The 144,179-nt window shown below is 39.3% G+C and overlaps 1 protein-coding gene, 1 long non-coding RNA gene and 1 pseudogene across 7 annotated transcripts; 2 read left to right on the plus strand and 1 right to left on the minus strand.

Moving 5' to 3' along the window:
* Positions 1-1,419: 1,419 nt before the first annotated feature.
* zbbx (zinc finger, B-box domain containing) lies at positions 1,420-70,133 on the plus strand. 6 transcript variants are annotated; one of them, XM_039622246.1, is made up of 22 exons: positions 1,420-1,585; positions 3,556-3,689; positions 4,172-4,285; positions 15,740-15,842; positions 17,228-17,279; positions 17,922-18,022; positions 20,869-20,964; positions 36,913-37,098; positions 41,876-42,056; positions 44,856-45,015; positions 48,737-48,837; positions 52,270-52,391; positions 52,591-52,649; positions 53,752-53,933; positions 54,689-55,528; positions 57,941-58,161; positions 59,617-59,685; positions 60,091-60,259; positions 63,596-63,751; positions 65,746-65,934; positions 66,097-66,166; positions 69,860-70,133. In XM_039622246.1, exons 2-22 carry the CDS (start codon positions 3,625-3,627, stop codon positions 69,945-69,947), a joined length of 3,324 nt encoding a protein of 1,107 aa, XP_039478180.1. In that variant the 5' UTR covers positions 1,420-1,585; positions 3,556-3,624; the 3' UTR covers positions 69,948-70,133. The 6 variants fall into 6 exon arrangements, with proteins under 6 accessions (XP_039478180.1, XP_039478182.1, XP_039478184.1 ...); XM_039622248.1 differs by having other exon boundaries at positions 66,100-66,166; XM_039622250.1 differs by having other exon boundaries at positions 59,617-59,659; positions 60,161-60,259.
* Positions 23,183-23,301, plus strand: LOC116330433 (annotated as a pseudogene).
* Positions 70,134-100,312: 30,179 nt separating the features above from the next.
* On the minus strand, positions 100,313-101,153 carry LOC120443579. Its single transcript, XR_005615503.1, has 3 exons — positions 100,902-101,153; positions 100,503-100,682; positions 100,313-100,403 (listed from the first exon to the last, which is right to left on the minus strand). It is a non-coding gene; the product is annotated as an uncharacterized LOC120443579 (long non-coding RNA).
* Between the last annotated feature and the right edge of the window lie 43,026 nt (positions 101,154-144,179).

The following is a 144,179-nucleotide window of genomic DNA, read 5'->3' on the forward strand; positions in this document are numbered from 1 at the left end:
CACTCCTGCTTTCTCTTCCTCTCATCCGTCCGCTCATCGGTATGCCACTGCACGCCCTGCTGTCTGTGCAGGCAGAGCTGAGAGAGAACGGGAGAGGGAGTCACTGTTTAGCAGCCGAGACAGGATCCAGCTGGAGGGTCACGACCCTAAATGACCATCCACACACACACACACACACACACACACACACACACACACACACACACACACACACACACAGAGGCACGTGTACAATAAGTCATACACCCACACTTCCCTGATGGCAGGAGCAATAGGTCATATGCCAACAATGTAGGAAGAGAGAAACAGACAAAAGGAGGGAGAACAAGCAAACGAGAGAGAAAAGATTTAGGAATGAGGTGGAGGTGCGCTAAGCCATAATTGTCCTGTGGTTTGGAGAAAGGACGGCATGGTAGGATAAAGACACAAGGAAAAAAAAAGAAAAAGTAAAGGTGGAGGAATAGCTTGCTGTAGATGAGTGCTTTTGCAATCGTCAAAAAGTTTCTATTGTCCTGGAATACAAATGAGGCTGGATGAATGCCTGGCTGTACTGTTATGGACAAGAGCATCTCAAAGGCATATAATGATAATGACAATCAATAATACAGTTATGATTTCAAAAGGCAGACACATCACATGTAGAATTTCAGTTTATTAATACTAGATTCTTCTGTTCTGATGCACAGTTGGTGCCGCTGATCCTTTATAGGCTACACATATATTACCTATGGTATGTATGATGTAATATGTACTCTATTTTTAAAGTTGCAAAAGCACTAAAACTCGGTGTTTTTAACCTGGCATTTAACCTTCTTGTTAGTAACATTGTAATGTTAGAACTCCATCAGGTTTGTATTTTACATATAGCTATGTAATAAGTGGCTACATAGTGACTTATGTTTCTTGCTTACAAATAAGCACTCTTGTGGGGACGCAAACTATATTCCTCACTTTGGTCTTACCAAATTCAACCCAGCACATTTATCTTATGGGCTAATGGGAAATTATTTTGCTTCTGATCTCTAATGCTTGTCAACATGAAATATTTAAACATCATCGTCTTTGGATTACTAAAGACAACTCCAAAGTCAGCTAAAAAATAAAAAAAAATAAATAAATAACGAGGGTTCAAAGCTCTAATCAGTGCTATAAAATTTTATCTTGATGCTTTAAGGATTTTAATTAGACGGGAATTCCCACTACCCATGATTATCAAAGCAATAGGGGAATTTGCTGCCTTTGAATCCAATGCTTATTCCCGGAACAAACAAAAGCACATACACACGGCCTAATTCCTTTTTTTTAAATATATCAAACGGGGAAAAAGTTAACCAAAACACAAACAAACACGGATATACGGAGCAAAACCGCCACTAGTAAACTCACCCGCCGTCAAGCTATCGCGAGACAGGGGTAAGTTGCTATAGTAACCTAACAGAAACGTTTCGTCTACAGACGAGAAGCGCTCCTGGCGAAAACCTGCAATAAATGTCATGTAAATGTGACTTTTTGGATTAATAACTAAAAAAAAGGTTGATAAATTACAGAAGCAGATAACTCTAAAAAGAGCCGCGGAGCGATTTCGGTAAGTTTCATATTCTCAGCAGCCTGTGAAGTTTAAGTTAGCCTGTTCTACAGTCACCGTCACATGCCACATGAGCTTCACGGTTACTGTCTTAATATTAAATAAACCGGTCTCACAGTAGACATTTTGTCTCGTAGGAAAAGCACAGGGGGGATTAAAAACATTAAGAGTTCCATTAATGACCCAGTAAGTTGTTCCGGTGAGCCAGCATGAAAAATACCAGAAGCTAATCTAATTAATGGGATTTAGTACACCTGCGCTTTTGCTGACACTACAAGAGAAAATGTGTGGTGTGAACAAATGCATTACTGTGTGTGTCATCTTTACTATACGGCTCGGAGGAGACAGTAAATTTAGCTTCACCTAGTCAAATGTCTCTCTCTAGACCAACTACTCTGTTAAACCGTTTGTAAAAACTGTCGCTGTCTAACATGAGCTTACAGGAGCATACGTCACACCCTCGTAATGGTGACTGGATTGTTTATTTCCCCCCTGCCTGCTGTCAAAATCCAGTATGACTTCAACATTTTTTGCAAAGTGTTCATCACCTTTTTATTATTGAATTTACAGTCAAATGGTAAATGGCCTGCATTTGTATAGCACTTTACTCAGTCCCTAAGGACCCCAAAGCACTTTACACTACATTCAGTCATTCACACACACTGGCAATGGCAAGCTACATTGTAGCCACAGCTGTCCTGGGGCGCACTGACAGAGGCGAGGCTGCCGGACACTGGCGCCACCAGGCCCTCTGACCACCACCAGTTGGCAAACATGGGGTCAGTATCTTGCCCAAGGATATTTGGCATGCAGCCAGGAGGCAGCCTGGGATCGAACCACCGACCTTCTGATTAGTGGCTGACCTGCTCTGCCACCTGAGCTACAGCCACCCCAGTCAAATCACATTTAATGTTAAGTAAGTTTGTCTGTCCGTGAACTAATGTCATTGGTTTGTGGCGGATGTGAGATTCACTGAATACACTCCATACTCTGGAGGCAAATTGGATCATTGTGCTGGTGTGTCTTCAGTGGACATTTGATTTAACTTAGCTTCGTTATAGCTCCTTGCAGTTGCTCCCTTATTTACAAGAGGTCACTCCATGTTTTGTCCATTCACATATCCATGCTTTTCCACTTATCCGGCTCAGGATTGCAGGAGTAGGGGCTGGAGCCTATCCCAGCTGTTAAAGAGTGAGAGGCAGGGTACGCCCTAGACAGGTCGCCAGCCTGTCGCAGAGCTAACACAGAGAGACAGACAACCATTCACACTCACATACATATTGACGCCTATGGTCAATTTAGAATCACCAGTTAACTAACCCCACTAACTGCAGCCACAGTGAGGCAACAGTGCTAACCACTGTACATGTTTTATGTGGCAGATCTTTATACCGGATGTCCTTCCTGATGCAACCCTGAAGGGATTTGTGTCTCCTCCTGGCATTGAATCTTTTACAAATTTGCTTCAAGTAAAAAAGCAAAAAAACAAAAAACAAAACCCAAATCCCCCAAAACCATCTGTTCTGGGATAGGCGTGTTTGTGGCTTTTCATCAATGTTCTAATTTTACCCTATAGATATACGATTATGTTTTTAAAATTGCCCGTGAAATGTCAGTGTTTTTGCTAAGAGACTACCCACCTTGAACAAAATGGCTCGTCTAATGTCACTTTTTCTATCTACTGAGTTTCTAGCAGGTGTGGCTGCACTGCTTTCATCAAACCTGCCTTATCGGCTAATTTTCTTAGTCGTCTTTTACTGCCCCCAAACCATTTATCATCCATTTAGATCCGTCAGATGCAATTTAAATATACGTGATTGCTTGTTTTAACTTCCTATTCTTCTGGGCAAATGCATCCCTGCTATTTTGCTCGTTCCACCCTGGCAGTATTCATTTATGGCTGTGTGTGATTTAGCTTGGGCCCTGCATGAGATCCAGTTTTATGCCATTACTGTGGGTTTTTATTGCAGCAGAGACTCTTTGTAAAAAGCACAGCGAAAGACTGGAGAAGAATACCTGAGCCACCAGAAAGAAGAGCCATGAATTTAAATGACTTTGTGGTGCTTCCTAACAACAAGGCCAAATCTGTCAAGCTCAATGCCAGGTAAGATGAGATAAGATCAATGATGTGATTTAAGGCATTCGGTAGAAGCCCATTATTGTTCCTTGGCTCCCATCCTATTTTCATCTGTAACCATTCAAATTCTATCCAGAGAATCGCTATTTCACAAAATGGACTTTCAAGCAAGGTAACTGTTGTGAGGTGGTGCCTAGGTTTCTTGGTAGACTCTATTCCTTTTTTTTTTTTGCTCTGTTTTTTACTAATATTGCTCAATACTCCTACTGTAGTTTCTCATTTGCCGACCGGTAATTGAATAAATTAATGCCTGACTTGGTGATGCCCTGATCCAGTAACTAATTGATTGCAGGTATTGATTATTCATAGCAAAAGAGATCTGCTAGTGGTGAAAATAAATTGAAGTTATTGATGAAAGCCTTGCTCTCCAATCTGACGGAGTAGGCCCTTTGTATGATTGATTGTTGTTGATTGATTGCTTATATGTGGGTGTGTTTGTGTTAACATAGGAACTTGCAAGAATTGCAAATGGAGACCACGACTCTGGCCAGTGAGAGCAGGGAGATAGAGGAGAAACTGCAACGGCTGAAAGACAGCATCAGTAAAGAGAAGGCGGAAAGAGGGTGAGTATTAGTGTTACAGTCTGTATCCTAGAAGGGCAGTGATTTGGAGAGATCGAAAAGTGAAAATGCAAGTGAGACGCCAGGAAAAACACAGGAGAGGTCCAGAGAGGGGAACGGAAGATAGTGTAGTGAATAAGCACGAGCTGTAACACAAAACACAGAAGAGGGAATTTTGTTTTCCTGAATCAAGTTTCAGCTTACTGAAGAGCAACTTCTCCTTATGTTGTCTGTGGAGTATTTCTTTACTTCATCTGTTGTTTTTTTATTTGTTTTTTTCTGGGTGTTTTCAGCTGTTTTGATAAAGGTGAATAAATAAATAAATAAATAACTATGGGAAACCACATGAACAACCTTCATTCATCATCCCATTTAGCAATTTAACACTTTATCGTAACAAGTACTACCACAGCCTGGTTCCATTCACATTTAGTCTTGAGAAGTCCGCCATATTATTAGGTACAAATATGGCCCACACTATTACTCCCCCGCCATCACAAGCCTCAACCAATGATATAAGCAGGATGAATCCATGCTTTCATGTTTTTTTTTTAATGCCAGATTTTGACCTGACCATCTGAATGTTGCAGAAGTAGTTTAGACTCGTAAAACTAGATAATGTTTTACAGTTTAGGTGAAGCTCTGCAAATTTGAATGCCACCCAGTGTGGTTTTCTGCAGCTGTATCCCATCTGCTTCAAGGTCTTATGTGTTATGTGTTCAGAGATGCTCTTCCGTATACTTTAGCTGTAACAAGTGGTTATTTGAGTTCATCCCATCAGATCAAAGCAGTCTAGCCATTCTGCTTGGACCGCTGACATCAACAAGGAATTTTCTCCCAGCGAACTGCTGCCAATTGGATATTTTCTCTTTTTTTGGACAATTCTTTGTAAACCCCGAAAATGGATGTGTGGGAAAATCCCAGTTACTTAAAGCATCTCTTTTCCTCATTCTCATGCTCAGTTTGAACTTCAACAGGTTGTCTTGACCATATCTACATGCCTAAATGATTAGATTGCATTATTTGCATTAACAAGTAGTTCAAAAGGTATACCTAATGAACTTGCAATATTGGTTGCCATTTCAGTTAAAAAAGAGGACTGAGTATTTTCCACTTACTATTATTTACTCATATAACTGAAAATATTTTTTATTTCTTTTGTTTCTAACAAAGTGACCAGTAGTACAACTAAACCTTAAGTAAAACACAGACAAAACATCAATGCAATCTCCTGTCAGTTATGTGGATGTGAAACAGCTGTATATCAAAGATGGTGCTAAATTTATTTGGCGACATAGCTTTCAGTACATACCTTAGGTGTATGTACTGAAATTGTTGGATGAGTTTGAATCTCAGTGACCTTGACCTAAAGCTTTTGGAATTGACTCCGTAGGTGTATCCACTAGTAGGCTGAGGGGTAGCACTGTCGGATGCCAGTATTTTATTTTTGGGATGGCAACTTTCTTAACTTATATTGGGTAAGATTTAAAGAGTCAGGATGAGGGCATAAAGGGAATGCAAAGATTAGATAGTGAAATGGTTGGAGCATATTTGAAAAATGCACCAGTTCAACTCGACTGCATGTCATTCCCCTGCACTTTTTCCCACACTTGCTGTCTATCTCCACTGCCACTATCCAATAAAAGCAAAAGTGTAAAAATGTCAAAATGTCACAAGAAAGCATCCTGAAAAAATGGGAGAGGGAAACTAGAAAAAGGGGAATAAATATAGCAACTTCGTAGACACAGCAGGTGACTAATAGAGAGACATGAGGTAGTGCGAGAGGCAGAGAAGTTGCAGCAGCTGTAAAAGAGCAGGCAACACAGAAAGTAGAGACACTGAGTAATAGAGACAGATAGAGGTAGACACCAAATGAGAGAGTGGGAGGTCTGCGACTTCTCTAACTATAAAGGTCAAGAAAAGGTTGCTATGGAAGGAATAAAGAAGCAGTCAGGGAACTGAAAAAGCCAGTCATAGATGAAGTTAGCTCATGCCCATGTAGTGGACTGCGCAAAAGGTCAGTGGAGCAACCTTTGCTGGTTCACATTCCCGACATCAGAGAGACGATGCACAAGACATAAGAATGAGCAACAGTAAAATGAAGGAGAAAAAATACAGTGGGAACATTTTTGACGTTAAAATTAGCTTTGAAAGAGATAAATCACTGGCCATTAGCCCCATTTATATTTTCGCCTTACTTTGATTATTATCAAAGTCCTGATGTTGTCTGTCCTTGATGTATTTATCTTGATGGGATGTTGTTGAGCCCATTATTTATGTAATATTTTTAGTTAGGTCTATATTTGTTTCCACCATGCCATTAACTGTCACAACTACTTAGAGTAACTGAAAGTGGATATAGAGAGTCACTGGCGGTATATACAACGCTATTTGCACGCTTTCATTTCTTTCTATAAATAAGTTTCTTATATTCTTATTTAATTTTAAATTGTCAGGGCAGTGATAACGGTGAGAAAGTCGTAACAGTGAGAAAGAACTTCAGTGTCTCTGAAAATCACTCTTTAAAAGAGATGGAAGCAGCTGCCTGCTAGTCAGAAATGCTAAGATATTACTCTGTCATGTTAAAAGAAAAAAAGAGCTCCAAAATATCAGGTTTATAAAAATGATAATTAAATATATTTTGTTTGAGGTTTTTCGTATATAGGGTTTAATTTTCAGTATTGGTTTACCAAAGTCATAGTCTCTCTTAAAAAGGAGATGTAAGTGTACAGTTGTATTCCCATCGAAGGCAACTCAGATCTTGGTAGACACAGGAAATCACATTTTTTGGCTAAAAAGGCCTCCAACAAAGAGAGATAAAAGCAGAGTCAACACTGGTCTGGGCTTTTAAGATAGAGAGCCCTGTGAGCTGCTAAAAGGCTTCAGTTTGACTATTTTGGTTTTGCTTCACTTTGTTTTGGTGTGAGATTCTTCTCTAGTGCAACATCCATTTGTTCTGAATGTTGCATAATGCCTTTAAGCATTTAAAACCTACATATTCTAGATTTTTTATTTACCAAAAATCCAGCTGAGTTTGGTTATAATGTTATTCATGTGTTCCTGACAACGTTTGAGCTTTGTTGCCAACCCGAGACCTTTGTAGTCACACAAACACCTATAAATTATATATACTGTACATACCTGGCTCATTATTGTGAGCCATTCCTACTTGCATGAGCAGAAAATTAATTTATAGCCTGAAAGCAAACACTGGATATTAATGAGATGTTCATTAATACCTCTGAGTTGTGTTACCTATGTATAGTTATGGAGAACCGTGTAATATTATTAGTATATTATATAGCTCAGGGAAAGCCTAGTGAGAGCAAAATATGGATTTTATGCACTGAATCCTTTAAATAATATCCACTCAAAAACTATACACACACACATATGTGAAAATACACTTTAAAAGCAGGAGAGCTAATTACACTATCAGTGATTAAGAATATGGTGAGAGGCGCTCATTTCTCATGATGGATTGCTATTGGTTTGATTCATACATCACCACCTGGAAGTGCAACGTGTTTATCGCTTCTGGAAAGGTGTTGCATGTGTATTTTTTTTTTTTTGTTTGTTTTACTGGAAGTCTAGGTCTAATTAAGAAGCCATATATCAGTATGGGAAGAGGGCCCTCTTGCCCAGGCTTTTCAAATGATAAGCACATAAACACAGTGTTTTCTGTCAGGCTGAAATACTGCAACATTTACCACTCCACCAGCCCCAGGATACAACAAGATGTGCGAGCGTCAGCTTGTGTGTATTTCTGATACCTGGCCGGCTATAAATAATGTTATTCATGTGTTCTTGTGTGTGTTTCAACACTGTGGATTACAGACTTTTCTCTTTCTTTTATCCCTTTCTTTTTTCTTCTTTTTTTGTACTTTCTGGTTTGTGTTCCTTAATCAGACACACAACTGTGCCACAAAAATTCTGTTCAAGCTCCGTGTTTTTGACATATTACAGCATACTCTATAAGTAAGTTCAGAAAGATTTTTGATTTGTGTGTGAGCAAGCTGTAAAAAAGTAGATGAAGTAAGAGGTTGTTTATAGTATGGGGAATAGTGTGAAGGTAGGAGAGCAACTTTGCTTGCCTAACTATAGTGTGAAAATGAATAGTTTACTCTGGGTGTCTTTGTTTAGAGCTATCTCAAGACTTTAAAAAACATAATATTCAGACATATTTTCTAATTTTAATTTAGATCGGAAGTAGTTAATTTTCAGAAAGACCACTGATGATTAGCAATTATTTGCAATGTCTTCTCCTTGTGCAGGGGTTTCATTAAGCAGTTTTCTCTGTGCTGACTGCTGTTGTTAGAGTAAAACACCTTTGTTCTGATCACCTTTGGCTTTTGTATACTGGAAACGATGGGAAGCAAGAACTCCGCCACTTAGGATCGGTTAGAAAGTTAATTTTCTTACCATATATTGGTTACAGAACCCAGGTTCTTGGATGCACTGTATAAGGTTGTCATGATACTAGCATTTCAAACTCAATAACGATACCCAAGAAAATGCTTAATACCATTTTGATACTATCTGTTTGTTTTCTATGCTTCTCATGACTTGGCACCATATTTCATTGCTGATCAAACAGAGTTAGTAAGGTAGACTCCCACTATTTCTGTCCTGTGGCTGGTAGACTTTTCTGAGCTTCAGTCTGGGTTATAAGAGAAACATAACATTATTTTAGACACAAATATTTGTGTCTGATTACATGTTCTGCCTAGCTGCCACATTAATGTTACCATTTTATTATTAACCGCTACCTTAATGTTAAATTAAGAGACGGGTAATCTGACTGTCAGGTAACTGCTAATAGTTAAATGGCGAAGGTTAACGCTGTCTGTTAAGTACTTCAATAGGAGCTTTACTGACCCCACGAAATTCCTCCGACACTGTTTGTCAGTGTTGTCAACGTCACTACTTCAACTACTAGTGAGGGGAGTGGCTGTGTGCCTGCCTGTCTGCAGCACTGCTGTATATATTTGTGTTTCAGATGGAGGAGGCAAAGATGACACTGTTGGTATCAATAGTAAATAGGTATCTAACCCGATAGCAATTTTTAATGGTAATTAGTGTCTGTAGTGTAGAGTTTTTTTTTGTTTTTTTTTTTGATGGGTGAAAAAACTATAAGCCGTCTGTTAGTCTGCAGCCTGGACAAGCAGAGGTTTGTAGAAGTTTTTGAAAAGACATGACAATAAGTGCCATTATTGAGGGCTACAGTGAAACACAGTCATTTCCCGCTCAGTTTTTATGATTGAACGTCACATTAATTTAACTTTATTTCCCTCCTACTTTTTCTCTGAAAGCTGTGTGCAATGATACAGCAGTGGCTTCGATGTGAGACCCAGCTTAACAATTTGAATCAATTAATTAGTGCGCCTTTAATTAAAAAGATGAAATGGTTTCTCATTAGCTTATCTCTCACTGACATAAGAGAAAGCAGACAAAGATGGGTTTGGCTAATTTGTTTAATTAGTTGTTTTCAGGTATGATGTGAAGGTTATCCGAATTTTCCCAACTTCCTTCCTTACCTGTCTTTTTTTCCTTTTTTTTTTTTTCCCACCAAAACATCCAAGTGTATCTTTGACAACACTTTATTATAGATCTTCAAGCTGTGATTTATTTTCAGGCTGTGCAGCGTAATGTAACTCTGTTTTTCTCTCTCTGTCTGTTAGATCGCAAAGCTCCCGGAGTAGATGAATTGTTCATCTTTGTCTCAGTCTTCCTACTCTCTCTCTCTCTCTCTCTTTCTCTTTCTCACTTGCTCCCTTTTTCTCTCTTGTATGCACCCAGAGAATAGGCGAACAAATTCAGTTTGCTGAGAGGAGGTGTGGTATAATCAGTTTGTGAAGGGTACACAGGCGATAATAAAGCCAGAGCAGCAGCTTGGGGCAAACGTAGTACATCATTCTCTGTTGTGGCCTGCCCGAGCCACAGATTTAATGTAGCTTTGTCTTTAGGCCGTACGGCTCACAGACACAAGCGCTCATCTTATCTAAAAGTATGGTTGAGGTTTCTTTTTTCCGGTTTCCTCTGCTCTCTCTTTGCTCTGCTTCTCGCCCTATCTGCTGCCTATTCCATTATGTTGTCTGTCCATCTTTTATCCCTTTTCTTTTTTGTTTCATTTGGCTCCCTAGTTTGTGTGATACGTACATGTGCATTGACCCACTGACCTGATACTACTCATCCCGGGCTGAAACCCATTATTTCTTTCTTTTTTTTCTCTCTGTTCTCTCATGTCACACTGAGAGGGATTTTAAAGGAAACACAATTACTTTGGCATTGGACTTCAAAGAGGGTTTGCCCCACGTGTATGTGTGTGCAAGAGGGGCACATATGTTGTCACTTCTCACTTTGGCTGAGATGGGTCAGATAAAGGTGAAAGCCGGGTGTGTTTGAGTATATGTCAGTCTATTTTTCCCAGAATCATCTTAATTAAATTGAACTAACGCTAAATTTTACAGCTTAACCTAACTTTTATGTTGTTCTTACCTTCAAACAACTCTGAAGGTATTTGGAAGAGTGAGGACTGGCCAAGCAACAAGCAAGCGCACAAACAATTAATCTGTTAGCTACAAGACTTGGGGTGTGGTGTTGAATGTTGCAGTTTTCATTTACTGTAATGTTCAGAGATAAAAGTGTGTGCGTGTGTGTGTGTATGTTTAAAAAAGAAAATATATTGCGTGGATGTATTTGCATGTTTCTGAAACTATGTTATGCTATTATTATTTTGAAGTGTGTTTTTCCAGATTTAGTTCAGTTTGTGTCTGTGTGAATTAGATAGCTTGAGCTTTGCTAATGGAGATCACACACACACACACACCTACACACACATTCACACCTACACAGACACACACGTGTTTCTCCAGGTTGATTGTCCTGAAGGGACACCCTGTCATCCTGCACTGACAGGGGTGTGCCTCAACTGTCTCCCTTAGCGACAGTCCAGTTGCCTAGGTGATGTCTTGAGGATGATTACCTGACGCCCACCCTCAGTGTCAGCACAGCACAGCGACGGCATCAGGGTTGCTGGCAACTCTTGCCATCACACGCACATATAGATTCAGACTCTGACTTTCTGTGCCTTGACAGGCTGCCAGCTCAATCCAAAATAAACTTCTTTCAAAGACAGCCTGACATCACAATAGCATAAATAGCATAAATAATTCAACAACATGAGCATGAATAACTCACATCTAAATGAGGATCCCTCTATTCTTCACTTTCTCCAACTGACAGGCGTGTCCTGTTAGTGTGTGTGTGTGTGTACTGTATCCACATGCTTATGTGTGTCTGTATATACACACGTGCTCAATTTTAATTTTGTATTTGCAACTGTGTCCATGCTTGTGTGCAAAAACCTTTCATGTTATGTTCTTATGGGAGAAAAACTATTGTGCTTAAGTGATCCCAGCATGTGAATTTTGCAACTAAAGGAGACAAGCCAATAGATTTTGTTCACAGCACCGTGCATGGCGATGACATAGATCGTAAGTCTCATTAAATGTTCATTTGTCTTACACCGCAATTCTGAAATGGACATATCTGCCAGAGAATTGTAGGGAAGTCTGATTGAGCCCTAGAAACACTACCCAACTGCTTTAAGAATGCTGGAACATGTTTAGTTTTACAGCCACTTTAGTATTGATACTAAGGAATATACAGATACCATGACTCTCTACTAAATTTGTGGAGGAAATGTAGAGCTGGGCGATATAAGATTTTTTCATATCACGATATGTTTTTTTCATTTCAGGCGATAACGATATATATCACGATATAAGCCAAATAACTATATTTGTAAGATTTAAATGTGCCGTTGCTCACAAGTAAAATGTGAAATAATTAGCAGCTTGTTTTAATTAAAATATTTATTTCCCATAATAAGTTCAACAGGGTAGATGTACTTAAGGAACATGAGACTTCAGTTTCAGGTAAAGGCAAATATTGTAAACTACACAAAAGGCAGCCGCTAAAGCGTTTAAGTTTCAAAATAGAACAAACAAAACAGACCACTAAATTGTCAATTCCACTTAGAAACAAAATTTTAATTCTAAAAATAAATCTTAGGTCGTTTTACAGAAGAACAGACAAAATTGACTAACTTTTGTCAATATCTGTTGTTGGCCAATGTTGGCCAATCAGAAGTCTAGAAGCCTCGGTAGGAAATAGTAAACAAAGATGGGGCATAGAAACAGAACCGAGTCGTATGTGTGGAGGGACAGTAACTATGTGTGTATATGTAAGCATTTAAACACTGCAGAGAGTACAATTAACAGTAACAGTATTGTAGAAATTCATTTCACCGAAACAATAACGTGGCGCACAGTGTGGCGTCAAAAAGCGCACACCTTTGACGCTGCGTTTTCTCTTTTTTCTTGTCCACACGTAAATGCAAAAGCGGAGTTTTCGAAAATATCCACCCTGGCAGGCGTTTTAGAAATCTCCGTTTTCAGTGACTGAAAACGCCGTTCACGTGTGGATTTAAAGGTGCAAACGCATAGAAAAATCTGCGTTTTCAAAATACCCGGTGCGTGTGGGCGTAGCATCAATCTCTCCTTGTTGTATAGCTTAGCTTTTCAAACAGTTTTAACAGTTACTTTAGTCTGACAAAAGCCGAATGACGAATTAGCGCTTTCAGTCAGAGATTGAGCATGCACCGCTTTATTGTATATCCAGACTTGCTTTCGGCACAATTTACAGTGTGCGCTACTCTGTTTTTTGTCAGACTTGAAATAGCTGAAATACCTTCACACTACGGAACTTCTGTGGCCCTTCCGTTTGACAATCTCTCCAGCATTGGAACCATCATCTGTTTTTTCTTCGGTAACCTTCGCTCATGCTCTCGGTTGATTTTTCTCTAGTCGGCAAACTCATTTCCTTCATTACCTGGGCGGCCCGGCTGCAAAACAAATACACATATGCGCCTTGGCGCTTGTGCTGTACGTAACAAGTCATGTGACGTGGCGCTGCGGCTGTGATTGGTTCGGCTCTGCGCTACTTAATTTGGATTGGCTGTTCTTTTTTTTTTTTTTTTAAGAGGACAAGAGAGATGAGGTCTATCGCAATAGTTTAATTTTTCTATCGAGAAAAAGTCATTTCGCAATACATATCGTTATCGTTCTATCGCCCAGCTCTAAGGAAATGTCACATTTGCTTATAGCAGATGTGCACTTACTTATTGAAAATAAGGGACAATGTCTTTACACAGGTAATGAATTAAGACTGCTAATTTTTGGTGATAAGCAAGGCTAATTCTACCCATGGATAGAAAAATGGCACTTTTCCCTCAATGATTAAAACTGTGTATGCACTTTGTTTGAACAAAGAAAAACATCCCTGTTTAATTGTATGCACTTCTTCAGCCATTAATAGCAGTTAGTAGTCATAGCAGTAGCTTCCTTGTTTTGTTATTTGTATATATGTTTGAACTACAGTTTATTAGACTAAGCATTGATAAAAATAGCAAAGTTGCTCAGTTTCACTGTATGTAGGTAAGACACGCACCTGAGAAAAGGAGGAAAGTAGATTATTACACATGATAGAAAAATTACATGTATCTATAAACAGAAAAAAAATTATGAATAAGAAACGCAGCCAACCACTAGCCAACCTTGCAGAATTACAACAGCCATAGAATCCTCTCTTATAGACCCAGAACCCTTCATACATACTGTGATTATCTCATCATCGCAGAAAGATGAACAGGCCCCCCGCCTAATCACAGATGAAGTGAAGCATCACAAGGCAATGGGTGGTGAAGACGTTCTATTTTGTGGTCTATGGGAATGCACAAACCAGCTGGAGGATGTGCTAACAATCTTAACATCTCCCTGTGCAGGCTCACCCTTATGTCCACAGCTATCATTCAAGAATTCACTGGTGACGTGTCTGAATGATTACTACCCAATAGTACCGACTTCAGCTGTCATGAATTGCCTAAAGCGAGATATCCAGATATAAAACCAACCTCCCCGGCACAAGCTCAGTTCCCTCCAGTTTGCATATGAACCTAACTGATCCCTAAAGAATGTAATTTGCACTCTACATCGTTTTGATTTTACCTGGACAGAAGGGGAAAGTATACACTTTGGGGGGAAAAAAAGAAAAGAGAATCTACTGGGCTCCATGGGGTGAGAGAGTAGCTTGAGAATCTAACCTGGGGCTGCCATGTTATAGCCATTCACAAAAAAAGAGATGCAACAATGGCTTTACTTTCTACAACCTCTTCAACCCCCTCCCGTTACACAAGAGGTTTCACATTTTGAGATCCAGAACTTCCAATGCCAGAAACAGCTTTTTCCCGGAAGCTGTGAGACTCCTCAACCCCCTGCTGCCTAGAGCACCCAACAGACACATTTATAGAAACTCTGTGCACCACACGCACAACTGCCTCATGCCCTCAACCCTTCGTCATGCACACACTCTCTCTCTCTCTCACACACACACACTGAGAGGCACACAGAAATCCAAATGCACAGTTTCCCACAGTGTGACCTGATACACAGTGCCTGCAAGTAGCAGCTGGTTAAGCCGCCTTCCCCAGCTTACTAGGGGAAGATGGCTGAAATAAGCTTATACACATATGTAACATTTATTTATTCATGAATTCATTCATTAAACTTCCTTCTGTGCTGTAATATTGTAGGCAAATATCCTTTTGCATTAGACCAAATCATGCAATATAAAGCCATTTTATTGCATGAGGCATGAGCCACCACTTTCTCTTTCTCTCTAAAAATAAAAAAAATTCTTAAAATATACATTTTTAAAAATTGAATAAAACTAATCTGCATCTATATTTCTTTAAAAAATATTGACAGATTTAAGGTATGAAACTTCAGGTTTTATACCCTTTTCTGTATTTTGCTGCCATTTCTTCTACATTTCTTCTCCTCATCTTAATACCTGACAATATTATTAAATACGCACGCCCCATGGGGAAACTTCAACAGATTAAAATACATTAGCTTTGAGTGTTGTTACATCCAGCCTGCTGTTCACATCCCCCCTAATAAAAATACAGGAATAGCAAGATGTGTCAGTTGTTTCTGCTAAATCGAATCAGGTATAATACAATCTGAGAACGGTGTTCAGACTTCTTTTAAAGTAAATTTGCACATGTAAAGATATCTGTGCATTCATTGTTACTTATTGGTATTTACTCTATGCTGCATGAACAGGTATACCGAATCCCCAAGACACTGCATAAGGGAATTTCTGTTGGATCTCTGTTTCAGCTGCAGACATAGATCTTGTGTAGAACAAATATCATCAGAGTCTGTCTTTTTGGATATAAAGCATAAACAAGACAAATCAAGGACTCAGGCAGTTTTTTTTTCGGTCATTTTAGAGAAATCAGTGCTATGTAACTGTTGATGAAATATGCATGGTCAAATTAAAAAGGACTGTTTGATTTACACAGAAAAATCTTCCTCTCCCTCTGTTTAGACATTCACAAAGGTTTAAATGGGCGTCTGGACAATGTGGATCCATGACAAGCAATTCCCTCTCATATGGCTCCAAGAAGGACAAAGAGAGCAAGCTCCAAAAGGTACCGTCAAGTAGGGCTGTTTGATATAACGATATATATCGGATGACGATAGAAAAACGTCTATCGTTTCATTTTACGCTATCGTTTGTGTCGTGGTGTCGCAAAATAAACTGTTTACGGCAATATTTTTTCATTATTTTGATGGTCACTGTAGTGGCTATATTAATTTCCTAAAGTTCTCTCTTTCTCTTATATTTAATATAACCACATTACAGACGGACAAGCGCTTGTTTTTATGCGTTGTCGTTAGCAACAACGACGGTAAAACCACCTCGTGTCCGCTTGTTTATTTTCCACATAAACCTTTCACAATAAAGCTCAAGATCCTGTTGAGACTTTTCAAAATAAACTGAATCACGTGAAAGATGCAGAGTATTTACGGATGAGGAGCAAAAAAGAGCCGTCAGGTGCTAAAAAATAAACCTTAGACTCAAACGTTAGAACAGGCTTATCCCCGCAGCACGCTGAGTAATAAATACTCACAAAGACAACGGCGGCCGTTACAACCTATGTCTAAAAATGTATCGTTTCATGCATCAGTTAAAACACTCGACTCCAGGTACGCGACGCCCAGCTGGAAACACTTCACGCAAGTCGAGCTGCCCACATTCACAGAATTTACAGAAAATGTTACATTTTTGTGATTTATATCGTTATCGGACGATAGATGTCTTAATATCGGGATATGAGATTTTGGTCATATCGCACAGCCCTACCGTCAAGATAAAAATATATTTATATTTATATGTCTTTAATTTTTATTCTAATTTTTCCTATTTGAGTTAGAGTGACAGAATATAAAAAATAAAACAAATTTAACTCTTAAACATTGTGCCACATTTGTTTGCATGCTAATTACAACTGAAAACTAACATATAGTATAAGCATTATTGTCCAAAAGCTGTTTTTTCACTTTGTGACGTTAGGATTATAAATGTGTCCTGAATCCTGTTTTCATGTGTGTTTTGGATGTACGCTAGATCTTTGTGGTGCAATGCAGATGTCTTTAAATCCAAATTTTAGAGCCACTTTTAATTGTTCAGATGTAAAAGAGTGTGGTTGTGGAACACGTCTGGGGAAAAAAGAGATCTTAGATTGCTAGAGGCAGTAACTATAATATAGACTGATATTGCTAATACTAATGTGAAAACTTGGTTTCTGGACAAAGTCATTGTGTTCAAGTCAGTGTTCGACAGCAGAGTAATAAGGTAACTTATTCATTTATTTGCTCACACATTATAAAATACAGCAATGTAAACACTAAGGTTGCATTCTACTGTATGAACATACAGTAGTTTATACCTACAAATACACACAAAACTGAACACTGTGCAGAATTGTTGGTAAACTGAGAGCTGATTTGTTTCTCTATGCTGCCTCAACAGCTGTCAGCAGGTAAACTGAAGATCCGAGTGCTGAAGGATGAAGAACTGACAGGTGAGAAGTTTACAGTCACAACTTGAGTTTCAGAAGTGAGATATCTGCACCAGGTAGGCTTGACATGCAGGCGTACTCTTGGCACTATATTGAACTTCCTTCTACCATCCACTTGGACGTTAATATGCAAGAGCATTCTTCAAAGTTACTTCAGTAAGAGGGATACTTGAAAAGGCAGGTACCAAACTCTGGAGTTTTTCCGTTAAACACTGATCTGTCTAACAAATGTTTAGCTTTTGCAGACTTATGTTTAACATGAGGGAAAGAAAATCATCAGGCAGAATAGTTAAATGTCTCTGTGTCATGTATTAATTATAAACAGCTAAGAAAATGTTTTAAAGGACTGTCTTTGGTGTGCACAATGTGTTGTAACAGGAAATATAACCTTTGGTTTTGTTGTTACATTTCACAGCAGTGTGTGAACTAGTTGTACAAGCAGGCTAACTGCTTATACAACTTTTTGCACCAAAAACAGATGCACTTTTGATACCTGTGTAAAACTTTGCTGTACATACTAAACTGTATCTATCTGTGTTTTTCTGTTGGTCATGGTCGTCAGTTGCATAATATCCCTTAAATGTCAGGAATATTAAATTAAATACCCTTACCGAGAGTTAATAACAGTGCACTTGCTCTTTTTAGCCCCGCCTCAACCACCACCTCCACTTCCTACCCAGACGGCAAGAAAAAGCAGACTGAGGGGAACAGTATGTGGACAATGTGAAGTCAAGACAGCTGGAATAGTATGCACGCAAAAACTGTCACACCTGAACAAATGCAAACAACACTGTATGGCAAAAGTCGCTGTAACTGTCATGGATGCAGGGTTTGTTTGGTTCTGTCACAAAGCAAAAATTGTCTGTTTGAGAGATCAGATTTCACAAATTGGCAAGTGATTTTGCCATTTCTCATTGGATTCAGGCAAAAGTTTTGTGTGTTAATAAGGGATACACACACACACACACACACACACACACACAGACACACACAAAAAACACTTACACGTGCAGCACTAAGAGCCAATTCGTTTGACCTGTTTTCAAAGTTTAAATGTTGAATGTCATATTTTCAGTCCCCCCCCTTTCATTTTTCTTTGGAGCCCCCTCTTCTCACCCATATATCTTACTGCAGTTATTATATAGATTTGTTTCTCTTCTTCCTGCATCAGCTGTTAGCTTCGTCTGTCATTCAGATGCTCATTTTCACCTGCCCACCTCCCTCTTTTGTCATTATGTGTTTACCCATCCTTCTTTCTTCCTGGTGTTTTCTCGTCACTCCTCCTTTTCAGTTTTTCCATCTGCCATATTCTGACCTGTTTCTGTCTTTCTTTCTGCACTCCCTTATTCATGTCTGTCTTTTTCTTTCTTCTGCCTTCCTCTCTCTCGCTGTGCCTCGACTGTCCAATCTGTTGGTCTATCTGTGTGTTTGTGTTTGCACTGATAACAGTTTAGTTGGATCCATTCATCGATACTTGAGACCTCTGAGGGCACCATTGTTTATTCTTTCTCGCTCTTCATCCACTGCTGCTCAGGAGGAGGGATGACGGCCTGAAACTGTATGTGTGAATAAGAGGGAGAAGGAGAGAAATGAAGCCTTACCGTGTGTGTGTCTGTGTGTGTGTCTGTGTGTGTGTGTAATGGACTGAGCTGAGTAATGCATGTTTGATGACCAGTTGCTCCCGCCTCCTAAATCCTCAGCTCCTTGTGTAAATCCTATTCTGTGTTTCACTATGAAGCCAGCAGACTTTAGTATTGAATAAGTGATGCTTCTATGAGAACGAGAACAAGAGCAATGATGGTAAGAGCGAGGGAGACTTATAGAGGAATTGAAGGAGAGGCAGGGGTTGAACTGATTGAGCTGACATCTACAATTTTTCCCCCTTTTTGTTGTGGAATAACTTATTTAAGTGCAGCACACACAGTGTGTTAAAATATAATGTGATGTGATTTGCTTGATAGTGCGTTTGATGATGATGGCTCTGAACTGTCCAATGAAGGGCCGGATGCCCCCAGTGTCCCATAGTTATGGGCTTAATGGTTGTGCTTATGGTAGTCTGGGCAAGCACATAGGCTAAATGCATCCACAAATACACACAATGCACTCATGCGCACACACATTTTGGATAGCCCTCGTACCCTATAATGATGGCAATAATGGGAAGCGTTACAACTGTCTGTGCCATTCTGTCTGGAACTGCACTTATGCACACAAATGCTCACACACTCACATATGAACTCATAAACGCACAATCACACATCTGTCCTTTTTTAAAAAAAAAAAAAAAACATGACTCATTGTAATAAAAAATGCTGAAATCTCATGTGCAACACACACTGCACACCTAGCCTCATGCTTTATTCCAGAGTCATCCAGGCAAAAAAAAAAAAAAAAAAAAGCTACCTCATTTCTCCCTGCGTAGTAGGAAGAGTGCAGTGATATGCTGCTTGCAGTCTGATAGGGATGCCTAGTCCCAGAGGAGTGGTTGTAATTTATCCTCAGGCCTGAGAGGGGAAATGAGGCCCTGCTTTATGGGACCATTAAAGGGCAATGTCGCAGCTGCAGGCTTGCGTGTGTACACACTCACACACATACTTCGATGTATGGATAAAAAAAGAATGAACACACAGCATCACCCATAAAGACATTAATTACAGAAATACATAATATGTATCTAAAGGCGAGGATCCATTAGATCAAGTATAAAGAAAATTACTGGATTAATGTTTGAATCAGCTGGTAGAAATTTACACTGTAAGGTTATTCATCCATAAATAGGCATGGAACTGTGAATCATTGTGTTTGTTGTACTGCTTTATTTATCACAACTATCTATTATTCATCTATGAATAAGCAGGTGTAGACATAGCAAATATGCAAGTGAGCAAGAAACAGAAAGCTTCCAAGTCATTAGATCCAGAACTGCATCACACTGTGACAAAATAAATAAATGAAACAGAGTTAAGTTCCTCCAAGGATAAAAAGAATTGGTAGTGTTTCTTGAAAGAGCGCACTAAACTACACTATTTTAAGTGATGGTGTTGGTAATAAAACCTTGATCTATTGAAAAAGAAACTTGCATGCATAGTGAAGGAAACTAAACACAGGCTAGTTGTTGCTTTAGTGTTTACTTTTTCTCCACTCTAGCCTCCATGTCTCCCCTGCACTTGCCCTTGCTTGTGTGCTCTGTCCAAAGCCTGTTTCCCAAACCTGCTGATGCAATGACTTTTTCCCACTAACAAGACCTGATTCTTACAGATAGAAATTATAATGACCTCCCTTAAGAGGCATTCACTCAACCACAGTCACAACACACATGTGCCAAGCACAAATGCACCAATGTGCACACAGACCTCCTTCTAACACAAACACAAACACACACACATGCATCTTGCAGCACCATGCCATCTTTAGCAAAAGAGCGCTTTGCCTACCAGTGCAACCACTTGCATGAATTAATGTATATGCATACAGTACACAGACATGCACAGGCAGTGACCATTGTTTTTTAAACTGAAAGACATAGAAACACACCAAAGGTGGGTGATTTTATATGCAGACAAACTGATGGCACTTGGTCTATGTGTTGCAGATGTGTGCTGAATGCACTGAAAACTACTGCGTTGGCTGTTTTGCCAGATTTCACCATAAGGGGGCACTGAAGTTCCATAAAATGATTCCCATTCAAGTGAGTGTTGTTTGCATATGTATCAAGTCTATTTTCTCTGTGTCCATCTCTCTTTTTCTCTTTGTCTTCCACTTATGCTTTCAGTAATAAATGTTTTGATCCTACTCTTATTCAGCTTTACTCATTTTTGTCTTTTTCGTTTCTTAGATAGCTGATCATTATTATATCTTCCTATCTCTCATCATCTTTTTTTGTCATTTTTCTTCTTCAGAACATGATACCAGTTTAGTATACACAAGAACACACACGAACAGTACACAGGGCTGGGCAATTACTCGAATAAAATCATGAATTGACTTTCTAACTGACCCAATGTTACTTGAGTCAATATGTTCAATAAATTAATTTTCTCACACTAGCAGCTAACCTAGACTTATTGCCCTAGACTAATTTACTTGTGTTTAAAGTAAACACATGAACAAATCAAAACTTACCTTGCTAACAAACAGCTGACCATTCTTTGTTGCCATGCTTCTGTGACCATTCTAACTGTGGTAGCTAGCAGCCAACCTGTTTCACTGATGCTGATCCCTCACCAATGAATGACAATGAGGAAAGTAAAACTTAGCTCAAATTTGGAGAAACGGGATCAGTTACAGCGGCATGGGAGAATGAGGAAAAAAAAGCTGTGTCTGTCCTATGATGTATTATGGGTCTAGTAAACATGACAGACAGTTGAATTGAGCTAACTATACATACTACATGAAAAAAGTTGCCACTCCAAAGGGAATCAAAACCACTTTGTTTCAGCATGTTAAACAGAATCACATCACTCAATGTTCTTAGTTTATATCTGGTAAAAGGTTTAAAGCAGAAAAACTCTCTGTGGACTTTTAAGACACAGTTTGCTAATGCTGATCCAGATGAGAAAGTATTTTAATTTGTTTAACATGTCTGTTAAATTCTGCAAATGTTTGCATTTTTTAAATTATTTAATTGATTTGTAGTGTCTGTCATTTTTAGTTTTTTAATCTAACATATGTGAATATGAGATGCTGTTCTCCAGGCATCTTGACATTCAAAGCTCTTCTGTGTTTTTTTGTTGTTGTTTTTTTTGTCTTTTTTCTTTTATGCTGTGGTGGGACCTTAAAGGAACTGTGCATAGACACATGCCCACAAATCTCAAAGAACTGAATCAATGTTGTAAGGAAGAGTGGGCCACAATTCCTCTACAGCAATGTGAGAGAATTGTAAATTCAATTTAGTTCAATTTTATTTATAGAACACCAATTCACATCAAGAGTTTGGTGCTTTACATTATAAGGCAAAGACCCTACAATGTTAGAAACATCAACAATCACAAGACCCCTATGAGCAAGCACTTGGCAGCAGTGGGAAGGGAAAACTCCCTTTTAATGGGAAGAAACCTGTGGCTGAACCATACTCAGGGAGAGAGAGCAATCCAGCATGACCGGTTGTGGGTGAGGGGAAAAAGGCAAAAGGCTAACTATGGGAGAGCGAAACAAAGTTTAACAATTAATAATGATTAAATGCATTTATGATGTATAAACACACATAGAATGAAAAGAATTGAGTGAACAAGAAACCTTTTGTTTATCCTTTAAAGTTTTAAATATAATCTATAATAAAAAGCACAGAGAGTGCCTGGTACTATGAAATCTTTAACAGAGCCGGATTAATCGAGGTTTTGTATGTGAGGAGAAGTAAATTCATTCAGTTTTATTTGTATACCGCCAAATCACAACAGCAGTTGCCTCACGGCACTTTGTATTGCAAGGTAAAGACCCTACAATTATACAAGCCCAAAAATCAAACAACCGTCTTTGAGCCATTTGTTTTGTTCTTTGTCAAGTACATCCCAGGTTGCTTCAATAATTTTGAAACAGTGGCATCAGAAGTCCATGCTCTGAGTAGGCCAGTTCCTAACTGGTGGTGCTCCATTGTGTGTTTGTCTATCAGATATGCTTTTAATACATTGTTAGTGTGTTTGGGATCATTGTCATGCTGAAAAATGTAGCGGTTGAGATGGTAGATCAAAATCTGATCCTTTTCTGTGTTCATAATTCCACCAATTTTGTCCGGATCCAAAACTCCACTCGTCTAAATGCAGCACCAAACCATGACAGAGCCTCCGCTGTGTTTTACAGATGGCTGTAGACACTCACTGTTGTTCCTCTCTCCTGACCTCCTCTGTATATATTCTGATGAGGACTTGAAGGATTTGAAGCTAAAATTTCAAATTTGCATTTATCACTCGGCTTACGGCCATACTACCCTCAGCACGCCCGATCTCGTCTGATCTCGGAAGCGAAGCAGGGATGGGCTAAGTTAGTACTTGGATGGGAGACCACCTGGGAATACCAGTGGCTGTAAGCTTGGGGTGGCTGTAGCTCAGGTGGCAGAGCAGGTCAGCCACTAACCAGAAGGTTGGTGGTTTGATCACAAGCTGCTCTAGTCTGCATGCCAAATATCCTTGGGCAAGATACTAACCCCATGTTGCTCTCCAATGCATCCATCAGAATGTGAATGTGTATGAATGTTAGATAGAGCACTTAAGAGCTTAGAAGAAGTGCTTGTGTGATTGGGTGAATGAATTGTATAAAGCGCTTTGAGTGCTCAGACAGAGTAGAAAAGCGCTATATAAGAACCAGTCCATTTACCATTTACTCCATAAGACCTGGTGCCACTAGTCCAGTCCAGTTCTTGTATAATTTGGCATACCAAAGCCTTTTCTCCTTGTTTCCCCTCCTTAAGAATGGCTTCTTGAGAGCCACCCTTCCACTGAGACTATTTCTGATCAGGGTTTAGTGAACAATTGATGAATCCACTGAGGGATCAGGTACATGTGTCAGGTCGTTGCTGGATTTTTTCCTATTTTTTCCGGACATGACCTTCAGATACTGTTCATCAGCTATAGATACTGTTGAGCCGCTTGTCCAGTTTGCTCAGGCACAGGGACTGGAGCTGACCAAAGCAGTCAATCTATAAAGAAAAGCTTTGAAAGGCCTTCAGAAAGCTTGGAGAACTATTGCTCAAGACCACATTAAAATTTACAACAAAGTTTGGGTTCTTGCAAGCAAAATATAAAGAAACAGTTGGCTCAAGACTTTTAAACAGCACTGTATCTTCACTCTTCAAAGCTGATTTTCTATATATCAGGAGCATAATTTTCAGGTTAAATAAGTGTTTACAAAAAACAGATTACTGAAGGCTACTCATAGACGTATAAAACACATTTCATGGCCCTACCACACTCTTTTAAAGACAGAAAACACTCCTCAACAGCAGTCAATTAAACACTGCTAACAGCAGTCTTCAGTCAAAGACAGAAAGACAAGACAGCAGGTCAATGTCACAGTTTAATTACAGTAAGCCAACGCTGTTTGCACAGCAGAGAAAAGATTCTGTAGATAATGTCTATTAATCTGAGTAGGTGTAAATACCAATTAAAAGTCATGTAGAACAATTGTTTATTAAGTCATGAAATAAACAGAAGCAGACAGTGGATGTGCATGCATTTTGTACCACTAGGTACAACAGAGTAACACTATCATTTAACATATTGTCTAAAAGCAGACACAAGCCTGCACTTCTCAGACACCTTCAGTCTGTACTTTTGGAAATAGATAACAAGCATACAGATAATATTTTTTGTACTCATATAAACAACTGCTCACTGCAGTATACAATAGTTGAGACCACATGCAAATACACATTCACACATAGACACACAAAGGCTTGTTTTTGTTAATCAGCAGCCTATTAAGCCAAATTAGTATGGAAAGCATATCTAAAAGGGAAAGCTAATTTATCCAAGGATGTACAGAATAATCACAAGATACAATATGCCATATGGATATACGCTACATACTTTTTCTATTCTGTTTCTAGACAAGATATGTTTCTATGGGTTTAAGCTCTAAGCTTTTTGTGTATTAACAATTAACAATTATTAACAAGCTGTCATGCACTGTTGCTTAGCTTATATGGATACCCTTTTTTGCTCTAATAGGGATGGGTATTGTTAGGATTTTATATCAGTGCTCTTACTGATGCTCCATGCCATGTGATAGTGAAAAAGAGTGTTTGACACAGTGGTAAAAGTTTTTTTTGTCTCAGCTTTATGTAAAGCAAGTGTTTGGTAATTCACCTCCACGACCCACAGCTGTGCTAATCACCCTGCAATTCAAAATATTAACAAACATAAATTATTTCCGGTCATCATGATACCTGACACTGAATTCAAATTAAGCCAAGTTTATATGATCAAACTTAGTGGGGTTTGACCCCACACCCACCTTGATCTAGATCTGCCCCTACATGCCCCTGTTGCTACTAGACTACAGCAAATGTCTGTTGTCTGAGATTGTAGCCAAGTCTACAAATTTGAAGCTAGAACCAATGATGGCACAGCAGTCTGCCTGCATAAAGACATTTCAAATCAGCCTAAGAAGCCACTGTTACAACATGGACTTTTATTTGCTTTTTAGTTGCACAAGCTTTGATTGCGCTTTCATTTAGAAGGGTTATTGTTATTAGCTCAAAAAAACCCCCCAAAACATCTTTTACTCCACCTTGGTTTTCTCTACCAATACTCCACTTTTTTGCCAACTGTTGTATCAGCCCAAGAGGATGGAGTGCAGCTCCACATACACTTTCAACACTGAAGCCCCTCGCACCATTGAGCATTGGAATTTTTTCACAGTAAACTTGGCAACAGCCCTCTGACACTCTTTGTTCCTTGGCTCATGTTCCCTTATGTAGTTGTTGAGAGAGGATTTGATTTTAGCATCTGACTACAGTCCACTGATGAAGCTTTGGCTGCTGCTTGGAACTATTTACATTTACAAAATTGCTAAAATTTGCCAACTGTATTCCAAGGTTCATAACTACAGTTAGGTCCATATATATTTGGACTCTGACACAAGTTTTTTTTTTTTTTTTACTTGCTTGTTGAAACATTTTAATTATAGTTATGTATTGGATATGGACATGATTTTTAGACTCTGTTTTCATTTGGGGTTACCTACAGTCAAATTGGATGAAGGGTTTAGGAGTTTCAGCTCCTTAACATGTGCCAACCTCTTTTTAAAGGGTCCAAAAGTAATTGGACAATTGACTCAATGGCTATTTCATGGGCAGTTGTGTGTATGATGATTTGATTTGAGGTGGGGTGGGGTGCTTTTGTCTGGAAGATTTTGCTCTGAACAGACAACATGCAGTCAAAGGAGCTAAAAGCTATCCTTAAGCTGCAAAAACAAAACAAAACAAAAAATGATCTGAGAAATTGCTACAATATCAGGAGTGGCAAAATCTACAGTTTGGTACATCCTGAGAAAGAAAAAACACACTGAGCACTCAGCAACGCAAAAAAGACCTGGGCATCCACGGAAGACAACAGTAATGCATGATCGCAGAATAATTCTCCAGGAGGTAGGCGTATCGATATCCAAGTCTACCATAAAGAGAAGACTGAATGAAAGTAAATACAGAGGGTTCACTGTAATGTGCAAGCCACTCATAAGCCTCAAGAATAGAAAGACTAGGTTGGACTTTGCTAAAAAACATCTTAAAAAAAGCCAGCACTGTTCAGGAAAAACATTCTTTGGACAGATGAAACCAAGATCAACCTCTACCAGTATGATGGTAAGAAAAATGTATGGAGAAGGTGTGGAACAGCTCACATTCCAAAGCATACAACATCATCTGTAAAACACGGCGGAGGCAGTGTGATGGCCTGGTTGTGCATGGCTGTCAGTGGGACTAGGACACTAGTGTTTATTGATGATGTGACACAGGACAGAAGCAGCTGAATTCTGAGGTGTTCAGAGTCTTACTGTCTGCTCAAATCCAGGCAAATGCAGTCTAATTGATTGGGAGGCATTTCATAATAGACATAATTGTCAGTGACCCTAAATATACAGTCAAAGCAACCCAAGAGTTTATTAAAGCAAAGAAGTGGAATATTCTTCAATGGCCAAGCTAGTCACCTGATCTTAATCTAATTGAGCATGCGTTTCACTTGTTGAAGACTAAACTTTGGACAGACAGAGCCACAAACAAACAGCAACTGAAAGCCACTGCAGTAAAGGCCTGGCAGAGCATTAAAGAGGAGGAAACTCGGCATCTGGTGATGTCCATGAGTTCAAGACTTCAGGCTGTCATTGCCAGCAACGGGTTTTCAATCAGGTATTAGAAATAAACATTTTATTTTCAGTTATTTAATTTGTCCAATTAGTTTTGTTCCCCTGAAATGAAGGAACTGTGTTGTCTCTGTCCAAAAATGTATAGATGTAACTGTACATCCTGTTTTTTTTCCTGTAAATCTTTCCAGTTCAACTTTGTTTTTACACTCGGCCTTTGAATATTCTGCCCTTTTGCTATATCCAGGCAGAGCAAAACCAAACATGATGCATGACACTGTCATCTTCATCTTTTTTGGGTATTTTCCAAACAGTTACGTTATAGTGAATTAACACATAAATAAACCCTGTTTGTACAGGTACTTTGGTACTGACCGGTCAGGTACAGACCCCACTTTATTTATGTTTCCTTGTACTTATCCTGTGTGCTACCTGACTTCTCATTGGCTGGAGACACTGATGTGTATGCAGTAGCCAACATAGTGAAAGAAAGCCATGGATACTGACAAAGAGAAAAACTGCACACACTGAAGTAGCTCTATGAAACCACACAAGACAACTGTCCATCTACATCTCCTCAGTGTTCATCTCTGTTTCTATCCTCACTTTAGTCCCTTGTAATGCAAAACTGTGTATTTTGGCAGGACATAAAGACTGAGGATTATACACATGCAGCTGACGCAGGCATATCTCTTTCTCTCTTCTGCTAATCCTGTTTTATTTGCCTTGGAAAGAATGAGGGAGGAAGAGAGACAGAAAGACAAAATGAATATTAATTTCATCACTATGCTGTGTTGGGACTTTCATCGGTGCCTCATCAGCTCCTGTGTCCAGCCGCACACACACTCCCAGACGTGGGTCAATTAATGTTTGCAGAGCATTTTCAGTATTTGATTTAGCCTAACCTGTGGGGAGTACCAAATGGATATGGTATGCGATGATTTATCAAGAAACTTAATAGCTAAGTTCAAGTTTTACAGCATTAATTATAATTGACAATAGTGTGCCTAATTTAGCAAATGTAAAGGTTATGAAAATGTTATATTCTCATACTGCCCTCACCCCCTCACTCTTTTTTTCTGATGCTTAGAAAACTTACACCATTGTAAAACTTAGCAGAACTCTGGTGGTTTTAGAAACTAAAAACTATGGTTAAGTAATTGATTGATGCGACTGGGCGAGTTTACTTTTCATTGTTGTGCGCAACGTCTTCTCTGCATCACTTGTCTGTTTCCAAAGGGAAAGTTAAAATTACTCTCTTGACCTTAATAACATAGTCTCTTGAAGGCAAGTTCAATGATCCTGGTTTCACAGCTAAACAACATCCTGGAAAAATTATAGATAGGATTTTCTCACTTACAATAGATGATACTATGTGGCACTGTGTTGGACAGGTTTTCCAAGTGAACGAGAATCTGTGTGCACAATTAAGAGCCAGTATTAATGATGAAAACATCATGATTATTTTACCATTTTAAGCCGTTGTGTAAACTTTAAACTGCATTATTTTTGATGTCAGATTTGAAGGATGGCTTTCAGAATCTTAACAGTTAAACCCAGTGTAGAAGAAAGCTTTGATACTCCCAAAAGACTTTGGCAAAAACACTTGAACAAAACTTTTCACCCTTAGATATGAGGCTGAATTAACTTAAAAAAGTGTCTATGAATTCTTCACAGTGCATTATGATACGGTATGATGATATGAGTGCATACTTTCGGACAGTTTCTCCTTGAAGGCATTTATTGTATTACAATTAGCTGTACAAACGAAAAGTGACAGAAGTTGTCTGAAGAAGGAAAAAAAGAAGAAAGGAGAAGTTCAAAGCTGTACCCACTCTATGCAGTCTAGGGCTGTCCCAAATACCGTCTTTGAGGATTTGAGGCTTTAGTGATTGTCTGACAAAAATTCAAAGAGAAGACGGCTGCACTTACAGTTACATAACGACTTGCCATGGTTTATATTCTGACCTGTTAAACGTTATTATTATGTAGATTGCAGTTTGAAATTGATTAAAGGGTACAAGCACATATATGAGTTCATTTGAGGTCATTTGTGACACAACTTTTAGGAGGCCATCTTTGAAAGTTTTGATGTTATTGCAAACCAAAGACAGTATTTGGATGCTTGACATTTTTTGACAACTTGCTTGTCAGTGCAGCTTATGTAAGATGAGAGCTGTGAAGTACAAAGATTAAAGGTAATGAATACAATTATCTGAAAAAGAGAGTTTGTCACAGAACTTCATGCAGTCCTGTGACAAACTAGGCACTCCCCATTGTTCAGTAGTTTGTAGAACCACCTTTAGTAACAAGTTTACTGTATAATTTTCTCAGCCTCTCACATTGTTTTTGAGGAATATGGTCTGATTCTTTATTTTACAATGTTGCTTCATTTATACACAGCTCTCTTAATGTCCCACCACAGCATTTTGATCAGGTTGAGGTCTGGACTTTGCCTGGGCATTTGTAACACTTTGATTCTTTCATTTTAAATCATTCTGTTGTAGATCTCCTGTTGTGCTGGGGATAATTTCCTGTTTGATGCATGATTTTGGTGATATGATATTGTGACAATACTTCACTCACAAAGTATTGCAGTTTATCACCTGCAAACTTCTTCAAAGTTAAACTTTGTCAGTATCTGTTTTATCCAGTAAGATAATAATCTCGCTTAAATTTTTTTTTTGCTTCAGGCATTCCAACACTGTCACAAAAACCTGCCATAAATGTTGCCATAAGACCGAGTCAGTCTGTCTTTGATTGAATGGGGTCAAGTTAGCAGTTGCATGCAATTTGTTTCTGATAATGCAGCAATTAAGTGTGATAGATTTTTGAAAATCACTAATTTGTTGCTATCAAAAAGTGGTTGTAATAACCCTAAAGCTCTAAGCAACCATTTAGTCATCACAAGCTGTGATCGGTCGCAGGATGTGAAAAGATTCAGTACAACCAAAAGGCAGCTGTTTTTTTTTTTCTTGTGGTAAATACAGGGAGGTTACTTAGCTATTTTTCTCGTGTTACATGAACTTTAACATTTACCATGCTAACTAAAGTCCGTAAAGTCTGAGCTGCAACTGAGATCTGGGATGCTCTTAGGTTATTTTTTTGTTTGTTTTTTTATAATTTTTTTTTTTTTGCAGTTTCTCTGAGCATTGCATGGTCTGGCCTTGGGGTGAATTTACTGGGATGTCCATCTGAAGATTGTGGCATTGTGTTACCTGATTAGTAAACTGCCAAAACCCCTGCCTTTATAGTGGTGCTCACACTTCATGGTGATCAATGATCAAGTGCCCTTATTAACATCACCTGGCTGCCATTTACTCTCTTAATTCTTATGAAAGCATCAGTGAACATTAAGAATATACTCAGTTTTTCACAGGACTCCACACATTTCTATGAAAACCTTTTCTTTCACATGATATTATTTTTTATTTTATGGGTGGTTTATATATTTGTGCTAAAGTGTATCAGATTAAGAAATTAATATATTGGGAGTTACCTTGTAAGTTACCGTGGCAAAGCATTTGTGTCAGCCAAAGGTTTGTATGGTTTTTAGATCATACGTTTAAAGGTTGCTACCAGACTCAGCTCATTGTCTCTATGCCGTCAAAATTTAGTGCTTAGATAAACCTGTAAATAAGGCTATCTGATTACCAGAAAGAGAACCAGAACAATTGCTTCTGCAGTTGTTTAAAATTTTTTGTGATGCAAAGATTGCGGTAAAAAAAAATGTCCCCAGGTTTGTGGTATCATTTTTCGAGACACTCCCTCTCACAAGACACTAAATTCAGCACTTAGAGTGTATCACCAAATTAGCTGCCCTTTGCTTCTATCGCTGATGAGACCAGCGATATTTCAGACTGAGTGCATGTTTCTGTCTAGTTGGGCGAATGCAAATCCATTCATCTATAAGGCATTATTACACTGTGTTACTGTGGAAGACCAGATGTAGAATCCTTTACAGAACAAGAGGCTCTGACTAGGAACTCTATATCGTCGTACTTTTTGCTTTCAGGAGATAGTGTTCCCAACAGAAACAAATCTTCTGCTAAAAAATGCTTTCATGGTGGCATAGTTGTGCATATTTTATTGAGAGGCATCCTATCCACATTTAAAAAATTTATGAGTTAAAATTCTTATGTCATCTCTATCTCTGTGTCCAGTAAATTGCCTGTGCCTTTTCTGAATCTTGTAAGGCAGTGTGAATCTCTGAGGTTGCTACAGGTCTAGTTTCAAGGCTAACAATAAAGAAGTTACCATAACCTGTATACAATACATACTGCAAAGCTTGGTCACGTGTCACCTGGATGACAGTAGCTCCACAAAAACAGGAAAATTCTAAAGTGAACTCGACGATGATGAAGTTGATCATATGAGAGATCAGTTAAGCTGCTGTCTTAAACAGCTGTCTGTCACATTTTTAAGTGCTGCTGATTTTCTGCCACTTAATGCCACCAGATTCTTTTCTTTTCATATTTCCAGCTTGGATACAATGTGAACTCTGAGAATTAATACACATAGGTTCACAGCCCAGCTCTACTGCCAAGATAAAGATAGGAGAAAAAGGTTTAACTAAAATAACATACGGTACATTGGGGCCAGACTTACTAAGTGGTACAAATTAGGATGAGGCTGTGTTCTTAAAAATGTGCCAGTGAGTACAGAGAACAGTACAGTGAGAACAGTTCTGTAAGTGATCTATGAACAGTGCACTAATTTATAAATAAAGACACAACCAGTTCATTTCAGTCGTGACCATCACCAGAATTGAAGTGTTGTCTGCTAACCAAAAAATATGCTGTGCAGGATTTACAGATGTGTTTCTCTCAGATTAATTAGAGGCAGCTGAAGGTGTTTTTAATATAAAGACAATTTTTTTCTGTCTGAAATTGCTGGGAACTTGTGTGGGATCCCTGTAGACATCTGTTCCCTGGATAAATCTTATGGTTTCGATTACAGCAGGACTCAAAAAGATCTGTGTTATTACAATCTCACCATTAAAAACCTGAAATCTGTATGTAACAGCTGATCTGCAGGATGTGTAGAAAGACACCACATTAATTACATCAGATCCTGATCCATCCCTGTGTTAATAAAGGGGTGAGGGATGAACTGTTACATTGCAAGGTGCTTAAGTACATGTCTTACTCCTTTTTTTCCAACAGGCTGTGTGGCAGTGTAGGTAATATGAAGCAAGTTTGTAACATTCAGACATTAATCTGTCACACTTCACGCCTGTCTGTCAATAAACTGCCAGTTTTAAGGGGAAAAAAGCAGTTGCTCTGGGTGTGAACACTGCTGGGAAAAGACAGATTGACACAAGACATTTTCAATGTGTGCTAATCTGTGTGAGAATGTGACTGAAAACCTGAAACACTGCAAATCACTCTGGTTACTGTAAAAGGTAATTTGGTTGCTTGTAAAACAAGACAAATCCTTGTATGTGTCTTGTATTGGGATTCTTACACTCTGAAGCTGTGCTCTATTTCATCAAAATACCAATATTACTGAGGAGGCAGTAATATTTGGAGCTTGACCCTAAACATTTGGGGCAAGGGTGTAGTGAAACCTATATGACAGAGCCAAAGCTTAGGTCCAGTCACACCGGTCTAGAGACCAGGTGGCAGGCTCCTGGAAGTTACCTCCTGGGCATTTTTCTCTAGGGAAAATGTAGTATTTCTGGTCTGGATGTGCTGGCAGTTTCTGAAAGCCCCAGTTACGCACGCCTTAGAGACCAGTAAGCAACCCCTGGCAACCAGTGATTGGTCAGTGAAAAATGGGTATTCCTTGACTAGTTGTAGTCAGTGTAGGAAGTTGGTTGCTGTTGCTAGCTGAAATTGGTTTCAAAAAGCTATATAGTGCTGCACCAAAAACCTGCCTGTGATCACTTGGACCACTAGTGGATTGCGGCGTTTGCCTGATGTTTATATGGAAAATTTCGATTTATCTGCAAACCTTTGCAAAGTACTCTCTAAGCAGCAACTATGAAAGAGTGATGCAAACCAAAAATGGAGTATGTCTGCTTTCAGTTAAAGTTGTGCTTTTGGAAATGTGTTGGTTCGAGCAATAAGATACAGTTTTTACCTTGAAGATGATGCCTTTTTCTTTTATGATTTAGTTTTACTGCTCAGTCAGTAGTGAGTGAGTGAGTATTGCAGACTACAGAGTCCTGTTGCAGTCTGCTAGAAACCAAAGAGTCCAAGCTTTTTAGTGTAGCACCCTCTTTATGAGTGATTTCATCCAGCGACAGCCAGCAAACTCCGGAAACCAGTCAACATGTGGTTGGGGAATACAGATTTTCCCCTGAGGATATATGCACCACATTTACAGCTTTGAGCGATACACCCACCCAATTACACACTTATTCTGATAACTTACTGACTCCAAATAAATTAACATTCCTAGCAACAACTATCACAACCATGTTAGGTGCAAAATAAAACATGCTTTTTTTTTATTTTAAATCGTTGCAATTCGCAGTAAATTGTATGCTGTAAACCTTTTGTAAATCAAGTTTATGTGATTCACTTAATGACTCTCCTCCCAAAATCTTGTGTTCTAAAAGCAAAACCCCCATTGAATAAATCTAGAATATGGCTTCCATAAAAATACCCATATCTATGCCCTTTAGTCACAAAATTGACACTGAGCTTCTTTAGTAAATACAGTAGCTTTGTAACATCAGAAGATAGTTTTGCACAGACCATTTAGCGCAGGCCATTAGTAAATCTGGCCCTAGGTGTGCTTTCTGTCAAAATATGACTTTATCTCTGTATCTTGACTCACAATATTAGATACCACAGCAGAGTTAGTGGGAATATAGTTATTGAAAAGAGATTTAATCACCTAATTGTTGGTCCACATTTAAACAAAAACAAACAAACAAAAAAACAGATTACAGAACAATTTGATGCATAAACCATGGTCTTTTTGCTCCTATAAAGTAGCATGTAAGGAAAGTAAATCTTTTATCTTTCCAGTTGACACAGGTTTTGTTAGAGCCTAAATACTGTTAGCCAGTTTCCTTTTTGTGTTACCCACTGACAAAAAAAAATGGATATGCATTTTTTACAAAATGCTTTACATCAGGGGTCTCAAATTCCAGTCCTCGAGGGCCGGTGTCCTGCAACTTTTCCATGTGTCCCTGTTGCAACACCGCTGAATGCAATTAGTTGGTCATTAGCAAGACTCTATAGAACTTGACTGCATGCTGAGGTGGCAGTTCAGCCATTTGATTCATGTTACAGCAGCTCATGAGTGAATGAACATGGTGCAACAGAAGTACTTTAAGAAGTACATTTTTCCAAACACTTAAATTTACTTAAATTTACTCGAGTATGGTTAGGGGTTGCCACTTCAGCATGCAGTCAAGTTCTACACTCTTGCCAATGACCTACAAATTTTATTCAGGTGTGGTGCAACAGGGACACATGGAAAAGTTTCAGGACACTGACCCTCGAGGACTGGAGTTTGAGACCCCTGCTTTACAACTTGTCAGTCTACCACCTTTTCTAAATTCCAAAAATGTCAAAACGCAGCAAAACCATTGCTCACAAACTAAATTGCACATAATGAACACAGTCGAAATCTGTGGTTACATCTCCATTAAAGAAGTCAGTGATGAAAAATGTCATCAGAACGAGTGAGAAGAATATCTCCAATATGAGTTGTTGTCCATAATTGCCAGAAAAGATTATCAAAATCACAAAAACTCTTATGTAGCTTTAACAAAACTTTCAGTTCCTCAATGTTTTCTTGACTCCACATTTGTTGGTGTTTCACTTAAGGACAAAATATAAGTCTACAGTCTTGGCACTCTTGGTTAGTCATGGAATACATTATTGAATGAAGAGGTGACATTCCATGTTCCTAAAGCAAGATTCGTCAGGACCCTTTGCCCCTGATTTGTGCCTGATCCACAGAGCACCTAAACCCTATAGGCCCTTCTGTTTGTGCCCAGCCACCAGACTCTCTCCTGTGAGCACCATGCACAGATTTGGCTCCAGGGTGAGACCAATTTAACCCTGTCCCAGGCAGGGTAGCCATGTTCCTTATTTATTGTTTAATCATAGGGGTGTTTCTGATTTGTTTCAAGCTTATTACATTTACTGCTTCAAACTGAGCATTTTGGCCATCGCCATCTTGTTTTTGCTGTGACATAAGTGGAAATACTATGATGTCCACTAATCTCAGTGGGCAAGCATTTCATTTCAATTTAAAGCCTATATATTCTTTTTTCTTAAATCCTAAACATAGTAGTGAAGGCACATTTTTGACCAAACATGGTAAATAAACATAGTGAGAATGAGCCAGCGTATTTAAAATAGACTTTTTTAGTCCATCTTTACAACATTGTAGTTTCTCTAAAGCAGTCCAAAATCAACAATGTCTACCATCACATAGTTGAGCAGCCTAGCACCAAGTCGGATGATCTTTTTTTATTTCCTTAAGAGTTCTCCTTCATATCTTTCCTTGACCTAATAGTATTTCCACTGATGTCACAGCAAAAACAAGATAGCGATGGCCAAAATGCTCAGTTTGAGGCTCCATGTCCTTCTCTAGTCTATGGATGTCGCCCTTTCTGCCCAGGCTCTTTGTGGATTAATTTACATAAAATAAAGATGCACACATTAACTATATGAAATGGAGTTCATTGTTGTGACTTTCAAGGTTATGCCAGTGATGTAAGTATGAGCACTTAAAATGATTAGGTTGTAACCTCTAAATGGGGTCAGTGGCAGCTGTCGAAAGAGCCCTCATCTCATTGCCTTTTTGTCATTACTGTGTATCAAATGAGGCTTGTTCAACACCTTTTTCATTTCTGGAAAATTTGTCACTCTGTTGTCTGCAGTTTGACTTTTAGGACATTCATTGTAAAGAAAGTACAACCTTTATTGATTAATTTATTTTTATTCATTGTTATGCTGATCAACATTTCTTATCTTTGTGATAATAGCATTGTTGAAGAGTCTACCTCCTCACTCCTATGACTTTTTTACGACAAAATGCACAGCTTTGCCTCTGATCTTGTTTTTCCTGCAAGTGGGATTGAGCTATATATAAACAAACATTTCAGAGAAATGCAGGTTAGCTAAACATACTTTCATAAGATTGCCTTGTGCAGAAATTAATAACCTTGACATTTACTTTTAATTTATAAATACCTCTTTTATGATTTTATGCCATAGCTTATGTATCAATTCTTCCCCATTTGTCCTAATGCAATAATTTTTTTTTTTTATCTGCTTAACTATTTGCTGTTAAGTGTAGGCTGTGTGCAGACAGGAAGAGGACCCAAAGTGCAGACTACGGAGACAGACGTGAACTCAAAACAGCTTTAATGCTGAACCCAAAAGTGTAACAAAACTAAGAATACAAAATACACTTACGTAGACAAAACACACAGCAAGTTAAGGGTAGATCGCGACAAGGACTGATGAAAACACAGGGCTTAAATACATAGAGGGAGCAATCAGGGAATGGACAACAGGAGGGAAACACAGCTGGGGCAAATCAGAACTAACGAGACAAGGAAAGCAAAACCAGATACACAAATATGAAACACGGACTTTCAAAGTAAAACAGGAAACATAACACAGAGACGCGAACTTAACAAGGGGATACAGCTGACAGGGGAGACAGAGCAACTAGAGAAGACAGAGACATAAACCATAAGACAGAACTCAAAGAAACCAAAGACTAGAAATTATAAATAATATAATAAACCCAAAAACCCTGGGTCAACGACCCAGGCATCCTAACATTTGCAGTATTTAGTTTCTGTCATTTTTATGAGTAACAACAAGAGTGATCTAGTCTCACATGCTATGGCCTTTTGTTACAGACAGACTTACAGACCCGTGTGAGCACTCGAGATGTTGTCAACAGCTTCAAGAAACAGACTGACCCTAGCTCCTACTATAGTACCTACAGTCCTAATCCCAATCCTGGTACCACCCCCAGTTCCAGACAGGGAAATGAGAGTCCAGAAAAAAGAACAGAAGCTGAGAAAAATCCTGACTGCGGCAAGGTAAGTGATAACTACCATGTAGTACTTATTTATATATAAATATTCAGTGTTTATGAAGTCTTCTAAACTAGTCAGCTAGCTGTATACATGATCAAAGTGTTATGGAGATGCATTGACTTGCTTAATATGGCAAATATTGTACAGTACGCGTGTGCTTAACTGGTTTACAAGCATGAAAAAAACTAACTAACTAATATACAGCGTTAAAGGCTTGAACTGCTACGGCAATCCATTGAGTAATTTTGCTTACTTGAGTTTTTGATGACAAAAAATTAAGCAAAGCTTAAACGGATGTTGAAATGTTGCAGTAAGATGACACTTACAAAAATGTAATATTGGACTGGATAACAAGGCCAGGGCTTAAAACGAAAAGTACAAGAAAAGCCATGTTTTCTTTAAAACAAAGCTTCTATCTTATATATATCATTTTTGACGTTTGTCATTTTTATTAATTATTCATTTAATTAGGGAAGAATAAAAACTAATTAAATTATACTAAACGTGTTTCCCATCCATTTTACTTAAAGAAAATCTAAATATGAGATTAAATGATATTCTTAAAAAATGGGGTTTGCCAATCGTTATACCAACAATTATTTAGTTACTTTATACATATGTAAATGAATTTCAAATGGTTATTGATTACTGAATACATTTTCTTCTCTACTGCAGTTAACTTGCTGTGAAAATTTAATTCAGACATACCAGACAAGCCTTAACACTGTTAAATTTTACCTCTGCACACTGTGAGTCAATTGAAAAGACTTCAAACAAACTCTAATTGACGCTATATCCACAGGCTGTATCTACAGGCAGGCTGGTGAACTGCATGCACCTTTGGACTAAAAAATGCCCTCCAGCTGTGTAGGTCTGGCAAGAACAGTTAGATTGACATTTCAGACTCTTTATACCACCGAGCTCAGTTGACCTTATTCAAACAGCAGTCATTTTGAACAGCTGGGGTCAGAAGGTACTGAGGAAATGTCTTTGAATGTCAAACTAGTGTTCAACTTATATGTTAAAACTTCATATACAGCCTTTATATTTTCACCAATCTAAGCAGCAACAGCGATAGAAACATCCCTACTTAACACATAACTTAATGTTTTTAATTCTGATAATAATCTGAATATTTAAAATCGATGTGTCATTTTTATTAAAACGAACTCAACCTTTGGGCCTTAAGGTGTAAATTTACTCTCCTGAAACTCGTCCAGGCTGTTATAAACACATATTTTCATTGCTTGAAAAATCCTGAATTTTTAATCCATATTTTGACCTATGAAAGATACCATTACTTTGTGTGAGCAGTGCACTTAGGGTAAATTAATGGCACTCCAGAGCGATCATTACAAGGTCGCCATTATAAATTATGAAAAAGAAATGTCACATTGTGCTGCTTTTGATTGTGATTACCAGTCAAATGGAAAGAAGAGGGTTGATTTTAGTCTTCACAGCTTTCTTGTCAATAGGAAGAGGAGAAAGAAGCAGGAAAGTCCTGGTGGAGTAAGGCTTGTTGTATTTGATGCATTAGTTTAGTTAAAGCCGTAAAGAAGTGATAGCCAAAACCAAGTGTGCCTAAAATGCACTTTGATAAGGAGTCTAAATGCTGCAAGAGAGCAAGTAAAGGTCAGTTAATTTGTGTAGTTCTATGAAAGCTAATTTCCATTACTGAAAAGAAAAAAAAACAAAACTCAAAATTGACAAAAATAACTTTCAGTTAAAATTCTTAGATAACAACATGAAATGCTGACTTATGGATTTTGTTTTTTCAGTGGCGGAAATAAGTTTTGTTACTACTAACACACAGGGTGTGCATTACAAGGGGAATAGAAAGGAGTACAGCGACATGTTTAACTATGCTTGCTGAAGTACCACGACCGCAATTTATGGACACCTGCAGTCGTTCCGGTGTTGTGTCAAAAAATAGAAGAAGAAGAAAACAAAAACAAAACACCAGCCCACTGTAATCTCCAACTATGCTACACAGTTTTGCCTCTTTCATCTCTTTTATGTGACATCTCCCTGGTGATAAATACATGAACACGACAGCCTTTCATGTTGTACTGTTTAGGCCCAAATCGGTTTGATGTTTGATGGCCTGCAGTGACGTGAAAAATTAACTTGGCTCAAATGCGCTAAACCTAAAGTAATGAGCCTGCTTTGAAAAGGAGTAGAAAGTAAAAATATTTGTTTAGAAATGGGAGTAAAAGTAAAAAGTAGTCTACTCAAAAAATTGACTCAACTATAGTACAGATACCTTAAAATTCGACCTAACTACAGTAACGAAGTATTTGTACTTTGTTACTTGCCACCTCTGTTTTCTACTAAGCAGCAAACCTTTCATTATGGTGGTCGCTTTGTCTGAAAGTGAACCAACAGTCAGCAGGAACCTGACAATCTACCAGTGTTACCAGCTCAGCAAAAAAAGTGCATGTTGTTCTACAACTAAGACTGATGCAGCTACTTAGCTGGATACAGACATAGTGGATGCAGGTAGACAGTGGCCAGGCGAAGTGTGTGAGTCAATATTATGGATTGTGTTTATGTGTGTGAAAATGACACTGACTTGGATTAAAAAGTCAGACACAGCTGCCCCGTCCCTTCTATCATAGTTGTCATTGTAATGCACATCTCTAATAATGGCAGATAAGCCTTCCTCCTCAGTTAGGTTGTGCTTGGGTTTAAATAGAGGTTCTTGAACACATTTGCTAGAGGGTCCAGAGATTGTGACCAAGACAGTTCCAATCATTTGACATCATTACCCAGAATGCAGTATGATTTAAAAACAACAACAACAAAAACAAAATAAAAACGATGGCCGCCTTTGTGTGCAAAATCTATTAAACATTTTATCCCCCCCAAAAGACACCTATTGTTTATTTTTTTAATATCACATTTAAGGGGCTGGTTGTAGCTTGCAATTGTATTAACTACTCATTAAATAATCCACTAAATTGTAAGCTAATGTCTTAACCAAATGCCCCCCCCCCCATTTCAGATGTAAATATCTCTTAATAGAAAAAATAAGAGCACTCATTAAAAAAATGTTATGCTTATAATTCAGTGCAGCCATTTCACATAAGAGCCCAAGAATAGAAAGAACGGCAATAAAAAATAATAACACACATCAAGGAAACAGTTAATACCCACTTAAACACGGACACAAACACGGTGTCAGGCTTGCTTTTAGCACCACAAAGCTATTCAGAAAAGATGGAAGTGAATGAAAATCTCCAACAGATTAAACAGAAGTAACCACAGATTTTTTCCAAGCAAAACCATGGCAACGCCTTCAGTAATGATTTGTTTCTTTGTTTTAACTATGTTTATTACATTTTTTTCCCGAAACATAAGGCCATTTACAAAAATGAAGTAGAAGTAAAATATTCCAACATCAGTGACGATTAAAAAAAGATAAGTTAAGCAAGACTCAATAAAACATAATAAAACAAAAACAGTCCCTTAAGCCCAGTCCCACTCCCACTCACTACCAGACAAGAACTATACTGGAATCAATAATTTCTAAGGCAAGAGAAAAACTAAAAACAGTAAAATATATATACTGTATGTGAATGAATAAATAAATGTTATACCACCAACACAGAAAAGACTACAGTTATTCAGCTATAAAAATTTAGATACATTTAACTCATGAGTTTGACGATACTTACACAGAAATTTACATTTGTAGAAAACAAACATATAAACCCACCAAAGACAGCGATCTATTATGAATGTAGTGCCTGAAATCAGACCAGCATTTGTCAAAAAGATGTCTTTTTCTTTGGAGATTAAATGAAGCGACACGGAGATGGAGGTGGGGTCATGGCTGGTTTGATATACTGTGCCTGGTTTCTTTTGGCAGGGAGGACATCAGATATGTCCTCTAAAAGGGCTAATCTGGGTGAAGAGGGTATCTCAGATCTGACAGTCAGTATGAGGGGATATGCAGGATTAGTTTATTGCATGTCTAAAACATGTGGATAAAGCCATCTGTTTCTATTTTACACCTAGAGCAAAGATCAGAAGTTGATTCAGGAATGATTTATTGATAAGTTGAACATGTTGCATCTTACAAGCACAAAAGCTGCTCTGCCAGGTAAATCAGAGCTACACAGGAAATAAGATTTCATGGCAGAGAACAAAAACAAAAGCAAAAAAATATCTACCAACTCATCTATGTGAGTTTAAGCAGATTTGTTTTGTTTGATTTCCAACTGCTTAACGCTTACTGACTTTTGTTAGTCACTGTGATATGTGTGTACAACAATCATTGTTCTTTTACCTCAAATGAACTTTACTATGAGGAACAGTTTCTATTTTCAGCCTTATTTCAGTTGACATTATATGTAGAGGTCAAATATGAAGATAGATAAAGAGTTCCTGTTGCCACTAAAATGATGCATCAACAAGGGTATTGCCAAGGTTACAGCCACACTTGTACATATGCATACTTTAGGTTTTGCTTGTCTTTGCCTTTAGAAGGGAAGTTCAGTTCCTGCAGCACACAAAAGCTCATTAACTGACCCCCTTCATTAAATTGCAGTCATCAAAAAAAATATTGCAATTGAAAGGTTTAGCACCATAATTCTGATTATATTTGCTATGTTAGGATATCAGAAAAACATAGTAGTATTTGATTTGTGCTAACACTAACACTAACCTTTATCAGTAGGAGTCTTATCATGCACGAGGGGTGCTTCTTACCCTTACAGGGATTGATGGCAAACAGTGTGATGTAAGTACATTGATGAAACAAACTCTTCTATTGCAGATGTTAGTTGTGAGTCATGGAGAGGAGAAAAAGGTGGGAATCACTGAAGATGATAACAAAGGATTTCTACCCTCACTCCTTAAAGGAGAGTACAATGAGGAGGAGTCTGCAAGATCTTTCCAGGAGGCGCTCAAATTATGGAGGGGGAAGAACGATGGAGTCTGGATACCTGCCAGACCAGGTACACTAAATTGAACTGATTAAATTTACCCAGTGTTTTGACACTAATGATAATGAGAACATAATATTTATCTTTTATTGTTTTTTTAAAAATTTCAAATCAGTTTTTCTTTGTAATTCACAGTCTTGGAATGGCTGCCACTGACTCTCACCTTTCAGCAAGGTCGTCTCTGGTTCCTTTCTGTGTGGAGTTAGTATATCCTCTCTGTACCTGTGGATTTACTTTGGGTGTATCAGCTTCCACCCAAGGTCCAAAGGCATCCTTGTTAGATTAATGTTAGGTCAACTGGTGACTGTAAATTCTTCCAGGTGTAAATTTTGTTGGGAGTGAGTGGTTGTGCATCTCTGTTTGTTTTAATGGATCTGACCAGGGTGTACCCTGCCTCTTGCCCAGTGACAAAAAACTTATGGTTCAGTCACACTAAAGAGAAGATAGGATGGCAATCTCACTGTGATTAGGAAAATGCGGTGGGTGGCTGATTGCAGTGAATGTTTTTTCACATTCGGTTATCAGCAGGGCTCGGGATGACCAGTTTTGATTGTGATTGTATAAGTTGTCGGGTGGGAAGCAAGCTGTATACAAACAGTGGTATTTTGACTTGGACAGACTGCAGTCACTCTCAAACAGACTGTTGAAGGTTTGCAAATAATTGCCATCTAATTCATACAGTCTGTATTCACGTTGCAGTCAACTGGATTCAGTCTTGGAAACAAAGTGAATGGAATTCTTTAAGTTTGGACTTCCAGGCACTTTGTTTCCAGGCTCTTTATACTACCATGCACTGAATGAATGAGAACCTACACAGACAAATTGGGAAAGATGTTGGTGGTAATATATTGTACACATCACCTGCATATCAAAAATTATGCTTACCTATTATGTGAATGTGACATATGGGTATAACTGGGAAACACTAGGAGCTTTAACTAATGGGTGCAGCATTCCACTGCTCCTATGTTTTGATTGCTTCCTATTTGCTTTTGTACTAGTTTTGTTTTCTAAAACTGCAATCTCATTAGCGTTAGATTCACAACAGGTCAGCGTTCACATCCAGCATCAGCGTCAACTGTAAAATATCACTTTTGATAGAAGGGGACTTGAATTTCTAGAAATAAATGACATTTGTTTATTGAGTTAACTTTACAGCTTCTTAAAGATATTTGAAGTGGATTTGAATGAGCATTTTTATTCTCAGTTCTTATTTTTGGGACCCAAGATTTTTCTTTAGCTCTGGCTCTTTCCACGGCTGAAAAAACAATCCTTCACGTTATTAAAACTCTGTTGTACCAGAGGATAGGTGATCTGCTGGAGGGCATTTGAGTTGGTTTGCACTGGACCATACCCTGTATCTATTCTATTTCTTCCTCTCTAGTACCACCTCCTCACTTTCCACTCTTGTCAATCTATTGCCGGGCTCGAATACTGTGCTGAAAGTTAGTTGAGGATTGAAAAGTAGCAAACTTCATTTCTGCATTAATTTAAAAGCCAGAGTGCTCTTTAAAAGTGCTTAAATGCTAAAGAAAATTACGTTGTTTTTTTTAACATGAAAAGTGGTTGTTTGAAGATTAATGCCATGTTCACCCTATCTGCCTTCACTGCTGAGCTTGTGTGTGTGTGTATGTATGAACATGGAAGCATATGATGTTTGGTGCTTGATGGAAAAAAGTTGAGACCAGCTCAGTTTTGATTTGTCATCTGTCACACCCATGCCACACCATCTGTCGGTATCAAGCTTCCAGCCTCCATTCCGTCGCAGTGACTTGTAGCTAGTTGCTCCTGCAACACACACTCCATGCAGTGGAGTGGAATAGAATGTATGTGGAGCACTGTATAGCTTCACTACCAAGCTGCAGTGTCTAACTACGGCTATCAGATTAATATATACGCTTACATTTGTATTCAGCTTTTCCCAACAAATATATATTTTTTCTCAGCTCTTTCTCTTTCCTTCCCTTGCATTTTCACCTACTTCTCAGTTTTCCTGCTTTCCCTCTCCCTGTCTCTGCTCTGATCTGGTCTTACAGAAAGTGCTTACCACTGCAGTAGGAGGGTAATCCATGGCTGTTGCATATTGAGATAATGAGAGGAGTGTTAGGGGTGGCCCTACTCCACACCACAGCACTAATCGCCTCAGCTTTGTGTATGCGTATGTGTACACGCGCAAGTGTTCCAGGCAATTTTGTGTCTTTTCACAGATATTGTGTATCTGCATCTGCAATAGTGTTTGTGCGCTCAGGTTTATGTGGGTGTGTATTATTAGCACTATTATTCCAGGTTCTGTATATATGTGTCTAGGTGTTTGTGCTTTTTATTAGACCTCCTATTTTCTCTGCTTTACTGCGTGAACAGACTCTGTTCCTCTCTCCTTTCGCTCTGCTCTGCAAATTGCTGCTAGCCCCTCCAGCCCTAATTATTTCTGTCAGGCCAATGGCACCCAGGCCCAATTTAAAGCTTCCACTGAGGACTGCCAAAGTGTCTGGAGTACAATCATAACATTTCTCCTTCTTATTTCTATCTTTTATTTTCTCTCATGCGCTCACTATGTTCCTTTAGTATTTCATACATCTTTTTTCTTATTCCCACAGGGCTCTCTCCTGTCTGTTTGTGTTTTGGCACTTTTGGCATGGTGACAAGGTGTTTTCTCACTTTTTGAGGGGAGTGTGTTGAGAAGCTGCCGGATTATGTTTTCCTGCTACCTATTCTACCTTTCTGAATCTTTTTTCCTTTGGGGCATTTTTTTCCACCTCTTACATCTTAACTTTATTTTTGTTTGATGTCCCTCTCCCCATTTCCCTCCAGTATCAGTGTCAGCTATGGCGACCCAGACTGCCCTCCCTCCAGACAGAGAAGCTGAAGGACAAAGAAGAGGAGGGGGGGGAGAGAGGGTTCCTGTCAAGGTGGAGTTCACAAAAAACAGCCTTACCTACATAGACAGATTGCTGCTCAAGAAGCACCGGAGGTACAGATAGAAATGTGCATGCATCACACATATAGTTAATATTCAAAACCATGTTGAGTCTTCTGTCATGAGCTTCAGGCAGTAGGTTCAGTGAAAAGTTATGCTTCTCCCCTGTTCATTATCCCTGGCAAATGTTTTATTGTTTAGAATGATTTTAGAGCTTTAAAAACAGTACCAGCTCAAAGTTTTGTTTTTGATTTATTCATGTTATCGTGTATTTGGCAACAACTTTTAATGCTATACATAACCAACTGCTGTGACTTTTCCTTAAATAATGGCTAAATAGTATTTTGGCGTTTTGTGTAGGACAGACACTGTTATTAATGTGTCTGATGTTTGTTTAGTTGATCATATTTAGATCAGTAAAATGAAGCTTAAGATGCTCACCCTACCTTAGCATTCTTTGTCTACTTTAGGAAAAAAACTAAAGCTTTTGTGCTGCATTTGTTCAAAACTGCACTCCTTCTTTCTCTCTCTCTCCTTTTCTTTCTTTTTTAAAATTAACACTGTCTAATAACATTACAGACAGGCAGGATCGATAATGTCTGCTGCCTAGCTCCAACATGAAGGTTATCATTTTATTAGCCATAGCTGCTTACTGCTACCTTAGTGATAACAGATGGCTAGTGTGAATATTGGGTAATTGCTAATAGTTAGGTTAGATTAATGTGTACGGCAGCCAGGTTAATAATTATAACCGCTTATAACTACTTCAGTGTTCCTCACAAAATTCTTCATAAAGGCTGGGGTGCTGGTTTTTAAGATGCTTTGCCAAGTGTGTTGTGCTACTGTTCATGTGTTTATGGCTTTGTTCGTGCCTGTCTCTAGCCCTGCTGTGTGAAAATGTTTTGTCGACTATAGGACCTGAAGACAGCACTGTTAGTTTCAAGGCTTTTACAAATGAGTCAATGCAGTAGTAAATCTAAGTATTTATTAATAGCAGAGTATCAATTTTTTAACTAAGCTACTTGGTACATGTGCTGCCTATGATACCTATGATACCGATGTATCATTGTCACCAGATACATGTCCCAGATGTATCTGATGACATCTCTGTTACGCGGATACAACCACACGATCGAGTTTTCCTTGTAGCATCATATACACCCTTAGTTTCTTGCTGCCTCCAGTAAGGGGGTTACAGGTATACCATGCTGTGCACAATCACACACATACATAGATTTGTTATCATACTTTTTGTTACCACGGAACTTGTTTTTCTTGCTTCTCTGTGGTCTTCATAACCAGCCGATATAAGTCACCAGTGTATAAAGCAGTTTCTTACTACTTATTGTGCAGTACACCGCCTGCAGGCTTGGCTTCAGCAGGTCCCATTATTACAGCCTTTATTTAACCAGCTCCTTTTGGGCTGAGTAGTCCACTGGAGAGCAGGTCAGGGATGAGGCAAGAAGAGTGCAGTTTCGGGCCCTCCGACCGCCTGAGCAGGAACGCTCTAAGTCCCCAGCTGTAGCAGCCCTTAACTGTGGAATAGACCAGAGAGTCAATCTAGAGTGCAATAAGCCTGCAGCGGTGATGGTGGCAGAGCTTAATGGAGAGACAGAGAGACTGGCTGGTAGAAAGAAAGTCGAGGTTGAATTTTAACAAGCTTCAATAATAATGGGAAAAAGACTGAATGAAGGAAGGAGTTTAGTGGTGGAAAGAGCTTTAAAGAATTCACTAGAAGTGCTCAGCTATATTAGAGTCATAACTCTACCATCTTGGTAGATTTGTGCATGGCCTGCAGGTTACAGAAAGCAAGCTTGTGACCGGGGGTGGGGGGGGGGTGCGTCAGTTTGATTTCCTGAGTTGGCTAGGCGGTGTGGTCAGGGTAAGTGAATGCTCGTTCTTCCATCAGCTGCCAGAGTCAAAGTATCTGTGATCAAAGCACTGAACCCTGAAATAAAAGTCTGCACAGGCTTATATAGAACTGACATCTGAACTGGCCCTCACCTGCATTTACTGGCCTGATTTAACTGTGCCAGATGATTGCAAAATTTAAGACCTGAGCCCAGCTTGATGTAAGGTTTATTGCAATCCCAAAAAGTGGCTTTAAAGCACTTTTACATTGTCAAAGTACAAAAGAAAAAGAAATCTTTCATACACCATATTATCTTTATGCACCATCAGGCAGTTTGGTCCAGGCTTTCTTATTTTGGATTATTTAAAATAGGGTGATCATGACAAAACCATTAGGTAATTAGTTCATACATAAAAAAAGAGAAAATTGTTTTTAGAAATCATCTGCAGGAACACTTTATCAGGGCTGGTCACTGCTGATCACTTAGTTGAAGGTTTTCTCCTCTATCTTTATTTATTCTTTTACTGTTCTCTAGCGAAAGCTTAAACGTGCAAACAGCCTAAGGCTAGTAAGTGAGGCTACATCATGTGAAGTACTGTACTGTATGCAAGAAGAAGAGAGCTAGCTTGGTCCATGGAGGACTAAGAAGAGGCATACAGTGTTCAGGATTAAATAAAGTAATCTACAAAGTCTGCTGCACATTTCCTGCACTGGGAAGTTGGGGTATTAGTGTGTGTTTTTCATTTCTTTCTTTCTTTCTTTCTTTCTTTCTTTCTTTCTTTCTTTCTTTCTTTCTTTCTTTCTTTCTTTCTTTCTTTCTTTCTTTCTTTCTTTCTTTCTTTCTTTCTTTCTTTCTTCTTTTTTAAAATCAGGATGCAGCATACTGATTTCACAAAACATAAGTGAATAGTGTGTTGGACATATGTAGGTATGCATCATTCTATCATTCAGCAACAGAATGAGGTGATAAAGGGAAAGAGGAAAACATGACACTTAACAAGTTACTTAAATTGTTACTTAAAATAGTCAAAGGAGTTTTCAAAGAAAAGCGTCTGGACTTCTTTAAGTTGCTTGAAGACGTTTCACCTCTCATCCGAGAAGCTTCTTCAGTTCTATGGTCAAATGGCGAGAGTCCCAGATTTAAACCCAGTGGGAGTATCCCCAAAGAGGACAAAGGACCCCTGGTGATCCTCTAATCACATGCACCAAGGTGTGAAAGCGGGTGTGGGACCTAATCAGCCAGGGTTTCGGGTGAGCTCATTGTGAAACCTGGCCCCACCTTGTCATGTGAATTCCTGAGGTCAGATGGCCCAGGATGTGAGTGGGCGTTAAGGCGTCTGGGGAGGGAACTCAAAACTGGATTATAGATGGCAGACGTTGGTGTCATCTATAATCCAGTTTTGAGTTCCCTCCCCAGACGCCAGGCAGACGTTCCCTCCCCAGACGATGGCAGACGTTGGTGTCATCTATAATCCAGTTTTGAGTTCCCTCCCCAGACGCCTTAACGCCCACTCACATCCTGGGCCATCTGACCTCAGGAATTCACATGACAAGGTGGGGCCAGGTTTCACAATGAGCTCACCCGAAACCCTGGCTGATTAGGTCCCACACCCGCTTTCACACCTTGGCGCATGTGATTAGAGGATCACCAGGGGGTCCTTTGTCCCTCTTTGGGGGGATACTCCCACTGGGTTTAAATCTGGGACTCTCGGCCATTTGACCTTAGAACTGAAGAAGCTTCTCGGATGAGAGGTGAAACGTCTTCAAGCAACTCAAAGAAGTCCAGACGCTTTTCTTTGCAAACTCCTTTGACTATGATGACCTGGATGACTGAGAACCTTCACAGACATGTTACTTAAAATACTTTTTCTGGCTGGGGTCTAGCCTTATTCACTGTTCTAAATATGATTTCTGTGTTTTCAGAACACCAGTTGAAATATACCCATCATCTCAGGCCATCTCTACAGGTCAAAAATTTCTGCCTGCTACAACCGCTGAGGAGGAGACTCCAAGCAACATAAGTGGTAATACACATGCTAATATGTAACTGCATAAGGAAGTACATCTGTAAACCTATGAACATCTTTTGACAAACAAATGAGGGACACGGACATACTATGTTCAGAATTGTGTATTTTTTGCTATACACATCACTTTTCTGAAATACATCCCAGAACCGGGCTCTCATACCAAACAAATAAACAGCTCAGGACTGAGTAGTTTGACAGATAACACAAGTGCAAATCTACACACACTCCACACACACACTTATACACAAACACACAATGGCAAAATCTTTCCTTCTCAATGGGTCAGACGTATCAGTACCTGCCCATCCAACCGTGGCACTGTGACGGGTAATCACTGGCTGTGATTGTGTGGGCAGAGGGCTGTTAGAGGTGGCTCAAGCCTGACAGGGTAAGGAATGGGGTGAGGGGGAAGTCAGCCTGTAGTGTGGAGCACACGATCTGGAGCTCATCAGTCAGTACTAGTGTCCTGACTTTTTGCCCCCAGCTGAGGCTGAAAGGAGACTTATACCAGGATTAACTCTCCCCTTCCAAACCTCTGGACTCGGAGGCTGTCAACTGCCTCTCATCATATCCATCAAGATTCACTCTGAACCTGACCTTGTTAGGATCTGCAAGTCCTTGCTTTCCCCCCTTTCCTTATAGCTGTCTATCTCAAATCTTTCTTTCTTTAAAGTCTTTAGTCAAAATTTCCTGTGTTTACAGCAGTAATGATTGATAAGAAAAAGTCACTCAAATTCTCTTTAAATGTGTTTAATAACAAGAGTGCATATCAGAATTAAATATGTCAGCATCTTTCTGCTATGCTCACATAGTGATTCTTCCGACAAACCTCCTACGATCAAAATGACCCAGAACAATTTATTTTGAAGGAGAACTTGATTACACACCTTATTTGTTGCTAGACAGGAACTGCCCTTACTTTATAATGCTTAGAAAGCTATTAGAGGACCAGACAGTTTAGGTCAGGTCTTGGTGTTTATGACCCTGAGAGTTTAGTTGTTTATTTTAAAGTGGATTACACCACTGTATCCAAGTGGTTTTAACTGTGGCTACAAAATGTCTATTTGGCAATGCCCTGCCCTTGAATGAACTTCCCAAACAGAGGGTTTCTTAACCTCCTCTATTCCAGAGCTCACTTTTTTGTGCTTATTAATCAAAAATGAACAGTTGAATAGTTGATAATTTTTATATAAAATAATAGCACTGACTGCATATCCCTTTTTAAATGTATGAAACCATAATAAAACAATACAACTCAGATATGAGACCTTCTAGAAACATGTCTGGCAGCTTTGTAGCCATCTTGATAAGCTTTTAGGACTTTTGAAACAGTATCTAAATTTTACTTTAGATAAGCTTTAACCCGTTCACACATAGTGGTCACTACAGTGGACAGCTATTCAAAGGCAGTGGTTTCAGTGGTTGTTTGGACATAACAAATAGTTTGTAGACTTTGCCCAAAATGAGGTTTTAAAAAGCTTTTTCTTCCTGAACGTCTTTGCCCACAGATTTCAATTGAATGCCATGTAAATGTTAGTTAACTGGAGTTATTGATGTGAAAATACATGCACTTTAATTTACAGGACTGTTCTTATGTAAACTTTATTTTATTTTGATACGCTGTTGTAGGAAATGATACAGAGCTTTCAAGATCTACACTTACATATTTATATTCTTAGACTTGCACATTTATTTACAGCTCTTACCTGATGCTTGTAATGGAGAGTCAAACAACTCATTATTCCTTCATCATTTCCATAGTCTCATGTCAGTGAAGTGCTAATTATATTCTAACTCCTTCTATAAAACAGTTATTCATACTACAGCTTTCATTTCTCTACTCACAATTTAATAATTGATACTTTGTTTTGGTTATATGCAGATGTGAGGAAGACAGCAGTGTTTTTTCTCTTTTTCCTTTTTGGGAAATGTCGAGCTGTTTAGCAGCTGATAAACTATTCCTTCCACCTGCTTCAAACTTTTCTAATGCATGCAAATTACAACAGGTTGCAGAATCTCTCCTCCTCTCCTGTCTTTGAATATAAAAGGGAGGGCATTGTGTGTGTCCATGAATAATAAAAGCTGTTTTCTGGCGGCATGTTGGGAGCGCCCCCTTCTTTTAAATTCTCATTTTCATGAGCTGTCAAACCCATGTGGTGATGTGATAGAAGGATTGTTAGTGAGAGAGAGAAGAAGAAGGCAGAACAGCATCATTAGCAAGAGTGAAAGAATGGCAAATTAACTGACAGAAAAGGAAATTTCATGTGTATTCATGTGCCAAATGTGTTGATCATGATAGGATCACTGTATAACACGGCATACTGTTTTGTATGTTGCATAAATAGCCATATAAACTGTAGTAGCCTGTAAATATTTGCTTGACATTAAAAGCTGTTCCAGAGATAGTAGACTATTACAAATGTCTGGTGTAATTTTTTGAATGGGAAAGTAGTTTCCTTAGCAGTGAGAGCATTACTCAGCTCCTGCTGTGTCAGCAACATAGGAAGACCTAAGTGTTCACCTGTATCACTGTGGCCTCCTTTACATGTAGGAAGTGATTAGAAAAGAAATGCTGGTATCAGGTTATCATGGCACGTTCATCAACATGTTGCTGATGGTACTTCTTTATGCCTGTGGCTATATGTTTATGGTTGTAGTCATTCTGCCAAAATCAGACAGTCAGATACTTCTGCTCTTTGCAGTTGACAGCAAGAACACTTTGTATCCATCATTAGTCATTCTCTAGCTCACTTGCATGGCTGCCAAAGCCAAACTTTAGGAGACAAGCTGTCTAACTGCCAAAAACTGAGAGTTAACCTGGGAGTTGAGTTTTGGCCTGGTCTGTAACTGATGCTTAAGATAATCAGTATATTTAATAGAATCAGAATCAGAATCAGAATACTTTATTGATCCCTAGGGGAAATTATTATTATTTTTTTGTTACAGTGCTCCATTACAAACAAACATTAACAAAGACAGACAATACACTAACTAACTAAGAATAGCACAATATATACAGGCATATATATATATATATATATATATATATATATATATACATAAAGTCACTTATTAATAAATAGCTAAAAAAGAAACATGTGTAGCTGTTGCAGTAAACAGTGTGTTAAGTGGATGAGTTGTACAGTAAATAATTGTAATAGTAAACTCTCTGTCAGTGCAAATGATGAACAATAAATGGCTTGCACAAATTGGATATCTTTAAGTGACTAGAATTCTACTAGTACCGAAAAAAAAATCACCTTTTATATTTATGTTCACCTAGAAGTAGTTTTATAAGTAAAAAGTGGAAGCTGTAACAAAACAGAAAGAAAAGCTACTGATCCTTCAGGTCACACCATCAACAACATATCAGAAAGCACGGCTCTGTCTCTTTTTGTTTTCTTTTGATTGTGTGTGTGTGCGTAGCTGAGGAGGAGGATTTTCGCCACTACTGTGCATCACTGTTTGCTGTCCCTGTCAGCATGGGTGGGCCCGAGCCACAGGTTACTACACCTGAGTCATGCCTCCGCATTGAAGTCCTGGATGAGGTGAGAATAACTGGAGTATTTTATTTTAAAGGATTTCACCTCAGTGACCACATGTCTACACATGACAAACAAGGAAAAATAAAGACAAAAACTTAACACCTGCGCGCATGACTTTACAACACTAACATATTTGTTCTTTCCCTTTTTTTCCTCTGTCTAAATCATGTGTCACAACACTGATCTCATTTGTTGTCCACAGACAAGCAGAGACAGGAGGGGAATCAGCGCTGCTGAAAAGAAGGCAGACAACAGCACAGAGTAAGCCTCAAAGAAAACGTAGAAGAAAATGTAACACTCTACAGGAACCATCATTACTAAATTATACTTGTTTAAGCTTACTAATTATTTTGTAAATGTTATTGGTCGGTTAGTTATCAACTTGTTGTAAATGTTTATTAAATACACTGTAGTACAGAAGCATTGTTTGGATGGCTAAAAATGAAAATGTTGTGGAAGCTGATAGCAGTCATCAAAGATTGTGACAGTAAAGGTCGTTACACATCTACTGTTGCGGATTGCAAAAAAACGACACGAAATTCTGAATTTTCTGGAGCCGAACTTGCCTTGTAACGTGTATAAACACGGAAAGTGTTGAGTTTTTACAGCAAATTCGTCCTCAGAAAACACACGGAAAAAAATGAAACCAACATCAAGCGATGATGAGCTGGTCCTGATGTTTCTAAACTAGAAAAGGAAGAAAAAGAGATACTGGGTTCATACAATTCTCAGGAGAAGGCAGCAGCGGGCAGAATTTCATGGTTTGATCCAGGAATTGAAGCTGTATCACTGCCGCATTCAGGATTTTCAGGATGTCAGTGGTGCAGTTTGAACTCTTGTTAGTTAGAGTTGGGTGCAGGTCTGAGGCAGAGAAAGCATTTAAGAGAGCCGATTGACCTGGAGCATGTCTAGCTGTGTGTCTGAGGTAAAATAGTAATTTTTTTTTACTTCTATATTATTCTATATGCAGTACTGTTGCACGTTTTGAAGTCAAAAGTGCACTTTTGCCAAATGCAGTGGTCTGATTGTTCAGATCTGATTGTTTTGATCAGAAAAATACAAAAAACAGAAATGGTACACATTTGTCCAGTGGATTTATGAGGTTGCTGTGATCAGCTGCGTTTAACGCATGAAATATTTACACCGATTTTACACATCTGGTGTGTAAAGGCCTTAACTGTTAATTTACTAGCATGAATATTATTACACAATATGTAACAGGAAACACTGGAGCAAAATCAAGTAAGGTTTTTGCAAAAATGTTAATTATTTAATTATTAAAACATATGAATGCTGTTTGTGTCTATCTGATTGACTTTTAAAAATGGACATAGATTCACAAATTTCTCTATTCCCCACTCAGGGGCCCTACTCTTCAGTGGATTTCACAGAAAGGAAACACGGTGGTGCCCAAAACAGCCCTACCAAATGATGGATCCTTAAGAGTCGGCACTTCTTCTCCTGTTGCACCACTACAGTCCAGACTAGCTCAGAAGCTCAAACCATCTAAGCCTCAGACATCACAAACTGGGCCCTCGGTTAAATGTGAGCTCTCTATTTTGCAGCGAAAGAGTAAATGACCTGCTTTTTTAATCTGTATCAGACTGCAGAAGCCAGCAAGTTTTCTTTTAGATGTAGGTCACTTTTACATTATTATTTCTCACTTTATTCAGTTCTGACATACATACATAGACATACGTAGAAAGGAAAACATAGTACATCTGCAATTCCCCAGGCATTAGGCAGTAGGGGATTACAGTAACACTCTGTTGTGTTGCAATGTGGCTGTGATGGCAGAGAAAAAAAGGACATCTGTTTCAAAACTGCGCTGAGGTTTTTCACAGCCTCCTGTATATTCCCTCATATTGTCATGTGCGTGGCCCGCTGCTGTCTGTAATACTCTTTCGCTCTCTGCAAACCGTCTACACATATTCCCTGTGCTCCTGGATGTGGACAGGGTCTCTCTTGTTAAAATCTTTGTCCATGTCAGCCAAAAGTCTGTGCAGATTATTGGCATACTGTTTTCTCAGGTGTTTCTTTGTTTGTACATGTCCATTAATGCTGCAGTTCAGACTTGTGCAATTTGGAAGTGGTGCATAAATATTAATACACCGATCTAGTAAAGTAAGGTGAACAAGAAAAGTGACTGGAGCTCTGCATTCAAGCATAGTGATGCTGGTCTGTCTGAAAATCTTTAACAACAAACTTTTTTTCTTTAAGCCATGCTTATGAAACATTATCTGAACTCATGCTTACAAAAGCAACCAATGCACTGAATGTTATTTGTATCTTTTACACAGCATATCTATCTAAAATCAAGCTGTCAACATGCCCCACTGCTGAGAATCCAACAGTTTCAGAGTCGTCATTCAAGACATCACCTGCAAAGTCACCTCGCCAATCTCCCCAATCAACAGCTGACTGTGGAGCACCACAACATATCTCCTTGTTACCACATTCCCAGAATCTTAAAACTCCCAAATCTTCAGCTGATGTTTCAGTTACGACTAGTAGCAGGTCGCCAATCTCAGAAGAGCATCTCTCCATCTCTCCTCCATCCATATCATTTCCCCTTAGGTCTACTTTCACAGTTTCGTCATCCAGCTCCACTGACTCAACCTTATTGCCCAAAGTGAACCATCCGGCCCCATTAGAGAAATGCTCGGACTCAGCTCTCTTGCCAGATCAACCCCAATCTTCCCGGTTATTTGTAGAGCCAATTTCCTCCCCAAAGATTTGTGAATCACCAAGAAGCAATCTGATGTCCCCAAAGGAATCCCAGCATTTCTTATGTGACCCAGAATCTCTTCTATCAGATAATCAACTCCAGTTGCCTTTGTCCCCTAAGACTACAAGTACACACTCACCAGCAAAATACTTGGAACCAGCTCAATCACAAATAAGTGCTGTGGCTTCAGAAACCCTATCAAAGTTATCTCTATTTGATGCGACCCCTCCAGATGAAGACTCTACATATAGGTCAACTCACACAATTGAGGACGCTCCAGTTTTTAGGTCTGTTAAAACAGAGTCAACTCAGTCTCAGGATACAAATTATATCCCATTATCAACTCTCTTAAAAGTCACCCAAAATAATGTTCTTGCTGTTAAAATGGATGAAGAAGAGAGGTTATCAGTAGGTAAGTGAAGTGCAGCAATGTGCCCACTCTGGTATTTATCTTTGTGTGTGCCTGTGGGCGTACTGATGGTGATGAGCAACAATTAGACACAATATTTACTCTGTTTTTGTAATGAAAGTCTTGTTAATGGGTGCTAAATTAACTATTTATTAAGAGTGGTTTGTATTTAAACTGCTTTCGTATGATTACATTACATTACATTGTTAGAAATCTTTGTTACAAATAAATGGACTCAAATTATGACTGATAAAAGCTTCTTTGTGACTGTCAAAGACAAAACAGTTGGTGAAAACAATCTTTGTGTGGTTTCAGCTCATCTTCAGTTCTCTCTCATGCTTATCATGTCATTGTCACTTTTGTTTTTATTCTTGCAGCTATAAATTAACTTGGCAAACTACTCTGCGATGATCTGTTTGGCTTTAACTACAGATCTACTCTAGATTCACTCTAACAAAATGCGGATGAGATGAGAGATTTAATTGTTACCTTATCTTGTGAAGAAGCATTGCCAATTTACACCTCATACAATTAAAAGCTCTTAGATCATGTGATATGACATTTTCACCTCAGCTTCAATGGCAAAGGAGGGTTTGGTACAAGGTCACTCGCTAACAAGGTTGAAAAGCAGAGTTAAAGGGCATGCGTAACAAATACTTTCCAAATAACCAGGTAATAGAGGTTAGAAACTATTTCGAGCAAGTAATAATTACATAGTCTGATATTTCTGTTAGTAGTTTAAAGTCTGCCTGGATGCAAAGGCAAATGTATTCTCTATATGCCCCACTTCCTAAATATTCTTTCCACTGCATAGCTACAATTTGTACATAGAGAATACTTCTATTATGAAGTCTATTTCTCATAAATTGATTTGATACATTTTGCATTTCAAGGCATTTGCTGAGATTTCTCGAGACCAGACAATAATGTCTGGGGAGTCAAATTTGGATTACAAATAAGAGAAAGAAAATAGGAGAAAGAAACGTCCATGTTTATGGATGGGGAAGCACAGGTCTTTGCAGTAAAGTGATTCCTAATAGAACACTTTGTCATGCCACAGTTTGAACAATTCTCACTGGTCAGGCAGTTTATATGAATAAACTGCTTGTGGATCTTAGCAGTAATGGCTTTCTTTTATTCCACTGGGCTGTCAAAGCCAATTTAGATCCAGCCATAAAAAGTGTTCTTTTTCTTTTTATTAGTATTGATTAAAGTTTAGTTTTTAAGTAAATACCTGACATAAAGCTAGAACAGACAGGAAGGTAATTACACAGCAGAGAATTGCCCTTCCCTCTTAGAGTACTTTCAGTGAACTTCATAGTTAATGTCATGCATCTCGATGTGTACAGATGTATGCCCACAACAAATGGTTGGAAAGATAGGAACAGACTTTATTTGCTGTGTGCATTTATATGAATATCACTAAACATTTAGTACTACTACTAACCAATTAACTCTTATAACTGAACACTCAAAGATGTATGCTCAAAGGAGTATTTTGAGCTGTGTGGGAGTATTTACACAGCTCAAAAGTAAAGTATTTATTTTAGTTTTTTCCATACTCTTTTTGTTTGGGTCTATTTGCGCACACATTACAGTCCCAGTCCTGAATGTGTATGTAATGGTTATGGTTTGCTAAGTGCAGTTTTATTCAGAAAAAACATTAGTAAAAGACTTTGAATTTGACTAAAGTCTGGGCTATAAGTTCATAATGGCTTGTTCTGTCAGATCTGTTCCTGGTATTACTTTTAGTTTTCATACCTGCCTGTTCATCCATCTTCTCTGTGCTTTCTGTTATCGTTTAGATCCTTCTGCCACTTACTGTAGCTTCTCAGCTGGTGTAACTCTAAAAGCTTGCTTCATCAGCTTATTAAAGCTTCAGGGCCCTTTCATATGAAACACGACAATGGCACCCTTGTGTTCTGAGACCTATTCTTTTCTATGGTTTGCACCATACATAGCCAAGTTTCCTGCTGCATCGAACAAAGTGCAGTTTAAGTGCAAAAGCTGGGCACTCGTGCATGCCATTGTCACCGCAACGTAGCGTGACATACGTTCATGTGACCCATAGAAATGCAAAATGAATGTATATGTAAAGACTACGAGTGCCCTTAAAAAATGGCATAGTACAACCAGAATGCAGCAGCCAGAGCAGCGCCATGTGAAAGGGCTGTTGCAGTTTTCATTGCATCATAGAGATGAAAATCCTGCTGCTGTGGTTTGAGTCATAATAAACAGTTTTTAGTCCAACATTGTTTGGATGACAATAATTCTGTAATAATAATAATGATGCCATAGCATTTTAGATCAAAGTCAACAATCATAGTCCATGAAACAACAATCAACTTATTGTAATCATAACTTAAAATAAACCTTTCATTCTCTAAACATGTATTCCTGCATTTTCTCCTGAAGACAGTGGCGATGATATGTCCAGTGATAGCCTGGGTCTGGATCCACTTGAAGAAGATACTTCAGATGAAGATTCACAGATGCAAGGGCATTTAATGAGAGGGAGCTCCAGAGAAGAGAATCCTGCCATATCTCATCTAGAAGATTCCTTTGTTCCTGCAGAGACAGAAACAACAAAAGATTTGCCGACTGATAAGTCAGAAGAGCTGCCAGAACTGTCCATGGTAACATGTTACTGTATTCCCAATTGCTTTTGGTTCTTGAAAGAGGGAGCCTTGGATTACAGAGCTGTCATTGCATTATTTTCTCTGAATCACAGTCTTCTCCTAATGAAGGAATATTATGCAAATTGCAAATGGCTGAACTTTGTAAGTGGCTGCCAAATTGACAATCAGGAATGAATACAAAAGAGATTTGTCTTTATGCTGGTGTAACTTGAACCTTAACCTACTAACTTTTTAACCATTCCATTTGCGACCATTGTTTCTGTGCGACTCATTTAAATTGTTCAATAATGACCTTAACTGAGAGATTTTTCAGCCACAATATTAAGCGAGAAGTTTTTGACGTAGAGGTGCATATCTCTAATTTTAGCCGCACAGAGATTTTTACTGCACGGAATGAGTAATCTTGTATAACCTCCTTTGCTTCGCATAAGTGGTTCATTGCTGACAAATAACTGATTGAATTAACAAATGAGTCATTCTAGTCATCCACACTGAACTTTATCTGGGAAATATCTTGAAGCTGAGTAATAAAACTTTTTGAAGTTCATTACACTAGACATAATCACTGCATTGAATGAGAAGGCTTCAGCGACATACAGTTAGAGTTTCTTATTGTAGCTGACCTGATCTATTAGATAACATTTGTATCACACTAATTACTTTACATTATTCATCTATAGCTCAGAGACATCTAAAGCTGTGGTGTTAAAGGTGCAAACCATTGAGGGAAGAAAAGAGTAACAGAGTGGATTAAAAAGGCAGTGCTTGAATGGTCCCAAATGACTTATCAGCCATTTAATGGTATGAATCCTTTATACTGTGACAGAGGAATGAAAAAAAAAATAAGGAGGGTAGTGCTTTATTAAAAAGCTGGAATAAAATGAGGCTCATGATTGTAAAGATGGTGGTTATCTGTGGCCTCTGGACCTGAATCAAACTGCTCATAAAATGATTAGATGGTATTTCTGTCTTTTTCTCACTCCCTCTCTCTGGACCCATCTCTTTGGTCTTCTGTGTATGTTTTTCACTCTGTCTCTTTCCTTTGTTCAGTCTTTTTCTTTCCTTCTGCCCTTTGCTTTTATTTTAACTTTACTAACAGTTGGCTAGTTTTATAGTTCAGGCAGCTAGTCATCATCCTTCTTATTATGAGGAGCTATTGGTCTGCACAAAGAGATCTCAAGATTTTTTTTCTTCCTTTTTTTGCAGCACACTATCATTGTATTTGGTCTCTTGCTGTTTCTTTGTGTTGTGTTGCCTCTCCTTTCTTTTACCCTGTCTTCCTCTTGTCATTCTCCATCCTTGCTCATTTCTTGCTCTGTGTGGCACTATTCCCACATGCCTTTCTTTCTATACTCTCCCAGCCCATCTGCAATGTCTTGCAAGGCTAGCATGCTAATGCATCAGATCTAATCTTAACTAAACAGAGCTTCCACATTTTCTTCTGTCTCACAGGACGACACTTGCAAAGGGACGACAGCGAACCCACCGCACTATTGTGAGATGCTCTCGCCAGCTCCAGGGGTTAATTAAAAATCAATTCATCAAGTTTGGATGAGAGAGGGAACAGTAGAAGACACTAGCTCATTTATATGTATTTGCACATTCAAAACAGAAAAATACAAATTTAACACGCTTACCTAGCTTGAAGTTAAATTCATATTGTTTGCCCTCTTAGTTTGTCTTTTTGGACTGATTCAGGAAGGACTGTATTCACAGATAGTTTTAAGAGCAAGCTTTTATTCTATATTCCACTGTACGTTACTCTCTTTCCATGTCTCTGCGTGTATCAACTTACTATCTCATCCTAACATGACCTGTTTTTTCTCATTGTTTTCATTTTGTCATTCCCCTTTTTACTGCTTCCCCCCTTCCTCCTTCCATCCCCCCTTCTCCTGTGTTCCTCCATCTGTTTGCGTATACCCTCAGGTAATGCACAACCAGAGTGCTGGGTCTGGATCAGAGCAGTTCTGTGATCTGCATGGGTTTTCGCCTCTAGGTTTGGAAATGATTGCCGGTCAACCAGAGACACCAGAACATGCACACTGTGACCCACTTCACACATGCCAGTCTCCACTGCGTGATTCAGACCCAACAGGTAGGTTAAAAAGGGAAAGTCTTTTAATGTGTATGGATAGTGTGCTTGAGATTTTATGCTTCAATTTCTTCAAATGCCATCCTGTTTTCCTTTAAACAACATCAGAAAGTGTGGTTGCTGCTATTGTGCTTCATGAGATTAGATTGTGAAGATTACCTCTGTGTCCAGCTTTTGCCTGGAGATACTTTCCAATTTGCGAGCGTTATTCATGTCACTAAGGCCTCATAATGGGATTTAGAACAAATATGTAAAAATGTAGAGCTTACAAGACACACGAAAATGAGTTTTAAACCCAGAGGAGTGCTGGCTGCTTGGTGAAAAACGAGAGATTGGGGACAACACTGATAATTTACTGCTGGTGGGTCCAAAGGGAGCTTTCCTGTGATGCCGTTTTGTTTTATGTTGTATGTGAGTGTGTGCAGGCCTTTGCTTTCAAATGCTTTGTAACCTGTGTGCTTCTTTCTACCTATATTTAGCTCCTCACTTTTCTTAACTTTAGGAAAAACAAAGGCTCACGCCTAATTCTACCTGCCTAAAATGTCGATATTTCATCACAAAGACTCACAAGTCACAAAGTAGTAATAAAGCCTGCATCCTTGACACATCACAGAAATTTTACTTTAGTTTAAGAGGAACTTTAAAACACAGAAAGCTATAAAAGTAACGTATTGTGATAATGTTACAACCAAATGAAATTAAAGTGTATAATCCTGTTCAAATACACACATCAGCCACAATATTAAAACTACTGACAAGTGAAGTGATCATCTCTTGTATTTTTTGACAATGCATTTTCCTGCTGGGGTACTATGGAACTGGGTATTTACGTAGTTGTTACTGTAACATGTATCCCACCCACCTAAGCACTGTTGGGCCCCTCACAATGACATCAATACACACCGGCATTGGCCTCCAGCAGGACAATGTGGCTCATCACACTAGAAAAACTGTCCCATAATCACTCAAGGAACACAGTAAAATGGCCATGGCATTGATCCATCAGATCCTACACCAACAGAGGTAGCAAACCACAACCCAGAGGGCCCAATTAATCGTCTGCCAGTGTAATGATGCAAGACTCTGCAGGATACCCCAAGACCTCCCCTTAACAGGACAGAGGTGTTTTGGTGGAACCAAGACAATCTACTGAGTATTAATCAGGTGGTTTTAATATTGTGGCTGACTAGTTATGGTTGCATAGTCATGGTATGCAGTAAGGTTTGTATGTAATAGTAATTCATACTGCTTATATAATATTTATTTATTACCTATCGCTGTCATTTGCCTTTGGGAGAAGATGTGGACTTTTATCTCCTGATTTTGGTGTTTATTTCTTGTTTGTTTCACCTTCCCTTCTGTAACAAAATGGCTTTAAGAATGTTGCACATTAACTGCAGGTGGTAGACCATGCTGTAGCCACTGAGAAAACTGCCTTCTGAGCATAGCATTAATGTTCTATTTGTGATCGCAACATGGACATTTGAAATGCTTTAAAACTAATATTTTGTAAATTGGATATGTGTTTATGCCCCCCGCACTGAACATCATAACATGTGGAAGTCTAGCAGCCACATACAGTACTTGAATGCCATTTATCAAATCACATAGTTCTTAGTATACCTTGTACTCATGCATTTCAAACAGGAGTCAGTGTTTTTCAGCAAGCATTGTTTGCTTATCCCAGAATGACCCCATCAACATTTTCCTTCACGAAGCGTAAACGGCCAACTCTCTGCAGTTTCATTGTCGAGCCTGCGTTAAATGAATAGGGTTGACAGTGAGAGACTCCCACAAGGGCACCGCTAGCCTCCTCGCACCATGCAGCCAACCTCTCGTCAAATCCCGCACTGTCTCTGCCACCATCGTTAAACCTCCAAAGTTAATGAGAGAGAAAGGTTAGAAAGGAGGAATATCACCTTGACAACACTTCACACTCATTTATGTCCTTCCATCCCTCCATCTGTCTATTCTGTTTTTATCTTCTTTCCTTTTTTTCATTGGCAAGACTGCAATCCAACAGGTTTTATATGTCTGCTGCTCTACAGTTTCACCCTGCTGTCCCTTTTTCCGTACTCCCTGTCACCTCATCAGTCAGAAAATTAGGTTGTTAGTGTGCAGTTTCTGTCAAAATGTGCATCGAGTCCAACAAAAAGAAAGACAGAGAGAGTCAGGCAGGCAAATAGGAAGGATAATGACCCACACACATACGCACGCACACACACACGCACACCACACACACGCAGAATGGTCCCTTTAAATCTGTGTGTTTTCCAAACTAGCTTCAGCCTTTTCCATTTTCTTTAGAGATGACAAACTGTTATGTGACTGCTCGCCCTTTCCCTCTTATTTATTTTCAGCTGATTTTGAGTAGTAAGTATGTTCTCCAGTCAGTAGTATTAATCAATTAATTAATTAGCTGACCACAGGAGAGAAAGCTGAAAACAGCAGTAATTGCATTGCAGCTGTCAGGACTGGTTGAGCAGCTTGTTAAGCAATATTTGTTTAGTACAGTTACTGCTGATAAATAGACAAATGGTTTATTTTATCAAATTAATTTACTTGAATTAATCTATATAAGTCACTTAGGCTAATAGATTATGTTATCTCCTTACATCCGTGTGTGTGTGTGTGTGTTTCTTTTTACCTTGTTTTGTCAGTGCTCTGTTAGCTTAAATGAGCATTTAAATCTGCAGAAGCCTTTGAAGGGGCTCATTCGTGTGTATGTGACTGTATTTGTGGAACAACATCTCCTAAAAATCCTAAAATTGATTTAGCATCCTTTTGTTATTATGAACTACTATTAAGTACCTTTGAAATACCACATTTTATGAACTATTGATGATTACAGTGATTTGTATGCTTAACAAATACAGTGTAAAAATAGTTTTACTTTAATTATTAAACAAAAATGAAATACATATTTGTATTTTGTTTTGTCATTTTGCAAGTTTTATAGTCTGCTGCATTCATATTCAGTCATAGCCAAAATGTTTTTCCATGTGGTAGTGCTGTAGAAAGGTCACAAACTAGACTTAGATAGCAAAGAAAATCCATTGCAGTTTCCAATTGCCTGCTATATGTCCAACCGATAGCAGCGTGACAGTGAATGATCTGTCTCTTTGTATTTCGTACATTTTGGATCCAGATATTCTGAGTCCTTTTTAAATGCATGTAAAGGACAATATCAGAATGTGAAAGTGTTGAGATGATTTTTTTTTTTAAAGAGCAACTGCAAGAGAACAAGACGTATGCATTTTTATGAATCCAATATACGCATGGCTGTTCTGGGTGAGGTGTGCTATGACCTGTCTTTAACTTTTCCTTTCACTCATTTAGGGTTACAAAGTTATGGGTTAAGCAGCAGCTTCAGAGCTTTAAATGAGGAACACCTGGTTTTCGGTGTGATGAAGGACAACCACAGGCAGCCAACTGGAATTCAGATTCACTCATCCAGGACAGGAGAAGTATCGGCAGATGAACTGGGAACAGCTGGTGAGTGGAAGTTTATTTGTGCTGTCATGAGTGCTTGTGTGTATTTTGTTTGTGTCTATGTGAAGATTTTCAGGTACACAGAGTTCTTTTTGTTGTTTATTCATTTACACACACAGAATTCTATTGTGCACACAATTAATACACTATATCTCTGCATATAGAAACACTATTTCAATGTTTGTGCTGGCTGTGAACAGACACACTTATATTATCCACTTATACTGAACACGTACACATGCAGGACTGAGGGTTGGTCCAGGAATACATCCTTTCATATTTTCCATACAGATACAAGAAACAGTGCATTAATCTCTTTATGCTGATGCATATTTGCACACACAGAAACCTGAAAGACCAGAGAGTAAATTGTTTTATTCAGTGAGATTTCTAATTCCCTCTCGGTGATGATCAGTTCTCTGTATTATTTTGCCTCACTCACTTCTTTCCATGTTGTCAAACTATTTAAACCTGCTTTCGTAAGTCTTTTTTAAATTAATCTTATCCAAGAGTTCCAACTCTTGAGCCCCACATAATCTACACTCAAGTAACCTTCTTGTCATATTGAATGCTTAAACTTAAGTTTGAGGAGTACATTAGTTAAAAACAATAAATAAAAAAACTTTGAAACATATTTAACTATTGTATCAGAATGAGTGTGCAACATTTTTTCTGTATTTTTAATTCACAAGGGAACCTAAGCACTGATGTTTCGGCAAGTTCCCTCTCAGAGTGCTTCCTTGTGCTGTTTTGTCAGTGTGCCGCTCCAATGTGCTGTCTGACAGCACACAGAAGAAGGCTTCTCGCCAAAACATCTGTGCTTTGGCTCCCTTGTGCCATTAATTAATGTTTTAAAATAGCACTGTGCCCCTGAGCATGTTTGTAAGTGGGGAACTCTTTTTAAAGTTCACAGCATTTGGTTTCCCTTTTTTTCCTCCATACTTTACTGTAGTGTGTTCCATACAGCAGTTATACCTACAGTACAATTATAATAATATATCACATGAAAAAGATGCATATGTTAGGTATTACATTACATTTGTCTTAAGGGTATTAACATATCCAATATACAGTCCATGCAGAAAGGAATTATTCAAATCTGACCTTCCAAAGGAACGCTTGAGTGATATCAAAGTTCAGTTTTCTTCATTTTACACTTCATACATTTTAAATCTGGCACAGAAATTTATCAGTAGCAGAAATCTAAATATGTGTGCGCCATCTGCTTTAAAATTGAAATAAATCGAGTCTAGAGGTATGTGTGTGTCCACATGTGTTAGAAGCACTTCCCTGCATGCATCATTCTTCCCATGCTGCTTAGTTTGACAGTGCAGGTGGTTGCGAAGCACTAAGTGGAGGTTCTGTGCCAGTTGAAAGACAGAGGCAGGCACTGAGAGTGGGTGGAGGGAGGGCGAGGTGAGGAGACAATGGAAGATTGAAAGACTGAAAGATTTAACACTGAAGCTGAAACTGGTTAGACAGCACGCAGCATGAGGAATCAGTGTGCTGCAGACACACATACACACCCACACTATCATAGCTTCTCAGTGGGGGCCTCAATGTAATTTACAGTGAGCAGGTGGAGATGGATGTTCAATCTGATTCAATTTGATGTGGCTCACACAGGAGTGGGATGAGACACCACTCATTCCACTGACAGTCGTGATCGACCCTTTTTTCTTGAATCCTGAGCAACATACCATCTTCTTCTTACCTTCTCCATTCTTCCTCTACACCTGTTCTTATCTACTTCTTACACTCACTCTCTGTGTAGCTGTTTTCAGAAAATACCTTATACTGTATAGCCTCATGATCATCATTCCATCCTTCCTTATTCACAGCTTATGCGTTTCTCTACCCATTTCCCTGTTTGGCTTTTATTCCATATCTGGTTTCAGGCTGTCTAGCAAATACGCATTAACTATTTCGCACTGTCCGTTGCCAAACCTCTCATTCCTTGTCCCCTCCTTTTTCTCACTGTCTCTTTATTTGCACAGTGGACTCAGAATTCTCACCAGTATTTCGTCCATTGTCCCAAGCAGCCAGAGAGATCATGGAGATCTGTAATGTGGACCAGATGGGCTGTGAGGACCCTGACCTGGAGATAGACACAACTGCACGTGCTCTGAGCAGTCTGGAGCAGGAGCTAAGACTCATGGTCAAGAGCACAGACCAAAAACTTTCATGTATGCAATCACATATACATGGTATAGCTATCTGTGATCAGTATATTATTTTACAGATCATGATCATAGAAAATAATACAGTAAGTGTTTGAATGAATTATAAATTACAAGAGTGATTTCAACCATTAATTCTTAACCTTTCTTAAATATTTCCCTCCCAAGCAGGCACTCCAGGTACTGGTACAGAACACAGTGGAAGTCAGGATGAGTGCAGGAATCCCTCTTCCAAACGGTTTGTAACACACATCCCTAAATTTGATTACCCTCATGCATTTCAATTGTATTTGTGCGAGGATCACATCAAGGATGAGCTTATCATAAAGGGGGTATATGTTTTTGTTGTTAGTTGACCTGGAAATGCTTAGGCAGTTGTTCAAATGTCCATTTGATGTTGATGTTCTGAAAGGCAAATGTGAGTTTCTCCAGTGCACGAATCAGACATTGAAGTGTCGTACCTTCCCGTTTTCATACTGTGTGTGTGTGTCTTTTCACCATGGCCACCTTAGAATCTCACCCCTTACACTTTCTCACACTCCACTACCAATCCAGTGGCCACGACAGGGGGTAATCCCTCTTTTTTTTGGTACTCCATCAATGCCTCTCGCTGTCGGATATGTGGAGTGTGTAATGGATCGTTAGCAGCAGAACGACTTTAGCTTTGACAGCATGTTGGGTATCCAGCCTTAATGTGCTGCTTAATGTGAGTATGCGTGTGAAAAGAGAGAGGAAGTGTGTCAGTGTGGTTTTGTATATCAGAAACCGACTCTGAGTGTGTGTGCCTGTGCATTATTGATGTTTTTTTGTGTTTGTGGAGCGGGCATAATCTGCGCTAGAGGCCTTGTGCTGAGCAGAGCACTGTGAATATCACTTTGAGACGTGTAATAAACGGATTAACGCATACTACAGTGAGAGTTCCCAAAACAGCTCCTTACATCCTAAAACATACACAAACACACACTTAGGATGGACTTAATCTGGCTACTTTGGTTCAGCTTCACAGGTATCATGCTGTTTTTGTTTTTTATAGGCAGCTCTTGTGATTCCACCCTCACCTTTGCAAATACTGTCTCATTTTCCTCCTAATATGCAGATTGGGCTCTTGTGACATTGTCCAATTTATTGAGTATGCAGAAACACTGGATTTTCATGATGACAGGATCTTGTCATGCAGTTAGCTGACACAGCTGTAACATTATTGTTTAATTAGGTACCGTGTGTTTGGCCAGTTCAACTCAGGAAGTTTTTTTTGTATAGGGTCAATGAACCGTCTTCATGAGATGCTGTTCTTTCAGACCCCGTTGACTTCAGAGTAAATGTATGTAAATGGATTTCAGCTGTAATGTAGCTTCTGCTGCAAAACATATTGAATAATGGTATAATCAGGAAAACTTGAGTGCATTTTTGCATATAAAATATGCATTTATTTTAGTGAATATTCCAGTAATAGTATACAGTATGTACACTCCAAGGTACACCCACACAACACAATAGCGAATGCTGTCACAGCATATTATGGGCGGTCTGTGTGCATAGACAACTATTTATCATCTGCTCTGCTTTTACTCAGCTGTCTCCAGTTGCTTGGCAGGCGTGCACCACAGTTGGTGAATTGTGAGAACTGAATATCCGCTTTTGCTTTATTAGTGGTTACACTATGAGTCCAAACCTAGAACCTACTTCACGTTTTGCAGCTGTATGGGGGTGCAGTAGCATGTACGAGTCATGCTTGTCTTTGAGATCTTATTTAGAGCAGCTTTAGGTTGTGAAACAGTCTGTGTTAGTGCTGTGCCATATCATAGCCATGAGAATACCAGTATGCATTTTGGCATGATATAAAAGTGTCATATGGTAATATCTTTGATATAGCGACACCTTGCATTTATGTTCCCTCGCGTGCACTACAATGAAACAAACCCACACGTGTCTAAGAGCAAAAGCACAACATGTGCCTCTGATGACAATATAGTGCATAAAAAGGGAGCTACATAAAAAGAACCACTGACAAAACACAGTGCTTTGCAAAACATGCATGAAATATAATAATTGTTGATAACTGTTGAGTACAATCAGACTATGAAAGCACTCTAGGCAGAGATACTAGCAGCTGGTGAAGTGCGACCCAAAAGTAAACAACTGAGAGTCACTGTAGCCCTCGATAGCTGTGCTTCATATGACAGGAAGAGCAAAAGGTGGAAGGAAATTACTGGTGGGTTACATGGTGATAAAGGAGGGCTTAAGTGGTTAAAAGCTCGACCCAAGATACAACATCCCAGGTAGAAAATATTTTCAGTTTTGTGATGTGACAATACTGCACAGCCTCTACTAGAGTTACAAAGTTAAGTTGTTGTTAAACTAAAGTGTTAAGCAGTTATTTTATACTTACCACGTTTTTGTATAATTCATACATCTTAATGCCTGTTTTTCTCTAATTCTACACAGGGTCAAAAGTATATAAACAGGTTCAAATATATACATATATTCAAAGTTTCAATGATCTAACTGTTGATTTGAGGTGAAGAATGCCATCCTCCTTCCTCATCATTCCATTCGCTTTTTGGAACATACCAGTGACACTGACAGAAAAACAGCACGCAAGTGTGATGCTACCACCATGCTTGACAATTGGTACAGTGTTCTTAGGTTTGAAAGCTTCATCTTTACTCCTCCAAACATACCTCTTGCTATTATGGTGAAATAGCTTAAATGTTATCTTGTTTGACCATAAAACTTTTCTCCAGAAGAAATTTTGTGAAGCTGGTGTTCCAGCAGTTTCCAGTTCATGGCAGGCTTGAGCCTGGTGGTGATTTATGGATTTTTCTGGAACATACAAATCAATTTCCTGTCATTCAAGAATGACAGTTTGGGCCTTCTTCCAAGCGTTGGCAAAATTATGACACACCTGAATGACTTGTATTTATGCACGTGAGGTAACTGTGTGTTTTTAAAAGTGCTGTACAGTCAAAGATATCATAATTATTACTCAAACTTTTTAGAGAAGACAGTACCTAGGCTACTTTTGTGATTACATTTAACTGATGCTGTAACTGGATATAATGCGATGTCACTAGTATTTCGCTATAATATTTGAAGTTTGAATTAGCTAGTATGTTTCATCAATTACAGTAGATGATTGGATAAGATGCCCTCTGTTTTGTTTGTATTAATAAATTCTTCTGCAAGCTGCACGTTTGAACATGTAACATTGTTATGGTTTAAGTCTGTGAGTCACATCAAACATTTGAGAAAAATAAGTGGATAAATGCACTAAAAAAGTCGAACTGAAAAAATTACAATAAAAGCAAGAACACTGCACATGCTGGCTGAGATGACATCAATAGAGTGAGTCGTTCTTATTTGGAGGTGGGTGGCGTTTTTTATGACTCCCAAGGTAATTTGGTGTCATCGTAACTGAATACAGGCGGGAAACGCTTCTCCTAAATGCCTGAAGCAAAAAAGAAAGGGAAGACTGTAGGGACAGTTGGTGGGGTTAATTGTATTACTTTAATATGAGTGTTTAGAAAATGGCCAGCAACTTCCTAATCAAAATATTTACTCCTTCGTCCTGGTTTGCTTTTATTTGTTTTATTTTTATTACCACGGTAGCTCTTTATTTACTTGCTAATTAGTAAGTTTCACACAAATCAAACAACTTAGATTTTTAAATGACTAGACTGGATTCAGATTTAATCAAATTTGATCAAACTCCACCTTGGCAATGACAGATGCCTGTTAACACACAAGCTACACTTTCAGCTGTCCATCTGTTACATTTTCCAAATCTCATCTGGCGGAGGAGAATTTTTGATATCCACATCTGAAAGTAGTTACAAAAAGAATAGCGCATCTGTTCTTTGATCATAGGCAGGTATTTGAGTTTTATGAGTAAAAGACGTTCTCCCTTTGATTGGTGGATTTTGTCTTGCAGAGGCGGGGTCACCGCTGAACAAGAAGAGGAGGAAGAAGATGAGGAGGAGGTGAAGAGAGATCGACAGAGTGTCCTCTTGCTACCCTGACGCACACATGTGCGTGACAGTCATGCAGGAAAAATCCCACAGTGGATGCATTTTTAAATTGTGTTCATGATTCTTAAAGGTTGGTGTAGACACCCTTAAACGCATAAGTCTAAACTTTTCTGCAATAATCTGAAAAAATATAAGTGTAATGCTTGTTGAACAATGAATAAATGCTGTTTGATTTATTGTTTGTCTCTTTTTGTATGCCCTTGTTTGCCATACACCGTGTTTATGTTAGTTCTTATACTGAACAGCAGCTGTGAGATGCATTCCTGTGGATGGATTAGCTAAAGGTACAAAAACAATGCGACTGGCAACAGAAGGGGAGCTGACATGAAGATAAATGGTGACTTTGGCTTTATTCTCAGCAGGAGTCTGCTTGGATCCCTTTGACGGCGTGTTTGTCAGAGTGTGTGCGCGTGCTGTCTGAGACGTGCATTAAAGGACAGACATTGAGGGACAGTTTGCTGCTGTGCCAATTTTACCTGCAGGGGTTAGGGAGAACATTTTTCTCTGTTGTCATCACTTTGTTTCTTAATAAGGTTAGGGTGGCACTAGATCAGGTCAGACTGTCTGCACATGGACACACACAGAGGAGACTCCTGCAGGTGATAAATAATGTCTGTAAGGCAGGGAATAAGGAACTGTGTCAGTGCCTGCTGCTGCCATCTTTCTGCATGTGTGTGCAGGAGTGGGAGAAGATAAACACGAGTTGCTGGAACTGGTTTGTTGTCTCCATGGTGAATGTGTACATGCGCCGTTGGTGTTTGTTAGTATGTATGTTTGTGTTTTTCTGCAGCTCTGCTGTTTTCTATTATTCCCCACAGCCAGTCCCAATCTATCACGACTGCCACTGTCCTCAGCTGAGTTCACAACCCACCATTGACTACTTCATCTCCAGCCGATATTTGTGTGAGGATCAAACAAGGACAAACAGGTAGATACAGCAGAATATCACGCCTGTATAATACTGCCAAATACATTCTGTAACTGAGAAGCAGAATGACAGTCAATGTTAAAGCTGTTTTTACCCTGCTGTATGAGGGGCAAGCTTGTAGAAATGTTATGGAGGACACGCATGGCCAAAACCCTGATGATTGGTGGCTTGATGCCAGATGCTGGATTACAATTTTCTGTATCCCCGACTAAAAATAGGCGTAATACAGCAAAACGTTAACCAAAGTTGTTTATTCTAATATTTAGAACACTCAACACTTCTGTTTCATACACGAGTGGAGCAGGTTATGCATTTGAGTGTGTGATTTTTGACAAGCAGTCAGACTGTGTGGATAATCACAACCATCAGAGTTCATTATGTGCAGCGGAGTGGTTTGCCTGCCTAGTGTTAAAATCTCCCAGTTCTTTTAATCTTTGGGCTGAAGGAAGGACAATACTCGGTGTATAAATGCTCAATCAACAATATTTTATTTCCATATAATTCAACACTTAAGAGCATAAGAACCATCATGATGGGGAGACCTGCCTGCAGAGGGTCACAGCAAGTCTCAAAATGGTGACGGGTTACTCAGCCTTTTATAGCCCCTAGTGGCCCCCACCTAGTCGTAAAAGCCTAAACATTCACATTCTTTCTCTCTTACGGCGCCTAAGTTATGACCTCGGCTCCCTGTCTTTCTGCTCTCTGTAAAGGTGGGGGTATGGAATGTGGTCGTCTCTTCTATTCTCGGCACAAGGTCTTCTGCACACAACATTCTCTTCATGATTCAGCAGTATGAAATGTCAAGAAACAGTGTAACACATTCAACAGTGTCGAATAATACAGGTCAATCCAATAGGTCTAATGATTTTCACACTCTTTTAAGTCAGAAGTATAATGCAAACTAAAACTACATACTGATCACACACTCTATATTAAGGGGTATAATATGACCTACAGCAGTATCCTAATTCAACTACTTTAATTACATATATAAGGTAGCATATGATAACAGAATAATCTCACACTAGCTCTGTGTTTCCAAAAGAGAGGGTGGGCAGTCAGCATCTCTGGAAGCAGGCTGTAGGTAGTTTAGCCCGTCAGAGGAGTTTTTTTATTTTCCTTTTAATTGTGTTTGCAAGATGTACGTTTGAATGAATGCACACGCCTAGTTAGATCTATAGCCGCTGTGGATAGATGCTAACTTTGATGGCATTTAGGATGAAGGGTAATTTTTGCACTGCATGTTATTTTGTGTGTGTGTGTGTGTGTGTGTGTGTGTGTGTGTGTGTGTGTGTGTGTGTGTGTGTGTGTGTGTGTGTGTGTGTGTGTGCGTGCGCAAATGCATTTCTCTGTGCACACGGCTCTAGTCTTAACTCCAGTCACTATGGAGGGATATAGGGCTATTTTATTTGTCCTGACGTTAATCGCTGGGAGCAGACAGCAAAAGCCCTGTAATCCAACAGCAATCACCACAAGGCTGATTGATAGCACAGGGACAGAGAGAGAAAGACAGAGAGACCAAGAGATAGACAAGGAGAGAGAGGTGAAAAGGTAGATCTTTGTTATTGTGTCCTTCACTGAGTTTATCACTTACTGTTTAGGAGAGGAAAATAACAGAGACATAAATCTGATGGATATCGAACTGCTAGGCTGGGTTTAAACAACTCTGAGATCTCTGCACTCCTTTCTTCTCGATCCTCTTTCTCTCCCTCCTCTCCCTCGCACACAGACACACACATGCATGCAAACAGGAAGACGAAAAAGAGAGCTGACCTTTGTAAGATTTGGAGTTGTGTGTGATGTTGATGCTGTCAGAAAGACAGTGAAACTGGAGGAGTTGACATTTAACTCCACTATATTACCTGACCCTTCTCAGGAACTGGAGTTCAGACTGGGTGCATTACAAAAAACAGGCATACCAATATGCCAGACTATGAAAGTAACTCATGTTTTAAATATATTTCTTTGGGGTAAATTCACAAGTTTTGTTTTTTCTTTTGTTTTCACGTTGACTTCTGATACATTTTTTTATGCTAATTTCAATCTTTAGCTCTAACCCCAAAACAGTTGAAACTGGTCACTGGTTCGGCTACAGCTCTCCCTCTCCGTCTTTAACTGTCTCTTCTTCTTCTTTAAGTGCACATGTTTTTGTTGTTTTAGTGGTTATTTTCATTGGGTTGTACCGTGGAAGAATTTTGATTCGCTTCCGGATATCTTCCTCGCTTGTCTTCTGATGAAAACCCATTCCAATTTCCTCACCCAGAATGCCCTGAACAGATTTTCCTGTTTACCGAGTCTCACAAGTCGCCTTTATTGTGCCACGAAGGATGGCAGCTGCATACGCAAGCAACATTTTGAGTCCACAAAGAAACTGAGAAATGGGCAAATTTGCAGAAAAGGCACTAATATTTAACAGTGTTATTTACTCTACTCATTCGCCACTTTTTATGAAGTGTTAGTGGACGCATTTGTAATATTAAATGCTGACGTGTGTAGTCTTTAATTTCCTTTTAATTGTTCTGCAGTCGTCTAGATTGGGGTTGGGAAGAGTCAGCAATGAAGGGAAGGGATATACAATCAGGGAAACGACAGTTAAGAAGAAAAAAAAATCATTTTGAACGTGTTCAGTGTTTAAAGTTTTTAAAAAGCTATTGACAATAAATTAGTTATATTGATAAAATAAACTTGCCCTATTGCCAAAATGTCATGGGCAGACAAAATGCTGTTAGCAGTGGTAGTGAAGAATTGCCTCGAAGTAGCGCATTGGCATGTAAACAAATTAAGGTGATACTTGTCTGTGTTTACCACTTAGGATGTTGCAGCTAAATAGCCAATTAAAGGACTAGTGACATTACCAGTGTTCCCTGAATGTTATTTTGAACAGTCATTGAACAAACTAATAAGGAGGCGTGAGCCCAGATTTAAAAGTGAGATAAGAGTAAACTGGTGTGAGCCACACGTGCAGCCCTTTGGTGTCACGGACGCTACTTTTGTACAAAATGAGATGTTTGGCAGATTAAAGCAAAAACCAGCAGAAACTGATATATTAAGGTGTTGGCTCGCCACCAGAACTGCTACCAAAACTGCTTTGTTGCACATTGGCATTGATTGTCTGGAACTCTACTGCAGGGAAGAAAGCACCCTCTAAATGATAGTCCATCATCTGGCGTTTTGATGATTGTAGTGGAGAGCGCTGTCAAACACATCAGTCGAAAATCTCCTGTAGGTGTAGAGGATTATGCATTTAGAGGAGGCCTCTCCATTTTGCTGCAAGCCTTAAAGGTGTCAAATTGACAGAATATCCTCCGAGATTAGTTTCTTAATCTGTACCTGAAATGGTGTCTCTCCTATCTGATCTTAAGAATATGTGTTGGAGAGTTACATCAGACTTACCTAAGATAGATGGCTAGGCACGGTGAATTTTTATAAAGATGCCCTGCCTTGTGAGAATAAACTCAGGAACTGGGCGACAGGATGGCAGCAACACATGCTTACCATCTATGATATGATATTGAGTTTGTTCCATAAAATGCTAACGTGCTTCTGCATGTTACATTTCACTATATATAATATAATATTCTTATATCTGTATTATGTGCTGTGAAGGCAAAGCAAACGATTCATATTCAACGTCAAACTGTACAGTGACACCTCATATTGCACTGTAACCTCAATGTGGTCTTTATGATCCCGGAAGAAACTCAGAAGGGTCTTCAGCAATCTTGTCTGAAAGCATCCAAATTGGTGCCAGGACCCATGTTTCCCAACAATGCGGCGTATTTGTATGAGTCCTCTTCGCTTCACCCCTCAGTGGATTTAATGTGGATGATTAGTGACTAGATTAAAGGAAGACAAAAAAACAAAAGCATGTTACTGTGGTTATAAAACACTCCAACATTACTTAATATTAAAATAACAGTATGACTATATCCTGTTAACCCCCAGGTCTGGCATTGTGTCTGTGTATGTATGTAGTGATGCAGAGAGTGCTTAACTACCACGGTCACCTTTGACCCCCCCCACAAAAAAATGAAGCGCACTCATTTATATTTTCCTTCCTCGCCTCTTCAAGTATGCTGTGTACCTCGCAGCTGTATGAACGAGCAGCTTCTTTTACTTTTGTGCTTGGCCGTAGGCATATTTGCCATCTAATCCTGTCCTATGTTGTCGGTTGCAGTCTTGCCACCTCATTACAGGTGAAGGAGAATATGTGTTGTCATTGTGAAACATAAAAAAAGCCTCATAGCTAGTAAGTTGTGTCGACGGCTGTATGTGCCTACGCTATTAGTCCCGGGCTGTGAATGGATGTCGCGTAGCACAGGTATGGAATAGCTTTGCAGGCAAATAGCAGAATATAATAAATCTTGTTTATGCTCATATTTTCTTTAACCCAAACCCTGCTTCTTCTTTGGACAGTGTTATTATTTCTCCGTGGCCATGTCCTCACATGTCGCCCAGCTTTAACTTAGTTGTGCCTTGATATAACTTTCAAGGTTATGGGCCTCATCTATACTTAAATGACCCCATATGCTAGAGATGGAAGTACAGTGTGCCCTGGACAAAAGGTTCAGCCAGAGGAAGTTATAATGGAGGGGAGGAGAGAGGGAGATGAAGTGAGAAAATATAAAGAACAGAGGGGTTGAGAAGGTAGAGGATAGAAATTAAGGAAAGGTCAACAGAGGACATGAAAGAAATGGGGGTTGCACTAGGAGGGAGAGGGCCATCCAGTTTGATAAGGAAATGTATTTTCAACTCTTCTCTTCCTCCCTCTGCCTGTCTCTAGCTACACCTGGCCCTTGTCTTCTTACACTTATTCCATCACTCCATGAACAGCTATTTCTCCCTAACTACTGCCAGTCAGTCCTCCCCACCCATCTCTATGGTTTCTTCCTCCATCTCTCCCCCCTTTATTTCTCTTTTTCTTAGGCTGGTTTCTATTGCTTCCACTTGTTTTCCCACATCATCTTTCTTTTTCCCTTTTAATCCTTCCATTTGTCTCTTTTCCCCCCAGTTCGGTGGCAGTCTCCCAGTGCAGTGGTTGAGCCACAGGGACCCGCTGACAAATCGATACATCACTGTAATTAATTCTGCCGACCCTCAAAGTGTTTAATGAGCAGCTCCAACCCCCTCCCCCTTCTCTCCTCCTCCTTGCACGTGAGTTTTGGCGCAGTCCAGTTCAGTGGTTAATGGAGAGGAGGCATCCATGTGCAGCGAAGTGCTGCCACTGTTAGGTGAGGGACAGGAGATGATACAGTTGAAATGTGTGGGTTGGGAGGATGAAGGCATATTTAAGGTGTTTGGGGTTAATCTGAGAAGCTCTCTGGGTGAAGGATTGGTCCAGCTGGTTAATTAGAATGGGTAAAGGCTAGATGTAAAATGTGTGGCCTTGAGAGAAAAGAACCATGCGCCAGACAGAAGTTAGAAATGTATGTGTGTGTGTGAGTGCTTGTGTGCAAACTGTCTGTATGTGCTGTTAGTTACAGCTTTTCTTTGACTCAACATGACTCAGTTCTGTCTTCAGCCTGGTCCTGCGCTAGAAAAAAGGGGTGCTCTCCCATCACAGATGGTGGGAATCACATTAAGCAAAAGTGAAACAAAGAAATTGATGTTCAGAAAGATTCCATTAGCAGAGTATTGGCAGGAGGAGCTTTAAAAAAATATCAGATGTAAGTAAGGTGAAATGATTATGAAGTAAAGACCAGAGGGCAGAAAGACAACTACACTCTCTCACTACTTCATTAGGTACACTGGGTTGGACCCAGTTTTGCCTTCAGAAACGCTTTAATTCTTTGTGCAACACATTCAACAAGGTGCTGAAAACATTCCTCGGAGATCCTCAGAGATGTTGGTATATTAACATATTATTAACAGATTAACATAATAGCATCGTGTTGATGAAGATTTTTTACTTCATCATTGTCGAGGCCATTTGAGTACAGTTAACTCTCTGTCATGTTCAAGAAACCAGTCTGAGATGATGTGAGATTTGTGACATTACATGCTGTCCTGTTGGAAGCAGCCATCACAAGATGATTACACCGTGGTCATAAAGCGATGGACATGGTCAGCCACAATACTGAGGTAAACTGTGGTGTCAAAACCAGGCTCAGTTGATACTAAGGAGGGCAAAGTTTGAACTTCAGCAGGTCATCTTGACCGCTTCTAAAGTGTTTAGACTCTAAACTCTAAGAGTTTGGAGTTTTCTGCCATGTGGCTGATTAGCTATTTACGTTAATGAGCAGTTGAGTAGGTATACCTAATGAAGTGGCCGGTGATGTTAAGAGAGTACAGAAGGCCAGAGAGCAAAGGAGAGATGAGGAAATATACTGGGTGATATAATGTGTTTATGAGCCCGGGCTTGGTTTTTGTGTGTGTATGTGGTGAGGATGGGAGATATTATGGATAGTGAATCATTAATATCAGCAGCATAAGACACTAATGAATAACACGGGGATATATTGCTTCTCTCTCCTCCTCTCTCTCTCTCTCACTCTCTCTCCTGCAGTGGATTTGTTTCTTCTGGCTTTAATGAGAAACACCTGTTAGAGCTCCTCGTTAGGCATCCCTTGCTCAGACCCCATTAGACTAGTTTCTCTCCACAAAGTCTGTCTGCGTACGTGTATGTGTGTTACTGTAAGCCGATAAATTATAATGCATTCATTTATAAAATGATCCAGTTTTGAGGACGACATTGTCAAGTGTAGAATACGAAAGGTGAAAAAGTTTTAGTTTATAATGTTAAATTAAAAATGTCGAGATGGAAAAGAGGGGCTGTGCATTTACATGAGATTTTGCAGTAGAGGAAGCTTTAAGTGTATTTGCTGTTGTTTTTATTTATGTGAGAGGGGAAATGGGAAATGTATCGGCGTTTTAATGCATGTAATTGCTTTCCCTACATGTACAGCTGTGTATTTAAACAGTGATTATATTCTCCAGCAGTGTTGGGGATTACAGTTTGAAATTCAGCAATTATACCACAGTTATGAATCCAAAGAACATTATGTTGCTTTGCTATTTTGAGTGAAGCTTCAAGTTTGATGGAGGGTTTAGTTTAACCTCTGCATTAAGTGGACAGGCTGATTTTACCTTGGCAACAGGACTAGATGTGTGGGGAGACCGTTTCCACAAAAACAAGAGAGAATGTGGACTCCTGGTATATCCTGGTGTCAAGTCCAATGCAGACATTGCCTGTATTGAAAAGACATTTCAATCCTATCCAGACTGTGTAGGACACGACTTTCAGGCTTTTTCACGTCTCAAGACAATGTAGGACACCTTCTATGTGCCACTTATTCGTCCAATATTTGGTTAAATGAATAACTACTATGTTCAGCAAATAAATAAATATTTCACCCAATCAAAACACAATGAGAATATTCTGCAGAATGGGAAATGCTTACATTTCAGCCATTGTACCTCTGTAGAACAATGATGATGATGTTCCTTTCAGCTCTGCAGCCTGGTCAAGTATCATTGTCTCCACACTCACACAGAAATATCAACATGCATCCTTTTTATTAGATTTATAAAGCTGCAGATATGCCTCATTGTGTTCAATCAGACTCTCATTCTTTGTGGAAATGGGTACATGTGCAGAAGCTTAAGTTCCACTGTCACAATTATCCACGAATGGATGTGAGATTGACTAACAAGGGTCTGTTATGCACAGCTGCGGCTATTTTTAGCACCTGTTCAACTAATTCATCACGTGTACCTGTAAGCCATCACAGTGGTGTCTCATCATCATTATTAAATGTCAAAAAGATGATTAGTCTGTAGCGCTCATATTGGAAAAAGAGAAGTAATGGCTTAAATGTTAATAAAAGCATGAGAACATCCATCCATCCATCCATCCATGTTCCTAACTGCTTATCCAATTCAGGGTTGTGGGGTGGGGGCAGTAGAGCCCTTCAAAATAATAACAGAATCATTGAAATTGGCAACAACAACCACCTAAGGTATTACTTTTTCAATGAGAAATTTGTAATGGGTAATTGCTTCATTCTTTCCAAGTCACTGTTTGCGTTATTATGAGTGTGTCAAGACTGAAACAGTGGGGTGTGTGACTGACTGATATATTGGGTATGACGTTCCATATCCCTCCCAAAGCCAGTTGGGTTCATTAACTTCAGCGTGATGATGATGCTGAATGCTGGTCTGTATGACACACAAACAAGAGCTGCAGCATATTACCAAAGAAAATGGTCCTTTCTGGGGAAACTGGTATTACCACTGTTGTGTGTTATATATGAAAGATGGGACTTATGGTCTGAAAAGTTAAGCAAAAGCATTCATTTCTTTAAAAATGCATTATTTCTAATAGCAAGTGGGGCAAGAAGCTGAAGAAATCAGATTGTGTAAAAGTCTATAGGAATATGACCTTTGGTTTAGTTGTTTTGTGACATCAGTTAACAATTTCCTGATGAGCTTATCGTCTCAGTTGCTAGTTTCAATTCTTAGGCAGGGTTCACAGGGGCACGTCTGAGGCTTCAGCAGCCTTGCTTCTCATTCATTTTAAACGGGGCCTGTTGCTGAACTAAATTATGGATCGACTGCTTTGCTTTGCTTGCGCTGAAAATCAAGAGGAATTAAACTTCTGAGCAGCTAGTCAAATCATGTTTATTCAGACGCTCTAGCATGGCTGTTGGCCAGTGAAATCCTGTTATGTGAATATTCTTGGAGGAGGGGGAATCAAACTCATTTAATGTCATGTGCCACATGCAGCCCCTTTTGATGTTAAACGTGCTAGACTAGTGAAACTCCTCTCTCTGTCAATGTAAAGAAGTTTAGTGACATATTTAAAATCCCTGAGATATGCTAGCTTGCATTGTGGTGATTGGTTATTATTGCTATGACAATCGTGCCAGCAAAGATCGTGCCAAAGAAGCAACACGTTCCACCTCAATCCTACCTTACTGAATATAATGTTCTTTTTAAAAAATATCCTTTTAATTTATTAATGTACATGGTATAAGGTAGGCTTACCCTGTGACTGACATGTCGATATTGTATGAGCCTATTGTGTGATGTCCAATCCATTACATCTGATTTCAAAATACCAAGATGGTGACGACCAGATCCACATTGGAAGTCTTCATTGACCTGTGGGGGATGCCATGTTGGCCATGTCCATCTCTGATAAAAATGACAACATTGAGGGTTGTGTAATATAATCAGACCCAATACTGATATGATGGATTCAGCTGTATTTTTTCCATTTTATTGTATTTTCCGATTTTCCAAAAATTAATGTTTGTCAGTTTTCCTGTGGTTCTTCACCCCATTTCACTTTTTTTTTTTTTTTTTTTTTTTTTTTACCAATTATACCAAAACCATGTATTTTAATCTTCATCATAGCATCTGGTCTTTAGTCCCTCAGATTCTCTCATTTGTGGCCCTTTTAAAATAATGTGTTCTCTTGCATTGCTTCACTGTTATAGTCCAGGTTTGTCTCCGATTGCTCGTTTTGCCTTTCTGACTCTTTCCTAGTCCATACCCACGAACACATACACACATACCTCTAGTCTGCCACTTAGAATTATGTGTGTGTGAGACTGCCAATGAGGTGATTAATGACTTGTTTGTTTGTCGTTTCTTACTATATCCATTCCCTTCATCTTAATTAAAGATATAGCTGCTGATTTGGCAGGACCCACCCGTGTAGTGCTGTTTATACAGCTGATACTTACAATACAGTCTATGCTGTTCACTGTTCAGCTGAAATTCTACAGTAATTTGATGATTTGATGTTTTGCAACTGACTTTTTAATGAAATGATTACTTTTGTGAAGTTCAGACCTTCCCAGAGTTTTAACAAAGCTCCCTGTGAATATACATCTTGTCTCTCTGTGTGCAGACTAGGGTTTGTGATAATTCACGCGAGTATTTGTGTACCTGTATGTGTTTGTTGTCCTTATTATCTTTCCTTGATATTCTTTCAGATGTTTTAGCATAATTTGATCCACCTGGATTTGGCAAACTTTCAGGAAACTTTTGGGAGATTTTGAAGAAGAAGAAACTAAAAATGTCGTTGAAATCTAAACGGTAAAGAAATCTCTGCTGTATCCAAAATATAAAAGTGACACTGAATATTTAAGGCTGTTTTGATTTTTGATTTTGATTTTTTCATTTATGATGCTTCTCAGAAAACGTGCATATTATTGTTGGTCAAATTCATTTTAGCATAATTATTACAAAAGCCTTAGAAATGGATCAGTGAGCTGACTGTTGTGTGCATGTTATAATGGTGCTAGTGCATCTAAAAACAAAAAAAAAGAAAAGAAATGTCCTACTTCTGAGAAATATGTATGTTTATTTATAAACCTGATACTTAGTAGGGACTCCTTTACCTCAGCTAACCTGTATCATTGTGGTGTAGCATGGCAATGATCAAGTGATTAGCTTGTGGCATTGCTGATGTGTTACTGAAGCACAGCTAGCTTTAAGAGCAGCTTACCTCTCGGTAATACCCCATAGATTCTGTTTGAGGTTCAGGTCAGGTGAGTTGGCTGGCCGATCATTCAGCAAACTGCTTGAATGTAGTTTTGGGACTGTGGGTAGGTCTGAAGTTCCTTCTGGAAAAGGAAACCAGCAACTCCATAAAGCTTGTCAGCAGATAGAAACATGAAGTGTTTTAAAATCTTGTTTGAAGGCTGTGTTGACTCGGACAGTGCACCAACCTTCACCAACACCAGCAAAAAAACTTCATGCTGAATTTCGCTTTGGATTCTCCACAGACCGGACTTTAATTTACAAATAAACTTTGCACCACTGAGAAACAGTTACTCTTCTCTTTAGCCCAGGTAAGATGCATCTGACAGGTCTGGTTCAAGAGTGCTTTGATATTAGGAATGTATTCCCTGTCCTGAAGACATCTCTGTGTAGTAGCTCTTGATACACTGACACCAGCTTCAGTTCACTCTTTATGAAGTTCTCTCAAGTTCTTCAGTTTACTTTTCTTGATGATCCTCCAAAGGCTGCAGTCATGCCTGTTGCTTCTACATGTTTTTCTACTGAACATCTTCCTTCCAGTCAGCTCTCTAGTAATACACTTAAATACAACATGTCAGCTAACTGCCAACCTTTTCAGTAGAGGTGGGCAAATTAATCTAAATATTCAAACCAACGCTGCTATTGGTATGTGACTTTGTTTTTATCCTCCAAGTTCAGTATGTGGCCCACTGAATTTAGGTTAAATTTGTTTCATTTAGTTTTAGTATACCTCAAACATACACTATGAAAAATGTCCTTATTGGTTTGGTTGTAATTTTTTATCTTTTTTAATAGACGATAACCGTAGCCCTGAACAACACAAGTTGACCCAAAGTGCTTTAAAGACGGGCATATTTACATTCAAGGTCTCCCCAAGGTCTTTTTGTCTTAACTAACTGTTGTAGAAACACACTAATTTAGAAGTGATTAAAATGTGTTCAGAATTTGGCATTTGTATGAGATTAATCTGGTAAATTATGACACGCTGCTCTCCCATGCATACGCTCCCTTCATAAGATATTGGATGCTATATTTACTTGGTATCGAATCTCTATCCAAAATTAGAAGTATTGCACACCACTGCTTTTCACCTTCTACGTTGAAGGCGTCGATTATTGTCATCTGGAAACCTGCCAGATCAACAGTCTTCGCCATGATTTTGGTTGAGTGTGCCAAAGCAGACTAAGAGACACCGTTTGAAGAGAAATTTAGTAATACCTAAAATACTAGATTTCTGATTTTCACAAGCTATAAGCTATAATCAAAACAGTTCAACATCTAAACCTAAACATAGGTTGAAATATTCCACTTTCTGTCCAATTAATACAAAAAATATGAAAGTTAATCTTTTGAAATGAAATTAGGAACAAAGTAAGATTTTTTTTAACATTTTTTTTTTTACATGTACCGGTATTTTGGTGAAATCTGGGGCAAAGTTTACAGTCCTGGTATTCATGTGCAGCATTCACCAAAAAGTTCTGAAGGATGCATTTTGTATTTACCGCTGCTGAAGAGAAACTTTGAGACGGGCTTTTATTTGAGAACAACCTTTATTTTCCATCATGTTTTAGTACAAGTCTCAGCTGTTTTGAAATACTCCTGTTTGCTTTGTACATTTGCACGCGCCGCTTCCTTTTAATGTAATTTCAACTTTCCCTTCATGTTGTTATGAAAAATTCAGCTCCATTCAGTGGGTGTGATAGTTCAGAGAGAATACAGGAAGTAGTGTGCCCTTAATGTAGCAAGGCAGACAGAGAGAGGTGGATGGAGGCAGTGAATGGGTATGCAGTGTATCTGATGTTCTCGCTCAAGTTTTGTTTGCTGGATTCCCAGATATTGGAGAGGGTGAGAATTTGAAATCCTGCCACTGAATTGCTTTGTTTGGCCCTTTTGGCATGCTAACAGGCACAAAAACATTCACACCTTTGGTTCTTTTACTTAAAATGCATTGTTTGGGCCTTTAGAAACACACAGAGAACATGTAGTCCATGCAGGACAAGCAAGCCCCTCGCTAGCTGATTTTAACTAACCGATGAACCACCATACCCAAAAACTTCAAAACACAGGAGTAAAAATGGACCCCATGGCAGTAATACAACTGTGTTTTTAACAGAACACAGCGTTTCTGTCTCCCTGACTGAACTGTACTTAAACATAAAAAGACTTTTTGTGTTTCTCTACGAGCTTGTATGCAAGCTGCTGGGTCCCCATGTGGGAAGACCATGTGGAATTCAGTGTGTGTGTGTATACAAGCGTGTTTGGTGCAGCGCTGTGTTAAGGCTAAACACACTTAAGGCTAAGCAATCAGTGAGTAAAGTTTCCCCGCCGCTGTCATTAAAGCTCCACATAAAAGCTTAAGCTGCTTTTATCCTTCCAAGGAAGAAAGGGAGAATGTCAGCACATAATTAAATTAGATGAAAGGAGGGGAATTAGAGGCTTCCTCCTCTTTAAACACAAACGACTTAATCAGAACCTTGGGCTAAATGAGAGACAGACGGCTACATGATCACGGGGAGGATAAACATCCATCTCCTTGTCTACATCGTTTTTGCTGTTTCACTTTTCTTCCCCCACCCTGTCTTTATTATCTCTCTTACCTGCCGTATATGTAACAGAGGCAAACGTGCAGAACATTTGCCGGTCGACATCTCTGGATTTTGCTTCTTCTCACTACATTCTGTAACAACCGTCCCTGTGTTTGTACAATTGGTTCAGCTGTTTGTTCTAAAGCATGCGTATGGATTCTTTGCATCTTCCATTTTCCCTTTCTCATCCCACAAATTCTGCTCTGCTCCAGTGTTTTCAAATTCATTTTGAAGAAAAAAAAAATTGACCTTGAATTCTCCATCCACAGCATGCAGAATTTCGAGAGTAAGAAGCTGTTGGACCCTGATGTATAAGCCCTTATTGATTTTGGAATATGAATTTCATCATACTAGACATTGATCTGTTTCATGTACCCCCACAGAGAATGGCAGTTTATTTTGTGTGATGCTTAGAACCACTGATTGAAGGACAGGATGATGCAATGGAGTGCATCAGAGTTTGAAAAAAAGAAGCTTCTGTGAATTTGTTTGTTAGACTGAGCTCTGCCTTTAATGTCTGGCAAGGCTTCCACTCTGAAATGAGATCCACTGACACTAATTGATGCTAATGAAGTTATCAGGAGGAAAGTCTTATATTTTGCATGGTGGTACCATCTGTAAACTCTCAGTATTTAACAGACAGAGGAATAGCAATGCAAATTAGTATTCGCAGGACTACCAGCTTTTAACATATTGTATTTCAGTTTTTTAGTAACCTACAGTTGTGGTCAGAAGTTTACATCCACTCATCATGGGCATGATCATCACAGTAATGAATGGTTTAATGAGTTCTTTGAACTGTTCTTTTTCCAGGGTGGAATGATTGTACAGCATTCATCTTTAATGAAAAAACAAACAAACATGAATTGGGTGCACAAGTTTGAATTTGTTTTGGTTTTCTTCTAATCCAGTCAGGATTAGAACACCCAATAATATTTGGTTAAATGTTCCTTAGTAGGTTGCATCTTGACTAGGTGCTTTTGGTAGCCATCAAGAAGCTTTTCACAAATACATTCTGGCTGGATATTAGACTGATCCTGTTGGGAGAATTAGTAGAGTTCATTTAAATTAGCTGGTTTCTTGGCATGGATCTGACAGAGTAAAGGTCGGGGCTTTTGGATGGCCACTCCAGAAGCTCAATATTAGCCTGTCCTATCTATTACAAAACCAGTTTTGATATGTTTTTTAAGTCATTGTCCTGCTGGAACAACTGTTCCAAGTATCAACTGCCTAACTTTTTTTTTTGGTGAAGTTGAATTAGATAAGATGCCAGACGATACCAAAGCTCTTTTTTTCCCCATTAAATCCTTATGCCAGAAAAGTGCAATCAGTACATCATTTTTGGATTCACAAGTTAGGTACATAAATGCTTCGATCTTTAGGCCTTTGGTGGTAAGCTTGCACTCTGCTCCACAGGCACTAAACTAGCTAAGAGAACAGGGAGAATTCCTAATCAGTGGCCCAAATATAATTTATTCATTTATTTACCACATGGTCAAAGGTGCTTTCAGACACAATGCAACAGCAGCACCATGACACCCTAAGCTTATTATAAGTTTGTCGCTGCTTGGCGTGCTTGCACATGCAAAACAGTCAATATTCACATTAACTGAACTTTAACTGCTGCATCCTCTGGCACAAACCCACATGGCCAGCCTATTTTCATTCCCATTATTTTGTCAGATCCGCTAGCGTGCCTTATTTACTCACAAGGTGTCCTTTGTTTTCAGTGCACCCTGACGCTCTGGTTTATAGATTTCCTTAGATGGGTCTGTCACTCCTGGCTCATGCTTTGTCAACATGCAGGGTTACTGTTGGAAAGGGGTATTTTTCAGTCGACCTAAACCTCACCAGTGAAAGCGAACAAAATATAAAAACAAATCAGCAAGTAAAAAAAAAAAGAAAGTGAAAAGTGCAAACACACAAAGGACTCCCCCAACCTGCTAACACTGATTTTTTTTTTAGATCTCTAAAACAGAACCTTTTTTCTCGGCTGTGAGAGTGCATCAAGGGGCAGTGGTAAAGGACGACTTTTGCGTAATGGGGAGATTCAGGGACCATCTAACAAAAATCATAAACAGTACAAAAAAGGTGTCCAGCCAGACAGAGCAGGCAAAATGGAAGGAAAAGCTGATATGGCTCCCATTTAAAGAAAAAAAGGATGTGTAAAAAGTGTTGGGAGAAGGGTTTGAGTTTCCCGTGACTCTTATTTCTCCTTAACTACACACCTGCAAAGTTCCGTGCCTGTCTTTCAGTGGGTGTCCCAAGAAACATTTATTTATTGAGGCAGGCTCACTGGATGAAAACGACAGCCGCACTGTAGAAGCTGGTAAACAGAGTCAGCTTTGGTGGGGAGAGTGACTCTTTTATTTTCCAGGATTGTCTTGTGTTGCAGTATTCCTCTTCATTTTGCCTTAATTGGTGATCTGTTATTATTTATTTTATTTTTAAACATGTTTTTTACTATTTCCCTGATTACGTCCCTAAACGGGAGTGAGAACTTATTTGTCTGGGTTTGCCTCGTGTGTGTGTGAGCGTGCATGTATCTGTGTTTCAGGGTAAAGAGCTCTCGTCCCACCAACTTCATTACAGACCTGAGGAAAGCCATGAAAGTGCTAATTAGCAGTACACAGGGAAGTGGTCCCAGCGGCCAATCGAATCTGCTTTTGAAACCGTTTCCCCCTGAGATACCATGGAAACAGGGTGACTCAGTAACTAAGGCGATGAGATATGATATCATCTATAAGGGTTCCACATCAGTGCAATTTCCTTTTATATGTCAAATCAGATGAAAGAAAGGTTTTTTTTTTTTCAATGTTGTGATGTGAACATATTCTTTCCTGTGCCACTTTTTTTGTGACGATTTTTGGCGGTTCTTGTTTTTTTCATGTGCCCATTAATATTTTCAAAGGGGAGATGTTCAGGAAGGAGTTCATAGATTGAGGCAGGTTCATTCGGAGTGCATGTTGTAAATGAGCTTTTGTTTTCCACAGACACAGATAGCAGCAGACAGTTTCTCACAGTTGTCTGTACACTAACGCTGTCCATACACACGGTACCTTCCTTGCTTGCAGACTTGCTGATACACACAGAGGGGAAAAAAAGAAAAAAAAGAGAGGAGTGTGCTGGTTGGAATTCGTGATACAGATTTACAGGGAGATGAGTTTTGCAACTTATTTGGGCATCGCAGCAGGAAGCCACACTGTGGCGTATCTTCTTCATGGGGGTGATAATACTGTATATACAAAACAAAATCAAAGTAAATGAAATGGCTGATATATGGAGAATGAGTGGACAGGCGAGAAGGACATGCAAAGAAAGCAGGACAACATTTCAATGCATGCATCTCTCTGAAGACGACAGCATCCTCTCTATCTGAACTTCGAATGTGCGTCTGTGTGCACCCATTTGTGCATGTGTGTGCCTGTGTGGGTGAGGCTTTGCTGTAACGTTTGTGGAATCAGGGAAGAGATCATTTCTGAACATAGGTTTGGGAGTACGTCTTCAATTTATCTATTATTCATCTGCTGATCTATCTATCCCCCATCACCATTACAAAGGTCAAGCTGTCCTCACATGTGCTGTGTGCACTCCCCAAACAGAAGCTCATCAATAAGTGTTAAAGGATAGCTCAATATTGTGCTGAAAACATTCTGCTCCACAGGCTGTCGAGCCACTGACCGAGGTGGCAAGACAAAATTAACTGTTCTTTTAGAAGACAGAACAGGAACTAATATCAGAGGGGTTGTAAAGTAATGACTAATGACAACATTTCACCCTTTTTTCCCAACACTTTTTAATTATCTCAGTGTCCTAGAACAGCTCTGAAGTACCCATTTATAACACAGCCATGAATGTTTAACCACGCAGATACTGACACTTGCAAATGACAGTAAATGACAACCCCTCTTTCTAATTGGACTGGCATTTTGAAGGTCAAAGTTCAGGTATCTGAAGAATGAACCTGGGGTCATTGTTTTTTACATCTGACAGAGAGTGGATTTATTATTCTCAGAAGATACAAATAAAGATCTCAGCAGATCTATGCAGCGCACTCCTGTGAGAATTAATAGATCTCAGAGGAACGGACATGCAGGCCTCACAAATCTCAACAAAAACAAAAGAATGGAACTATTTGTTGCTTTGAGGTTGTACTTGATCTCCATTTTAACAGTCCATCTAATGTTTTAGTAAACACCAAAGGATTTGTACACAGTAATATTACAGAGCAAAAATTCAAAACAGACCGGATTGCAACATATATCATGATTTTGTGATACTGGTCTTTTATTGTTTTATGTATACAGACTGCCTCATCTTGCTGCAGATGCATGAATGCCTGAAAAACTGTAAAATCATATTACTTCTACAGTAATCATCAGAATATTTAGCATTAGCTGACAATGACAAGTGGTGGAGGAACTTTGCACAACTGTTCCTTTAGTAAAAGTAGTAATACCACAGAAATAAAACACCTCACTACACGTACACTTTTGAAACTTTATTAAGGAGAACGATGTTCCCATCAGTGTTATATGGGTTATTATTGCTCCTGTCTAAGCTTGAGATAATTTTGTGAGTGTGAATGTTTGTCTGTCTCTCTGTGTTAGCCCTGCGATAGACTGACGACCTGTCCAGGTTGCACCCCACCTCTCACCCTATGATAGCTGGGATGTGATCCCGCCCTCTCCCGCAACCCTGAATTAAATAAGCGGAAGAAAATGGATGGATGGATATTCAATTGAATCAGTTACAGTAATACATCATGTTATATAAAATCATGTTTTTGTAATGTGCATGTGCTCAAGGCTGTTCTTGCTAATGTGCTAATGAAGTCTCATCACACAACACTCTAACTCTTCTACGTCAAGTTGGCCAAGGTGGTCAATAAGAAGAAAAAACTTAACTGTTAAGATGATAAATCAGAGGAATCATAACAGTGATAAGTCAAAATTGATGTCAGAGCAGTAAAAATAGAGTCAGGAGCAGCCAATCTCTTGCCAAAGAACGCAGGTTTATTCAAAGTGTGCATGTGTAAACAGACAGGAAAAAAAACATGGGGCAGAACGACCCAAATTCCGCTTGATAGGAAACCAAATAATCATGTATTAATAGTATGCACGGCAGCATGCCATATGAAACATGCTGTTTAATAGAATACTACTAATAATAATACTACTAATACTACTTCTAGTTTACGCAATCAGTCGTGTACAGAAAGGCCTTTTATTTTCTTCTTTTATCTGATGTGAGTGAATGAAATAAATCACAGTTGTACGTTGCTGCACACAAACGTTTATGAAATAATAAAAGTCATGGGTAAACTGAGCATAAATTTTCCTGCACTAGCTCCTATGGACAGTCTTATTGAGAAGCTCCAACCTCACAAACACATTATGGGCATGTCAATTTCTCGATAAGACACGCTCAATAGTAAAATTGTTTGAAGAAGAATACAATTAGCAACGTAAGAGAAATTGATCAAATGAGGGGGGAAGAAAACAGTGTTATCTGAGAAACTGTCAATAGTAATGCATGCACAAAGGATGTAAGCATGAGGCAAGAGAAATGTGCTTACACTGAGCTGAAAAACAGATGACTGCGGTGAAGAAGTGGAAAAAACTGAGAATTAAGCAAGAACGATACAGCACGGAAACAACATCAACAGATTGATTTTCACTAGCAGAAACTGTGTTGCCTTAACTATTCAGGCGTCCCAAAAGCATCAGAGACTTTGTACATAAATACATTTGGACAAATTTGTTTTTGTTAGAGGTGCACATTGTGGTCCAAGTGTATCAACTCAACAAAATGAGAGCACCCACTGCTAAAACATCAATCTTTTTTGTTTAACCCCATGGTTTATCAGATGTTTTGTGAAAAAAATAGAAGTCCAGAACATTTTAACATTTTTAAACAATGTGTTAAAAAGTTAAGAAGTATTTTCAAATATAAAAGTACTTCCAGCAGTGGAAGAAATGATCAAGAAAAAATTCTTGTGGTTGGCTGCTAGATAATGCTAATGTTACTGCTAATAATTTCTGTTGTTGATTATTAATAAGCCTACAGTAGATCAAATATACTACTATTCCCTGTACTATATATTTGGTTACTGCCATCTCAAGGGCTTACGTTTAATGAATGAAATGAATCTTTGACCAGTAGCTTACCGGTCGTGTCCTGTCACTGTATGCATTGAAATTTGCCTCCAGTCTTGATGCCAGCAGCTGGGAACAATACGACAGTCAGTAGATCATCATGAAGTGGTGGTGACACAACAACAGCCATGAAAGCAGCTGCAAAATAATGTTACGCCTAGCAAAAATGGCAATGAAGCTGAAACAAACCAGTGGATGTAATCTGTTTGTAATTTTAATCTTACCTCTGTCTTCATCTTCTTAATCTTAATGCTGCAAGCCCAACTCTCAGAGTATATGTACAGGCAGCTGGACAGGTTTTAAATGAGCATATTAGAAACAAAATGGAAATAGCCACAGTTTTTGTAGCATATGCTACAAAAATTACTCACACTCATGTCAATATGAACGCTTGTAGCTACAGTCCCCAAGCATATTCAGCCTTGTTCTCCCATAGATTTTGTAATGTGCTTCATACACTCATTATGGCCGAGGAATGACTGTGCAGCATCTATCGTTAATTACTTTAAAAACACAAGAACTGGGTGCAAAAGTTTGTATTTATTTTGGATCTTATGCCCAGTATGAGCCTATGCAAACTTCTGACCACTACTGTTGCTGTTTGTTTGTGATTAACACCTCAAAAAATTAACGCTATCCCACTGAGTGGCAAAATACATCTTCATTATAGTGTGATATTAGACAGAAATGTCAACCTGCTACACTCTGTCTCCCCTTTCAGTATGACATTGCATTCACTGTAAATCTTTTTTTGTTTTCAAGTTTAAGTCAGACATACAAACATACCAATGAAACTTATTTATGCTATTTCCGGAGCTTTAAGAGTGTTAAGGTCTTTCTCTATAAGCTGCATCCTGGTCCTTAATCCGTTCAAGTGAAATCAGCTGTCCGCAACTTGCGTGTACTTTCACCCTAATCTCACCTTCGAGAAACATTTAAACAAGATCACCCAATCAGACTATCATTCATGCTTTCATTTCCTCCTGGTTAGATTATTGCAATGGTCTTTTAACAGGTATTAATTAGAAAGCATTAAATTGAGTCAGGTGGTGGAAAATGTAGCAACGAGATTTCTTACAAGAACCAAGAAAACTGAACATAGCACACCAGTCTTAATGACTCTGCACTTGCTGCCCATTACTGTTAGTGTTCATTTTAAGATTTTACATGTTAAGCTGGGCATACACTGTGTGATTTTTTCAGTCACGCGATTCAGCTCCTGCTCAAACTGTACGATTGACTCGCAGGGGCTACAAGTTCATAGGTCACGATGCAGGGTCTCACACTATACGGCCCGATGCTCTGATGCGACCTGAGTGCTCACACTGTGCGTCCATAAAAATGAAGGTTATAACAGAAAATCTGTCGCTCGCTCTGCCTCTCTGTCTTTCACTCACACAGACACGCACACCACCACCATCAACTTTGCTAAATTGCTAATGAAAAACATTGATCAGGCAGCTGTGATTGAGCAGCAATGTAAATCCAACTATTTTCACGGTTGTTGTGGTCGTGATAATTTTGTGAGGCCACATCGAAAAGGCTCGGATGAGCTTTCCAAAGTCCTACAAGTGCCTCCATCGCTTGTGTCCAGATCACACGCTGCACAGCCGTGCTGCTCCGTCTTTTCACCGACGTTTATGTGTTTGTGCGTGCGCAGTGTGAGCGGCTGTGGTGACACCCTCACGACGGTCGTGAGGATTTCAAACAGGTTTGAAATCCTCCCGACCAAGCGATTGATGATTGGGAGCTGGTCGTGAGGTGTTAATCGCTTCTCGTTACCCCACGTATACTACACGATGAACGACACACGATGAAGGCCAAACTCGGGCCGATCACCAAAACGGTCGCACGACTCAAAAATCGGCTCAAAATGGGCCAAAAATCGCACAGTGTAAGCCCAGCATTACATGGCCTGGCCCCAGAATATATACTAAAACTGCAGTTTCCGTACCAACCAGGGCGCAGGTAAAAGCCCGTCAACTATTCCCACTTCAAGCTAGACAAAAGGCGATCGACTGTTTGCCGATTAGGTCTCCTCAGTTGTGGAATGACCTGCCTGAGGAAATCTGGCTCGCCTCACCAGTCTCTTCTTTTAAGTCACTGTTATTGAGTCATTTAGATCATAAAGCTGTTTTTTTGTTTAGTTTTTTTTTTTTGTGGTTTTTTGTAAAAAGTTAGAATAGATTTCATTATTTTATTCTATTGGAATCACATTGGATCTTGCACTTGAGTCTTGTGTCGCCTTTTATGTAATTGATGATGCTATTTCTAGGAAGCACGTAGTAATGCTGGTTTTGATACATGCTATACAAATGAACATTATTATAATATTATTATTATTTGACTTTCAGTTGCTGAACGAGGGAAGCAGAACTCAAAAGAGCACATTGTGTTCCTAACTTTTACTGAAGAGGCTGTTTCAGGATCTCAGACGACCTCTTTGTCAACCTGGTGGATCAGACAGACAACTATCTGTCTGAATCCATGTTTTCAAGCTGCAGTTCCAAGGCAAAAGTGATTAGCCATGGCTTTGGCAGATACAGTATGATAATATGCTGATATTTCTTCTAGCTTATTAAAAACACCATATGGACGTGCTAGCAAGGTTAAAAACGTGATTTTCCGTAGAGGGCTTTTTAAAAGATCACCTTATTTATGTGGCGGTGAACATGTTTGATGTGTTTACCAAATATTTGCCCACATTCAGCTGACATGCAGCAACATTAGCTTTCATCTCGAGCTGTTTTTTTTTTCTAATTACCAGACAAATCTAATCTAATGTTCACCCTTCATAATAAGCTCTCCACCAACTGCCGAAGTAAATCTCCAGCTCTTAAGCTCCCAAATGCTCCACAATGTGCTCCACTGTGTTTATCAGCCTTGTCTGTGTGCTGCTCAGTGATGGGCAGGTGGTGCACATGGGCTTTTTCCGCTCTGTGCAGTGACTTGAAATGAATCTGAAAAGAACAGCGAGGCTACATCAAAAGATTAAAATTGAGGGCTGTAAATCAAAACAACTATCAAAAGGTGATGAAAAACTGTGCAAAGCTGAGAGGAATTGCAGAGTGGATTTATGATGCTCTGTGACTTTGCCTATATGGGCTACCTACTTCAATTTACATGTAGTCAGTTGGGCAGTTATTCATGAAAAAATACGTTAGTGCAGCTTTACATTTTAAAGTTCTTGAGTTACAAGTGCAAATATGTCTGCAGAAGAGCAACCAGACGGGTTTCTTTCTCAGACACAGGTTTCAAATGTTAAAAATCTAATGACTGCTGCAGATGCAATTCTGGTTAAATGCCCAGATGAGCGACTTAATCTTTATGCGAGAGATTTTCAGAAGTCTTTCACTGATACTGACTCATGCACCGTCCATGTCTTTGTAGCTTTAATCCTAATTTATCCTGTCTCTTCTCTTTTACGCACATTTTTCCTTGATTATCAGAGTGGATTTAAAGTAAAAGGAAAGACAGATCCACTTGGATTCACCTGGTCAGTCTGTTTCTAAACTAAGAACTTGTGTTCTTAATAGTTTGCACTGCAAAGTATGAGAGGGTGATCAAACAGCTGGGGTCTTAGCCAAGTCTCAGGATCAACTGTGAACGAGTGGTTTGTTAAATTGTTGTACAACAAAGTTCCGGTGAGCTGGACAGTAAGAAAAGAGAGCTTGCTTTCATTTTTTTCTTATTCTTTTTGCATTATAGAGCTGTGCTATGCTTTGTGTGAAGCGATCTTTTGTAGTTTCAAGTTCAAGCTTTTATGTTCAAGGTGTTATTACTTTTTTATAACTTTCAAGGTTTGTTGAGTTTTACTTTATCCCCCAGTGCTTGTGTGTGAGGTAGAGGAGCCATGCATTCATAATGCATTTGTCTGCGTGCGCGTATGCAAACATGTGTGTGACTTCTGTTTGTTTGCAATTCATTATTTGCATGTTTGAGTGGCTGAGCCTCAAACTGCTGTGTTAATTATCCTAAAATTAATTGTGCAATATGTTAAAGACAAGTATGCTTAAGACTTGACTGCATCTGGTTATGTGTTAAAAAGGCTGTAAGATTGTGATTGGGGAAGGACGAAAACAATCGGGAAATGTGTTTTTTTCTCTGTATCTTTAGCTCTGTGGTTGTGCTCAAGGACTCCCAGTCTTTACATGTTTGCAGATATTATAGCTCGATATTAATCTTGCCAACTCTTAGTTAGTTAATTAACGACCGATCACCTACTTTTATAACAAAAAAGGGCATCTACAGAGCAGTAACTTTCAATCTGACACTGCCTCTCCTCAACTGGTCGCAGCAGATGGCTGCCCCTTCCTAAGCCTGGTTCTGCCGGAGGTTTCTTCCTGTTAAAAGGGAGTTTTTCCTTCCCACTGTCGCCAAAGCGCCTCCTCGTATGAGGTTGTCTGATTGTTGGGGTTTCTCTGTATTATTGTAGGGTCTTTACCTTATAATATTAGGCATCTTGAGGCCGCTGTTGTTGTGATTTGGTGCAATATAAATAAAATAAAACTGAATTGAATTAAATTGTCCAGCAACAGTTTCAATGTTAAAATTATATATTAGCATATAAATGATGATGATGAAGAAATTCAGCACGGTGGCACGGTGGTTAGCGCTGTTGCCGCACAGCAAGAAGGTCCTGAGTTCAATTCCACCATCAGGCCAGGGTCTTTCTGTGTGGAGTTTGCATGTTCTCCCCATATTTGTGTGACCTGACTGGCGACCTGTCCTGTCCAAGGTGTACCCCGCCTCTCGCCCTATGACAGCTGGGATAGGCTCTAGCACCCCCCGCGACCCTGAAAAGGATAAGCGAATGGATGGATGAAATTCAGTTATATTTTGCTACTAATAGTTTTACTTACGTAGGATTTTGTTTGGACATGTTTGCGGATCTGTTTTTTTACACAATACTGCTATTTTTACCTAGTAAAAATAAAAGCTCAAATTAAAAGTATGTAAAAGATTAAAATATCTCTTCACCCACAATCCAAATGCGTTAAATACAGGATCTTGTGCAACGTCATTTTTCTTGCGTTTTCCCACTGCTCCCTGGTGCCCCCCTCTGCCATCACATTTGAAAAATCCCCTGCCAGATTATAGTCAGGAGGAATTGTCTGTGCAGTTCCTTTCAATATGACAACAGTACAGAGGTGGCTGCTTAAATGGAATTATTGCTCCTCGAGCCAATACTAATTTAATGCTGGTATTATATTGTCACAAATATCAAATCAGTGAAAGTGCGTTAAGATGAAAGCACATCTTGACTGACTCAGGTAAAGCATAAGCAGGGCACAGGTGTCTGTATAACAGAATTCCCATCACTATACGTATATGCATCTGTCACATGTAATGTAATCAGATTGTCAACCGCATTGCGGCTTCTGGACAGCTCACGCTGTAACATCTGCTACCGTCCTGATTCACTTATCGTTTACCACCCATGATTTGTCTGGCACTGAAAATTGTGTAGTCTTGACTGATCTCAAACTTTAATATCATTACATAGCATGGTTTTGATAGGCTGTACAAGGTGGACCAACAATCATGATGATAATTTTCATGCACCTGTAGTAGTTCATGCTTTAACACTTTCTCCAGCATGCTTTTTGCACAACTTACACCGTTTAAACATGCAGCTTTTTCTCCACATATTTGTACTTCTTCCAAAATGTAAATGCACACAGCCTCCTAAAAAAAAGAACATTAAGTTTATATTGAATAATATGCTCTGGTGTAGTCAGTTACTCTGCATAATGCCGTATAATCTTGTCACATGGGATGAATAGCACAACTAGGAAAGACCTCAGTTCATTAGGACAGCACAACACTGTTGTAGATTGTATGAATTGGTCCTGTAAATGCTAAATTGCCATGCATTTGCATCATACATAAATAAAACTGTATTTGCTTACTTCTAAGGCAAATGGAATATTTTGTGCAAATAAAATACTGCCTCTGTGCAACATTAAAAGCATTCGACTGGCCAAACACTGTTTTGAAGCCTCTACAAAATAACAGTAATTTTCTGTTTTTAGTGGGGGATCAAAAAGTAGTCCGATTTCCTTCGAAGCCATGCAATGTTATAAATTGCCAAGTTAGATATGTGTGTAAATGTTTCTTGGGTGTTCATGTGAAATGACATCCATCCATTTTCTTAACCACTTATCATCGGGGATGGGGTGGAGCCCAGACCCAGCTGTCGCGGGGTGAGACGATCTGCCCGGACAGTTTATCAGTCTAACAGAGAGATAGACAACCGCGCGTGCTCACATTCACACTTACAGCCATTTGAGAAATCCAAACGTAAAACTTGAGTCTGTTTATTGTGAAGCAGTGTTTTCAGTGGGAGAAATGGTTCATGACTCCAAGTGACTTCTTTGGAGATGGAATTCTGAAGAACTCACTTGGATGAGAGAAGAAAAGACTTAAACTGTGGGGATTTCCTTAACATGTCTGGGTGGATTCTGTCTGGAGACTCTGGCTTCTGCCCACAGTCCACATTTTAATTGTTGATTGTAAATTGGCCGTGAGTGTAAATGCGATTGGTTATCTGCCTCTCTATGTAAGCCTGAACTGTGCAGGGTGTATCCTGCTATTCACCCAGCAGAATAGGTTACAGCCCCTCTGCAACCTTGAATTGGATAAGCAAATGAAAATGGCTTCTGGCAGAGGACCGAAGCTTGAAGGTTAAAAGACTCCCCGGATGGAGAGTGGGAAATTTTTATATATTTGGAAGTCTTTTCTGTGTGGAGTTTGCATGCTCTCCCAGTGTTTAGGTGGGCTCTCTCCAGGTACTCTGGCTTCCTCCTACAGTCCAAAGACATGCAGTTACTGCGGTTAGGTTAATTGGTAATTATGATAAATTGGTCATGTGAGTGCAAATGGCTGTATGTTTCTGTGTTAGCCCTGCAACAGACTGGTGACCTGTCCAGGGTGTATCCTGCCTCTCGCTCCATGGTAGCCCCCCCTCCAGCGACCCTAACAAGGAGAAGCGGAAGAGAATGGATGTATGGATATATTTGGAGGGAGTGGGAAACTGACAGACTAGTCCGTTGTTGGCAGCAATACAGACACTGTTGTGGTGAAGATAGAGCTAAACGGTTAAAGCAAAGCTGTGGAGTCACTGGTCAATCTACCTTAATACCCTCATTATGGCCACGAGCTTTGGGTAATGATCCATCAAATGAGATTGTGGATACAAGCAGTGGAAATGAACTTCTTCCACAGCACGTCTGGGCTCTTCCTTACAGATAAGGTGAAGAGATGCAGTAAGTCATTCAGGTGGGGTTACAAGAGTGGGGCTACGAGCAGAGCTGGAACGAAAAGGAACCAGTTGAGGCGGATTAGGCATCTAATTAGCTGCTGCTGCCCCTGCGACCTGGACCAAGATAAGCAGTGTAAGAATCACTCTTTGATATAGAAAATTACTTATCATTACATTTATTTAAGGCTGCTGAACATAATTTCTGTCATTCCTCCTCCTCGTTGTAAAATTTCTAGCCAGTGCATCAGCTTTCTGGCTGAAATAATTTCTGATCATGTTTGTTGATAACTGGAGCTGATTGTTTCTTGATAACAATCCTTTCTGGAATGTTCTACAATGTTCCACTTGCATTCCTCCATTCCGTTTGTCTGAATCTCCCCCAATCTGTTTTTACTTTCAGCTTCCAGCCATGGTCGTGTACGCTTCACTGAATTTCCAAGTGCCGGGAAATGGCACCCCTCTTGCTAATGAATACGCCTTTTTGGCTACGTGTTGTGCTGGAAACTGACTGAATGGTTAGATGCAAAAGCCTCAGACAACAAACCTCTGATACACACATGCACGCCTTTACACATAAATGTGCACAGTTGGTATCCTTTACGGAGGGAGATCCTAACTAATGAAGGCTCTTTCTTTTAATGGCAAGTCAATGAGGCGTCCGAGTCTCAGTCTGCAAGAGATTCATGAGTGTGAGTTTGTGTGTGTGTGTGTGTATATGTGTGTGTGTGTGTGTGTGTGTGTGTGTGTGTTCTTTCTGTCAATGGGAGTAACAGATATTTGTAACAGATAGTGCTGAGTTAAAGTGCTATGAATGAATGTTTATGGTGATTATCATAGACCATAGTATCTTAACGTCACAGTCCAGCTGTTGCGCTAACCAAGCATCTCAGGTAATATTAGATGCAAACAATGGCAGTTTATCATAAAGCTATTAACCACTACATTAAAAACACCTGCTTGATACTGTGTTTAGCCTTTCCTGTTACATCCAAATAGTCTGACCAGCAGAGCTTGGAGATGGGACCTTTGGAGGGATTGCTGGCAGTTCATCTTTTTTGGGTCCTGGTGGGCGGGGCCTGCATTTTTAACAAGATTGGGATCTGTTGGGTTAGATCTGAAAGGGGAAGCTGCTGCCAGACCCACATTACCTAAGCAAAACTTTGCATTCTAACCAGAGAGATTTACTTCTGGCCCGTTAATACCTTGAATAATGTTGTTTACATCTTACCTGTAGATTTCTATGTTAAAGGAAACTTCATCTGAACTAAAACATGTCCATAAAAACTACAGATGTTAGGATTTAACAATCAATCAGCCAATGAGTATTTTTGGAAGTATCCCGAATAGTTCCAACGAAACAGACTGTTTCTGGAAGTAATGGTCTGGGGAACTCCTGAATCTGACTGTCAGATCCTCAGTAGAGGAGCTAAATCTGGAGGCTCGGGGGAGAGCCTCACCCCTGGCCATTAGAGTTAGTTAAAAAGTTTTTGCAGTGCCAATACACCTGGGGGCAGAATAGATCCTCCCTAAGATCCTGAAGGCGCTGGGCATTGTGGCACTTATCTTCAGTATTGCATGGTGGTACTGGCATGCTGGTTGTACTCTCCTCCCCCCCTTTTTTTTTGTTTTAACATGAGGAATTGAAGGCTCTGCTATGACTATTAGGGTATTGCATCGTTTGGTCCACCTTTAGATTAATTAAGGTGTCAAACACAGGATCAAGAAGAAGTGCCAATTCTCTTACAGTCATGAAAAAGAGTGCATTTTGAAGATGGGGAGGGATTGTTGGTTTAGTGATACCTGAGCAGTACAAGCCAAGTATTTGGTTTGCAGTCTCTTTAGTGCCTGTTTTGTAGAGCTACATGATTAAATGTTCTGCAATGATTAGAGTGTAAAGGTTACAAGAAAATTTATGGTGGAAAATGAATGAAAAGATTCACTCATATCATCTCTGCTGATTTTTATCAGACATTCTGAACTTCAATCGCAAGCTGTAATTTCCCCCCAACAAAAGAAACAACAACAAAAAAAAAAAAAAAATGGAAGAAAGAAAAGAAGTGGTGACTGTTACATAATACTGCCTCTCATAAGCAGCTCTGACAACACAGTGTCAGCATGAAAATGGCTGGACCAGAAATGCCATAATCATTCTGGATCGCAGCTTACAACCTCATCAACTGCCATCACACACAATTACAGCCCACTCAATTTACCCAGCAACTATGGAAAAAGACTAGAGCACTAAAGACATCCCTGAGCACCCTAATTAACACTTTCAACTTTAACACAAAAATTAAAACCACTGAATTGGCAAAGTGAATAACAGACACCACAGCCCAGAATAGTGTCTCCCTCTCTCTCTCTGCTTCCCTGTTGGCTTAAATAAACACGACTGTTTTTTTCTTTTGGTCTTTCTTGGCCAACAGGCTACAGTTTTGGTGGAGGTTAGCTGGGAGGGTAAGACATTGGAGAGAAGGTCATATGGCAGATAGTACACTCCCCCCTTTTAGGTTTCCTTACTCCAAAAAATCACAAACAAATCACAGCGTGTCTTATTTTTTGCTGTTTGCAGTTTTATTCTGTGAAATTTAACTCATTTTGGGTTCTTGCACATGATATTCTTTATATATCTGTGCCAGGTTTGGCCTGATGTGATTATAGTCCTGGCAGCAAAGCACTCCATAATGTCACTACTTTAGATTCATTTATGTTCAGTTCAGCTCAGCTGTACCATCTGGTCAGGGTGATACTGACTGCCAAACTAAACCTACTGACAAAACAATTTGTAGCCACAGAGAAAGAGACAAAATACCCCATGTATCACTTTACTATATATTTATATAGATCTCTCTCGCTCTCTCTCTCTTGCCAAAAGGACCTTTATGCACTTGTGGACTCATGCAGACTCAAACTAGGCAACTCTAGTTGATGCAAACACTTTATTGAAACAACTGACTATGAGAAACCAGCTAATATGGGAGAGGTCAGAACAAGAGTCCAGGGTCACAGGGAGGGAAAGCACTAGGGAAGAAGAGAGCAGAGTTAATTCCAAAGGCCTGGAGATGCTAGTTCCATTAATACTGTTTATAGTATGAGAGGCAGGAAAGGATGATTGCTCACTTGTGAGCTGACATTCTCAGGAGGAGGTATCAAGAGGGGTTTGAGGGGTTTCTGAGCCAAGGAAAACCAACGGATTATGCTCCCCAGTCCAGGAGGGCAGGCAGGTAGGTGATTAGTGAGTAGGCAAGTCCAAACGGAGCAGTGTCGAGGAACCAGGTGAGTTCTGGTAATTAGTGAATACTAAAGCAATTGGGGACAAGGAGAAAACAGGATTAGCACAGAGGAGGATAGAAAAAAACAACATTTGGAGTTTACCACTGGTAAGTAGCAGACAGCATGGCTGAGAATGGAGGCTCGAGCTGGTCCTTAAGGTGTGTCTGGACCAGGGCAGGAGGAGAAAAACAAAACTTGTCCTTGGAGATAGGAAAAAATAAACATATTCCAAAAATGCTCAAACACCTAACTGTGTGTTGTGTCAGTTTCATGTTGTTCTTTTGTAATCATTTTCATTCTTCCTTCAGTAATCACTTTCTTTGTGTAGCTTTGGTCCTTTGTTTTCCCATCTCTGTGATTATCTGCTCTGCCTTAATCGTTTCCACCTGTGTCTCATTTGCTGTTCAGCTCCTCATAGTAGTCCTGTGTCTCCCATGTCAGTCCCTCAGTCTGCTTTCCCAGCCAGTTTACCTGCCTGTTATTCTGCTTACTACTATCTTTTTTCCATGTCTGCTTGTGTGTATCCTCTGACTTTGGTTTTAAACAAAAAAATAAAACAAAAAAACAAACAACTATAATACTTATAATAATCATAACCCACTCATGTCAGTTTGTGATATATAGTCACAACCTTTAGTGTATCGCGTTGTGTTGCTGGGCATGTTTTGATGTTCTGATCCAAATTTGAAAGAAGAAGAGAACTTCGACTTGGCTTGTTATGCCAGAGACCAAGTGATAGAGTTTGGAATATGGAATTTATTACAAATATGTTGCTTGGTTAACTTCAGGCATAAAAACTGCAAGGTTAGGTTTAGGCATGAAAAATGTAACAATTCATGTCTACCAACCTGAAAAAAATAGATCAATTTTTTTGTTAAATACCTGTTGCGCTGGCTACTCTCTCCTTGTGTCTCTTCATTGAACACATCTGCACTAAAACACGAGGTGAGGAGATGTGGCAAGGAGTCAAAGGTGCACAGACTGACAAATAAGCGGCTGGATTCTGCAGAGGCTTTCGTTTAGTTTTCCCTCCCAGCCAGGTTTTGTTTTATTCTTGTAATTCTAATCAAAGTTAAACGTTTGTGCTGCCTTTAGGCTTTCTTCCTCACGGTAACACAAAGGAAGCCAAAAGGTATCAGGCAGTTTTACCAAATAGCCTTGTGTATGCTGAACCTTGTAAAGATAAATTAATTTATGTTGTCATTTTTGCTTTTAATCACAGAAGTGTGATTTATCTGTATAACCCAAGACTTCTGAAATTAACATGCTGTATGAACGTGAGTGTGTGTGTGTTTGTCTGTGTGTGCATGTACGTGCATGTAATGATGAATATTTGATGTTGAGAGTCTCGCTACATACTCCTCTCAGATCATGACATCATGTTGGGACCAGGGATAATTTCTGCATTATACATGAGGTCAATCGCTCTTCAAATCAAATACCACTGATTCAGCCCCTTGTGCATCCTAGTTTTGATTCTGCCTCCAGATTTTTCTCCGCTTCGCTTTCTTTTTTTTGGGCACATTGTATCAAATATTGAGTGGTTTGAATACGTTGGAAGCTTGTGGGCAATAGACAAAGAAAAGCCTATATAAAACAACTCTAAAAGATTTGATTAAAAAATATCCAGTATTACTCAGTTTATGATGTAATTCAATATCTTTCCTTGGGGCGAAATTAGAGATATACTGTCTGTCATTTTTATTAGATATGCTGGATATATCTAATATGGGTATATCTAATCTCTGAACAAGGCATCAGCAGTACAAAGCTACAGTACATCTACCTTTTATTAACTTGCTATGTGTGTTTTCTTTTTTGCAAACTTTGAAACTTATAGAGAACAGAAGGAAAGAAGCTAAAGAATCTGCATTTCACTGATTTCCATTTGCCAATTTTTGGAATTCCTTGGTTAACTTAACTTCAACTCTTTCTTCTTCTTTTTTTTTTGCTAATACTATCCTTTGTATGTTTGACTAAGTCATATGACCCTGGGTCTATGACACTTTTTGAAAGAAGGCTCTATAATTTGAAAACGTTTATAAATTTTGGTGAGAAAAGGACACGTTTTTTCCCTAAAACGTGAAGTTTTGGAGATGAAAGAAGCATCAGTTATGTTGTCAGTTCAAGTTCAGTTCATGCCCTCCTTCTACCCTCCATCTATCAAACTGTTCTTAACTTTGAACTGGGGAAAAAAAGAGAAAAAGCAGTGAAACGAAGGGCAAAACTTCAAATTTCATGGAGCCACGTTGAGCCAAGACGCCCAAGCGCAAAGCAGATAAAAGCAGAAGGGAATAGTAATTATGTGTTTGTCTGTGAGGGGATATAGGTGTAGAAAGCAGACTGGATGCAGAGACCCCCAACACAGAAGCAGAGAGTTCCTCTCCACATTTCACTCTAAACAACATGCTGGAATCAAGCTGTGCAACAGTGTGAGAAGGAGGGCAAGAGAAAAAAAGGGAGAGAAATAAGCAAGAGTTTGAGAGAGAAAGAGAGAGAGAGCATCAAACACTCTGTAATAACTGGCTCTAATTAAGACCAGAGGGAATAGGGGAGTTATTAGCTGTCATAAGCAAGTTTATCACACCCAGAGAGAGCATATATTAGTGTGTGTAAGTGTGTGTGAGAGAGCGAGACTGGGCGAGTAAGAGAAAATACTTGCCTGTGTTTATGCATTTCCACTGTACGTGGCTCAACGTGTGCAGCAGACATAGAGAGGGAAAAGAAATGAAGCCTGTGCACGGTCTTGTGCGTGTTTGTGTGTGCATCTGCCCGTATGTTTGCACGTGCATTCACACAGGCAACAGTGGTATTCCCTCTAAACACCCCAAATGTTATTAATATGTATGCAGCTGAGAGAGAGAGCCTCACATCTCCTAGCTCATCAAAAAACACTCACAAATGCGTTATTATCAATCCCCATTAAGCCGCCACACACACACACACACACACACACACACACACACACACACACACACACACAGATAGAACATCAACAAACAAGTAATAAGTGCAGTCTTAGACGCTTTAGTTCTTTTTCCATAAAGGGAAAGCCCTTTCACTTTGCTGACTTGTTACTGCTGTGTTTTATTTCTGAATGTTTGGCGCTTACCGACTATCAGGGTTTTAAATGACCCAGGACACACACACACACACGCACACACACACACACACACACGCACACACACACACACACACAGGGTAGAACATACTTTAATTTAAGTCTCGTATTTTGGCTTAACTTGGTTTACTTTTTTTCCATTTTATGACACTTATTATTTTTCACTGCTATATTTACTAATCCCTAAGGAAACTTTTTTCCCCTCACAAAGCACAAAATAAAATGTCAGCTTCCAAACTAAGAGACATGCATGTGAGAATTACCAGCTGCATTTGGAACACAATCAGCACTTTGATTTTATTGTTAACAATAACTACTTTTAAACCCTTTTTTCTCTTTTTTGCCTGTGCTGTCAGCACACTGGAAAAAATTCTTTAAACACAACAACATATCACCATAACACATACCTATTTCTTTCTGCTTGCACAGTATGAACAAAGGCTACGGCTAATGAAACTTGAAATCATGGCTAGGCTAGTACTTCAGGTGCTCTTTTATGTTTCTGTGTACCATACCATTTTAGTTCAAGAAAATTATCTTCTTTCGATGCAGTTTGATTTAGTTTGATCCCCCAGCTCATTCTGTCCACATGTCAAAGTGTCCTTGAACAAATAACAGTGCTCCAAAGCTACTGTGTGCGTGCCTGATAGATAAAGTTAATAGAATAAAGTACTGTATGAATGTGTGTGAATGGGTCAATGCGTCTTGTAGAGTAGAAGTGTTTTGGGTGTTTAGTAAAAGTAGTAAAGCAATTATTACAAATACAAGCCCTATTATCCATTGCCTCACAGTCACACCTGACAGCCCTTTGCTCCCCCTGCAGTCTTCCTGCATTTGTTCCATCTGTTGCTGTAAAATCAATCCATCACTTAAACAAACAAGAAATTTATTCAGTCCACAAAAAAAGCATTTTATAACCCTTGCTTTAAATGTAATAAATCAATAAAGTTTAAGTTTAAATTAAGTTGAAAAAAATGTCCAATTTCCTCAAGATTTTGAAGGACTCACTACCTACCATGCTGAGATATACCTTATAGTTTTTACATCTTTGGGATCCTCCTTGTTGGTGTAAAAATACATTACCTGTTAAGTAATGAGTCATCAGTGTACAGCAGATAATCACTGTCATGGTTTTAAAATGTTTGCCGATATTTTCTGAACTGGTTCCCACAGAGGATGCTGCCGATTGATAGAGTGACTACTGTTACTAACATTATATCCATCCATCCAAACATCCATCTGTACAACCATCCATTCATTCTGTTCTGCTTATCCTTATCAGGGTCGCAGGGGAGCTGGAGCATATATATATTTATATGTGTGTGTGTGTGTGTGTGTGTGTGTGTATAGGTACACAATCAATTATTAATTGCTCCAATAATTGTGTTTATTAATCCTCTGTTGTTCTGCTGTGTTACGATCATCTGCTGCTGGAAATGGAACCCGGTGATAAGTTGTGGTTTTGTCAAAAACAAAAAACAAAAGATGGACCTGTGGAGTTTGATATTATGAACAACCGTTATCACATAGCAGTGACATCAGATATTAGATTGCAACATTAAATAAAGCAACATTTTGAATGCCTCACATTGGCAGCTTACATAATGGTTGTACTTGGGTAAAAGACTTTTCCCCAATTTAATATTGCCCCACAGTTCACATATTTTGCTCGTCAGCTTTGTGTTTTTTTCTTCCCCCTCCAGTTTGATGTTATTCTGAGCCTAATCATTTTGATATTAAATTGGAAGAGTGATACACCGAATACACCGAAAGGCAAGATGCCTGAAGAGTTCCACCAGCACTCAAGCTTCACAATCTTTTCTTATCGATCTATTACACATGCACAAATTTGCATGCTGAATAAGCTTTTCAAAAAATGATGACACCTGTCAAGTTGTGGCCATCCCAGCTCTTAATTTCTCTCCATATGAAGCCCTGCAGTTAAATAACATGCTGCTGTACCACATTACATGTTGTTGTAATAGCGAAGCTGCACTTACAGTCCCCGTGGAAATAAAAGCAGGCTCTACTGAAGTTCACCAGACCCCAAATAAACTCCAATAATTGAGAGAGCAGCAGTCATGTCTGCACCATATTGCTGTGAGCTGTATTCACAGGTCAGGTGAGGAAAGAAGAAAGATAAGAACTGCCTGAAACGGAGATTGTATTAACACACACACACACACACACACACACACACACACACACATACTCACTATCTAATACATAAAATCTTCAGATCTTTAATTTTTTTTAAACATCCCCTAAAATCTTATATGCAAAAAAACCCACCTCCACACAACAATATAGTTGCTTCCCAGGGTGTTTCCTCTCTTTTGCTTTTGTCTGTTTTTGCCTCTCTTTATTGTTAATTTTCCTCTCATTGGAGCCAATTTCCCTGTGTTGCTTTTGTTGAGCCTCACAGGGGGTTTAAGTAAGCTCACTAAGGAAGCACAATTATGCAGAAATTTGCCTACGCTGATAAATGGCTTTGTATTTTTCCCCACACCGCACCTAAATTTACACTCCGCTGTTTACCTACCGCCATGAACTCGTATTACTTTATTTCCGGCTCCAGATTTTCCTCTTTAATTCAGGTAATGTATCTTTAATCCAATAATTCTGGCTTTCACATATTCCCACCCCTCTTTCCTCTCTCTTGGCCTATATTCACATCTTTTTGTATTTCTTCTCTGTCTCTCCACTCAACCGTCCCCTCACCTTCTCCCTTGACCGTGCATTCCATTACAGTGAAGCTTCCATTGATTTGCTCTCCGGCTGAAGTGCTATTGATTCCAATACATGCTCCACTGCTACTGAGCTCAGGCAGTACTGCTGTGCAATAGTCATACATACACACACATGCACATGAGCACACACCAAACACACATACTTGTTTTTCTTGTATTTCTTCTCTTTTTTGCTTACATTCCATATTGACACAAGCACATTTGGAAATACAATAGATTCCCTTCTTTTTATGTTTTTCTTCTTTCCATCAAAACTCGTATTTCTAGGTCTGGGTATTTATTGGCATATTGATTGGCTTTGCATTACCAAAAAGCACATCTTCATGTGTAATTTCTCAGCCATTATTTTGGAAATGATTGTTAGAGACTGTGCCGATAGCAAGGTTTAACAGTGAGAAAACAGGAGCCCATACAGAGAGGTTAGACTTGGAAGAAAAAGCCTGAGAATAAACCTTTAAGATGTCTAAGCACATATAGGTTTGCATGTTTAGAATTCTTTCATCTGGTAAGAGTTTATTTATTTATGCTAACATGCTGAGTGAAAGTGCTTTTTAATGAAAGAGATAGAGAGGGAGAGGCCAATGAGGCTGTGAATGTCTGTGTCCATGTGTAGCTGAAAGTGACGTATATACATGCTATGAAACTGAAGAGGGAATTTGCCCATGTGGAAAACTGCTGACATGTCATGAACTCTATATTTTTTTGCTTGAGTGCAACCTTTTTTTCTTTCTCACCTTTCCCAGTTTATACCTGTTTATTTATCCCAACTGTCATAGGACGAGAGGCGGGGTACACCGTGGACAGGTTGCCAGTCTGTCCTCTGCGATCCTGAATTGGATAAGAGAATGGATGGACGGATATTTTAAATATTCAACGTTTTTAGTTCTTAGTCATTTCTTTCAAACAGAACTGAGACTAAAATAAGAGCATGAGTCGTCTATACTGACGCCACCTTAAACCTGCATTCTATTTCAAGGATAGTTTGATGATGACAAAGGTTTTGGGTCTATGGGAAACTGGCATTCTGACCCGAACTCGGTAAACACTTGCTTGATTTTGTTTATGGGCTCAGGTATTCGCCATAACTCATACAGAAAAAACGTTAAGTCTGTTTTGTAAATCTTGATCATTCTTGTCAGTCACAAGTCATTAGTCAGTGAGTGAGTGGTTTGACAGTCGGATCCGCCCCTCCTTGTCACATCCATTTTTTGAAACCAATGCTTATCTTGAGACTTCAAAATGGGACTTCAGAAAGCAGTGAATGATGTCACAGTAGTTACAGAGCTGTGAAAAAGTATTTGCGCCCTTCCTGATTTCATTGGTTTTTGAATGCTTGTCACACCAAAGTACTACTAATCCTACTTATTCAACTAAAACAGTAACTTCACGCGATTACATATTCACTCAGTTAATGAAAAGCTGTATTTTGACAATGTGTAGAATATCTAAGAGCATATGAAAATATGTACATTATTAAGACTCAACTGAATGTTCTGAGGCAAGGTTTGCTAAATTATTGTTGTATAAAGAAGATATGCCAGGCAGTTTAGGAGTTTCTTCATTAGTGCCAGGAAATTTGGATCTCCAACCTTCATAACAATAGGTGATCAATAACCAGTAAATGAGCTGCAGCCTGTAATTTGGCTGACAATATGAAATCTATCACATATAATAATATGCAGGGCGCTGTGATTAATAGATTGCAGTGGTGTTATTTTTAGTGATTATTGGTCCCTCTAACAGCAGACTGATGAGTGAGAGGGGATTAGTAGGCATGCAGAAAGGGCAGTCTATCACTATGCTTAGCTTTTGGCTGATTTTCATATCTCATGGAGGATCCTGGTGAGAAATTGAGAGTCGTGAATTTTAAAGCTTCATATTCTATAAGCCATGTAATGTCTTTTTTGTACGTCACAAAGGGTATCACTGCAATTCAATCGTAACATAAAATCAGCATGACAGCTGCAGATTCCAGTGAATTGGATCATAGTAGTAAAAACACAGGGAGACATTTATGTCATATTTAATTTTATGATTTTACTGTTTTCATTTTTTCCCCCCATTTTACTTAAGTTTGGACAGAACAAATTTGTGCCTTTCAAGTTGAATTATGTTTCTCCCCATAGAAGCACAGCCCCTTATTGCCTCCAACAGCATTCACGCCTCATCAGACACATTTATACACAAGACAGATCTATGCACACGCCTGCAACATACACACTTATCGCAGGGCAATCAATAGCAGTGGTGATGGATGCTGCATTCTGATGCACTCGCTGCCCTCTGACCTGTAATTGAATTTGCAGGGTTCAGACACTTTATCATGACGGGACCATTTGTGCTACAGGTCATCGGCTGCTAAATGGTTGATAAGCTGGCAAGCTCGGTGTCTGCAGCTCATATGTCTGCTGTCAAAGCAATGGGCTTTGCTGACTGATTTCCGCAAAGTGTGAGAAAGCCACAGATTGTGCAGGAGGTTCAGTGTTCGTTAAAGTCTGGATATGTTCATGTGAAACAGAGTGTGTGTGTCAGAGCCTGATGGATAGGTTTGTTATCTGATCAGCCTGTATTGAGCTTTTGCAAATATATTTGTATCTGAGTATAGATTTCATATACCATAGGCCTGATATGGTCCAATGTGAGAACTTTTATTTATTTTTCGGCTCTTTGGCCTAAACTCTGTTGTTTACAATCTGCCTACAGTTGCCTAGAGCACATGCAGAGGAGTAGCATCACTGCTGAGCAGGTGGTGGTGGTGCACAGTAAATTGCTAACTATCGTGTGAAACATGTTGATGGAAAGTCAATTAGTTTGAATGTTAACAAATGCACTTACACAAAATATAATTTTTTTACCTCCTGAATCTGATACTACCTTCAAAAATCTAGTATCTGTTGGACTCCACTGTGTATGATGAAGAGTATAAGTGTAGAGATCCTCCAATCAATTTCTAATACTTGTTTTCTCTGGTTGCTTCTCATCTGAGGAGACTCTGATGGTTGTGCAGACAAACGAGTGGGAATATCACATTGCTATCGGCACCCTGCCCGATCCGTGAACCATTCAATGACTTCTCACTTTTAACACCTGGTGCTTTCCCAGGCGGTTAACTATTTGCTGAGGCCTAGTCTATATCAGCTTTCAACTTCAGGTATGTTAGTTCAACATAAATGCAAATGAGCAGAGATTAAAGTATGACGTTCTTTCAAAACTTCCCATAAAACTGCACAATAAATGTATTCCATGTGGGATACAATTCATAAACAGAAAGCACAGCAGAATTGAACTCATTAAAGTCCAATTTGATGTTTTCACTCACATTTCCTGCTTTGCTTGAGGAATCCCATTCAGGAAACTCACAACGCTGCAATAACTTGGGTAATTGGTAATGAGTCTGTGTATTAGAAGCATTTCAAATAATCATTTCAAAATCACACAGCAGGGCAATCAGATAATGCAAATGGTAGGTGCAATAAAAACAGGTAAATTGAAAAGGAAATTAATAAGAAAAAGGAGAGAAATTTGTGTCCACTAACTGTGTTTCTCTTACACTTGAGTGCTGTGCTTTTCATTACGAGAGCAAGCTTTAATGTCAGCTTTTTCCCCAGAGGCGTCCAGTATTTCTCAGCTAATAGCCTTCACAGTACTGTAACCCATTAGTTCTGAGCTTTTTAGGTTGGAAGTCATCTGCGGTTTTTGGTTGATAATTGCTATTTTTATATTCAAGCATTGCACAATGGTCAAGTACCTGCAAAACTAATGATGTTACCATGCTAACATGCTAAACTAGGATAGGACAAAAAGTAAGCGTTACACTATAGATACCAGCGTGTTAACCTTGACATTTTGAGCCCTATAGCTTGCTGACGTTAGCCTTTTGCCCAAAGCACTGGTCTGCATCACCCTCCCACCTGAAGTCAGAGGACTTTGTTTGCCAACTGACAGATCCTTTCAGCAAGTACTTACCTGATATCATTCAAGACAGGGCTCTGCTATAGGACTGCTGAATCCTGAGACTGTGTTAAAAAGGCTGGATGTAAATCAGTGTCTCTCTTGAGTTTGGTTCCATTGTGCCAGACATGATTAATTGCTCCCAGAAAACTTATCTCTCGTGATTTTTTTTCCACAGTGGTGTTCTTTACATAACAGCTACTGTAGCTTTCTTTTGTGTTTCACAGGTGAATTTCAGTTGGCATAATGTGTTAAAAGCACCGTGTTTCTTAGTTTTTCAGAGTTTTGGCAGGGTTGACACCTTTGAGGCTGTCCAAAGAGAATTATGTAAGTGCATATATTTTAAAAATAAGTTTCTGATTTGGATTGGGCCAGGTCTTGGCAATAAAGCCAAACTTATAGGAAACTGTGTCCTTGATGCATTATTTTAAACTAACATGAAATATGGGTTTAGCCTGGCTTCCAATGAGGCTATGTGCCCTTGGTTTTATATTTACAGGAAATAGCCAATAGCCCGGATGATCGTATTAATCATGTCATGGTTTCCCCTCCGCGTGCATGTTTGTCTGTGTTTGTGTGTGCTTTCGCTGTGTTGTGTTATTTCAGGATCCACTCATTACACACATACACACACATGTGGTTTAGCAGGACATTTCGAGGAGAGTAAACAGCGAATATTTCATCAGCTGTGTGAGCTGGCAATATTTGGGCCTGCAGTAACAGCATTACAGTCTATTTGTTTGAGGTAGCGAGGCTGTGTATATGTGTGTATCAGCACTGCCAGAGCCTATGGTGTTGTGGGATCCAACCTCACCTGAGCTGTATTTTCCTTTGGAATAATAAGCCCGCATGCAAGATATCAGATGCCGAAAAAGTGTATGTGCCAAAAATAGACATTGTAGGAACATCTGTTGTCCACAGTTTTCCGGTAAATTCAGTTGAGAGCTTTGCAATTATGGAACATGCTTTCCAAAAAGTGTGGTGTAGATGAAGTGGAGGAGATGAGTGAAGACATTTAAGCTTTGAGGTAATTAACTGCAGTTCAAAGGGGTGAGCTATCACTGTACCTAGACTTGTGCTGACAGGGTATTCTCTGTCCTGCTAGCATGTAAATGCATTAACACTGACTGCTGAGGTAGCACTTTAATATGAGATAGTCTTATTTAAGTGTGTCACGGTGTGCTATGAGTTAAGTATAAAATACATGACCAGCATATATATAGTTATATACATAGAACAGAGTTAAATTTCATCATCTTCCTTCCAGTAAACATCACAGAGATTTTTGGATACTGGTAGTTAAAGGGAGAAAACTACAAAAGAAGAAAAGACCATTGTGTGATTTTGAATTGGACTCCCACAGCCGCAAGAGTTTCCAGTGGTCATGTTATAAATGATGACTTGGATCTTTTTTTACCCATAGTCATTGCTCTATCCGTATCTATCTGCTACCTTCTGGACATGCTGTGTTTTAGGTATCAGTGTTATCCTCATACTTTTGCTAAGTCTAAAGAGGAAGAGCAAAACTAAGCTCTAACATTTTCTTACTTAAATGCTAAATGTTCTTACCAGGCTTGCTGAGGTCAACCTTGGTTAATTCTACATTACCTTGGAAATGTTTTGAAGCACCACTCATAACTTTCTGTTTTGCTAGGAAAATGGGAATTTGCAATGAGTTACGAAAAGATTTACTGAAACATGGAAATGGAAATACAGTATATATGGCAAAAACAGAAGTAAGTAGACTTCATCAGTCTTCAGGAATAGTTCTCCAGGCTTCTCTTCTTCAGACATTTGCTGCCTTTTTTTTTTCCTTTTCTCTATAAAAAGTTCTGGGCTCTGGGGAGGCCAATCCATGACTAATAGTCTTCCATTTTACTGCATTCATAGTGTGTTTGGGATCATTGTCATGGTGAAAAATGAAGCTGTTGCTAATCACATGCTTTCCAGATAGTACTGCATGGTTGATCAAAATGGCACTTTCTGACAAGAAGAACACCACTGGTTAAAATACAACCCCAAACCATGACAGAGCCTCCACCGTGTTTTACAGATGGCTGTGGCAACTCTCTCCTGACCTCCTCAACTTGACAATGATTTGAAACAAAAAATGTGAAACTGTTTTTATCACTCCATAAGACCTGTTACTGCTGAGTTTAGTCCCATTCTTGAGTAATTTATAATACCTCAGCCTTTTCTTCCAGTTTAAAATGTCACAAGAATTTCTCTTTGAAAACCACACTTTCATTGACACCATCTCTGATTAGGCTTCAGTGAACAGTAGATGATCAACTGAAGAGCTAGATGCATCTTGAGAGATGCATCTAGCTACACACTGCACAAGATGCCAATATATAGTAAGTTTTCAGCAAATAGCTCTTTGTAAATCACCTTGTTTGTATAAAAATACTGTTTTCTGTCTGTCAAACTGTGTCATTTTTTGCAATTTTTATAAAATCAACAAAAGAAATGGCAGCCAAGTATGTGTTTTTGACACATTTCTATTAAGAAACTGCTTAAAGAAACCATTTTAAAAAATTGCTTCTTTGTTAAGTTGACTCACTCTGAAACTGTTCCAGTACAAGGATTGGACTGAAAATGAGCGAGAAGAATTCTCAGGAAGTACAGTCTCTGTTGGGCCTTTTTCAGCAGCTCGGAGGTGTTCACACTCCAGGAAAGGTTCTCCTCTATATTGACTCCCAGGAAGCGGAAGCTTGCCACCCTCTCTACGCAGTCCCCATTAATGAATAGTGGTTGGATCTCTGCCTTTTTCCTTCTGAAGTCTATTATGAGTTCTTTGGTTTTTGAAGTGTTGAGGAGGAGGTTATTGGCCTTACACCATGACGTCAGCTGCTCCACCTCATCTCTGTACATAGACTCGTCACTCTTGGAAATGAGCCCCACCACGGTGGTGTCGTCTGCGAATTTCACAAAGATGTTGCTGTGGTGGCGAGGAGTGCAGTCGTGTGTGTAGAGAGAGTAGAGCAGTGGACTGAGAACACAGCCCTGGGGTGAGCCAGTGCTGAGACTCAGGGCTGAGGATGTGTGATGGCCAACTCTGACTCTCTGTCTACGGCCCGAGAGGAAGCTATAGATCCACGTGCAGGTGCTGTATGGAAGCCCCAGATCTTGTAGCTTGGCCACCAGTTTGTGTGGGAGGATGGTGTTAAAAGCTGAGCAGTAATCCACGAAGAGCATCCGCACGTAGCTCCCATGCTCTTCCAGGTGTGTTATGGCAGCATGGAGTGCTGTGGCTACAGCGTCTTCCGTGGATCTGTTTGCTCTGTAGGCAAACTGGTGTGGGTCCAGGCTGCGGGGCAGTGCTGCTGTGATGTGTCTGCGGACCAGCTTCTCAAACCATTTCATTACCACTGGGGTGAGTGCCACCGGTCTGTAGTCATTCAGGCCAGTGATGTGGGGCTTTTTAGGCAAGGGGACTATGGTGGAGGACTTCAGGCAGAGAGGGACAGTCGCCTGTGCGAGGGATTTGTTGAAGATCCGGGTGAAGATCCCAGCCAGCTGTTCTGCGCAATCCCTCAATATTCTACCTGGCACACCGTCAGGACCCGCCGCCTTCCTCGAGTTAACAGCTTGCAGCATGCGCCTCACCTCGTGCTCTTCCAGGATGAGGGTGGTGCTGCTGTGGGCGGCGTGTTGCTGCTGTGGCTCCAATACCACCGGTGCCATGGTCTCAAAGCGGGCGAAGAAGATATTCAGCTCCTCCGCCAGCGCCAGGTCACCTTCCGCAGCTCCGAGATTGATCTTATAGTTGGTTAGATGCTGGATGCCTTGCCACACCTGCCGGCTGGTGTTACTCTCCAGATGGTCCTCAATCCTCCTCCTATAGTCCCCCTTCGCCTCTCTGATGCCTCTCTTCAGGTTGGATCGGGCTGTGGTGTAGTGATCCCTATTGCCAGACCTGAACGCAATGTTCCTCTCCTTCAGCAGCTGCCTGACCTCCCGGGTCATCCAGGGCTTTTGGTTGGGATAGGCCCGGATACATTTGACTGCTGTAACAGTGTCTATGCAGTGTTTTATATAACAGAGAACACTGTCTGTGAATATTTCCAAGTCCTGATGTTCAAAGATATCCCAGTTAGTCCTGTCAAAACAGTCCTGCAGCTGCTGAGAGGCACCCTCTGGCCATATGGTAATATTCTTTGTGATGGTAGGAGCAGTTTTCTTGAGGGGGGCATATGCAGGGATTAGAAACAGTGACAAGTGGTCAGACTGACCCAGATGTGGCAGAGGTCTGGCCCTGTAGCCCATTTTGATGTTGGAATAAACTTTGTCCAGAATCTTGTCACCCCTAGTGGCACACTTGACGTGCTGATGAAATTTGGGGATTGCTGTTTTTAAGTCTGCGTGATAACATCACACAAAGACTGCTGGTGTCCTTCTACAGAGCCACTATCGAGAGTGTACTAATCTATTGCATATGCATTTGGTACACTAGCTGCACAGGAGCCCAGAGGAAAGCACTCCAAGGGATCATTAACACCGCCCAAAAGATCACTGGCTGCCCACTCACCACACTGAAGTTCTACACAACATCCACTGTCTTAAAAAGGCCCAAAACATCATTAAAGACACCTCACATCCTGGTCACTCCCTGTTTGAACTGTTGCCCTCAGGCAGACGGTACAGGGCAATCAGTGTAAGGACAAATAGACTTAAACACAGCTTTTATCCAACCGCAATAACACATCTGAATACTGCAAAATAATGTCCATCACGCCACTCTTGTGTTAATCCATTCGCTGTCTGAGGCATGTATGTGGGAATGTACGTGAATGTTTACTGATATGTCTTATTAGTATTTTAAGTATTTTGTTTATTTTATTTATTATTTTGTTTATTTTTATTTATTGAAATTTTATTGTTTTATTTATTTTCTGATATTGTTAGGGATGACGCAATGATTGGGGACCTTTCTTAATTTCATTGTACCGGTGACAATGACAATAAAGTTTCTGATTCTGATTCTGATTCTGAAGACATCTAAAGAAAAACTTTGAAACACCTTTAGAAAGCCTGGAGAACTATTGCTTAAGACCACTTTTAAAAAATGACCAGAAAATCTGGTTCATTGGAAGCAAAATATAAAGAAATAAGGGATAGCTCAAGACTTTTGCACAGTTCTGTACATTGAGGAGTCAGGAGGTTTTGTTCGGGAGTACATATATCTTAATATCAGTTGATACGCTCACAGATTAACCTGCCTGATAAGTGGTGATATGTGCAAACCCACCAAAAATGGAAAACCGGAGAGATAAGCAGAAATTTCACATTACATCTCCCCTACTAAGCATCTCCCCGTTATTCATCCTTTCACTTCATGGACTTCTCAGCTCTTGTCTCTTCCCTCACCCTAATGTTACAACTCATACTCCTGTTCATAATTAGGTCCCCTGACACTTTCCTCACTGTCCAGCTGTAAGGGTGTGCTTGTATCCTTGTGCTTGTGACGGTGATAAGGAACACATACTCCATTTATCATATCACAGGTATGAGTCCCCGATGAATTGAGAGTTAAAGTGTGCCTTCTTCTAAGTGTGTGTTTCAATGTGTGTGTTCGGACGTGAATGTGCGAGCAGCATTTTTCAAGCAGGGCTGTGTGTACAGCAGTTTGGTGTCTGTGTCTGTGCATGTGATGCACGCAGTGAGAGATGAAGCAGCAGGAGAGTTGAAGGACAGTATGTGTTCTTGAAAAAATACGTCAATAACCAAAAGGTTCAAAAAGTAGTTTCTTTTTCTCCTGCGTGTGCCACATGTGGCTTCATCCCTAGCCTGTGGAGGGCAGTGTGACCCCAATAATGCTGATGACACCCGAGAATTATAGAATAAAATCAAACTATATGGTAGAGAAATACCCTTTTACTGCTAGCTTTCTAATGCTTCTCACAAGTAGTAGTTGGTTTTGCTGTTGCCATTTTCTTAAATGCTCCTTAGCTCAAGGTTGGCAACTTGCACTTTAAAGTCTAATTGTGGTACAAGGGACATACTACACAAAACTATTATCCGATTCAAAACATAGTATAGTAAAGCATTTGGCCACCTAGGACAGCTCAAGAGATGCACTGTTAAAGTAACAGATATTTTTCCAGCTGAAGATGCTCTTTCAAGCCCCATGTTGATCTTATCCTCTTGTGTTCCTCTGAAAAAAAAACCTACCATGAGAAGTTGTCTACGAGATGTGTGAAATATTGCCACTGCATTTCATCAGTGCCACATGTCAGAAGCCATACGAGCAGACTCTTCAGAGTTGTTCAACTTAAGAATCAAGTGCTTCTTATTCACAGAAGTGTCATGTCCTCTAGCTTAGGTTGTGCATTTGCAGTTGACAAAGTATATATATATGTATATGTGATGCACAAGTTACTGTAGTATGTGAACTTCCCTTTCCCCCCCAAAAACAAACAACCTACTTTTCTTTTCAATCTTTTTTACAATTTGTAGAAGTGGTTCTCTTCAGTGAAGCTGCACCTACTTTATTTTGTTATATCACAAGTGAAAATGTTTTTTATGCTTTTACCTTCAACCATGAACCTGCTCCAGGTTGGGTCATAATCCCGTTGTGCTCTTGTACAGCTCCTCATAGCTTGAGAATGCACATGAATGCATCAACTCTAAATAGTGAATCTTACTGGGTGATAGAGACAGCAACAGTAGCTGTCCTGCCTTGAGGCAAACAGACCATGTTTTTTGAACAGTGTACAGATTGGACTCACCCGGGCTGGATACCTCCTGTTCACTGGAAGCTTCCCTCTGGATATGATGTTGGCCGCTGTGTTTCCAAGACTTGGAATCCAAATCATATATTTTGCACACACAGACATTTATCATGAGTGAATGCCATATTATGTCAAGGAATCCCATACCTACTTCTGTAGGTCTAGTAGAGCATTTCAAAGACAGCAGATGGTGTTAAATAAATTACAGCCTAGACGCTGCCCAGCAGCATGTCTTTCTCCTGCTTCTCCTCCTCATGATTGTCACCATTAGAGGAAGTGAGAGGCAGCAGACTGTGACTGGCCACAGTCTTGAAATCATTAGGTAAAGTTTTGTGTTGCTTGTCTGCAGCGAATGAACAGGATATGCACCTAAAGGCCTTATGATTTAGTGACTATGAAAACCATTTTATCATCTTTTGGAGATTCAAAATTGAGTCCTAATGATTTGACAGCTTTGGAAGGGAGTAAAACAGTTAACTTACCCAGCAGCAGCAAAAATGCTGTATATCTTCAATTGGCCAGAGGGGAATAAAATACAGCGACTAAGGGAAGGAAAAACAAGAAGAGGAAGAAATCACCTAACGGTATTTTGATATGGCCCTGTAATATACTTTGTGCCCCTTGGGGGAAAACCTTTGTGATTGCTTCATTGCTCTTTTAAATCCCCTCCATTACTGTGTGTGCATTTCAAATGCTGCTCTACAAAGTACACTACTTCTGCAAGCCCTAAAGCCTTAGGGCTAGAACTATTGCCATACTAACTGGGGATTATAGGCTTGCATTTGCCATTTACTCCTTGTTATTGGTCTTCGGTGAATAGCTCCATTTCCTATGTATGAGAATCCTCTGACTGTCCAGGACTGAGCTGAAATCTCTATGCATAGTGATGCACTGGGCAGCATGCTGAATTATTGATCGGTTCCCATGGATGATGATGATGATGATGATGAGACTTTGTAGCTTGCTGGGTTAGCTCTGGGGCAGATGCTTTGATTAAGAAGAGTACCCCTCTTCTCCTGCTGCGAGAGAGAAATGGAAACAGAGAGTGGGAGAGATGGGGATAGTAAAAATCTAATACATTCATCAGCGAACAACAACTCTCCAAAACATTTGGACAAAGAGGGAGATAGGATGGAAAGAAAAAGAGAGTCAGGGGAGTATGCACACATAAAGGGGAGGATAAAAACCGTGAAAAGCCTGATGAAAGAATAAAGAGGAAGGAACTAAAGGGGGAAATATGAAGCATACAAATGTGAAAACCCTGCTGTCAAGACAGTAACTGTTTTACAGTTTGTGGGAAACTACTCTGTTCATTCAGCCCAGCACTGCCTGAGCTCACTGTAAGCAGGTTGAGTCATTTTATCTCTACATTAACGTTGCAGCACTACTACAGAATGCTGTTCAATTTTTACATTGTGCTTTCTTTCTGCTGTGCAGTTCTGAATTGAAACACTTTGTATGCGCTCTGAAATCCTAACCTAAAAAATTATTAGTAGCTGCTGGTTCCTAAATCGCCTCATTCCTTTTAAAGCAAAGTTTTGTAGCTTATTTTGTACTTCTGTTTCAAATGTGACGTTGTGCGCACATTGCTTGACGTTGTATTGGGTGCGACATCGCCGGTTGCTAGGGAAAAGTGTGTCTTCCCTGACTGGTTGGCATTGATTTGTGGAGGTTTCTGGCTGTTGAATGGCAAAATCCTTCACGTGATTGCTTTAGTTGCTAGGAGAAGGCCTGTAGTTTTTCAGGGTTATTGGCAAATACTCGCTAACTACTATAACCAAGTGGTTGTGAGACCTGAAAAGGTGTGACACAAAGCAGAAATGGAGGTTTGCCTTCAAAATAAAAGTTGCATCTAAAACATTTCTAATGGCACAACTTTTACTTTGAAGCAAATGGTTTCCATTTTTCAGTTTGCACCACACCTTTTGACATTTTCACTACACCTCAGAGAATAGTGGGCCAGTGTTTGTTGACAAATCCATCCATCACTACTACTTTAATGATCACCAGAGCAAAAGCAAACACTTGCTAGCTAGCCAGTAATACATATTTTTCTCTAGCCACAGGTTGTTTCCAGGGGGTCACTTCCCTGTCAAAGGCCTGCCAAGCAGAGCTTCTCAAGGGAACACACACAGCATCTGGTGATGTCCAAGGTTTGTATTCTTACTGCAAAGCAGTTTTATTCAAGTATTAAAAACAATCCTAAATTTAAAGTTATATTAGTTTGTCCAGTTACCTTTTACTCACATATTGATTGGTTTTCTGATGTGCAACTACAAAAAAAGCTTTTGACCTAATTGCATTGTCTTAAACAGGCACAGGCTGCATGCATTTGATGAAGCATTCACACTGTAGCATTAAATATTATTGAAAATGTCAGGCAAATGGCTTAAATTGGTTACTGAAACTTGTAAACACGCAGAGAAAGTCGTAGACATAAATAGAAGTATAATACATTAAACAGAGCAACTGCAAACTGAAGCGCATTGGTGTTGATGGACTGAGTTAATTAATGTTTCTGTATCAGGTATATGTGTTAGCACAGCTAACAGGTGTCTAAAGAAATGCATTTAAAGGTGCTTTTTATAAAGTCCTCATTTAGTCTGCTATATAATTTTCTAATATTGTTCAACGTTAAAAAGAGAAAAATGTATGCACCTTAATTTGACCACTTTATTGGGTTCTAATGTATAATTTAATGTCTTAAAACTACTGACACACTCACCAAATACAAAATATAGCCCATTAACCACCATTTCACACCCATTTCACTTAAACTCATTCAGCCTGGAAATTATAGTGAAGTGTAGCACACCATTCTCCGACTAAAGATGTGGGGATGTATGTCTGTTTATTTGCTTTTAATGCAAACACATAATTTTTCAGACTGCAGTTCAAGTGATAATGGGACGTGTGTTGATCAGTCTGCAGTATTGACGACTCTGTTTGATAAGTTTATGAAGATACAACTGACAAACAGGAATATGTTTATATTTAAAAATACCAAAGCTACTCTATTGGTGAAAACTGACCATATTACCAAATAAAACAAAACAAACTTAAGTAGATAACTCCATTATGCGTACTCCCTGAAGCCCAAGCAATTAGCTGAAAAATGTAATAAGCAAAAAAACCTTTCTAAATGCTATTAATAAACTCAGAATGATTAATTGTTTCATTTGGTGTATTTCTTTGGGTTTTTTATATAAATAAATACCATCTCTTGAAGTAAAATTCAGCAGCTGCAAAACTTAACTCTTTGATGACATTTAGTATTCAGTCTATCACCAAATAAAATCTGAACAAAATGAAAACATCATTAACTCAATTTTCTCTCTTCCTGGTGTGTCTCTTTCTTTCCTCTCTCCCTCCTGTTTTCTCCACAGCTTTACACTCTCTTTCTCTCTCTGCTTCACACTCCCTTTTACCTCAAGTTGTTTTAAAGACACTGGGGGTTTCTGTCTAAATTAGACCCAGTCAATAGAGGAAGTGTGCCCTTAGGCGAGAAAAACTGGTACTCTGCTAATATACTGTATTTGAGACAGTGAGTGTGTGTGTGTGTGTTTTCAGTGTGTTTCTGCAGTTATGTCTTCGTGCTGCATATAAATCTGTATGCAAGCTAAGTAGGTGTGTGTAATCATTTTTGTGTTGATCAGTTTTGTACAAAAGCATAATTTTGATTATATAAAACTGCACAAACGGCAAATTTAGATATTTTGAGAAAATCTATTATTCGTTATGACCAGCTCAGATGAGTGACAGAAGACGAAGACCACGCAGGCTTAAAAAAATCAAGTGATTTTAAATACCCAGCATGTTCAGACTGTTATTATTCACACCTTCAATTCCATCTGTATGAAGATGTCCTTCATGAACATGTAATAATATGTCTGTTAATGAAAAGTACGAACAAGGCTATACCGAAAATATTGGGATCAGATTTTGTCACCTGTGATTGAATGTCGGATGGATATTCCTGCAGTCCTTACAGTGTGACATATTCAAAATACAGTCTTTATTGTTTTTGGTTTAGAGACCTTGAAAATATTATAAAAAAAAAAAAACAACCATTCCCTTGTTTCATTCCTTTCTTGTTCCATTGGATGAGGACTGCTGGTGAAAATACCTAAATTCTGAGAGAGCAGCTGCCTCACAGTCAGGCTGTGTTATTGCTGCTAACACAGCCTCACAGTCAGGCTGTGTTATTGTTGCTAACACTAACATGTTAGCTAAAGGAAACGAAATACTTCATTAGCTAGCTAGCTGCTAGCTACAAGACACAAGACTATTAATGTACATTCAGCATCTGAGAAACTAAAGTGCAGTTATTTCATATCCCGATAAAGTCCTTCGCGTCATTCCATGTCAGTTCATCAACTAAACACCTGGCCATCTCAGATTTGAATCTAAAAATAAACATTTCTTAATAGAAATTATGCTACAGGTCTATGGCGTGGCCACGTCTAGACGCCTTCCTGACCACTCTGCTCCGACTATGCACCTTTTTAGTTTTTTACTTATTTTTTGCTCTGGTGTACATTCCAAAATCCTTCAGTTTTATAGTCTACGACAGCAGATCACTTGTCATACATGCTACTACTGCACATTCACCTAATGTATATATTATATATAATGTTCTTCCTCTCCTCCCCCTTTTGCACAAGTCGAGGAGCATGTCAGGTTACATTTCACTGTGTGTTATACTTGTATAACTATGCATGTGACGAATAAAGAACCTTGAATCTTGAACCTATGATGTTATATGTTTACTAAAGAATATATACGTATAACAAAACACTTGAGCTAGATCCAAGTTTTTTAGGGTGTAATATTGGATATTATGTCTATATAAATATAGACTCTAAGAGGTGTAGCTCAAATTAAGATGGAACGATGGATGTGGGATTTCCCTAAAATATCTGGATGTCCAATCTCTTTTAAAAGAATTTGGTTTCAAAGGGTATGTGGTATAATTGCACCCAGCAGACATTGTCTGTTTTTGTCTAAAAAAAATGTCCTCCTGGCTCATGAGGGTGCATAAACTAAATTAAAACATCTTGCTCTCCAAAACCATCTTTGGCTAAGTATTTCAAAAGTTCATATTTGGAAAATAAGAGGGAACACTATAACAACATTTGGATATAATATTAACAGCAGCCTGTTCTTCCTAATAAAATTAATTCAGATTGGGTACATGGTGTTATACCTGGCAAATATTACACTAAAGTTAGATTGCATTTTTTCCCTTTATCTTTACCTTCAAATTTTGGTTCAACCTAATAGGTGCCTGAAATTTTGCATGATTTCTTTCCATTAGTTGTGATGTAATCACCCCTTATTGCTGACACTGTAGAATGGTTAAGTTCTAACGTCACTTTTAGATGTGTCCTTTGCTAAAGATTTATTGAAACTGCAGTGGCAGTTGACATTGTTAGTTATTTTGTTATTTTATTCAATGAATTAATTGTAATACCTGTATTGAATACAAGGGCCACATTTGATATGTAAGTACATTATATATCTTTTTACATAGGTTTAATAGGTCAATGTTCTTGATCATCACAGATATCCACTGTCATGATTGTTAGATATATTCCTCCAATATTCCTGAAAGAAGGCATGTTGCACTGTAAGAGTAAAGTTATGTTAGTAACCCTCCTTGGAGACATAACATTTTCCTGTGTACTTTGTTGCTGCTCAGCATCATTTCTTAGAACTGTGTGGTACACAGGAAATTGCATTGGAAACCATGATCATCTCTCTGCTTCAGTGATTGCCACTATGAGCTCCCAGCTTGTTCCAATACAATTTCATTTTAATGATAAACTTTTTTTTATTGGTGTCTTTATTTTCAAATCTTTATTTTCAACTCATGCAAGGTGCATGAGTTGAATCATTAAGTGACTTCCCACACTGCAAAATGCAAATTAACTCTACAAGGGTTTATTCATTTTTTACACTCTCTCTACATTTTAAATTGCAGCAACATTTAAAAAATACAATAATATTGCCCCCCTCATCTCCCCTTGAAAATTAGTGTTTTTCTAGGTTCTTAAGTTCCCAACTATCATCATCATCACCACCATCATCATCATCATCTTATTTATAAAGCACTTTAAAACAGCCACAGCTAACAGAAAGTGCTGTGTATTGGAATTAAATAATAAAAACACATAAAATATAAATAAAAACCAAATAAAACAAAAAAGTAAAATTAAAAAAAAAAAAACTAAGAGAAAAACTAAAAGAAAAAAGTCTCACTGTGGCCAAAAGCCAAAGAATAAACATGGGTTTTAAGATGTGTTTTAAATGTGGACAGCAAAAGAGCCTCTCTACTATGTTATAACAAATTTATCACTTTCAGATTTGTAGTTTTACCTTTTTGATTTGTTGAACAGAGACTAGAAGCCCATTATCACCAATGGAGCTCCAGTGAAGAGGGTGCGGTCCTTCAAGTATCTCGGTGTCCACATCTCCTCAGACCTGACATGGTCTGCTCACAATCAGGTCCAGTCCAAAAAGGCTAGGAAGTTCGGGGTCTCTCCAGTGATCCTCAAGACTTTCTATGCAGACGCTGTGGAGAACGCAGAACATCTCCTGGTATGGGAACAGCTGCGTTAAGGAAAAAAAAGGTCCTCAGAGAGAGATCAGTACAGCGCAATGCTGCTGCAGGGCTACTCAACCCTCCCTATAGGACATTTTCACAAGGAGATGTTGGTCCAGAGCAGCTCAGATAATGAAGGACCCGTCTCACCCCAGCAACAATCTGTTCCAAAATCCGGACCTTGCCCCCCCCCCCCTACGGCCCCCAGCATCCTTAAGTGTCTGAGGACTTATTCTTACCACATCCTCAAATCAACCATGATTATTCTGGCCTCACTACGGCACAAGACACTTTAGCATCCCACTTGCACAATGTACATTCTCAGTTTTTTAACTTAAATTTTCAGATTGTTTTATTTAATTTAAATTTACTTAATGTATATAATTCACCCACTTACTGCATATACTCCTTGTACATATTCACTTACTGTATATAATGTGTCTTTTTGCACAGTCGCGGAGCATTTCAGGACACATTTCACTTCGTGTTGTACTTGTATAACTATGCATGTGACAAATAAAGAATCTTGAATCTCGAACAATACATACATTACTAATGTATGTAATAATTTTAAATGCAGAGTCATTTTCAGAGAATCAAATTTCTGGGATAGACCAATTACAGTCTAACTAAGAGAGGATACAGGGTCACCTGATCCAGTTCTAACTATAAGCTTTATCAAAATGTAAAGTTTTAAGCCTGACCTTAAAGGTAGAGAGAGTGTCTGTCTCACAAATGCAAACTGGGAGCTGATTCCACAGAAGAGAAGCCTGAAAGCTGAAGTCTCTGCCTCCCACTCTACTTTTGTTCTAAAAGCTGCAGAATACAAGCAGTTCAGAATAATCAGGCCTCATCCAATTTTGACAAATTTTTGCTACCGTATTGTCTCATTTTGCGTTAAGAGTTAAGGCTAACCTGTGGTTCTACTTTCCTTCACATTGTGTTTTATTTTTATCTTTCTCTGCCCTTTAATCATTTGAATTCTTCTCTTTCCCCTCCCCCACTTTATCACAATAGATCCATGGCCTTCCCTAAGCTTGATTCTAACTGAAGTCTCTTCCTTTTAAAAGGGAGCTCTTCCTTCCCACTGTTACCAAATGCTTGGGCTTAGGTATCACCTCGTAACAATGTAAAACAATCTAATAACGGTAATAAAATACAACAACAGACGAATGAAAATATGGGAAATTTAACCAGTGGAAGAAATCAATTTGACTGAATGAATTGATAAAGTTGGATTGCTCATGATGCTTTTCGATGCTGCAGGTGAGATTTTGCCTTCAAGCGACAAAGTGGCTAAAGCTGTCCAAAGACATATCAGTACGCACTCAACAGATGAGCAGTTGTAGAGAGCACACCTGCCTTTAATCTTTTCACTTTGATGTCAGTTGCTTCTCTTTGAAGTTTGTTACTTCGTGGTTGTGATTCTACCATTTGGACTAAATCTGTCCACAGACAAGCAAACTAGAAAACACCTGTCCTAAATTCATAACAGCACTGGGATTCTCGTGCTGTCCCAGTTGGAGTATCCAAAGACCAGTTCAGAATATTCGCTGTTGTCCCAAAACTATTAGTAAAATATCAACGAACCACACCATGAAGAAGAAAGGATGTATACAAACACTTCTGTCATGATTCCTGCTTCTTTTTATCCCAATGCCAGTGACTTTCGGTGACTTTCATGCTTAATCTTAATTGCCAAAGATTCATTTGTGGTGATGCACTTTGTATTTTTAGCCACACCTTTTCCAGTTAGGTCAACGTGGTGCAGAATTACTATTACAAAATCTATTTTACTTGTTTTTACAGTAAGATATAATAAAGGTCAAATGCCAGGTTGATAAATAGACTACAAGACTGTTTTCAGTATAAAATGAATCACCTTGTTAGTGTCTTCCATAATGCTGCATAGTCTGCAAGGTTCTGCATTGTGCCCTGTAATATTATTCAAATATGATTTATAACTATCAATACTTTTGATCTCTTTTAATAATCCGAACATATTAAGTAGTGTTCCACTACTGTCTATGACAGCATAATGTGCATCTAAAAATGTGACCATTTTCAAAGGTTATTCTCCCCGAGGAGGTCTGAATCTGTTACATCAGGGAATTAAACAAAGTGCATACAAAAATGTCCCATCCATCCATCCATCCATTCGCTTCCGCTTATCCTTTTCAGGGTCGCGGGGGGCGCTGGAGCCTGTCCCAGCTGTCATAGGGCGAGAGGCGGGGTACACGCATATCATATTTTTAAACCACAATCTGAGATAAAAATAATTTGAGATAAAATAATGTGTAACAGTTGCAGATACAGATCTACAATGTTATGGTGCTGCTTAGGGATATTAGCATTTTTTTTTTTAAAGATGTACGATCTGGCATTTGCACAGACTCCATGCTGTGAACGGCTGGCTCTACAGAGTTAAGGTGGTTGTAAGAAATTGTAGTCCTCTTTCTACATCTTTTTTGCAATAGTTCTTTACACTTTTCATGTGTATAACCCAAAGTGAAACTATCAGTGACTCCCTAAAGAAATTACTGAAAATGTGTGCAGTTATCCCTGTTTTTAACAACTTATCGTGCCTCTTTCCTCTGTGGCTGCCTTCCTGTGTGCTCTTTGAAACAACTATAAACACGTTTGATTTTTGATGTCTGCACCACATCTTAGGAACTACTTCTGAGGGACCATAAACCTGGCCCTTGCAGGAAAGTCTCTCCAGAGACTGTTACAAGTGATATCCTCTATTAGTCTGTATAGCTGTATAACCTGTGCAACAGTGTGGTTCATTGATGTATATATTTTTTTTCACCAGTGAAGCCTTATGGCACAAAGGAGTAAGCGAAAGCAGGGTATGGATTAACCTGTTAGTAAAATAGGTTTCAAATTGATTTACTGTTCATTTCAAAAATACAACAAAATTCTTGCACAGAACCCATATGACCATGCTCTAGTGTGCATCCTGCTTCTATCGTTTCACCTCTCAAGCTTTAAAGTTTTAAACTCCAAGCTATATATACATACTAAATAAACTGTCTACCGCAACTACTTGTTGGAGACCACAGGAAAAAAAAAAAAAATTACTATGGCCATATGCAATGAGCTTGTGATCTTGCTGCCTTTGAAATGATTGCTTCAAAGATGGGGTCCAGGTCTGTGACTGTCACTTGCAGTCAGCTGCCACTTTCAAAGCAACTTTGATGCGTCAAGACGGCATCAAGCAATAAGATGGAGTCAGTTTGCAACTGAATGGTATGGAAGCCTGTTTCTGCCACTAAAAAAAAAAAAGTATCCATAACTTGAAATTTCGGCTTATTAACTTGAAATTTTGAGAGAAGTATCTCAGAATTTCGGGTTACCTCTGCCAATCAGTAATCTACGTGGAATGCGCACTCAAAACTGGCCCTTTCGAGAGTACGTTTGCTGAGAGTAAAGCCATGTGATTCAGCTAATAACACAAGAATTTCATCATTTGTGAAGCCACGCTGAAAATAATCAGCAATTTGTGCATTCATGACTGGCTGTAATACTGGTAGCTTAGCTGTAGCATTTGTAGCTAAGGGCTTCAGCTTCCGGGTAACAAGGAAATGACGTCATTCACGTAGATTACTGATTGGCAGCGCTAACTTGAAATTTCGCGTTATTAACTCAAAATTTTGAGAAAAGTAAGTAAAAATTTCGAGCTACTTTTCTCGAAATTTCAAGTTAATACGTCGAAATTTCAAGAAAATAACTCAAAATTTCGAGAAATATAACTCCAAATTTTGAGTTATAGATACTTTTTTATTTTAATGGCAGAAATGGGCTTCCATAGATGGGGTTCAGTTGGCCATAACATGCAATCTGTTTGTGACAATACAGTGATTAACTGTGATAAATCTGTGAAAACTGCAAATTCGTTGGCATCTACATACATAAAAATTCAAATAAACAAAAACACACATTAATTATTAAATAATACATAATAATTACATTCAGAATCCAGCCAGAACCTCATATATTTTAAACAGAAATTCTACAAATTACAAACTGTACAAATTGTATGACTCTTCTACAAATAGTCATACAATTTCCTGATTAATTGCTGGGGTGGTAATCTGTCTGTGTTTATACATTATACAGCTATTATTTCCAAATCTTGTTTGTGTGAGAGCAATTGCAGCCAGTTCTATCTGAACCATGAGTTTTTGAAGGCATGTTGCAAGTGCCCCACAAATGAAGTTGGATGCCCAGAGGTTGAGGATGTTATATACTCAGCCTCTGGCTGACCAGTTGGGTATCACAACTACTACAACTACTTGCAGTTGCTCTGAGAACAACAACAACAAAACATTGAATGCAGTCTCCAGAAAACCACTGATCTTTCCTACTCGCCAGGAGGTTGCAATCCTATTTTCACTCTTGTGTGACTGAGCCATTAAATAAATAACTAACACACACACACACACACACACACACACACACACACACACACACACACACACACACACACAGATATGCTGACTCATGTATATCTGTAACCCCCACATACTGTAGTTTTGGAGCCTCTAATAAATCTCCTAGTACACTGGGGCTGGGCTTTGCTGTTAGGCACACCCAAAGGCACAGTCGATCTGTTTTTTTTTTTTCTTTTTTGATGTGTGTAGGCTGTTGCAAACATGTCACTGCAGATGTAATCCAGATAATTTGTGCGTGTTAGTATGATGAATTGTAGCATGCATGCGGCTTTGATTAACTGCCACTGAGGTCAGATTGCAGTGGTCAGCCAAAAGGCCAAAAGCTGTTCAAGCTGTCAAAAAGGCATCCACTAAACACTGGCACACATGCAGACACACACAACGAGGAAATGTTCTAATTTCTGTTTAGGGCAGGATTTAAATAATTTCCTACAGGTCTCTTTATATGTGCAAAGTTTTTATACATAAGCTTTCTGTGGATTTAAGGGTGACAGCTTTTACTGTTGGGTCCAAATCACTGGACAATGAATGAAAAATCATTATGAACAATAATAATTTCCTAAGTTTACAGTGAGGCTGGAAGTATGTTTTTTTGTGTGCTCTAGCTTTGCAGATGCTGCAGAAAACTCATCTATTTTGTTTTCACTAATAAACATTTTGAAAATGTAAAGGTCAAAGCTCTGTCTACTTTTTTCTTAGAATGCTTTTGGAAAAGACAGAAAAAAGAAAATCAGCAAGAACCGAAACCTTATTTTAAGGCTGAGGCAGATTCGGAGAGCCGAGACCATGAAATGAGCAAGAGAAGATTTAAAAAGGTTAACCTCTATCTCTCGGCACTTATCTCTCCACTCAGTCCATTTCATTCTTTCTTTCAACACTCCTCTCTTACGTCTGATGGCTTAGCCCCCTGCCAGTATAATGAAAGTGGAAAGTGTTCCCTTTACCCCCCATTTACTAGAAGGACAGTAACTTATATTTCACATGTGAGTACTTGCCACTGATTTATCATCATGTATGTCTTATCAAGCAGGTATAAATTTAGCTTGTAAAGCTGTCACATTAATGAATGACTGGAAACTATGAATTAAACCAAACTGAAAAGCTTCAGTTAGTTAAAGTCAAACTGATTCATGTAAAAAATGAAACTATGGCCGTGATTTAAATTTCCAGGTGCTGTTGCTGTGCTAACCCTTAAATGTCTATGTAGAGAGACGTGATTTGCGGTGCCGCTGGAGGGAAGGCCGACGCACCTGAGCGGCATCCGCAATCAAAAGTCTGTGCTGACTGTTTAATGTTGTTGTTGGTGGCCACATTTGTGCTGAAACCCAGGATAAGGGCACACCAGACCAAGGACCGGCCAGCCAGGGAAGGAGCTGACCCAGACGGTGGCCGAGCTGGCGGCCTCGCAGCGGGAGCAGGCGGTGGTGTCTCGCAGCCTGCAGGAAGAACTCCAGGACCGGATCGAATGTGGGGTGCCGAGGATTGAGAATCTGGCTGCTGCGGTCCTGGCCAACACCGCCGCCACCCCACCGGCGTGGGAGAAGAGGAGGTCCAGGTGTTCTGGGAATCCATCCTACCTGGCAAACCATCCTACCCGTTGTTTCTGCGCATGCGAACAACACAAAATTCAGTGGCAAACCGTCCTACCTTTGTGAATATTAGCTAGAAAAATACTCTGACCGGTAAAATTAACTGCCAAACCATCCTACCTTTGTGAATGTCACCTACAAGCATACTTAAACTGCTAAAATTTAGTGGCAAATCGTCCTACTTTTGTTAATCTGAGCTAGAAGCATACTTTAATAGCTACATTTAAGTGGCGAACCGTCCTACCTTTGTTAATAACAGCTACACACATAGTCTGACGGGTAAAATTAAGTGCCAAACCATGCTACCTTTGTGAATGTTACCTACAAGCATACTTGAACGGGTAAAATGAAGTGGCAAACCATCCTGGCTGTATGCATATGAGCTACAAGTATACTCTGATGGGCAAAGTTAAGTGGCAAACCGTCATACCTACTTAAATTGGTGCTGGAATTACTCTGTGACAGCAGAAATGTGCATAAACTACTTACGGTAGGACGTTTTGCCAAAGTAGCATGGTTTGTCAGAACACAGGACTGTTCCGACGCCCGTGACGGTCCCCAGGGTGCGACCAACGGCTGGTGCCTGGCAGTTGCCTGCGCCTGTTCCTGGGCCCACCACCAGCCCAGCCACCTGCTCAGCCCGAGCCGGAAGTCAGTGCGCAGAGTGTGTGGGAGGAACCTGCCACACCATCGCTTGAGATGGAGGCGCACGAGAGAACTCACCAGCCGGAGGTGGGGATGGAGGCGCCAGAGGGAATTCACCAGCCGGAGGTGGAGCTGGAGGTGAAGGGGGGCGAGGCACCTCGGAAATCGGAGGGGGAGGAGGAGGCGTGCGACAGTACTGTGAAGCCGGAGGTCGGCGTGCTGGCCAAACCGGCCTCCAACCGGCCTTCCAACAGAGCGTGGAAGCGCTGCGTGGTCCTGCCCAGCCACCTGTGAGCCCCGGGTCATGAACCACGCCCGCCACATAGACATATACTGAAAATTGACTAATATGATGAAAGAGGCAATCGGCATCTTCTTGCAGGTCACTTATGTGTAGAAACATTACCTCCTATTCTTTCCTGAGCCTCATTTGATCTCATGTTCCAGCCCAACCACAGTCTTTTAAATCAATCAACCTTGGAAAAATGTTTTTAGGGGATTTTATTCATCCTATACTAGTGAAGACGGATATAAAAACATTTTTATGGCCACAATTCTCTTTCACTTTGTCACTTTGTCTCCTCTCATATTTCCTCATCTCACTGTACTTCTTTATGATACCCTTTCTATTTCAGCAGTGCCGACTAAACTTTACTGATCACTAGGTCCACCTTTTTCACCAGCTGTTGTTGTTTTACACTTTTATTCCACCGGTTTGTTTGTCTTTTGTCTCACTTTTTCTCAACCCACCTAATGAACCTCTTTTAGGGCTAGTATTAGTATTTTTCTTATTTTTCTTATTTTTTCTTATTTTTCTTAGTATTTTTTTTTTTTGCTGGGAGGCTCTGATGACTGTTTCATTTCTTACTGAGAGTCCTCAGGGACATTAATTTTTAGTTTTTGAAAAAAAAAAAATCACCTGACAGCTTGGGAGTTTGGGCCTCCCTGTCAACAGTGAACCCCCACCAACACCAACATCACCACCAGAAATTGGATTGTTGCCTCAAGTCAACAATGTGCTACAAGAATACCAAAATTACATGATTTTCAGGATATACATTCCTGTGAAAATGTTATGAGCCACTGCCTGCTGCATGTTTTGCTCAGAAAATGGGAAATGCAGTGATTTATTGAAGCATGTGCAAACATACATGGAAATACATTATGCAAGTTAGAAACAAGGTGTGTACAATTCTAACAAGCCGGAAACTCAACATTTATTATGGCAACCTTTATTCTTCATAGTCTGAACTGTAATTTATTTAAGTGGTCTTCAGGAATAGGTCTCCAGGCTTTGAAGGATATTCAAAGCTCTTCTTCAGGCTTTGGCTGGCTTTTATTCTATCCTCTGTGGAAACGACCCCACACTGCTTCAATAATGTTGAGGTCCAGGCTCTGGGGAGGCCAATCCATGGATTCACATTTGCAGTCATCTCTCCATCAGACCTGTTACCACAGATTTTTAGTCTAGTTTTTGTGTATCTTTTCTCAGTTTCCCTTAATTATGTGTTTTGTGACAGACGTCTGGTTTATCCCTTGCGTTAGGTGATTTTTGATGCCTGGCTTGCCAAACAATCATAAATGGGTCAAGTACAAGGACTGGACTAAAGTTCATTTTCATACAAGGATTTAATCCAACAACCAAATAACTGGGTCTCTGTGTGTGTGTGCGCACACGTCTGTGACACTGACACTGTAACTATTCTGTGTGAAACCCCAGGAAGCAGCTGCTGATGAATGTGAAACAGAGGTGGACATCACATTTCTGGCATTCAAATTTTGGACTACTATTTCATCCGGGTACTCCATTAGAATGTCTCAAATTACTCTCCATGCTCCTGAGACACATGCACACAAGCAAGTATGTGGACACATATCAACACTTACATAAACACATATCCAATATTTTTGACCCTGAACTGACCTCTTGACTCCTAAATGTTCCTAAGACCAGATTCTGGTCAAAACCAGAACATCCTCATGGTCCAATCACGTTCTTTCCTCCTAAAAGTTTTTTTCCATTTCCTGGAAGTTAGTACAAGTTCATGTGAGTGGAAGGTTTGACTATTTATATATTCCATCCATCCTTTTCTGTTTATCTAATAAAGTCAGTGGTCAGTGGTCTCGAAATGTTAACATATACAGGTTCTCCTGGGAACTTCCTGCTCCAACACACCTGATTAAGATAATGAACTGGATATTAAACATTGCAGCAGCCAGGAACAGCAATGGTGCCATACCCCCCTCCTGCAATGGAGCAGACCTTGTTTTGTTATGCTATATCAGGTTTCTTTGCACAATCTGAAGACATGCAGGAGAGTTTAACTTTCCTAATTATGAATGTCAGCATTAATGGTTATCGTTCTCTGTGTCCACCGTGTATTTGACTGTTTCAGGGTGCAAATCTCTTCCCCAGTGGATTCAACTGCAGCTGCCTAAACCCCTTAAGAGCATAAACAATAGTGCTAATGGATGGAGTGGTTTCTGTAAGTGACCTGTCTGATCCTTCCTTTATTTAAACATCAGTGTATGTGAAAGAAGTGCGTACCACCATATTCATGCAATCATCCATTAAGCAGTGCTTTTACCTTTGGACAAAACACAAGCTACGTTTCAATATATGTGTAGGTGATTTGTATAGGCGGTTGATGGCTCCATAAATAGAAATCTGGCAATTGATTTTGATTTTTTTAATTTTTATTTTTTTATGATCTTTCAGTATGAAACCAGAAACCTGTCAAAATCATATGTCACATGACTATGACTATAAACAAGGATGGAAAATGTGGCAAAACCTCAATATTCAATATTAAGTTGTGTGATGAGTTATATTAACAGTGTTACTGTCTTTGCACCTTCCCTTAGCTGATATCTGAATCAATGTATAAAGTATTTTATTTCACAATAAACTGAAATATTCTGAAAACTATGCCTGCGTTTGCCAGAGCAATATTTCCATTAAATCTTAACCATGCACACCCAAATCGGTATAAATTGATCATTTTAAAATGCTTTCATGATTAATTTTTAATACCAAAATGGCATGATGAGCTCATGATATTCAGATTTGCCTTTGCAGACCTGTGTCCTTTCAATTTGTCCTCTAAATAGTCAAGCACGGGTACATGCGCTGCCTGCTGATTAAAGGATTTCAAACAGAACCAGACATGACTACAGAACAACAAGTGGGTGGATGCTTTGAAGAAAACACTGAAACAAATGATACTTTCTGCTAATAAAGTCTGTATTTTTGTACAGAAACTGTGCAGACAGTTGTGATGTAAGAACAAGAAAATGAGGGCAGATTTCCCATTTTGTCTCATGTTTTAAAATCAGTACATGCTGCTTGATGTGCAGTGTTAAATCTAATCCAGTACTTGTGAAACCTAATAGAGCTTTCTTGTCAATTTTTGCTTTACAAAGCTGCTACATTTTCTGTTGTTTTTGGCATTGTCAAAATGATGATAATGCTACTTATCTATAATCCTGAGGTCATTGTGCTTTGTGCATTTAAATATCTGAAAAACTTCCAATACTCTGCTCCCTCGTGAATTTTAGTGGACTGATAAAATAGGAACAACTTTAATGCAGTTTAGTACATCATTAAATCCCACTGTGACATCATTAATAAACATAAAGTGAGACTGTAGGAGAAACAAACTGATCACAAGAGGGCAGCTCACTTGGACCTTCCTCTTAGTTTCATAGCAGAACTGGTAGAATGAGTATTTTGTCCAATCATCATTTGTGACTTCTGAGTGGAAGTTGGTGTATTCCCATGTGCCTGGCTATCCCCATGTACCTTGTAGTTATTGGTGGTAGCACTCCGTCTCCAGGCTAGTGAAGAAGTCGTCCACAAAGATGGCTGTGAAAACATGGTGCTGGCCATGATAAGACTATCTGGCTGGTGGCACGCATCACGGGTCACTGTTGACCTTCAGCATTGTCTTTCCTTGGTATAGCACTATGACATGTATGCATCTCACATGGCTTGTTTTTGATGTCCTGTCTCATTTGGAAGCTTTTCTATTTGACCTGTCACACATATTACTTCATTTCTGGCTTGAAAATGTCTGTAATTGGTTTAAATTTCTCACTGGATCACAACTCACTGGACCATGCACTACTGAACAGTATTATCCTATAGTATAATGTGTTATTAAGAGCAAAACAGACGTTGTTAATAAGCCATAGTCAAACAAACTTGACTATGGCTTATTAACAAATTGGATGCATACATTGGCTTATTATCACTCGCAATAGTGAATGGGGTGATCAAATGTTGTGTCATCTATTTTCAAGACCAAAATTTCACAAAGTTTTATAAATGCTATGGAAACAACACTTATTGTAACCTTGAGCACAACTGTTCATCTGTATAATGTTAAAATTTCATCAACTTCAGATTCTTAGTTTCAATGTTATGAATGTAGGTGTGGGAGTAGTGGGGGAACACAACTGTATTTCATGAATTCTGTAAAAACTGTAGAAGCCACTCAGGTGAGCGACAAAATGTTTCTCCCACTGAAAACGCTGCATCCAGGTGAACAGAATCAACTTTTTGTGGTACCAAATACAGTAACCCAGACTTTTTGTGTTTTTAGAAAAGTACACCTTTATTCTATTTTTAAAAGAACAATGTGGCTTGGAACAAGCCCTCTTCCCATGCATAAAATACAAGCACACACCAAATTGCATCATAAAATATTAAATTAGTTTTAACAGGCTTCTATGACTATTACTCGCCCTGTTGCCATACACTATATGTAGAAACTACCACCCATGGCAGTAAACAAGTAATTAAAGGTAAAAACTATATTAAGAAATCTAATTATCAGATGATATGATGAAATTCAACAGCTCCAAATGGCTTCCTGCTCTTGTTTCTCTGCACTATATTGTTTACTGTAGCACACCATGATGTCCGCGATGATAGAAATTCTCATTACCCAACAAATATGTAAATAATGTTACTGAACACAGCAATTTATCTAGATTTGTTGCAGAGTATGTGCTGGCAATATACCACCTAGTTAGTTAAGGGGGGTGGGGGTGGGGGGATGCAGGCTAACTGACTTATTAAAGAAGATGCTTATGAAACTGTTGAAGCAAAACAAAGCCAACTGAAAAGGTTTAACATTGTCGGGATGTGTATTGTAAAAGAAACTGAAACTGTTAATATAGTATCATAGATTAGGTAAAAACTTAAAAAAATCATTCAAATAAATAAAATGTGAATGTGTTAAAAGAATAAAAAGTGATTTTTCTGAGCTCCTGGTTCCAGGTGATGAACTGGTACTCCATCACGTTTTAGTTTGTGTACCATATATGTTCAATAATTTAGACTGCCTCTGAAAGTAAAACATTACTTTGGCGAAATTTTAAATATTTAAAGCAATTTTTCCACGGAGGTTCTCACAGGAGCATACAAACTACACATTATGGCCATCAATTCATATCAAAGATATATTACATCTGCAACAGCAAATACCATCTGTTCATGTTCATTTGAGAAGGGTAACCTTTTAGTACAAAAATGAGCCTGTATGTTCTTGACCATGACCATGGACCATGCCCACAAGCAACGAAGATAAAAATTGATGGCAGAGTAACTGAGTTCACAGATATCCAATCAATATCCCAATAGCCCCTCAGACCCCTGATCAGTTTGAAGTTTCTTCTGAAAGATTTGTCCAAAAGCCACACCATGATCAACGCTCCTAAATAACCCTTTAAAGCCTCAAAGAAAATGCACTATATAGTGATGCCTATAGTTTCTAGCAACCCAATATCACGGCAAAGCTTGTAATGAACACGCTGGTCCACTGTGTCCATTTCACACTTTGCTTCTCCAAAAAAATGTACACCGAAGTTGCAGTAAGCTGGATTAACAGCAGAGGGAGCAGATATTTTATTTCAAGCTAACATGAAAATAATCACCGGAAAGTGTTTAAACAGACATTATTAACACATTTACATGTATATAAATAGTATCCGCCAACTTAATCGTTTCCAGCGATTAAGGACCCAGGAATGTACTTAATATGTTTTTTGCTCACTACCGACTTTGTGGCTTTAAATATATTATCTCCCCCTGCTGGTAATCGATTTTCAGCTGCTAAATCCCTTAAATTAAAGTCTGCACTTCAGCTACAACCCTCTGTGTTGGCACATAGATGCTACACTATAAAAATGACTTTCTTGGGGGAGAAATAGGAATTTGTTTTATGTATTTAAGTTAGAAGGATTATTCTCTGTTTTTTCTGACCAATTACTGTTGGTACAGCCTAGATCTCAGCTTAAGACCAGAGGTGACCGTGCGTTTGCCCTGGTTGCACCTAACCTGTGGAACAACCTTCCCATTGCTATTCGCGTGTCTGACTCCATCCAATTATTTAAATCACGATTAAAAACTCTCTTATTTATCCCGGTTAGTTAACGCCTGTATTTTATACTTAATTCCAATTTTATCTTTCTATACATCTTCTTCTACTTAAAACCTGTGTGTTTTTAGCAAGTTTGATTTGATATTTACTTTATTTTTGTGTAATTAGTGCCATTGACCTGTTAGCATATTCAGTAGTTTGTTAATGGTCTTATATTATTCATGTTTTAACCCACTGTTTTATTGTGAAGCACTTTGGTATACCGTTGGTTTTTAAATGTGCTATATAAATAAAGTTGTATTTTATTGTATTGTATTGTATTTCTTGTTTCTAATTCCCAACATTTGGGAGAAAAACTGACTGGCTAAGGTTAGAAGTGAGTTTGGAGTTCAGCATCATCACTGATGACGACTTATACTTTGGAGAAATAACTGAAGTTTGCATCCCCTTGAAAGATTATCCAACCTTCGGTTAACCATTGTTCAGCTGGCTATACGATAAAGAAGTGATGGGTGGAAGTACATTTTTCAGTCTCAATAAACAAACAGAAGGTCACAGTATGATTCCTTTTTTGTTTGTTGACATGAAAATGAGTGACAGTGTCAGACAAGAAACGATTATCTTCCAAAAGACTCCACAACATTCAAGGACTTCATACTAAATGAAGTCTGAAAAGCTACAGTGAATTCTGTTTTTGAGACATAGACATATGAATGGGTTGTTTTTTTTTTCATATGTGAATGCGCCACGTTTGCTTTCAAACATGAGAACTCACTCAACTGGTCTGATGAAGAGCAAGTTGTCGCTGAAATGTCATAGACTGTAAATACATAGATACGATAAACAGATAAAGAATTGGAGTTCTGCAGTGTGCGAACCGTGGTTATTTTCTTTTAATCACTTGCTCCACATTTTGGCCTTATTGGATGCCTGTACACTTTGGCCAACCCTTTACCAACACAAAACATGTCCAAAGATCCACGTCACTACGGAGGTCATTTTCACTAACGTTGATGAAAGTAAATACCAGCACCTGCTACAAAGCATTTCCTTTTCACACCTATAGTTTGATAAGTTTGTAAACTTGTAACTTTTGTAGCTTTTTCCTGTGGTTTGGTGTTTTCACACAGGTTCACTTGCGAACCTAAACGTGTCACTACAAACAGCATGAGGATGTTCAGCCAGTCATGTTCATTGGCCAGATGTGTTGGGGCGGGACCAACAAAAGCAAGTACAAAAAAGAAGGTGTTGTGTTCTGGACTATTCGAGAACACAGAACTGTGGCTAACCATTAAAATCAGTGTCTTGTTACCTCCCGTATTGACTACTGCAATTCTCTTTTGCATGGTCTCCCCCAAAAATCCCTCCATAAGCTTCAACTGGTTCAGAACTCTGCTGCTCGCATTATCACCAGAACCCCCTCCTACCACCACATCACGCCTGTTCTTCAGGAACTTCACTGGCTCCCTGTGAACTTCCGGATAATATACAAACTTCTTCTGCTCACCTTCAAGGCCATTCATAACCTCTCACCTCCTTACCTTTCTGACCTGTTAAGCACTACCTTTTCTGCCCACTCACTTCGATCTTCTTCTTCTATCCAGCTTTCTGTGCCTTCCTTCTGCCCCACCACCATGAGAAGCAGAGCTTTTAGCTGCTCTGCTCCCAGGCTGTGGAACTCTCTACCCCCAGATATAAGAAACATCGGTTCTCTCCCCCAGTTTAAATCCCAACTCAAAACCCATCTTTTCAAATCTGCATATTCACTGTGAACCCACTGTTTGTTAATTTTATCTTGTGCTTTTGTTTTATTGTTCTTCATTGTGTCATTGTTCTATTATGTGTTTTTAACTATTGTACAGTGTCCTTGGGTGTCTTGAAAGGCGCTTTATAAATAAAATTTATTATTATTATTATTATTATTATTATTATTATTATTATTATTATCATTATTAATAAAATGAAAACAGCTAATTCTAGTAAGCAAGGTGAGTAAGATGCATCCATACACTGCTTGGGTGTAACACTCACACACAGATACTTAGAGTTAACACATAAATGAAAATATTAGAATTTCTCTCACCCAAAATGGAGTACAGGTCGTTTTACTGTAACTTCTTGACCTTTGTCGTCATGAGGTTGCCAAGCAACAAGAGGAGACCACAGGAAGTCATTGCTCCCAGCCACGTAGCCCTCCATAAAATGTGTGTTTATTTTAGACTCTAGATTCTTTCATTTTTAAACAAATGGCACATGCAGAAGAGCATATTAAGAACAAAGCTGCGGGTACCTTTGGACAGTGGTAGGTTTTGCTTCTGGCAGGCAGAATTAATATGTGCCTGCTGTTCCACTGTTTTTCTTTCTTTCTTTTTTTACACAAAGCCTAGTTCATAAATCAGAGGGCTTCCTCCACTTCCTTTGGAATGTTAATATGGAGTGTTGGTGCTGCAGAGAACAAAGGTGAGAGGATCATGTCTGCTTAGGTAATCCTGTTGGTGTCAAACAGGCTAAGCTTTTATTTTCTGAAGTCAAGAGGAGACAAGAAGGAGCGAGGCAGATGGACAGACTTCCTCACAAGAAGCAAAGACAGACAGGTAGATCATTATGCTCATCGTTAGACAGGCATGCCAAGTGATGGGCAAAGGAACGGATTGAACTAGGGAGAGGAAAATGAGCAGAATAATAAAATCTTCATAACAAGACAGATACTGTGGTATTATCTGTATGGGGAGATGGTGAGGTGAGGGTAGATGACACAGAGATATATAATAACAGATGGCATAAAACAGAAATATGCAAAGAAAGACGGGTTAAAAGGAAAGAAACAGAGTATGTAGCAGTCATTGGACTTAATTACATCTATTGCTCAGCTTAGAAAGATCTAATTCATGTTTCTAACATCAGCTACATTAATTGGAAGCAATATCTGAGCTATTGTGCCCTTCCCCAGTGTCATTCAGCCTTCATTACAGCCACTTTGATACTGAAATGAAGCAGCCTTCAGCCGAATTGTGGCCATTATACCACAGAGGCTTGCTGCTATTCAACCAAAATTACATAGTCAAGTTCCTTTTGGATTTAGCTCACTCTGTCTGGATGGGTATTTTTTTTATTTTGAACGTGTTTGTATGTGTCTGTCTGAGTGGAGATGCATTTGCACATAGGGATGTGCATCAGTGAGCTCAGATGCTGGTGTGTGATAGCACATTTGTATATATATTCCAGTGCCTTCATGCAGATTTGATTATGGCCGCTCCCGTCGTACAGTATGTGTGTAAGTGGACACAAAGCAAAGCATTAATGGATACGAAGGACAGACATTTAAAGCAGACAGCAAGGACCCCGAGGCTATGAAAATTTAAAACACATCTACTAGAAAATTTTAGTAGACACTGTAGAAAATACACATAGTTGTGCAGAGACGCTCAAAAATTCACATGCACGTTTCTACTTACTGGCAATTACAAGGAGCTAAACACACACTAATACACTTGTCTGTGGGAAACACACGTTCAGGTGCAGATGTTAACCTTGGCTAGAGAGTTAGAGTAAGAATCCTTGAGTGAAATCCTAATCTTATCAACTCATAACACCTTCAGCTGGCAACCAAGTACAAAAAGAGAGCAGATTTAGTCTTCTGTTGAACAGATAGCCATACACACCCCTAGCAGTGTTGTAGCTGCAGTATATGTGGACATATGTGGACAACTGGCACACGGCATCGCTTAAAGCTGTGTTGTTTTTTCCCCTACATAACTATGTTTAAAAAAATAAACAACACTAATAGGCATCACGTTTATACTGATCTATAATCTATCCTGCTAATTTATGATGTTGTCTCTTGTTCATGTTTACTCTCATCTGCATCAGTAGAAGATCTACAGCCAGCTTTTGGGCTTTTATGTATCATCAGCCGTAACAGGTCTGCTAAGTGATTTTCAAATTCTGAAACAGTGAAACAAGACCAGGGATCAGCAGCAATTTAGTCTGCGCCTTTGTTTTATGGTTATTCACTGTAATAGAAAAAAATGTGTGCAGTGCAGTGAGACTAATATGGATTTCTTTTGAATTGGAGTCGTAAAAGTCTGGCTTAGTGCAACTGCTGTGTGTGAATAATTTATAGATGCTGGAAAATCCACCAAAGTTATAAAACGCTGCATGAAAAAGGATTTTCTTATTTGACGTAGAAATGATTGAATTTGATTGGAAACTCTTCCCGTCGACTCTTTCTCCAAGAAGAGTTCTGCTAATTTCGTAATTGATGGGACACGTTAGCCTCTGTGTTGCTGCGCCCTACGTAACGAACCTCCACAAACGCTCACGTGCACATTTGCCTTTCTTCAGAATCTGTTCCAGTGAGTGACATCGTTAATCCACTTTTCTCCGCGCTACACCTTCTTCTTCTTCTGTATTTTGTCATCTTCCTTCCTCCTTTTCAATTTGCTAACATCTCTACTGTACCAAACGCCTGTTCATTAAAGAAATTCATTTTAGCGTTGTAATATAAGCCCTCCACCTCAAGTCTGTAAGTTAGCCTTCAGGTTTTTAAGACATCCTCTCCCATTTTATAATTTCAAATATGCATTGCCTTGTGTTAATATACAGCAAACCTCTTGTCCAACCCTGTCACACTGCTCGCTAACCAATCTTCACACCCCCAACTAAAAAAGCGTGCTCCAGCTAAAATTTACAACCCCGTGCATCTTAAGCTTGTATGTTTATTGCCTGAAATGGCAGGATGAAATCAAATTCATTACAAGGCAGTGCATCATTCGGAGCTGCCTGCCAAAGGCTTTATGTTCACGCCGCAGCTTCCCACCATGGAAATACTGAGCAATAGGTAACACGGTGTCTGTTTGCTTAGCGCATTAATTTCTGAGGGCTCCATGTAATACAAGTGTCAGACGAGGGCTGTTAGCAGGGGTTTGTAAATATTTTCAGCTTGGGACTGAAATGTAGTCTCTCCCTGTAGTTTCCCAAGCTCATTAAAACATATTGCTTTTCTTGCCTGTTTCCCAATTTGGATCTAGACCTGGAGCAGCGTCAGCCAGGCCGGCATTGATACAGGCTGAATGTGTAGCACATTATGAGTTATGAGATGCGGCACGGTGCGGGTTTAGGATTAAATTCGCTATATTATCTCCCTCTCTCTCTCTTTCTCTCTCTTTTTTTTCTTGTCTGTGACAAGAAGCCTTTCTGGCCAGGAAGCAAAACTTGTGTATGTCAAGCGCTTGTGTTTTTCCCCCCTCTTCATTTATTTCCATCTCAGTCCATATGGGCTGAGATGCCTCTCCTAAACCTACATCTCCTCTCCTCCCCATCCTTCTATATTATGCATCATCTCAGCCGCCTTCCTTCTCGTCCTGCTCCAGTGCTCTAGATGTTCACACTGAACTGTGTAGAATAGGATTATTGCTCCTGTCAGATTTACTAAAAAAATCACTCTTCACTTCCTTCACCTTCCACCTTTCTTGACTTCATCTCTCCTAGTTTTGCCATCCTTCTTGCCTTTATTTCTGCTCCCACAATACACTTATCTTATAAAGCTCCATCTTCATGCATCCTGTCCTCCTGTGTCTGCTCCCCTTCTCTCTCGTTTTACTAGGCTCCCACGGCCCCCCACCTCACACCCCACCCGCAATAAGAGTGACAAGATAAGAGATTGCATTTCTCCGCTCGGCAGTCCGAGCTTGAAGAGGGTGTCATGTTTAAGGGGGGGACTACCTGACATCGCACATCAAACCTTTGTAACATTTCAATGGGCTTCCTATTTCTTTCTGCCACATCTTGTCAGGCATCAGCCTATTATTGACAGATCGTGGATTAGAGAAGTGGAAGGGGGGGGAACCCAGTGCTTTCAGCAGATTGCTGCTATCTGTGTTTGCTGCTATCTACAGTAGAGAGAGCTATGGGACAAATGCTCGAGGAGGCAATATGATTTGCTTTGCTTTGCTTGGATAGCAGTGTATAAGCAATGTCAGGTTGTTGTACTGTGCAGACTTGACATAGGCATGCAGAGAGGTAGGGCTAAAGGGGAAAAGACGATAGATGAGGACGGATGGATTTAATCAGAGCATGATAAAAAAAAAATCTGATGTGCGAAAGAGAGAATGAGATTGACTTTAAGTAACTTGTAAACTGATAAACTGGTATATCTGACTGCTTTTTACAAATACAGCTCAGTTAACTCAGTTGTACTTGAACTTGACTATAATGCATTCTCCTTATTAGACTGACTGTAAGTGGTTTACATGAAACTTACTGGATGGATTGAGAGTAAAATGACTTCTAAGATCCTTACCCTTCTAACTGTGCCCCTGAGCTTCAGGGGGTACATCAATCTTCAAGCAGGGCTGATGTACAGTTCATGAAGGCTGTCCAAATTAGGGAAGAGTCACAACAAGAAGGAAATCTAAGGAAATGATCACATTGGTAGTTTGTTCCTACCATCTGAAATGACCCATGAAATCCCTCCAGAAATATCATGTTTTTATTTATAAGAAAAAAAAGTACATGGTAGGGTGAAGGCTGCCTATTGGAAGCAGACTGCCACACTTAGACTTTTGATCTAGACACCAGAGTTTAATTTTCATTGTGGTCATTTTTACGGTTCCCATTCGCTGGTTAGGTGAAGATCATGGGTTAAAACTGCTCTACTGTGGTGCTGAGGTCCCTTAGCTTTAAAGCATAACTAAAGGTTAGCACACATCCTGAAAGAGGAAAGTCTCAAATTAGAATGTCAATATAAAGCACAGAGATAGCAGGAGGTCAGACTATACAAACACAGACGAACTGTTCCCGTCTGGTCTCTTGTGATCTGGATCTGAGATGTCTAGAATAAGGCAAAGAAAGAAAGGGAGAGAAAGGTTTCAGAAAAGCTTGTCATCCACTACAGAAAAGAAAAACTATGTTTTTAAGGTGTCTCTTATCATTAAAAAAGCAATCTGCATCTGACACTGTTGATGCAAAAAAGTCTGGATTAAACTCTGGAGTGGGGCTTTGCCGATGAAACAAGCGGTTTGTCTGCACTGCGCCCAGATTTCTTCCCAAATTAACATCTGAACCCAGTATTAGCCAGGGTGGATCATCTCGCATGTGGGCTGGCTTGCTTGAGTCCAGGGATTTGACAGCTAATGTGCTCTGGCATAAAAAACAATCATCTTAAAAAAAGAAAAGAAGACAACTGAAGTGTTAGCCAATGCCAACGGTAAAAGTTGAGGAAAGGAAAATGAGAGAATCTGGTTGGCAGGTGGGTTTGAAAAACATTTAGAAAGAAAATTATAAAAA

The sequence above is a fragment of the Oreochromis aureus genome, linkage group 14 (assembly GCF_013358895.1).
Source record: "Oreochromis aureus strain Israel breed Guangdong linkage group 14, ZZ_aureus, whole genome shotgun sequence".
Lineage (NCBI taxonomy): Eukaryota > Metazoa > Chordata > Actinopteri > Cichliformes > Cichlidae > Oreochromis > Oreochromis aureus.

Excerpts from the sequence above, each read along its gene's own strand:
- zbbx (XM_039622246.1), top strand. The coding sequence starts at position 3,625 with ATGAATTTAAATGACTTTGTGGTGCTTCCTAACAACAAGGCCAAATCT. Across the intron at positions 4,286-15,739 it reads AAAGAGAAGGCGGAAAGAGG|ACATTCACAAAGGTTTAAAT; the intron begins GTGAGTATTAGT and ends CCCTCTGTTTAG. Across the intron at positions 18,023-20,868 it reads AAGTCAAGACAGCTGGAATA|ATGTGTGCTGAATGCACTGA; the intron begins GTATGCACGCAA and ends TATGTGTTGCAG.